Below are 144,179 nucleotides of genomic sequence, written 5' to 3'. Positions count from 1 at the left end.
AATTAAGTCTCAGACAAAGAGATGTAGAGGTTGCCCCGAGGAGCAGGGAAGTGTAGAGGAGTGGGGAAGCATGGAGATGGGATCTCTGATAGGCAGTGCTTGAGGCAGCCCCAAGGAGCGGAGAAACGAGCAGGCAGGACCTCTGGTGAGGAGCGTAGAAGCTACCCCGAGGAGCGTGGAAGCCTGGAGACCAGGTCTCCTGAAGGAAGCGCAAGCAGGACCCCAAGGAGCGGGTACCCAAGCCAGAGTCCAGATAGCAGGTGGAGATCCAAGGCAGGAGCCACGGGTCCAGAGAGACAGGAACAAGCACCAGTGTGGCGAAGGAACTAGTTGCCAATTCGGTGAGCGTAGGCCAAAGGAGGTGCTTATAAATCCCAAGTTTGTGATGTCATCAGTCGGAGACGCCCCTGAGGTTCCCGCCATTGTGCCTTTAAAGTGAGACCCGGTGGCGCATGCGCATGCCTAGGAAGGCCCGGAGTTGGCGTGTAGGTCAGCGGCATCCCAGCTGCCATGAGGAGTCTCGAGAACCAGGAGGTATGCGGCGGTAGAGGCTAGCCCCAGCCGCGAGTTCACCCGGAGAGGAGAGCAGGGAAATACATGACGTGAGTTGGGTCAGCCACGGCTGCCTGCGGCCAATGGTCATAACAGCTGGATTAAGTAGCTGAGTAGCCTTTCCTGCTCTGCTCTATCCACTCCAGCCTTATCCTCTCCACTCCTGTTCCTTGCATATTGTTGCCTAGGAGAGAAGGGGGCTGGAGCAGGAACCAGTAACTGGCATATTTGATTATCCTGCACCCCCTAATCCCCATGAATGCATGATAATAGATCTTGGTTTGTATTACCAAGTCTGTCTACTTAAACCATTATGTGAATGACTCATGTATCTAACTCAAGGTCTAATAAAAATTGCACAATACTGCTAACAGAGGTAAAGTGGCTTCCTGAAAGTGATAAGAAATACAAAGCAGGAGCAAATCCATCTGGTACTGTACTTTAGACTTTGTGATAACACTGGAAAAAAAACACTTTTCATTGATATTTCTGAGTAATAATTGTACATGTATAAACTTCTTCAAAATCAAGTCACTGAATTCAACAAATTGGGAAATATTAAAAAGTTCCATCAAATTATCTGTTGAGCCTCCTTTGAGCAAAACAATTCTAAAGCAAATCTACAAATTATGGAAATCCAAAGTCAATTTTTCAAATCTGTTTCAGATTTTTTTTTAATTTTCCTTCAAATTTTACCTGGATAGATTTCTCTAATAGATCTGGATGAAATTTAAAAACTGAATTAAGCTTGTACCGAAATCTTAAACTGTGTAGAAAATGCCCATCAGAGTGAGGGACTCCCAGTCCTCTTCTCCTTTGCATGTCTCAAATATGGCATCCTCATACGTAGATATAACTACCAATTAGGAACTGTTTGCATTGGACTTTTTTTTTTATTGAAAACAAGGTGTGTGAGAACATCAATCTGGCATCTAATGCATGCCATATCCTGGAAGTGCCTTGTCAAATTACTATTATTGGTGTACATGGGAAAGACCCTGCTTAATATATTATGATTTATGTAATCTGTTTATTTGTTTAGAAGGTAATGCTCCCCTTCTATAGTTTAGTTATCCGTGTAGGGGTCCATATTCAAAGGCATTTATCCAGCTAATTGCTGACTTTTGAATATTTTAGGCACTTATCCAGCTAAAATTTAAATTTAGCTGAATAATGTAGGGAAATTCTGGAGGAATTACAGGGTGAAGCTCTGTTATCCATCTAACTTTAGGCCTGCCTCAGAGCAGTCCGAAAGTTATCTGCTGTTGCGGACTGGGGCCTCGCTACTGCTGAGAAACACGAGGCCTTTGCAATCGGTTGTGAGGAGAGCTTGAGCCCTTGGTCCATGGCACAACCTCAGGGCAAGGCTCCAAGGTACATGCGTTGGGAGGTGAGCGTATCCGGGAACGGGTTGGATGGAAGCTCAGAAGCACTTGGAAACTAGGAACACTCAGAGACTTGAAACACTAGGAGCTCTGCTGAACCTGCACGCACAAGAATGAGACCCAGCAACATAATGCTGGTCTCTGGGATAGCCCTCCAGCCTCTCGAAAGCCCTTCTGGACCTGCCACTTGGGAACCACATTTATGCGTAGGGGAATCGCCACTGGCTTCTATCTAGCAGCTGACGATTTCCCTACACATAATTGTGGTATACTTGCTGCTATAACCAGTGATTGGTTAACTTAGAAAATACCCCTGAAGGAGTTTTTCCAAAATATTGCAATGTCAGGCAGTGCGAAATAAAGTGCACATAATCACAGAGCGTTTGGTAGTTATGGCTTTTCTCCTAGAGAAGATACGTTTAAATTCACTATCTTATGAAATATTCTGAGAAAATATTGTTCCACTGGTTTCATGTGCACAAAAAAATCATTGCTTAAAAAAAAGTTTCAGAAGAACAAAAACATGTTTCAGAAGAACCCTATTATAGGAATCTGACCAATGATTATAATTTCAGTACATTGATGGGAAAGTTTGAATGCAGCCCTAGTACTGTATGATGGTCACTTTATAATTAACAACACATTGCTATTGATCCAGTCTGTAACTCAGACAAAACAATCTTTAACACAATCTGAATCCTTATAAAGCCTCTTAATTTTCCTATATTGTTACCCCATCTGGCAGGGGGTGCACAGGAAGGTGTATCCAAAATTATACCAGGTGAGGCTGTAGGCCTCACCAGAAAAAGGGACCCACTCCACTAGAACTCCTCATGCCTCAAGCTCTCTCTCAATTCCTCCTGAATCTAGCCCTAGTCCCTAGTTATATGAAGGCTCCGCCCACTCTGCTGCCTCAAGATGTGGAGCTATAAATGGCATTCCCTCTAGCTAGTTGTTATCTATAGGGACTAGGAGACATCTAGTGGCCAACCTGTATGGGTGCCACAAATAAATCCCCTTACAGCAGTGGTTCTCAACCTTTCTAATGCCGTGACCCCGCAATACAGTTCCTCATGTTGCGGTGACCCCAAACCAAAAAATAATTTTGGTGGCTACTTCAAAACTGTAATTTTGCTACAGTTATGATTCGGAATGTAAATACCTGATTTGTATTATGTATTCTCATTGCTACAAATCAAACATAATTTAAACATAGTGATTCATCACAAAAACAATATTTAATTATATGTTGAGAAATATTTATTACTAATTCCAATAAATAACATTTCACCATGGCATAGCATGGGTTTAAATATAACAACAATTCCAAATAAATAACATTTCACCATGGCATAGCATGGGTTTAAATATAACAACAGTAATATAATAGTAAACAACAGTGCAATATTTTGCAACAGTATGCTGCCAAATTCAGTGAGATGGTTGTGGTTGCTTCTTGCTTACCAATTCAGAAATGATTACACACAAAGCACCTTACACTTACACAGTATTGTGTGTATGGTGTGTGTACTGTTTTTACATTATTAACCTTTTTTACACCAGCAGGCTGTCTCGCAGGCTCTCTTGGCTCTCCGCCTCTTGCCTCTCCGCCTCCTAGGCTTCTGTCCTCCGGCGCTTGCTGCGTCCGCCCACTGATGACGTCAGCAAGCGCCGGACACATGTAATGCGCTGCTATGGACTGTGGAGCATTCCCGCCACTTCCCCCGCCCCTTAGGCCCCGGACGGATGATGCAATCACGTCTGCGCATGCGCGCAGGCATTCAGTTTGGAACGCGCATCCATAACAGTGTGCGTTCCAGCTGAATAGCGCTGCTGCAGACGGTAGCGCGACTTCTCAGCGGCTAAAGCCATCAGAAATATGTATTTTCCGATGGCTTTAGGCGACCCCTGTGTTTTGGTCGTTCAACCCCCGCCGGGGTCGCGACCCACAGGTTGAGAACCGCTGCCTTACAGTCTCTTGTGTGCTCTGTGGGGTAGATTTTTAAAAACGGCGCGTTCGCGTACTTTTGTTCGCGCTCCAGGCGCAAACAAAAGTACGCTGGATTTTAGTAGATACGCGCGTAGCCGCGCGTATCTTCTAAAATCCAGGATCGGCGCGCGCAAGGCTGCCGATTTTGGGCAGCTGGCGCGCGCCGAGCCGCGCAGCCTGCCTCCGTTCCCTCCGAGGCCGCTCCGAAATCGGAGCGGCCTCGGAGGGAACTTTCTTTTGCCCTCCCCTCACCTTCCCCTCCCTTCCTCTACCTAACCCACCCCCCCGGCCCTATCTAACCCCCCCCCCCCACCTTTATACATGGATTTACGCCTCCCTCCGGGAGGCGTAAATCCACGCGCGCCAGCGGGCTGCTGGCGTGCCGAGACGCGATCCGGGGGCGGTTCCGGAGGGCGCGACCACGTCCCTGAACCGCCCCGGCCCGAAACCACGCCCCCCGAAACGCCGCGTCCCGCCCCCAAAACGCTGCACCGATCGGCCCCGCCCCCAACACGCCCCCGACACACCCCCGACTGAAAACCCCGGGACTTACGCGAGTCCCGGGGATCTGCGCGTGCCGGCGGCCTATCGAAAATAGGCGCGCCGTCGCGCAAGGCCCTGCTCGCGTAAATCCGGGCGGATTTACGCGAGCAGGGCTTTTAAAATCCACCCCTGTATGTGTGCCTTTACTAGACTTTAAGCTCCATTGAGCAGGGCCTGTCTCTTCCATGTATTTATACAGTGCTGCATATGTCGGGTAGCGCTATGGAAATTATTTGTAGTAGTAGTAGGGTTGTAATCCAGCATAGGATATGCATTTTTATTCCCAATATATACAGATAAAGTAAGTTTAAGTTTATTTGCATCCAAATCCCAGGCATGGTTATTTGTAAGGTTTCTAATTTGTCTGATTTGCACTTCTTACCGTACACCAAATCCTCTTTATCCTTTTCAGATCTAGCAGCTATCAACACATGTCAGAACAAATAGGTGACTTTTGGAACAGTTTGAACATGAAGTCAGAGCTTAGGAAGGAAGAAACTAATCAATGAATATAAAAACAACAGCTCATAAAATGTCTCGAGTAATAAGTCTGATGGGCAGAAAAAGATTATTGCATGCATATTACACATAACTGCACAATTAGAGGCAAAGATATTAATCTAATTAAAGTTGACAGCACTTCAGAAATAAATTTGAGGGTGAGTTTTTGAAGTTGTAAATTGATGGGGAAGATTTTTATTTTCCTTTTTCTGTGAAATTGGAATAAGTAGAAATGTAGAAAGCAACACTGGAAATGAGACAAACATTGAGAAAACAATGTGCAAATGCTCCAAGTCAAGGAAGCTTTTGTCTAGAGCCCTATATAGTCTTTGCAGGCAGAACCCAGAGTGTAATAAAAATAAAAAAAATGTATATTATATTGACCATATGGGAATGGAAGTGTAACTCTTTGACAGATATAAAGTTCAACAAATAAAAAAAAAACAAACAAAAACCAAGGCGATACATTTTTATAGTACTAACTAAACTCATTTCTTGACTAGCTTTTGGGAGTTAATACTCCCTTCCTCAGGTCAGAATGAGCAAAAGCGACTAGTTTCCACAGACTATGAACAATTTGGCTTCCCATAAAAGCACAGCTTTGTGCCATAAAGTGAGCAAGATGAAATATGAGCAGATTTATATATGATGAGAAGCTTGGATCCCTGCCTCAGATTTTCAGACCTGCACCGTACTTTGCTTTTCAGTGAAGTTTTGCTGTAATCACCACGCTGGTAAATAAAAGCAGACTGTAGCTATTTATTAATATTTGATGGTGATGAATACACTTAACATAAAATAATGTTTTTTTTAAGTACATGCACTGTGTTAATGGAAACCTTAATTGCAACATAATTAGGAGCATTTGTGTGTGATATAATAGAAAACTTGGTGAGAGATGGACCAGAGAAAGGCACCAGAATGGTGCTGGTTCTACGCGGAAAGCCATACGAGATGAGACTTAAGGACTAGTAGTAAATATGTATAACCTAGAAGAGAGGAGAAACAGGAGGATATGATACAAACATTCAAATACCAGAGGAAAGAATGCACTGAAATAAAAGGACTTAGTATGAGGTTCATGGGAGTAGACTCAAGTCTGAGATTAGAAAATATTTCTTCACAGATGCATAGAATGGACTCCGAGTGGGACAGATGCCCAGTACCATAATGTATTCAGGAAAGCATGGGATCAGCACAGAGGATCTCTAGTTACAAATAAGTAAAGGGAGAGTCAGAGATCAGCTGGTATCTATGAAACTGTCACAAGAATGAAATTGGGCCATCCTATTCTGTCTCCATGTTTTTGTTGTAATGTACCTTATTTACTCCATAGATTCAGTTAGAATAAATACACAGAAATGAATGTTATTAATATAGTTTTTGATATTTATTGGTTTAGCCTTACCTAGGGGGTCATTTTCCAAGGAGTTACCGCAGGTGATAATTCCACTAACAGCTGTTAACATGATTTGTGAATTTTTTATTCAGGGGGCAGAGTATATGTAAAGCATTATTGTGTGCCGTAGCTCCTAATGTGGCCAATAGCTACACCTCTTTCATTTGTGTTATGTTATGTGCTAGAGGCTGGTAAAGGTTTATCACAATTCTTCTGGACAGCCTGTGAGAGAGAGAGAGAGAGAGAGAGAGAGAGAGAGAGAGAGAGAGAGAGAGAGAGAGAGACTTGCTATAGTGTCTCCTCCCTAGACAGGTATTTGTATCCCTATGGGAGGCCCACCTAGTACCTCGAGGTGGGGATTAGGTATGAGTGTAGGGGGTTAGGGGCCACTTTCACATTCAATATGAGACGTACGAACAGAACAGTGGTCTCTTGTGAAGATTTGATGGCCTTCGGAGTGAGGAAACTCACCCCAAGATGAGATTTGGACAATGTTCTCTCCACCTAGCTTGTTGTTGCCCAGGTAGAGAGTCCATCACAATATATATGACAAATTGGGTTAATGTTGCATAGCTCTTATTGCACTTTGCAATACACATGCTTATTAGCATAAGGTAACACCCTTTTTTGGTATCGCGTGCGATATTGGAAAATGAGGCCCCTAGTTTCATAAAACAAAGTTAAAACATTGGCTCTTGTTCACATTTTAAAACTAACATCATAAGAACATAAGGTATTCCATACTGGGTCAGAAAAAGGGTCCATCAAGCCCAGTATTCTGTCTCCAACTTTGGCCAATCCAAGTCACAAGTACCTGGCAAGTACTCAAACATTAAATAGATCCCATGCTTCTAATGTCAGCAACAAGCAATGGCTATTCCCTATGAATAATAACAGTTTATGGAAACTCCTCCAGGAACTTATCCAAACCTTTTCTAAACTCAGCTACACTAACTGCCTTAACCACATCCTCTGGCAACAAATTCTAGGGCTTAACTGTGCATCGAGTTAAAAATGAATTTTCTATGATTTGTTTTAAATGTGCTACTTGCTAACTTCATGGAGTGCCCCCCTAGTGCCCGATTCACATTTACTTCTTCAAGTCCTTTCATGATTTTGTAGACCTCTATCGTATGTCCCCTCAGCCGTCTCTTCTCCAAGCTGAACAGACCTAATCTCTTTAGCCTGTACTTTCTCCAGTGCAACCATATCATTTTTAGATGAGGCGACCAGAATTGCACAAGTTATTCAAGGTGCAGTCTCACCATGGAGTGATACAGAGGCACTATGTCATCCTCCATTTTATTTGCCATTCCCTTCCTAATAATTCCTAACATTCTGTTTGTTTTTTGACTGCCTCAGCACACTGAGCCGACCATTTCAATGTAATATTAACTATGATACCTACTGAATTCCTCTGTAGTGTAGTCTTGCAGGACAGAGATGATGCCCTTTCATCTCTGTTCTACAAGACTGCACTACAGAGGAATTCAATGTTTTTTTTGGAGTAAACAATGTTGCATCCCCTGGGGAAGTAAGTTATTTCATATTATTATGTGCTACTTCCATTTTTATGTTTAATCTATAATCTGTTTCTTGCAAACTATAAAATATAAACACAGAAGGAGAAAGAGTAACAGAATATGTCTGACTTTTAAAAATGAAATATATTATTATCTTGTTAGTTTATGCAATTCCGATACTGATAAGCAGAGGAATTTTATGATCCTGTTCTATTTATTTGTTTTCCAGGCTAAAGTGTTTTGCGTGTGTGAGATTAAAAAGCTGTAAGTCTCAGGCCATCTGGTCTACCAAATGGATTTAGTGTACAGGATCGTTGCCAGATGTATGCCAGTTGTACGTGTAATTTCTAAACATATAAAGGGCCTCAGGCTATACGTCTGCTATTCAGGGAAAATCATATTCCAATTCTGTATGCAATGTATCTACATGTGCCTTGTACAAAGCTGGCAGGTATTACTGCATCTCTTTTCCATAAAACTGCATAAAAATTTGCTATAAAGTGGATCCTAGACAAAAATTTGCAATTTTTTTAAAATGTAATATCAATTTTTCACAATTTAAATGATACAATGGTGCTATATTTCTAATTATTGAATTTTAATTTCTAATTTTTAATGCATGAAATGTATAAGGACCTTCATAAACAGGGCTAAAACTTCACACATCTTATCTGGCAACTGGTATATTGCTTCGCCTGTCACTTATATAATTATCAGTCCTGTATATGTGAAAAAATATTTTAAAACATTTTTTCATGCATTTAAAAATCTTGTACTTCTTATCACTATTTGAAATCAATGTACCACTTCAATCCACTTCACCACTATTAGTTCTTATCTTAGACATCTTGATATAATAGATGTAGCCAAAGATAAACTTCGCAAATACTCTTCTGAACGTCTGGCAAATCAATTGCTGACCATCTTTAAATGCCCGAGTTTCGGAAGACATGCTTCCTTCCTCAGGGACAGTATTCTTCGTCAAGCGGTGTCTGATGTCATCACTGTTGTTGGAATGGAGTGGCTGGTATTCCAAGACTACTTGTCATTTCAACTGGTCTGCAACCAATCAGGAGAGTGCTCATGAGGACCAAAGGCACAAAATCCTTATACCACATTCAACAGAGCTGTCAAATGAGCATGTACCACTCTATTTCTGCATTCAATCCCCCCCTGAATTGAATGCAGATTTAAGCACATACATTTGCTTTGAAAATTCTGGCAAAGTCTGTGGATAAAAAGTACTCACAAACTTTAGCCTATGCACCTGTTTAAGAATAACCCTTCCTATGTCTAGACATTAAACTAGTGCTTGGGTCTGAATGAGAAAAATCATGGAGCCAATGCTAATTTCAATGCCTTGTGAATATTTTTTTAGGACAAATCATGGATTAGTAAATAAATTGTGCTCTACTCTAGCACTAATCACTTCTCAGGGAATTTTAAATTTGTTTTTATTTTATATTTATGCAGTTTACAAACTGCCCAAAATTCAAGAGATGCAGGTGCTTAACTTTAAAAGTCAGGCTCTTGGATTTGGTTCTTTAAAATTTCTTCTGGGCTGAATGCCTAAATGTTGGCACCTTAAATCACAAGGCTTCTAAATTTAGGTGCCTCAAAAATGGGCATTATCAGGGGCAAATACACTTAGGAGGGGAAGAAGTTAGGTGTCTAGTGCTGATTTCAAGTACTAGGTACCTATCTTAGGCCTGGATTCTAGAGATGTGAATCGTGTCCTCGATCGTCTTAACGATCGATTTCGGCTGGGAGGGGGAGGGAATCGTATTGTTGCCGTTTGGGTGTGTAAACTATCGTGAAAAATCGTTAAAATCGTGAGCCGGCACACTAAACCCCCCTAAAACCCACCCCAACCCTTTAAATTAAATCCCCCACCCTCCTGAACCCCCCCCCCCCCCCAAATGCTTTAAATTACCTGGGGATCCGGCGGTGGTCCAGAATGGCGGCGGTCCGGAACGGCCCCCTCAATAGAATCGTGTTGTCTTCAGCCGGCACCATTTTTCAAAATGGCCGCCGCAAAATGGCGGCGGCCATAGACAAAAACGATTCAACGGAGGAGGTCGTTCTGGACCCCCGCTGGACTTTTGGCAAGTCTTGTGGGGGTCAGGAGGCCCCCCCAAGCTGGCCAAATGTCCCTGGGGGTCCAGCGGGGGTCCGGAAAATGATCTCCTGCCGCGAATCATTTTCCGTACGGAAAATGGCGCCGGCAGGAGATCGACTGCAGGAGGTCGTTCAGCGGGGGTTCCGGACCGCCGCTGAACGACCTCCTGCACTCGATCTCCTGCCGGCGCCATTTTCCGTACGAAAATGATTTGCGGCAAGAAATCGCTCCCGGAACCCCGCTGGACTCCCAGGAAACTTTTGGCCAGCTTGGGGGGGCCTCCTGACCCCCACAAGACTTGCCAAAAGTCCAGCGGGGGTCCAGAACAACCTCCTCCGTCGAATCATTTTTGTCTATGGCCGCCGCCATTTTGCGGCGGCCATTTTGAAAAATGGCGCCGGCTGAAGACAACACGATTCTATTGAGGGGGCCGTTCTGGACCGCCGCCGTTCTGGACCACCGCCGGATCCCCAGGTAATTTAAAGCATTGGGGGGGGGGTTCGGGGGGGGGGGGGATTTAATTTAAAGGGTCGGGGGTGGGTTTTAGGGGGTTTTAGTGTGCCGGTTTTCCTGCCCTCCCCCTTCCCCCGATTTACGATTTTTTAACGATAAATCAGGGGAATTGGTATTTATCGTGGCCCTAACAATTTTTTGACGATTTAAAATATATCGGACGATATTTTAAATCGTCAAAAAACGATTCACATCCCTACTGGATTCATAATTTTGCTATAATTTTCACATGAATAGTGCCCATGATAAAAAAAAAAAAAAAGGGGGTGTGGATAGGGTCATTTTTTAGTTACTACAACATTTTAGGGCTTTGCATAGGTATTTTACCACAACATTCCCATGGTATTTCCACTTTGTAAGCTAATTCAGCTTCTCCTGGAGAAGGGAGGAAAGAGGAGAGAGAGAGAGAAAAAGTGACTCTTTATAGGGCTCTCATATAAGTCAACTGCCAAATCTAACCAGTGCTGAGTAGGCCTAAATCTAGCCATCTATCATCTCTTCTTGCAGTGGCAAGTTTCAGTTGGTATGCTGGGGAGTCACTTTCCCTCTGAAAGTCCCCTTCCATACAGCCCCTTTAAAAATGTTGGAGGGGTCTGATGTTCTCTCCCAACATCTCTCTGACACCTGCCTGAAGCCATAAACATGTGTGGTACCTAAACACCCACTTCCACCTTTTCCCCACCCACCCACTATCAAAATCAGGACTGGAAAGCCCCATCCTGATCTGACAACCTCCAATCCCCCCAATAAGTCCCCCCACCTCATCCCAAGCCTAGCTGGGATGACATGGGTTTTACTCCTCCTGGCTAAGCATCTAGCAGGAAGCCACCGGGGGGACTTAAGTCTGGGTCCTTCCCATGTCTAGCATTGCTATGATAACAATTATGGATGCTTATTCAGCCGATCCAGTGCTCATGTCACCCCGACTAAGCTTGGGATACTTTGGCAGGAGTGGGGTGATTTCTTGGGATTGGGAGTATTCGGGGATGTGGCTTTCTCTCCCTGGTTTTAAATTTGGGTAGGAAAGAGTGACAGTGTCAGCACCATTCATGTTCATGATTTTGGGAGGATATGAAAGGGATTTGGGGAGGAATCACTTGGGTGGCCTCAGTTCACCAATATAATTTATCAGACATAAGTGTTAGCTGGCCACCATTGATTTCTATACTAGGCGCCTAATTGTAGGTGACTACAGTTTCATTTAGGTCTTTATAGTCAGTTCAAATTATGCCACCTAGTTGGCTGACGATGCACTCCTAAATTAGGTGCTTAACATAACAAGCACCCTCTGAATATCAGGCTCAAATTGATCATTTGAAGACCATCTTGATAAAACATAACACAATTTACAGTAACATAGTAAATGGAGGCAAAGAAAGATCCAAATGGTTCATAAAGTCTGCCCAGAAAGTTATTTGGGTGGTAACTGCCACTTTGTGCAGGCTACCCTCTGTCCCTTCTGTTAAGGGTAGTAACTTCTACTTCATGCAGGTTACTCCCATTCAGAAATGCTACATATAAAGTTGCAATAGGGTACCCTGAGGTCATTATTCAAATCCATTCAGATAGATAATTCAGAAGTTATCTGTTTAAATGGCAAGATTTGTCATCCTTGACACTTATCTGACTAGAGTTTAGCTCATTATCTAGCTTAAATCTAGCCAGATTAAAAAAGGAGGAGGTGTAAAGTTATCTGACTAACTTAGCCAATTTTCAATTCTAACCAGCTTCAGATCAGTTCTAAGGTTTTCCAGCCTTGTGTGGCTGGATAACTTGTTACTTAACCAGATATCTTTAAAAGATATTTGGGTAAGCAGTACCTGTCAAAATTTTAAAAAAAGAAAAGAAATAGAAAGGCCAATGGTCTGATTCTTTTCCTCTCCTCCCCAAACTTCAGAGATGGTCTGGTCAAGCTGTGTACCCTGCAACCACCAAAACCCTCTTACACATGTTAAAAGCATCGTGGTCTTCAGGTCAGGTCTCCTCCTTCTTTATTTCAAATAGAATATGTACATTGGATTTCCAACAGACCCCCTATCTACCCGCAATTACAAAGTACCACTCCACCCTATACCTTCTCCTTCTGACAGAGCCAGATTGGAAGACCGGGAGCGGGAAAGTGTTTACTTTGCCCTCAGTTGGGTATTTTCAGATAGTAGGGGGAGGGGGATGGGGAAGGTCAAGGGGGATAAGGGGAGGGAAGTGCAGCACTTTGTAAATGTAGATGGGGAGATCTATAGGGTAGTCAAATGTACAGCTTTTATTTGAAATAGAGAACAGGGCCCAAACTGAAGACCCCATTTTCTTATCTTTCAATGCTTTTAGAACCTTTATTTGAGTGTTACAGAACTTTACCAATTTTCACCTTTAAATTCCCCAATACTCACAAATGAGGGTAATTTAGGGATTTAGAAAACCCTCCTCCCCCCCCCCCCCCCCCCCCATACACACACACATACCAGATGATTCCTGTGCTCATTTTATCTGAATTTTGGGTATTTTTGAAGTTTTGAAGCCTTTTATTGCTACAGCCACCATATTTAACTCACAGCTCTGAAGCTTTCACAGTATCCTCCTCAGGTGTTCCTTACCCCTGGATTTTTAAATTTTATTTTTATTTAATTCAGCTGTTTTAAGCTTTTAAATTTGATGCAGTTAATCCCACCCTCTGTAACTGGAAGTAACCACACCTGGGACCCAGCAGCCTTGGCCTTGCTTCCTGTTATCATCCAGGGGCTTTCCTAGGGCCCCTGACATTGGATTATGCTTCCTCCCCCAGAGATGGGGGAATTGAAAGTAAATCAGGAATCTGGTATATAATTTTCATCAATATTATTATGGAACCACGCACAATTTCATTTAAGTTTGTAGGACCTCTGTGCTACATGGGTATGTAACATGTACAACCCTTAAGTAGTTTACAGGTCCAATATTACTTTATTTTTCCTAAACAATACTTTTTCTTAGGGTTTTAAAACAGCCCAATTTTTTAAAGTTATTTTTCTTAGTTTTCTGTAAAAATGTTCAAAGACCCCACTACTAGGATGTCATATCACCAATAGATATAAAAGCAACCGCTCTTCACTTCCAATAGAAATGGTCATTCATGCCACTCGTGAGAATACAATACTCATCTGTTATATGATTCTCTAGCGCGCTCCGCGTCATGGCATCGTCCCGTCCCGACACGATCGTGTTTCGGACCGTCCTGGTCCTGCTTCAGGGGTAAAGTATGAAGTAGAGTTTTAAAGGGTCTCGAATAGTTGCTGTTCTCGCGGTTCCGTTTCAAATTGTTTCTTCATCATTTTGAAATAGAGAACAGGGCCCAAACTGAAGAAACAATTTGAAACGGAACCGCGAGAACAGCAACTATTCGAGACCCTTTAAAACTCTACTTCATACTTTACCCCTGAAGCAGGACAAGGACGGTCCGAAACACGATCGTGTCGGGACGGGACGATGCCATGACGCGGAGCGCGCTAGAGAATCATATAACAGATGAGTATTGTATTCTCACGAGTGGCATGAATGACCATTTCTATTGGAAGTGAAGATCGGTTGCTTTTATATCTATTGGTGATATGACATCCTAGTAGTGGGGTCTTTGAACATTTTTACAGAAAACTAAGAAAAATAACTTAAAAAAATTGGGCTGTTTTAAAACCCTAAGAAAAAGTATTGTTTAGGAAAAATAAAGTAATATTGGACCTGTAAACCACTTAAGGGTTGTACATGTTACATACCCATGTAGCACAGAGGTCCTACAAACTTAAATGAAATTGTGCGTGGTTCCATAATAATATTGATGAAAATTATACACCAGATTCCTGATTTGGTTTGATGTGTGTGTACAGTCTTATGGATCTGGAATAAGATTGATTGGGGCACATTTGTTGTGGAATTGAAAGTAAATCATGATCATGGGAAGCAGCTTTTTTCTCTTCCTCTCTTCAGTGTGGGAACAAGCATAAGCTCCCTGCATACATGACTGCCCTTTAGCTGACAGCCGTTCCTGATACACACTCTCAGGGATGGGGAAATAAAAAAAAATAAGCATGCCTCATCCCAGCATTGCTTCTGCTCACAGCCCCAATATCCATGATAAAGCAAACTTCTTCATAAAGTCTGCCCAGAAAGTTGTTTGGGTGGTAACTGCCACTCTGTGCAAGCTACCCTCTGTGCCTTCTGTTAAGGCACAGAGGAGGCCTCAATTAATCTTATATCTAAAAGACCATAAGAATATCTAAAAGACCATAAGAATATCTTAACACCCCAATCCATCTTTCTACCTATAGATATCAAACTATTCAAAGTACCTCCCGTATGAACACCCCAAACCTTTTCTCAGTACCCTCTTTACCTGTCTATGACAGCCCTTCCTCATTACTAGGGATGTGAATCGTTTTTTGACGATTTAAAATATCGTCCGATATATTTTAAATCGTCAAAAATCATTAGGGCCACGATACAATACCAATTCCCCCGATTTATCGTCAAAAAATAGTAAATCGGGGGAAGGGGGAGGGCAGGAAAACCGGCACACTAAAACCCCTTAAAACCCACCCCCGACCCTTTAAATTAAATCCCCCACCCTCCCGAACCCCCCCCCCCAAATGCCTTAAATTACCTGGGGGTCCAGCGGCACACTAAAACACGGCACACTAAAACACGGCACACTAAAACCCCCTAAAACCCACCCCGACCCTTTAAATTAAATCCCCCACCCTCCCGAACCCCCCCCCCCCAAATGCCTTAAATTACCTTGGGGTCCGTAGCCTTAAATTACCTCCGTAGCGGCGGTCCGTAGCTAAATCGGGGGAAGGGGGAGAGCAGGAAAAGCGGCACACTAAATCGTGTAGTCTTCAGCCGGTGCCATTTTGCAAAATGGCCGCCGCAAAATGGCGGCGGCCATAGACCAAAACGATTCGACGCAGGAGGTCGTTCCGGACCCCCGCTGGACTTTTGGCAAGTCTTGTGGGGGTCAGGAGGCGCCCCCAAGCTGGCCAAAAGTTCCTGGGGGTCCAGCGGGGGTCCGGGAGCGATTTCCTGCCGCGAATCGTTTTCCGTACGGAAAATGGCGCCGGCAGGAGATCGACTGCAGGAGGTCATTCAGCGAGGGTTCCCTCGCTGAACGACCTCCTGCAGTCACTGAACGACCTCCTGCAGTCGATCTCCTGCCGGCGCCATTTTCCGTACGGAAAACGATTCGCGGCAGGAAATCGCTCCCGGACCCCCGCTGGACCCCCAGGAACTTTTGGCCAGCTTGGGGGGGGCCTCCTGACCCCCACAAGACTTGCCAAAAGTCCAGCGGGGGTCCAGAACGACCTCCTGCGTCAAATCGTTTTGGTCTATGGCCGCCGCCATTTTGCGGCGGCCATTTTGCAAAATGGCACCGGCTGAAGACTACACGATTTAGTGTGCCGCTTTTCCTGCTCTCCCCCTTCCCCCGATTTAGCTACGGACCGCCGCTACGGAGGTAATTTAAGGCTACGGACCCCCAGGTAATTTAAGGCATTTGGGGGAGGGTGGGGGATTTAATTTAAAGGGTCGGGGTGGGTTTTAGGGGGTTTTAGTGTGCTGTGTTTTAGTGTGCCGCTGGACCCCCAGGTAATTTAAGGCATTTGGGGGGGGGGGGTCGGGAGGGTGGGGGATTTAATTTAAAGGGTCGGGGGTGGGTTTTAGGGGGTTTTAGTGTGCCGGCTCACGATTTTAACGATTTTCACGATACTTTACACACCCAAACGGCAACAATACGATTCCCTCCCCCTCCCAGCCGAAATCGATCGTTAAGACGATCGAGGACACGATTCACATCTCTACTCATTACTACCTCAATACTTTCACCCATCCCTGACCCCCTCCTCATATCCCATCCCCTTTAAACCTACAAATAAAAAATACCAAAACAAATTAACAATCATTTCCCACCCAACAGAGCCACACAGTTTGCACAATCTGCACATGAAGTAGCACAGAAAGCAGTAAGCTCCTTAGTTACACTGCATGCGGCACTTAGTTACACTGCATGCGGCACATCCAGTGTCCTTCTCCATCTAATATTCCCACACCTCTGATGAAGTCAGAAAAGAGTGGGGTTTGACAATGTCCCAAGCTGACAGGAAACAAGAAAGGCAAAGCAGTTCCCATGATAACAACCAAACAAAATATGTCACCCACTTACCTAAGGTAGGCACATAGTCAGCAATATCAGGATAATGATGGCTAGGTCTTTGCCTCCGGCATCCTTGTCTGGCTAATATTCCTGTGCCCCCAATGATGTCAGAAAGGGATGGAGTTTGACTCTTTCCCGAGCTGGCAGGAAACAAGGCAGGCAAAGCAGTTCCCATGATAACTGCCAAACAAAAATTTCATCCACTCACTTCAGGTAGGCACAGAATCACATTAGTATATAAAGCCTTTCAAGAGGAAGGCCCAGCATATTTGGCCAAAAATTTGACCAGGTATGTCCCATCATGTAACTTATGGTCTGCTGAAAAAGGCCTCCTTTTTATCCATACCCCAGAAACATTGAAATTGCAGATTCCTCGCATGTGGGCTTTTTCCATTATTGGTTCCACCCTATAGAATGGATTGCCCATGGAGTTGCAGGAGATTACTGACTACAAACCATTTCAGAAAAAAGTTGAAAGTCTATTATTTAAATCAGCATTCTCTTACTCTACTGTCTTATTAGAACTCTTGTTTTCCTTTGAAAAATGTTTTGCATTACTTTGATTAACTTTTATTTTTTGAACAGCTTGTACTTTTGCTTAGCTTTGTTGTTTTATTAATGTTTATTTAATAGTTTGTTCAGTTTGTAATGTGTTTGTATGCCTCTTTCTGTTTAATTATGTTTAATTACTGTACATTGTGCTTTTATTTTTAACAACTTAGGTGATACATAAGAACTTTTAAATAAATAATGAATAAATATGTATACCACATACTAGTGCAATTAGAGAGAGATAATTAGGGGGAGGATCCATTCTTTTGGTAGCCCTCCAATTGCAGGCCTGTAATGGATATACCCTGCAGAGCTCCACAAAGGGCTCTGGGGACAGTCTTAGTTGGAATTCAGAGAGGAAGGTTGGAGTTTTCTTGAGTTATATTTGCTGTCTATCTGGAGCCATGGAGACCATCTGAGATCCTGCAGAGTGGATATGGGCATGCCTGCTGTGCTCCTCTTCAGAGGTACAGATGGTTTCCATGGAATAATTTGGACTTCAGATTTTTTTGTGGTAGAAGCCCTGCTGAACACCTGGGTCTTTCTGAGACACAGGGATTGGGGAACCCTGTGTTGAAGATGCCCAGAGACCTGCCCATTACTTCTTTAGGGATAGAAGAAAGTTTATTTCCAAGATCAGGGAGGAAGTGTTTTTCTGCCCCTCTTCCTATCCCTCAGTAGATCTGTGAAACCTGCAATTCCATTAAGGATCCCTTCCACCAGGGATCCTATCAAGATCCAGATCATCCAGTACATCTAACTGTAAGAAATCATCTTTATTAAGACAAGACACCCAATCGGAGTCTTCGCAAAACCTTGGGGAGAGAGATAAATTGGCTCTCTGTGCAGAGACATATTTTTGCCATCTGGGACGGGTTTCCCCACCCACTCAAGGGGCCCTAACCAAAGGGGACTACTATTCAGTCTAATCCAGGAGGGTGGCTGGATTCCTGTCCTTCTCAAGAGACTCTTGAACAAATAGTCGACATAGAACTTGTAAATCAAGAAAGAGAAATAGAGAAACTTGTAGAGCTTGAAAGTATATGTATTGTGCCACAAACTCAGAGTTGTTTACAGTAAAGTATTATTTTTGGACACTAATCCAGTGGTCCCTGCGTCTTATTTGGGTACTTAGTACACAGCGCACAGCACCCAGGGAATTCAGAAGAGGAAGTCAGTCACCTCGCACTGGGACCTGAGAAGACTCCTTTCTTCCCCTAGTCAAAAGAATCCACATGTTGGGTAGGTAAGGGAGACAGAAGAGCTAGCCAGAGTCTTTGACCCAAAGAGAGTATAAATAACCTTTTGGCCTTAATCATGCAGGACACATATGCCAGGTTGGGGTTACAAACAAATAAATAAACAGGATAATAGTGCCTAGGTCTTTGCCTCCAGCTGCCTTCATATTGTCCTTATCTTGCCATTATTGTTTGTAAATGTGGTTGTAGCATCCAGTGTATTTCAGAGGTTGGGACGGAGACCTGAGACTGAACTAAACACATTTATTAGGATGCATCAAGGAACTTACAATCAGGGTAGTTGTTGATCTCCTGCTTTCTTAGCCTGCCTGTATGGAGCCTGAATTTTAGACCCTTGAAGCTCCGTGGCACTATCCCCAAAACCTGGGGTGGAGCATTAAGCAGAACTAAACTAATGGGAAGCACAAACAAATCCTGGACAAGAATACAGGGATATATTCCTTGAAGTCATTTCAATGGAGTAGTTAAAAGTGCTACATTACTCTATAAATGCACAAAATGCATTTGGCATCTTATATCTTTTGACAGAATTTGATATGTGTCCTACCTATTTGGAACATCATAGCTTGAATTTACTCATTTGTCATCCTCGGGCACAGCACTGCTGTTAAGGAAAAAAAAAAAAGCATTTTCTTTCAATCCCTTCAAAGGGTCTGTGTGGTGTGATCCTGAAGGCTCTTTATAAATGGGTAAATTAGTGGAATCAAAGCTGAGACAAGATATTAGAATTTGAAAGGGAAAAGCAATTTGGAGTGTCAGCAGGCGGCCTAGCAGTGTGAAAAACAGAACACTACATAGGAAGAGGCTGAATGAATCCAGAGCCTGCTTTCTAAAAGATTATTTTAAACAGTTTGGCATCTACAGCCTGTGACTGTCATTGCAAAATGAAAAGAATGATTCAAGTAGGCTTGAAACAGTCATACCTGGACAGTTATACTTTGCCAATGTAAACAAATTATGCAAACATGGAAAATGTAAGGAAAATACACTCCATCCTTATAAACTATAGTGCACTTATTGAGACATGCTTCTGTTCACAGAGATATAATTAAGGAAATCTATTGTAAATTGAAATGGTAGAAACCTTGAGCTCAAATTGGCCAAATTTGATACTGCAAGAAAGTTATTTGCCAGTTTAGGATGTCCTTATTTTTATTTGCATGTTTTGAAAGAATGTGGTAATGCAACAAAAGAAGGTACAACAAAAGAAAACAATTTATAAAAAATAGAAGGGAAAAATTAAATGCCACTATTTATTACAATAATTTTAGAAATACATTTGAATAAATTTAAAGACAACAAAGTATATAGTTATATAACAATGCCACATGGAACATAAACAAAATTAAGACTTCCAAACACATACATTATAGTAAACACCAATAACTCATAAAACATAAACACATTAAAAAATCACAATCATAACCCAGCCTACATATGCATACAAGGAAAATTTGCTTTGAATAACCCACAAAACATAATTAAAAAAATCACATTCATAACCCAATTTACCATGCATAAAAGTAAAATTCAAAGCAAATTTTGCTTGTATGCATATGTAGGTTGAGTTATGAATATGATTTTTAATGTGTGTATGTTTGTGGATTTTTGTTGTTTTCTAGAATGTATGTGTTTAGAAGTTTTAATTTCTATTATGTTCCATATTTCATTTATTTGATGCAGTGACATGATCCTTTCAGCTATCATCACAAACTCTTAAAATGCTCATGCACCAGATGCCAATATAGGCTAAACATATATTATTTGTAATACTTAATATTGCTGTTTGGTTTGCATGTGACACTATGGGGCCGATGTAATAAGACCCACGCAAAACAGGCGCTAGCTATGAGCATGGGTTTTGATCACCATGTGCGGGTAAAGCTGGCACCTCTGTGGTATGTAAAAAAAAAATTATGCAAATTATTTGTGTGCATAAATTGTTACAATCTCTGACCATTGGGGCCCAAGGGTGGCCACACTCACCCACTGACGCCGGCCTGGCCTAATGGCCCCAGGTGCCCTGGTCACGGTTCCCAGCTGTCACCATCCTCTCCAACCTTAGCCATTGTCTGGCTCCTCAGCCAACGCTTCTGACCCCAGAGGGGCTGAGTGTTCTTCCTCACTCAGACATGCCACAAGCAGTCCCTCCTGGAATGTCGTCGCCGCCGCTGCACCGGGCTGCGCGTCTTCCTAGGTGCACATGCACGGCATCTCTTCAAATTTAAAAGGCCCACAGCAGGAAATCCGCCCGCATCCTCTTCTGATGATGTATCCAACTCTTCCTATATAAGGCAAGCTATGACTTCCAGAGCTTGCCTTGGCAACAAGTCCCTTCACTCTGTTGAGCTGTGTTCCTGTTTCCAGCATTCCTGTTTCCAGCTTCCTGCTCTCTGTTCCCATCTCCTGCCATGCCTTGTTCTCTTAGACTGACCTCCTGGCTTCTGACTTCTGGTGTGTACCTTGACCACGAGTTTTACCGCCTGCCTTGACTTCTGGCCTGCACCTTGACTACGAGCAGTGCCTCCTGGCTCCTGACCTCTGACTTGAACCTGGTCTTTGAGTACCATCACCTGCTCTACTCTCAGCCTGGACCCAGCCCATCTCTCCACTGTGCCACCCATCACGGGATCATCCACGCAGAGGCCCACCTAAGACTAGCCGGCCCCGGTACCCAAGGGCTCAACCTGCAGGGAATGCGGGTTGATATTGGCAAAGCTCCAGCTGGCCTCTGCTTCCCGTCTGGCCTCGCCTGCTGATGGGAGGGGCCTGAAGGGGGCCTATCTTCAGGCAGAGTCAACTCCTCCTTGAGCTTCAGGGTCCACTCTTCCAACATAAATCCACACACACATGAAGAAATGCACATACCTAAGCACAGTAAGGCCCTATATAATAAGCAGCCGCATCCGCACAGAAAACTTGCTTTGATAATATGCACACAAAAGCGAGTGAATGAACGGGTCTCCTTATTCAGTGAAAGTATGACTCTGGAATATAATTTTAATATTTTGAATAATTGTGTGCTGCAAATATTTTCACACTACAAGGCAGCGATAATGGTGGGTCCTTTAAGAGTGGAAAAGCAGAACCTGCTCTATTGGCTGCATTGATAAGCACGAGAAAGCGGGACATTGTAGCACATGTTTTATTGGTTCTATACAGTGGCATGATCTTCAAAGAATTGTGATTGGTGTTCATTCATGTCAATAATCACAGGTCACTCCCCTTTCCTACTAAAAAGCACATCCTTATATTAGCCTGGCATGGGTATACTTTGGAGTTGGTGGGAGTAGGAAGTGTCCAGAGGATAGCAGCAAGTATAGGAGTTATTTTTGTGATTGCTTCCACATATTTTTGAGCTAATTGTTTATTCATTGTTCTTTCCTTTTCCCATTGTCTATTATCTGTGATTGCAGTTTGGCAGAGCATTTTTTGTTATTGTCTTGCTGTCTGTGTTTTTGTCCTCTAGGCAAGAATGAGCGGAGTGGGAGGTTTTGAGAATGGAGTGTGACAGAAGGGGGCTGTCTGAGGGCGAAGATGTGCATGACAGGTGAACAAGTGGGGAAGGATGGATAGGAAGAATGTGGCATCTTGTCTCAGGTGAGTATAGTCAGGGAGGCAGATTGGGCAGGAGGAGAGAGGTGTACAAGTGTTTGAGAGGTACAGCTGGGGTGGAAGTGGAGGGAAAAGAATGCATATGGAGGAGATAGAGGGGGGGGGGTAGTGGGAGATGGGAGAGGGACTAGTGGACAGGGGAGCCACTGCAGGCTGGTCCCAGTAATTTGGAGGAGAAAAGATGGCAGAGGGAAGCACATTTTTTAGATGAGAAAAGGATCTGCTTGATAGGAAGGTGTGTGTTGCACGGACTGGACCTTTGGGCCAAGGTGAGGTTGGTGCCACCTGCAGAAGAAGGTTCCCCTGAAGGTCTTTGTCGTCGGCAAGTGGTACAGGTGATGTGGAGACCCAACAGGACCTTCATCAATATCAAACCTTGTTCCCCACAGGTTGAGCCCTTGGGCAACAGCAAGACAACATCACAAAGTCTCCAAAATCATAGCCAAGATTCCCCCAGCCAACACTGACCTACGAGAACCACCCTCAAACAACACCATGTGGTCACAATTTGAACCCGTCACATCCACTGAAATTGAAATCATCATTCAAAAGACAAACCCAGCCACCCACCCACTGGACCCCATACCCATCAAAACCTTAAAACTTGTCGCCAAGCTCATCACCAGACCCATAGCCGATATAATCAACTTATCCCTCGAGCAAGGCATCTTCCCCAACAAACTCAAAAACACAGTAGCGGAAACCCATTCTCAAAAAATCACAACTTGACAAATCTGACCCAGCAAACTATAGACCAGTCTCCAACCTCCAATTCATAGCCAAGATCCTCGAAAAAACAGTCAACAAACAACTCACGGATCACCTCGAAAACCAGAACATCCTACTACCAGCACAACATGGTTTCAGGAAACTATTCAGCACCGAAACGCTCCTTCTCACCCTCACCGATACCATCCTTAGAGGACTCGGCTATGGCCAATCCTACCTCTTGATACTCCTCGACATATCTGCTGCCTTCGACACCATCAATCACAAAACACTACTAATCAGATTCAAAGAAATTAGACTACGAGACACTACAATCAAATGGTTCGAATCATACCTCACAAACAGAACATTCAATATAAAGATAAATGCAACAGAATCCTCCCAGATACCTCTTCCACATGACATCCCGCAGGGATCATCCATCTCCTCCACCCTTTTTAACATATACCTCCTCCCACTATGCAAGTTCCTCTCGGAATCAGACCTCACATACTATGTATATGCTGATGACATACAAATTTTGCTCCCCATAGACAAAACCATCAAAAATACTCTAAAAATCTGGAACCAACTCCTCATGAAAATAACTCATCTTCTCTCACAACTATCACTCTGCCTCAACCAAAATAAGACTGAAATCCTACACATATCTAACAACCACACCACACCCCTCCCCAGCAACTACACACCTAACCACATGGGACACAACTTATACACGCTACAAAAAACCTGGGAGTTACTATTGACAACGAGCTAAACCTCAAACATCACATCTCCACAGTGATCAAGAACGGATTATTTAAACTACAAACCCTGAAAAAGCTCAAACCCCTCCTTATGCCCAAGACTATCGAACTGTCCTCCAAACAGCATTCTTTTCCAAGCTCGACTACTGCACACACTTCTCCTTGGCCTCCCTGACTCCACCATCAGACCACTACAGGTACTACAAAACGCCTCCACCAGATCCATCAGAAACATCAAAAAATGAGAACCACATCACCCCCACTCTCAAAGAACTACACTGGCTACCTATCAGCTACAGTATCCAATACAAAACTCTAAAACTCATACATAAAAAAATGATCAACAATAAGATGGACTGGTTAAACTCTGTTATACTCTCCTACATCCCACATAGAAACCTCAGATCCACTAACTCTGGGCTCCTCACCGTCCCCATATCCAAAACAGCGCACCTCTCCTCTACCCAAAAATGTGCCATATCAGTAGTCGGCCCGACGCTATGGAACTCCCTCCCACCCACCTCAGAACGGAACCCTTGACTCAAATCTTCAAAAAACACCTCAAAACATGACTCTTCCTGAAAGCCGTCCTGCCAGAAACTTAGCTCCCTCACCCAGGCCCCCTCCCTCTGCATGGAAATGAACCATCTTTTCCCCCATGATTGCACCCCCTATAAATGCATCTTCCACCAAACCTTGAATATAACCTGCAAGCTACCTCATTCCCCTTTGGCACAAGTATATCAACCATTTCCATGCTAACCCCTCCATTTGCCCCAATTTTTCCCTGTAAATCTATACCATATTGTAAAATGCACCCTAATGTCATACTTTTACCTTCATGCAAGACACCTGTTTCCCCTGTCACCCCGATAATACCCAGTCCCCAGTCAACTACCCTAGATGTTCCAATTGTAAAGTCACTGTAAATAGTTAAATCTCTGTGTCATTTTTATTTTTATTTTTCTCTAAATCATGTTAAATATTAACATTTTGAAGTTATTATCGGCTCGATACAGTAAGGCCGCGGTAAAAACAGTGCGGCAGTGTCAGGCGCACCCTTCCTCCCCGCACGAACAGTTCTCTTCACTAACTCCCCGATACTCTCCTCTAATCGCATGCAAATGCATGCCGCGGCTGTGAAGCGTTAAGGAAGGGTTATGCCCGCGCAACCCATTTTACTGTATAGGCGCTGTAACAGCGCCTATACAGTAACCTGGGTGCGCTGGTACCTGTCATTTCAAATGACATTTGAAATGACAGGCACCAGGAAGTGTAAAAAAGTGTAAAAAACAAAAAAACCTGTGTGTTATATAAAAAAATAAAACAATTTTAAATACCTGTCGGAGGGCCGTGGGTCCAGGCGGCCGGTGGGCGGCGGGCAGCCATCAGCGGCATCAGGTAGTCCCTTCTCCCTTCCTCCCTCCCTCCCTCCCCTGCCTGGATGAGCGCCAAAATCGCACGGGCGGGTCGGCAGCGGGGGGGCGGCAGCAGGATCCGGGAGCGGCGGGTAGGCAGCAGCGGGGTCCGGGGGGGCAGCGGCAGCGGGGGTCCGGGGGGGCAGCGGCAGCAGGATCCAGGGGGGCAGCGGCAGCAGGATCCAGGGGTGGCAGCGAGATCCGGGGAGCGAGTAGCGGCAGCGTGTTCGATCGGGCAGGCAGGTAGGTGGCAAAATAAAGATGGCCGCCTGCACGATGACGTCACGTCTTCAGCGGCCAATTGCACGATTTTCCCGTGCAGGCGGCCATCTTTATTTTGCCACCTACCTGCCTGCCCGATCGAACACGCTGCCACTACTCGCTCCCCGGATCTCGCTGCCGCTGCCCCCCTGGACCCCGCTGCCGCTGCCCCCCCGGACCCCGCTGCTGCCTACCCGCTGCTCCCGGATCCTGCTGCCGCCCCCCCGCTGCCGACCCGCCCGTGCGATTTTGGCGCTCATCCAGGCAGGGGAGGGAGGGAGGAAGGGAGAAGGGACTACCGGATGCCGCTGATGGCTGCCCGCCGCCCACCGGCCGCCTGTACCCACGGCCCTCCGACAGGTATTTAAAATTGTTTTATTTTTTTATATAACACACAAGTTTTTTGTTTTTAACACTTTTTACACTTTTTACACTTACCATAGCAGGCCCGAGCCTTGCTACTTTTTCGTTTGTTTTTTTTTTGCTTCGGGAGGAGGGGACTGGACGGGGCTGCAGGAGACCGGACGGGACCAGGGCGGGTAAGCAATGTTTTTACACTACACTACACTACACTAACTCCTACTAGGGGGAGGCGGTAAACTAGCAGGTTAAGGCCGCGGCAGAACAGCGGGTTACGGAGGAGATAATATCAGCGCCCGTTACAGTATCGCAGGGGAATAGCTAATTCCTTCATTATACAGCTTTTTCGTTCATTTACATGCTGGGTGCGGAAAGGGTTTAGGAAAGGGTTTAGGAAGCGCTAAGGACGCGTGAAACTGGAGACTGTATCGCTGGATGGCCTTACTCGTCTGTATTGTGCGCTCCCAGCACGTTACAGACCAGGAATCTTTAACTCAACGTTACTGTATCGACCTGCTAGTAAGTTAACCTTTCTAAATTATTCTATAAGTTACAATGTGAAAATAAGCAGCCAATGACTTATTTCTGTTCAGTTACATGTGAACCGATGTGATATCTCAATCGAATGTCGGTATACAAAAACAAATAAATAAATAAATAAATACTAGGGCCAGCTTGGCTTAGCCGCAGGTCTCCAATCAATGAATCCAAGGGCGATGGCAGATAAGCAGGATCCAGAGGGCAGACTGACGATCAGGGCAGGTGGTGAATAGACAAATCCAGAAGGAGGCCAGAGGTCAGGATAGGCGGCAAAGAGAGCAGAGTCCAGGAGGCAGGCTGAAGTTCTGAGGCAGGCAGCAGACAGTCCGAAGTCAGATGAACGAATGGGGGTCTAGCCAGAGAATCAGTCCGAGGGACGGGAACACGGAGACAGGAACCGGGGCACAGAGGCAGGGACGGAAGCAGGGTCATGGAGCCAGGAACGGAAGCTGGAACGGGGAGCCAGGAACAGGATCAGGAACGCAGAGGCAGGATCAGGAATGCAGAGCAACTCGCCACTCGAAGAGCTCGACCTGTTGCTGAGGCAAGGATTGGGCAGAAGGGCTGCTTTAAATAGTGTTTAGGGCCGAGGTCAACATCCAGTGCCATGGGAAGCTTTCCCACCGAGGCCCCTTTAAATCTAGCTGAGAGCCATGAGTGTACTCACCTAACGGCAGCATAAGCAAGAAGCGAGGCGGCGGCAGGATTGACTCCCTACTGCGCTGGAAGGAAGCAACAGCGGTGGCTCAGGGAAGCCGCGCCGAGGCCCGGACCAGCTCGGGAGGTGAGTGTGGCCGGCCATGAGGTTCCACGGCTGGCCACCGCAGAAGTGTATGAGAACTACCATGCACTCTTTGGACAAAAGACAACCAAAAGATTAAAGAAATAAAGTAGCCAAAGATGTAAACTGCCTGTCAGTGGCAAATAGGTCAGTGGACCAATTAAAGCATTGCTAGCATGACACCAGATTAGCTGTAAAAGCCAAGGTGGCCCAGATAGTATGGACATAAGAGCAAGACCACCATGTGAGGTTCAGCTTACAGAAGTAGAACATCTGATATGGGCCACTCTACAAAGAGACTTATGGAGGCTGTTTGTGTAGCATAGATGTGAAGGAGACAGGAGCAGAGGAAGAAAATTCAACCATTGTAGCAGATGGATTGCAGGAAGAATCAATAATGTTGTTTAGTGAGCCCAGGGGTTACTCACAAGTGGACATTGATAATGTTCAGTTAAATTTAACTTTAGTTGAGACAACACCCAACTCTGGGAGCGGCTGGTCCCCTGACATTGAAGCGACCTCTGCTGGCAATGAGGAGAGGCTAACAGTTGAAACTCCATGCACCTCCATGGATGCATTTACAGAGAACCTGGTAGCAGAACTCGTTGCTAGGCAGCAGCAGATTCAGGGAAATATGACAACAGGATGGAGGGCTACCACAATGAGATTAAGCAGCTGCACAAAGAAGTTAGAAAGATGCGAAGGCAGGCTAGACTCTCAACCCAGTACCTATGTGCTGCAATCATGGAGTTGAATGCTACTTTGCAAGCTCAGCAAAACTCAGCAAGCGAAAGTTCAGCCACCCAAAATAACCCCTCTCGCAGAGGCAGAGGCGAGGAGGGGGGGGGGGGAGGGGAGGAGGGATCAGGATAGCAAGAACTAAAAAAGAGAGAGTGCATGGTACAAAATCAAAGGCAGTTCCATAAATAATGTATATGCCTTATTTGCTACTATTTTCTCTAAAGGATGCTTCATAAGCTTATGATGAATCCATAACCTGGTATATCTGGAAAAGAAAGGTTTATCCAGTGTTACTTATATTGGCAATTATATATTGTTGTATAACATTGCATTGATAATTTGTCAGTCTGATAAGCTTGTAAATTGAAACATTTCAATTAATAAAAAAAAGAACACACAGAGGTAGATTTTAAAAGTGTTGCTCACATGAAAACAGCCCCATATGCGGATCGTGCATGAACTTTAAGAAGCCAGGAAGGGTGTGCATGGAGGCAGAAAAGGGGCAGGTCCAAGATTGATGCACATAACCACAAATTTGTATATGTTGGGTGAGAGAGAGAGAGAACCTCTGTATAGAGTCACTCTGACACTCTCTATATATGTAGCATTCTAAAGGGGCATTTTGAGTCAGGGTGGGTTTTCAGGAGGTGGGTTGGGTTTTGGAGGGTTGTTGTTTCAGACACATTCAAAGAATTCTAGCCCTTATAAGTGATGAAAAGCAGTAGATTTGTACAATGCAACTAGCACTGCAGTGAAGATCTAAATATGTACACCCTGGAGGAAAGGAGGAGCAGAGGTGATATGATACAGACTTTCAGATACTTGAAAGGTTTTAATGATCCAAAGACAACGACAAACCTTTTCCGTTGGAAAAAATCAGCAGAACCAGGGGTCACGACTTGAAGCTCCAGGGAGGAAGACTCAGGACCAATGTCAGGAAGTACTTCTTCACGGAGGAAGTGGTGAAGACCAAAACTGTGAAGGACTTCAAAGGGGCGTGGGATAAACACTGTGGATCCACAAAGTCTAGAGGATGTGAATGAAGAGAGGGTGGCTTGCGGGAATGACGGCTACTACCTGGAGATAATACCCTTATTCAATAAACATACACATGGTTAATGCGACTCCAACATTGCTCTATGGTTCAACGGCAGGGGGGGAATGAATGAAAAGATGATTTATATTCAGACAACAACCAACAAGGACTGAATTACATCATCTGGGTAAACAAATAAGCATGAATTACATAGTCTGGGTAAACAAATAAGCATGGGGGTAGCTTGCTTGTTACGGCGGTTACTACTCTGAATCAGTTAAGCCTGATACTTCACTTCAATGCATATTCAGCGTAGCTCTCTGCTTCAATGGCAAGGGGAATGAAGAAAAGAGGATTTATATTAAGACAACAACCAACAATGAATTGCACAGGCTGGGTAAACAAATAAGCGTGGGAGTAGCATGCTTATTGAGGCAGTTACTACCCCTAACCAATCAAGCTAGATACTTCACTTAGATGCAGCTCCAGCACTGCTCTCTACATTAATGGTGGGAGTGGAAGGGAATTGGAAGCAAAAGGTTACTAAGGGCCAAAGAGTAACAGTTAAGTATGAGAAAAAAACAAGTGTGAAAGCTTGCTGGGTAGACTGGATGGACCATTTGGTCTTCTTCTGCCGTCATTTCTATGTTTCTATGTTAACTCCTCTTATTAGACTTTTCATCACTTATAAGGGCTAGACTTTTCATCACTTATAAGGGCTAGAATTCTTTACTGATGTCAATTTTACTATGAATACCTCTGAATGTGTCTGTAACATCACCCACCCTGACACTCAACCCACCCCGATTCAAAGTGCCCCTCTAGAGTGTTACATATATATAGCATGTCAAATCGACTCCACACAGAGATACTCTTTCTCTTTTTCTCAAGATTACATGCAGAATGGCTGTAGAATTACACACAGCAACAGTATTTTAAATGCTACGTGTGAACTTTATAAAATGAGGAGTATTTTTTGCTCATGCTGCAATACGCGCATTTATGGACACATGCGTGTTCCTTTTAAAATTTACCCGATAGTGTGAATGTGCATAATTTAACTCACATTATAAGTCATGCAATTTTCTAAATGGCCATTTTTGCAGATAAAGTACTACTTTACCTGCAGAAATCTCTTTGAAAATTACTCTCCCTTTGCACAGATTTTTGTTAGCATTTTTTTTTTTTTTTACCTAATTGAAGCAATTCCTTGTTGCATCAGACAAAAACATGAACACCTTCAGCACAGACAGCTAACCAGTGGCAGCTCCTGCTGCACTGCTTTCCCTCCTTCAGTAGCAGCAGCAGGTTCTAACCAACTGAAATAGCACGCTCCCTCTCAACGCTGTGGGTCTTCCTGAGTGCTGCACGGTCTTTCCTGCCCCTCTCCACAGCTAGTCCAACCCCTGCAGCTTTTAATGCCCTCCCTCTCTACAGCCAGTCCTCCCTCACACTCTCAAAGCCATTTTTGCTTCTCTGCAGCCAGTCCTCCTCCACAGCCTTTTTTGCCCCTCTCTCTACAGCCAGTCTTCCCCACACTCCCACAGCCTTAATTGCCCCTCTGCAGCCAGTGCTCCTCTGCAGCCACAGCCTTTTTTTATTTTATTCTCCCTGCATCCAGTTCCACCCCACAGCTTTCTCCCGAATTCTGCTTCTGCGGCAGCAGGTCTTCCAACGCAGGCTGTTCATTTTTCCTTCTTATAGTGTATCAGATTGTGCTGCTGTGGCTGGCTGCTGCTTGTGGCTCCTGCATCAGTGTCAGGCAGATCTGCACCTGTGACATTGCATATTCGGCAGATCAGTACAACTGGTGCTGCCACTGGAGGGGAGATAGGTTGGTAAGGCTGTAGGTGTAGAGAGCAAGCGCTCTTGGTAGGGGAGAAGGCAAGAAGGCAGAGGATTAAAAGCAGAGGTTTACCACACCACAACAGCCACAAGCCAGGTACTTGAAGCTTATCATAAGAACATAATATATGCCATACTGGGTCAGACCAAGGGTCCATCAAGCCCAGGATCCTGTTTCCAACAGTGGCCAATCCAAATCACAAGTACCTGGCAAGTAGCCAAACATTAGACAGATCACAAGCTACTATTGCTTATTATTTACCATAATAGCAGTTTATGGATTTAAGCTCTAGCAACTTATCCAAAACTTTTTTAAACCCAGTTACACTAACTGTTGAATCCACATCCACTGGCAATGAATTCCAGAGTATGACTATGCGCTGAGTGAAAAAGAATTTTCTTTGATTTGTTTTAAATGAGCTACTTACTAACTTCATGGGGTTTCCCCTGGTCCTGACAATGATGTCATATCCTTTATGTAAATTGGTAGTGTCTATGCATCCATGTCTGGGGAGACTCCATCTGGGCTTGGCTTAGCCTACCTGGATAGACTCAGGCTATGGCATGCTGATAGAGATAGAGGTTTGGGATGGCCCTGGATTTGCTTAGGAAGCGCTGAGAATCAGCATGAGGGTCCATGGAAACCTTTTTTGGTTTTTTTTTGGGGGGGGAGGTTATTATTTATTTCTTTTTGGAAAATGAACTGAACCAAAATAAACATTAAAATTAAAAAAAAAAATTCCCACCTCCTGAAATAAAAATAATCCAAACTGAAAATATTTGGTCTGCCCATTCCTACATCAAAATCCTTGGCGGGAGCTAGATCCGGAAGCACAGCACTTTGTTATGGCTCGGCCCCCGAGTACTTTGTTCTGGAGCCTTGTATTTGCAGTTTTCTTTACGAAGTTTATTGGTTCGTGCTGGCTCCTCACCTGAACTGAACAGGAGACATTTGGGCCATCAGCTATGAGCAAAGAAGGCTGAAAGACAAAAGGGTGGGAATATAGGAATATGTAGTGGGGAGTTTTCAAATGTGCACAAGACTTTAGAAACGGAAGGAAAGAAGTAGAAGCAAAAGGGGCAAAAAGTGAAGCAATTGGCTTGATCTAATAGTCTTTGTATTACAAACTATACTTATTTTCATGCACTTGAAATATGTTTACCTATAAGAGCAATTCAAAATAATTGAACTGAGAAATGTTGTGACTCAGTTTAGTGAATCGGGAAATATTAAAAAATAAACCTTTTTACAGGAGGGTTGGGGTATTTCCCTGACAGGGGGTAATTTTAGCTAGGCGGTGCCAATATTGATCGCTTCCCAGCTGAACGTACCCCAGGTAAGTGTCCTTGGACAAAACACTGTCCTAATTTGCCTAGATACCTTTCCTCAGGTAACTTTCCGTGGGTCTGTGCAGCAGCAGACTTACCGCTGAATAGTCTCAGATAAAGGTACCCGGATAACCTTTCCAGGTAACTTACCGTGGGTCTGTGCAGCAGCAGACTCACCACTGAATATTTCAGATAAAGGTACCCGGGTAACCTTTCCGAGTAACTTTCCATGGGTCTGTGCAGCAGGAGTCTTACCGCTGAATATCTCAGATAAAGGTACCTGGGTAACCTTTCCGGGTAACTTTCCGTGGGTCTGTGCAGCAGGAGTCTTAATGCTGAATATCTCAGATAAAGGTACCTGGGTAACCTTTCCGGGTAACTTACCGTGGGAGTGTACAGCAGCAGACTCACCACTGAATATCTCAGATAAAGGTACCTGGGTAACCTTTCCGGGTAACTTTCCATGGGTCTGTGCAGCAGCAGTCTTACCGCTGAATAGCTCAGATAAAGGTACCTGGGTAACCTTTCCGGGTAACTTTCCGTGGGTCTGTGCAGCAGCAGTCTTACCGCTGAATAGCTCAGATAAAGGTACCTGGATAACCTTTCCGGGTAACTTTCCGTGGGTCTGAGCAGCAGCAGACTCACCGCTGAATAGCTCAGATAAAGGTACCCGGGTAACCTTTCCGGGTAACTTACCGTGGGTCTGTGCAGCAGCAGTCTTACCGCTGAATATCTCAGATAAAGGTACCCGGGTAACCTTTCCAGGTAACTTTCCGTGGGTCTGTGCAGCAGCAGACTCACCGCTGAATAGCTCAGATAAAGGTACCCGGATAACCTTTCCGGGTAACTTTCCGTGGGTCTGTGCAGCAGCAGACTCACCACTGAATAGCTCAGATAAAGGTACCCGGATAACCTTTCCGGGTAACTTTCCGTGGGTCTGTGCAGCAGCAGACTCACCGCTGAATAGCTCAGATAAAGTTACTGAGATACCTTTGCCTGCTCTTTTCCCACCTGCAAGTTGACCATTTTCATGTCCAAGGTTCCAGCAGGCAGAAAACAGTCAGATTACCGTTTCTAAAGCATTTATTTCGACAGTGGCACATAGTCTGAGCATGGGCCTGAAACAGTTACTTCAGGACGTGCCAAAGTCCTGTTGCTGTGGGTGGGGATCCAGCCGGAGCTTAAAACCTCAGAAGATTGCCACAAGGTTACTTCCTGCAGCTCGGACAGCCCTCTGAATAAAATAGTGTTACTGCTGCTGCCAAGAACAGACACTAAACGGACAGTAAGTAATATCCTTACATTAGAAGCACATTAGCTCACAAGAGGTTTAAAAAAAAACGCCCTCAGCAGTCCTTGTTATAAAATGCGAGCTCTAAAAGGAATTCACCACCAGTAGCAGCAGGGAAAAGAAACAGCTTCTTGCTGCCTGAGAGGGGCTCATTTCTGATTCAATTTTCTGATTTTGGTTTGGGGGGTTTCCCCTCTCATATAAGGATGAACATTTTTGTTTCAGGAACGATTGGTTTCGACATCAAAAAAGCTGACAGGCTAGGTTTTAAGAGCTGAACAATCACCCTGCCCAGATGTGTGTTGAGAAAGCAGAGGTTCAGAAAGCTGAGAGTCACGAGACCCATCCGATTGATTAGCTCGCTAGAGATGAAATTCCTCTCGGTCCTGGTTAAAACCAGTCAAAAACAGGCAACCAGTTAAACCATGATATTAATAAATGCTGCCTGGTAAAATAGCAGGGTAACCCTGCGAAAAACCCAGGCCAGCCCCTGCGCAGTGCCAAGGGCATTTTGTAGGGGCAGAAAAGACAGCTGTGCAAAGGAATGTATAAACATGGATCCGCTCCCTGTTGGGGGAGGGGGCACATGCAGAGTGGATCATACGCTCCTTAAAACTGGCACAAAGACCTATGACCTGTTTCCTACTTTGTTAATCAATTCCCGAGATGCATACAATTTCCTTCTGCCTGGCAGTGGTGCTTTTCCTATGTTACACACGTTTGCACATTGTTTGCGGCTTGTTGGGCTTGCATAGTGCATTATTGCTTTGCAGATTCGTCTAAGACCCATTAAAGTCAGTCTATGGCAGAGGCTAAGAAGAGGAATAGGGGACCCTTTAACCAGTCAGGCATATTTTGCTTTCATTTTGCTTGCTTTCGCCCAGGCTCCCTATGACTGAATGCAGCAAGCCAACCCCTCAGCTGTGCAGTTAGAAAAGAACAGGAAAACACTTATCTACAATGATTATTATAATGAAATAGGAATTCAGCTCATTGTCATTATACAATTTTGTACTATTTCTTTTGCTATTCATAATGTCATGCTTACCAGGAGCATATCACATACAATAGCTTAAGAACTTTAGCTGATACTCATCCTGTGGCCCTGTTCTAAAATGATTCTTGTTTTCAATTCTGTTTTAATGACAAACATCTTTATTATGAAATATATGGTTGGTGGAACACTAAAGGAAAATAAGGGGAATGTTGCATAGGTACAGCTTATACTGTATCTCTGCTGTAGGTAAATGAAGGATAGCACTGGAGTACAATATGCATTGTGGAACGTGATAGTATGATTTGCAGCAGCTTTTACATGAGCTCATGTGTATACTGTATCCAACAGCATTTCAGTAAATATACTTACTTTCAAGCACATAGAAAATGACAGACTACTTAGAGAAAAGCAAACCCCCAAACTGATACCTATCAATTCAGTGGATACAAGGATACTTTAAGGGGAATGGTATGAAATGCAGGAGGTTTCTATAATTCAATGGCATTATCTTAACATATTGGGAGTATAGGGACACAGGACAGAAGGACAGATAAGGACCATAAGGTCCATCTAGTCAACCAGATTTCATTCTTGGTGCAATGTCATAGACCCCAGTTGATTTCTAGCTTTCCCTTCTCCACAACTCAGGATCCTGTCTGTTTACTCCATGCTTTCTTGTATTTCATCAATGTTTTTGCCTCCACCACCTACATTGCTTCCACCAACTTTTCCATGAAGAAATATTTGCTAATGTTACTCCTGAATTTTCCACCTTGGAACTTTATTCTGTGACTTCTAGATGTAGACTTTCATTTCCATTTACAAAGGTTTGCTTCTTGTGCATTATATTTATACCTTTATGGTATTTGAAATACACAAACCCAAGACCAGAGGTACTAAAGAGTTTTTTTGGGTTTGCTTTTTTACCATATTGAGAGTAATTTTCAAAGCCAACATTACATATAAAACCTGGGTTTGAGCACATAAATAGCTGCTCTAAAAATGACCTTGCTCAGAGAGCATAAAGTATCCAGTTTTGTGTGTACTTTTAATCACACTGAGGAGGGACCTTCCGGGGGTGTGAGACTAGGGCAGATTTGGCATTTAGATGCATACCTGTTGATTTTAAAATATATGCACATAAGTTAACGTGCATATGCTATGTCCTCAGAAGAGTGAATGTGTGTGCATACTCAGTCAATTAGTATTTCCAAAGGAATCTTTAGCCTCTAAGGTTGCTTTGAAAATATATTCAATAAAGTTGGTACCATGTACACACAGCCTTCACTGCTATGTAGGCTCTTTGTAAAGCACCCTCCCCATGTACATTTAGAGGTCAACATTCAAAAGCCATTTAGACAGCTGAAAAGTTATCCATCTAAATGGCTAACCAACAATATTGAAAGCTGTGCGCAGCTAAATTCTAGCCACATAACAAGTTATGGAAGTTAACATTTTCTGCTAAGATTGATTCACAGCAGAATTAAGGAGTTCCCTTTTCTCATTTTCTTTCAAATTAAGGGTCTGATTTATTACGGACTCCCCCCCCCCCCCCATTTTGTATTGATGGGACGAAAGCTTATAGTTGAATTTTGAAAGCCTGCTGTGCGCCAAAACTGGGAGATAACTGAGTATGTCAAGCCGGCACACGCCAAGAGGATTTTAAAAGCCACTTAAGTAAGCGCGTATACTCTCACTACGCACACAAATGAAAAAGTCCTAAAAAAAAAAAAGGGATGGAATAGGTGTGGGCATTCTTGGATTTATGAATGAAACTAGTGCATAAAAACGTATGCACACAAGCTCGCATCGGGGTCCCCTACCAAGTAGTTTTACTACTCTATGGATGGCGTGTAAGTCTTAAAACAAAATAAATATAGGCATGTGAGCAGGATTTTAAGGGTTGGGGTTAAGAGGGGAAAAGGAAGGCTATTTAAATAGGGGGGTTAGGAAGTCATATCCCCTGCCTGGGTGAACTGGGAATGAAGTGGTTTAACTGGTAATTTCTTTGGCGTGCATTTCTATTAAAATCCCACTTATGCAGTAGAGGCGGCATGTGTGTACACATGCGGGCATCCATATAAAATTGTACACACATATACATGTGTTCAGTCTATATTATACCATGCACATATATACATGCATATGTTACAAAATGGCCTTGTCTCTGAACATGAGCCAGCATACGCACATACATGTATGTCCGCGTGCCAGTATTAAAGCTACTGTCTAGGGATGTGAATCGTTTTAGGACGATTAAAATTATCGTCCGATAATTTTAATATCGTCTTAAACCGTTATGGAACACAATACAATAGAGATTCTAACGATTTATCGTTATAAATCGTTAGAATCGTGAGCCGGCACACTAAAACCCCCTAAAACCCACCCCCGACCCTTTAAATTAAATCCCCCACCCTCCCGAACCCCCCCCCAAATGAGTTAAATAACCTGCGGGTCCAGCAGCGGTCCGGAACCCTCGCTGAACGACCTCCTGCAGTCGATCTCCTGCCAGCGCCATTTTCCGTACGAAAACGATTCGCGGCAGGAAATCGCTCCCTGACCCCCGCTGGACCTCCAGGAACTTTTGGCCAGCTTGTGGGGGGCCTCCTGACCCCCACGAGACTTGCCAAAAGTCCAGCGGGGGTCCGGAAGGACCTCCTGCCGTCCAATCGTGTTCGTCTATGGCCGCCGCCATTTTTCGGTGCCATTTTGGAAAATGGCGCCGGCTGAAGACAACAAGATTCAGGAGCAGGAGCCCGTTCCGGACCGCTGCCGTTCCGGACCGCCGCTGGACCCGCAGGTTATTTAACTCATTTGGGGGGGGTTCGGGAGGGTGGGGGATTTAATTTAAAGGGTCGGGGGTGGGTTTTAGGGGGTTTTAATGTGCCGGTTTTGCGATTTTTAGATTTTTAGATTTTTCACGATTTTTCACGATATTTTACCCCCCCAAACGGCAACAATACGATTCCCTCCCCCTCCCAGCCGAAATCGATCGTTAAGACGATCGAGGACACGATTCACATCCCTACTACTGTCCCTGTAACTTGGGCTTTAGCTATTTTAGTCCAATGCATAAGCTTGAAAAATTAGGGCATAAAATGTTAAAGAAATAATTGAAGCTTTTGCTTTTCTAAGTTTTTATGTTTTATGATCTAATAACATTCACATCTTAGATGTACTGAGTGTATTAGTCTTGCAGATTTTATCATTTCACTTGCCTAACACTCGAGTTATAGCTGGATCAATAACAAAGGCTTCAGGAGAAAAAGCAAAAAGTATTATAATTGCCAAGGGATAATAAAACAAATATATAAAACTTAAGTAATATTTCACAGCACACATATTTGCTTGTTCTGCTAAGTGTCAAAGAATTTTAGATTTCTAAGCACTTCCAACAATAATGCAGAATCACAAGAAAATTAATTCAATCAGCATATGATTTACTTGTGGTATCTTTTAAATCCTAGTTCAGTTTCTTAAGAGTGATATATTATGCACAATACCTTTCTAACTTCTTTGTTCTTACTACCTAGGAAAGCAAACATGGAACCTTCCATGAAAAATTTACTGACAGATGAGGAACGATATGCAAAAGCATTCCATGCATTCATTGATAATTCAACAGAGCATGAGTGCATGCTAGAATTCATTGCGAAGATGCTACCAGACATTGTACAAAGGTAAAATACATGACATTTTATTTAAAGAATAAACCCAAACTTAGATTATATGAGATAAAGCAACACCTATGCTTCAATGAATGTATTTTTTGTCTGTGATTACATAGAATATGATGAAATGAGATATATAAGTTATTTTTCAGGTCATGGTAGAATTTTTTTTCTAGACAATATCTATGATTCAGTCAAGAGAAAGTAGCTAAAATATTAAGTTATTTTTAACTACTGGCAAAATCCTTCAAAATTGAAAGAAACATAATGTTTGTATTTTCTTCAAGGATTCATATGTATGCATTTGAATGATTTAACAGCAATCAACTTTAAGAATGCCTTACAGTATATTATACAAATTGATAGTTTCAGTTGAAGTATATGTGTTACTACCATAATAATGAGTTGTAAGGATTGAAGGGATCTATTCAGCAGAGGATTGTCTCAATTTAAACTACAATAGGTAGGGCATTCATGTATATAATTAAAAATGTCCTGAAACAGAGATTCAATGAAAGTTAGAGTTTAATACCTTTGATATTCCATTTCAAGTAGCAATACTTATATACTGCTTTGATGAAAAATTGTTTTATTGGGGAGAAACTGATTAATATAGAAAGTTTTAGAAATAATACAAATTAGTCTTGAATACCACTATATACAGTTTGCACAAGATCACACTAGAATTTGCGATGGCAATTTAGGGGCGGATTTTAAGAGCCCTGCTCACGTAAATCCGCCCGGATTTATGCGAGCAGGGCTTGCGCGCCGGTGCGCCTATTTTACATAGGCCTGCCGGCGCGCGCAGAACCCCGGGACTCGCATAAGTCCCAGGGTTTTCTGAGGGGGCGTGTCGGGGGCGGGGCAGAGCGGTGCGGCGTTTCGGGGGCGTTTCGGGGGCGTGGTTTCGGCCCGGGGTGGTCCGGGGGCGTGGCCGCGCCCTCCGGAACCAGCCCCGGTTGCGTCTAGGCGCGCCAGCGGCCCGCTGGTGCGCAGGGATTTACTTCTCCCTCTGGGAGGCGTAAATCCCCCAACAAAGGTAGGGGGGGTTTAGACAGGGCCGGGGGGGGGGGTGGGTTAGGTAGAGGAAGGGAGGGGAAGGTGAGGGGAGGGCGTTAGCAAATTCCCTCTGAGGCCGCTCCAATTTCGGAGCGGCCTCGGAGGGAACGGAGGTAGGCTACGCGGCTTGGTGCGTGCCAGCTACACGAAATCGGTAGCCTTGCGCGCGCCGATCCAGGATTTTAGCAGATACGCGCGGCTACGCGCGTATCTGCTAAAATGCAGCGTACTTTTGTTTGCGCCTGATGCGCCTACAAAAGTACGCGAGGGCGCCCTTTTTGAAAATCTACCCATTAATTTGTAATACCCAAGACTCAATACATTATTTTCTATTTTGAGTACTATTTATGTTGTGCCTTTTAACTTTTTATAGTAGTTCTCTTCTAAAAATAAAAATAGTTTGATGTACCCTTATACCAATACTTTTCATATTACATACAGATGTTAACATCTAGAAAATGTTGTAACAAATTAAAATGGGGCAAAAAGGACAGCTGAAGATGAAGATGCTTTAAAATGGGTAGTTAGTTTGCAGCTTTGTAGCTTTAGCAGATTCTATGAATTAAAAATTCAATCTGAAACAAGCATTTGGTCAGATCATTTCTGGTGCTCATTCTCTGAATCTTCTTGCCAACTGGCCAAAAGTAAAAAGGTAATTTAGCATGGAGGAGGTTCTTTCTTATTCTACATACCAATTGCAAGCAAAACCCTCTGATGCCCCCCTCCTTCATCCTTTCAACACAAGAAAAGCACCCAATCCAGCAACTCTGTTTAATATAGTGAAGTCATTAACTACAGATCACTCAACAGTAACTCCTGAAATCACAGATGACACATGTGAACAAATAGCCAAATTCTTCCAGAATAAAATTGAAATTATATCTCAAGAATTTGTTACATTACCTTACCCAAATTACAGTCAACATGCAGTTAATTCAGAATGGACAGATTTTTACCCTATTACTCCTTCAGCCATCCAAAAGATAATAAGCAAACAAAAGATATCAAATTCTCCCTTAAATCCTTGCCCTGGCTCTTTATTAAAAACAATTGTCGAGCAGTACCCGGAACATCTGTGTCTGATAATAAATCAATCTTTAAAATCAGGAAAGTTTCCTAACACATTAAAACAGACATCTATCCTGCCTATTTTAAAGAACAAATCTTCTTCCTTCCTGGATTTCTCTACTATGAGACCTATTGCCTCATTGTTTACACTAGCCAAAATCCTGGAGTCAATTGTCTTACATCAACTTAAAGATTATTTATCTGAATTTGATTTACTAAGCTCGAATCAACATGGATTCAAGAAAGGCTATTCTACGGAGACCTTGCTGTTATCTTCTTTTGATACCTTTCTTAGAGGTTTCGATTCCTATAAAGATTTTATGGTTATTTTTTTGGACATTTCTGCGGCGTTTGATACGCTGGATCACAAAATATTGCTGACCGATCTCCAACTTATAGGCATAAAATCTACTGTGTTAGAGTGGTTTGGGAGTTTTCTTTCCAACCGTGTTTGTCAAGTCAACATGGGTTCCTGCTCCTCTCAAAAATACACTCAAGATACAGGTGTCCCCCAAGGTTCTTCATTGTCACCAATTCTATTTAACATCTATCTTTTACCATTATGTCGAATCTTGGCTTCACTGAACATCCAATTTAAACTCTATGCAGATGATATCCAACTCTTTATCCCTTACAAATCCTCCTGGTCTGATACATTTTCTTTGATTTAGTTATATATTAGCACTATAGAAAAATGGATGGCCCACAATCGCTTGAAACTGAATAAAAAGAAAACAGAATTACTATATCTCAGCTTCATATCAGATTCAACCAATGCTCCTCCTACGAGTATAAATTTGGGTAATGATGTAATCCACGTTACCAAATTAGCGCAAAACTTAGGAGTCTGGATAGATACTAACCTGTCTTTGACTCAACATATTTCCAGAACTGTAAAGAATTCTTTGTTCCAACTGCATGTTTTAAAACGACTACGTCCTCTTTTATTCTACCAAGACTATTGATCAGTTTTGCAAGCACTGATTTTATCAGGCTTAGATTATTGCAACGGCCTATATATAGGGCTTCCCGAAACTGCCATTAAACCTCTCCAATTGGTTTTAAATTCCGCTGCAAGACTCCTTACAGGTACACCTTTAAAACAGCATATTACACCAATTTTATATAAGTTGCACTGGTTACCAGTTAAATATCGTATCCAATATAAAATTATCATGTTAACTCATTCCTTGTTAAATAATATTGATTTCACTTGATTATGCACCATGTTGCGTGTCTGCAAACCTCAAAGAGAACTCAGATCAGCGGGTAAAAACCTATTGGAGGTCCCTTCCATAAAAAATGCGGCACTGAATGTGACTAGAAACAGAGCTTTTTCAGTCGTAGGTCCTACATTGTGGAACGCCCTGCCTGACCCTTTAAGGCAAATACTCAATCGTAATGAGTTCAAGAAAGTGCGGAAAACTTATTTATTCCAGGCAGCATTTAAGGATATTGAGGTTTCGTTACAGCATGCAGATTTTTTAGTTGTATTCCTTTTTTATAAGTTTTTAGGTATATTTTTAGGCCTTGACTTACATTCAGTAATCAGAATTGAGTTGTCTTAGATTTAATTCATACTGTATATTTTATACTTTGCTTTATTTTCTGATCTTTAAGTTTTCTAAAAGTAATAGCCAGATTTCTTATCCCATGTCATTTAATTTTTACGTTATTGATAATATTATTTACTGTATTTTTATTCTTGCTTTTATTGAAGTTTTTTTATTTTTTTGAACTTAATTTTTTCCTTTAATTTGAAGTACATTGTAAACCGCTTTGGTCAGCATTTAATGTTGGTAAAACGGTATATAAAAATATAAAATAAATAAATAAATAAATAAATAAATAGTCTTCCCCTCCTCCAATACAATGGAAGCCCCCTGGCCACAAGACTTCCCATAGCCTAGCCAAAAGTAAGCCTATGGGCCCTCATTCCACCTTGCTGAAATATCAACACACCCCTTAGCTAAAGCCTTCCTTTACCAGCAGGAGGAAATTCTTGTATCTCCTGCCAGCATTGGTGTGAAATATAAAATGTATCACACCAGGGAAAGGCAAGGATTGGGTGGGTAAGGGGTCGGGGGCTTGGCTTGGACAGGAAAGAGAAGTGATTTGGAGACCTGTGTTAAATGTTATTGTGTACTTCATACCTAATCTCTTGCTGGTGCTAAATTTGCCAAGACCGGACAGGCCTGATAAATTTGCAAAGGGTAGTGAATAAGGTTACAATAATTAATGATCTCATTATCAATCCATTTGAATATTTTTCATGTGCTGCCTAGGGCCTGTGGGTAAGCTGGCATATAAATAACTAACAAACAAATAAATAAATAGATAAATTAAAATAGTTTGAATTCAGATTGTTATTGCACATGAATATATCTAATTTAGCATTGACTTTTATTCACATTAAGTCATTAGTGACTACTGACTAGCCAGCTATTTAGGATGCTTTAGTGACTTGGCATCTTAGTGGAAATTAGTTTTAGACGTTATCAATGTTATATATGTCCTGTAGCTGTTTGTTTTTCCTGCTTATTGGAATTCTGACAGAAGTAATACAAAATAAATGCTGAATTGTTTTTAATTGTTGATGGTGGTAGGCTTGTTATCATTTCTTCTGTTTTGCTTTAGACTTTGCTCTAAATTACTTTAATTATGACTCTTTGTTTTCAGTTTTGGAGATGGAAAATCTACAATCAATATTCTTGGTGTAGGAAGTGGATCAGGTGTGTTTTATGTAATATGGCTTGCTTTTACTTCTTTACATTATTCTTTTTTCATTCTCAAAAGCTTCTCAATTTATGCTGTCTTTCATCTGTGCTTGTGGCATAAACAGAAATCATAAAACATCTTTTGTGACTTTTTAAGCTGACACTAATATTCAAGCTTAGACAAGTATAGAAATTAGTGTTGTGGGCTATCAAAATAAATACTTAATACTGTCAGCTAAAAAGATAGATCTTTATTTATTTATTTATTATTATTTATTTATTATTTATTTATTACTGTGTTATTATTTATTATTATTTATTACTATGTTATGTAGCACCTATTATTTATTTCGTTCAGTGTTCCTTTTATCACCCCACTGTTTATTGTAAACCGGCATGATGTGATACTCTCACGAATGCCGGTATAGAAAAAACTAAAATAAATAAATAAATAAAATAAATGTTACTATTTAGGTAAAGTATGGGCTATCCCAGGAGAGTGTGGGATTACCAGCAAGATAATTCAAAAGCAGTCTCAGAAAGCATTGTTGACACACTAGATCAAATAAATCATACCTCTAACTTACACACCAATGAGTAACTTAATTTGTTTGCATTACATTTTCCTAATTGGTTGGTATTATAAGTTTCTCATATATGTTAACGGGTTAAGATTCATGTATGGCATGTGATTTCTTGTAATTTGAGCCTGGAAGGCAGGAACAAAAAACTTCATGTTGAACTTTGACATACTTTTTTAACATTTAGCATGCATTCTAGCATTTCAACATATTCTGGCATATTAGCAACCTTGAATAATTTTACAAGTCTGATCAGTGCAATTTCACAGTGCAATAATGATTTTCTACTGAACTAGTTTGGCTTTATAGGAGAAGAACTTTTCAAAGCACCCCAGCAATCCACACTTGTAATATTTAGTATTTCAACATAATATTGGAGATTCAAATGATAAATATAAGATTTAGTTCTAAGTCACGGGTATAGGAAATATTGACATTAAAAATAATTTGCAGTTTTGAAGCTTTGAATGCAAAATGGTCTCCCCTAGAGAGGAGGAACAGGAAGTGGCCAATTGTCTTTTGTCCATAGTACATGTATATTCAATAATTAATAAAGTTCAAATTAGTTAGATTGTCTTTTTCAGAGGGTCCCTACAGGTCAGAGCAAATGCAAGGATGAAATAGTATTCTAACTAAGCAGATCCAAACTTAAACTTTATTATGTATCCCATGCCACTGTATATGCCATAATTACATTTACATATACCCTTAAACATCTTGCAATAAGTCCTTATTAATTACCTGAACAGACTCTTCCTTAATTGAAAGCTTCTTTAATTCTTGTCCTGTTGCCCATAACTACTCCAGCAATTAAGGAATCTTCTTGTTGAAGTTTTACGAGTCTTTTGCTAGTTTTGTTGGCTATCTACTCTACTATGTTGGAGAGATTTTTAAGTTTGTAGCAACTAGAAGGATCTGATGGGGGTTAGCATTTCTTTTCAATTGAGGATGAAGATGGATATGTGGATGATAAGTGGAAGCAGAATTAATCATCAAAGTGTTGATATATTGATAGACAGAGAAGTTGGAAATAGTATACTCAAGGGTGATGGAAGATAACATGCTTTTGAAAGCTCTTTTGAAAGTATCCCACAGTTCTTACAGTTATTTGCCCATTACCCAAATGGGGGTTACACTTGTCATTTCTTTCCTGAGGAGGATTTCTATGATTTTTGGACCATTCATATGAATCATATGACTAGGTTAAGATGATTCAAGTTCAAAAACAAGATCAGCAAGGACTTGGCAATCATGATCTGGTGAAGTAGTATTCAGCAAAGCCAGAAAGCTCCGAAACAGAAGATAATCCATAGAGTCAAGGGACGAATGATAAATATTAGTTGAAATAGAATGTTTAAAAGGAATATAAGTTGAAAATTTTGTATTATTAAAGTTTCAGTGCTGGTATTGTTAGAACATGGTGATGGTTGTCAACAGTGGGTTGCTTCAGGAATGAATGCCCTAGTATTAGGAGAGGCTAATCCAGGCCAATGACAGTAAAAGCAGGAATTCTGGGCATCTTCCGTGTATGCCAGCCATCTTCCTTTCAGGTTTGACCTTCCGGTGCTGGTGGCCAGTGAGGCATGATAGGTGAATTAAGCGAGAGAGAGGCCTGGAATTGAGTAAGGAACTAAAACACATCAGGAAACCAGAAGCCAAGGAGGAGAATAAGCATGAACATTGACTGTAGAATGAGAAGATAAAGAATGAGACTGTAGAATAAGAAGATAAAGAAGTCATCAGAATTAAGCCAGAGTAGGAGAAGTGAAGTAGGACCAAGATCTGGCGACTGACTGCTGAGAATGCCTCTGTAAAAATACAAGCTTGTGCAAGAAATAAGATTAAGAAGTCACTAGGGGAAAGCAAGAAGCAGATAGCTGGGAGGATGGAATAGCTAGTCCAGATGGCCCACAGTACCACCTGTGGGCCAGAGGAGCATTTAGCAATATTTTTCAACTGAGTCAAAGATGTGATGCAGTTTAGTAGTCAGAAAGAGTCCATTCAGGAGATATGATGTCTTGTAACAGTGAGAAACATTAGCTGTAAAAGATGAAGTGATTGGGATCATAAGATGAGTGTATATTCAACAATTAGTAAGATTAAGGCTCTTCTGGATTGTAGTTGTCAGACAAATATTTCTTCCAGGAACAGACATTGCTGTGATCACATGAGTCAGAATGAAGAAGAGTGTTGTTTAGCCACATATTGTACAAGAAAGGCAGTCTTTATCATTGGGCTCAATGGACCTCTTCAAATAGAATTGAGAATTCAGCAGATGAAGGACTTCAAGGCCTATCCACCACCAGGCACCCATTCAAGTGAGGTTCAGGCATTCCTCATCTCTGGTCAGTATTTACTGTCTCAAGTTCAAAAGAAGATTACAGGTTTGATTGCTCTGAGTTTGCAATAAGAAGAGTGAATGTCCCGCCCACATGCTTCATCTGTATCTACAGTAATTGGAGCAAATATCTTTTTACAATGACTGGTGTAAACCCATTGGTTAAGTCCTTGTAGTTGCAAAACTGAATGAAAAGGCATTGGGGCAGATTTTCAAAGGCTACGTGCGTAACATACGTGCGTAAACTGAGGAAATCTGCCCCTGCACGCCGAGCCTATTTTGCATAAGCTCGGCGGTGCGCGCAAGCCCCAGGACGCGTATGTCCCGGGGCTTGCTAAAATGGGCAGTCCGGGAGGGCGTGTCTGCGGTCCAGGGCAGTGTGGGGGCGTGGCCAAGTGCCCAACACAGCGGCCTGTGTCGGGACCTGGCCAGCCGGTGCGCGCAAGTTACGCCTGCGAGAGGCAGATGTAACTCCATCGAACAAGGTGGGGGGGATTTAGGTAGGATTGGGGGGGTGGGTTAGATAGGGGAAGGGAGGAAAAGGTGGGGGGTATCCAAAAAAAAGTTTCCTCCGAGGCCGCTCCAATTTTGGAGGGAACAGGGAAAGCCATCGGGGCTCCCCTTGGGCTTGGTGCGCGCAAGGTGCACATGTGTGCACCCCTTGCACGCGCCGACCCTGGATTTTATAGCATGCATGCGGCAGCGCACACATGTTATAAAATCGGGTGTACATTTGTGCGCACCGGGTAGCGCGCACAAATGTACCCCGTGCGCATAGGAATTAAAATGGGCCCCATAGGTTGTAATATCATTGCAGAAACAGTTTAAATAGTTTAATTCAGTCATCTGCTTCTCAACCTAGTAATGACGTGCATGTTTTAGTGGGTGATATGTGGATCCAGGATTTCTTATCTTCAACTTTTTGTGGCTGTGGGCATGGGGAGTAATACTTGATGAAAGCTTGTGGTCTTGTCAATGCAGCACTGATCTGTTGAAAAGTACTTTGTAATATAAAATCATTAGTTCTGTTGACTAAAAAAAATTACATTCAATCAAGTTTTTGTTGAGTGCTGGGGATGTTGGGTATTAGAATGGATGCCCAGAAGTAATTTCAAATAGGTTCATATTAGTGTCTCTGGTCACTGCCTCTCTAATAATTCACAGGACAGTTAGCAGTACTTTTGAGGAGTCAGTCAAACTAGATCTCAAAATTAACTTTGTACACAAATGTCCTTGTCCCTCAGATGTCTGCACATATTAAGTTATTTAAAATTCTTCAAAGCACAATTTGATTTCTGTATTAATAAGCTTTCTTAATGCATAATATTATTCTGTTTGTCACATGTTTACTTTGTAAGAGAAAGAAAATAAATGTATTGCAGATAAACATAGAGGAAAAATGTTAAAGGTCAAACCAGCTGAATAGGAACTTCTGGGAAAAGCTGGAATGGAATGTTTGTCTCTTCTTATGAGAAATATAACACTGATCTATTTTAAAAAGGTTGTTTCAAATCAAAAGTGATATTGGTTTCTATCAAAGGCAAAATATATAATTTTTCTTGGACAATATTCTCTACTGTGATTTAGGTTTGTATATATATTCTCCTTTGCAAAAGAAAGAAAATAATTTTAGTTTTCAACTTCCTACCAATTCTTTGCCAGCCTGCAGAGCTAATCTAAAATAAATATAAGATAAGAAGCACAGAAACAGGGAAAAATGGTTTTTGCTCTACAGAAAAATACTCTGTTTCTAAAAACACAAAGAAATATATAATCTATCCTATTAGCACTTACAGACATCACTGTTTCCTATTAATCATCACTGGTGCTGCAGACACGGGGAGGGTGAGGGAGGGATTACTAGTATTGTCATTCACAGTACACATGAAACACAGAGTATGGGCAGTCATGAAAATAACAACTTAAAAGCTGTTACTTCTTCAGTAGACAGATAGGTAATCTAAAAACATATCCCCCGTAACATGAAAATCTATAAATAATATCATGTGAAGTACCCAGATTTATAATTTCTCATTCACTACAAGCAGTCACACAAATTTACAGCTGCAACAATCAGTTTCACACTCAAAAGCAGGCATACATTGGAAGTAATTTTCAAAGGAGTTAGGCATGTAAATTAACATACTATCGAAGCAATTTTCAAAAGCTATTCACAAGTATAAAGTGCTCTTATATGTGTAAAACCTATTGACAATTCAATGGTATATAGTGAAGCAATTTTCAAAAGTCCACTTACACAGTTAAAGTGCATTTACATGTACAAAACCCAGTTTTAAGAGTGTAACTGCTTTTTAAAATCAGGCCCTCTGCCTCAATGTCATCTACACTAGCAATATGCCTAGGCTTACCCAATTAAATGTTCTTTCTGAACTACCCAGAGAACCTGCCCCAGTACCACCTAGGGAAGATTGTACCACCAATTGCTATTTTTATGCAATAGAACCATCTCATTCTCCTGAATAATGAGGGAAATCAATTACATAAGCAAAATAAGCACAAACACTAAACATTATGGGCCTCATTTTCTAAAGTATCGCAGGCCTACTGAGGCGGTAATGAGGGGCGGGGGGCCGAAACGGGGGTGGTGGTCCTGTGCTAGCCAGCAGCGATCGCACCTCCGCGGTGCGATCGCTGCCGGCATCGCACCCAATAGCTCCACCATAGAAGGTGGAGCTATTGGGTGCGATAGCTTGGAAAATAGCCTTGGAAAATAAGGTCCTTTGCGTCTTTCTCCTTGCTTCCAATAAGTATGCAAGTAAGCCTGACATATGGAAGTTGTTTTTAAGTGTTGAAGGCAGAAATAGCAGAGGTATCAAACCAAAGTATGAGATGCAAAGAGAAGACTCTTCTAGGAGAGCAGAAAACTAACCTGAGTGCAAGTTTATAATCATTTGCTTTTTTTTTCAGTAAGGGCCTACAAAATGGTAGGGGCATGGTAGGGACAGAAGGGAGCAGAAAGGGGTTATGCATGAAGACAGCTGTCCATTCTGACTCAGAAGGGCACTGTCATCTGACCATCACAATGACTCACTACACAGACATCTAATGCATCTGAAATCACAAAAATGAGCTCCTTAATCAAAACATCACAATGGTCAGCTCATGGAAAACTTTAAGGCTTATATTGCTGACCAGCCTTAAGTCTCCTAAGAGTTAATTTTCAAAGAATACAGTCTGCAGAAGATTTTACCTATGGACTTTAGACTAATATTCAAATAGAAAGTACACAGCTCTCTCACTCACTTTCCCCTCTCACCCTCCCAGAATCAAAAGTGGCAGCATCAGCAGCAGTAGCCTCCTACTCCTCATCCTCAGCCCCAAGAAATACGAAAAGTCCCATCTCTGTCTCCTGATCATGATCATTGCTTCAGGCCTGTGCTGCTCTTCCTGCTAACTAATTGGGCCTGGGACTGATGTTAATTGGGCCTCTCCTTCTTCCCACATGGAGGCTGACTGCAAACCACTTTCTCTTCCGGGCCACAGGAGAGGGAAGAAGAAGAGGCCATACTGCTACTTCCGCCGTACCCAAGTGCTTCTACTAGCACTGCTGCCACGTTCCACCTGGGCTCTCAGCATTTTCAAGCCTAGGCTTCAAGCCTAGGCTTCAAGCCAAGCCCATCCCCCTTCTCTGCCCCAATGAGATGCAAGAGTTCTTGCATCTCATTGGGGCAGAGAAGGGGGATGGGAAGAGCAACCAGGCCAGCAGGAGACCTGGAAACAAGACAGACCTGCAGCTGGAAGCTGTGCAAGTGGACTATAAAGCTCAAGCTGATTGTAGAAGGAATGAGGGTATAGCTTACATGGTAAGCTATAAAGTGTGGTCAATACCAAAGGATTTTAGGTCCATATGCCCATGCTGCAAACTAGACCACTGTTACTTGGGTCAGTATCCTATCACATTTATTTATTTATTTATTTATTTATTTATTTATGTATGGTTTTTATATACCGGAGTTCCTGTATACAATACATATCACTCCGGTTCACAGTTAACAGTAATAACTACTGCCGGGTGGCAGTTTACATGGAACAAATCTTGGAACAGAAAACAGAAAATTTGGTCTAAGTAAATAAGAAAAACAAACTAACTAGGTTCAACTATAAATATATAACTAAGGCAATTTATAATCTTGGATAAATAAAGCATAAGGATAAATACATTAGAACAAAAGGACAGGGTTTGTTTTTTCTTCTAGATAAACCCAGTTACATTTGAACTAGAGTTTCCCAAGTCCCTCCAAATAGAGATGTTTCATGTGTCTTTCTTGAAACCATTCACAGAGAGTCCCTTTTCAGGCCAAACTCAAGTGTCTCCTCTCCAATCCAGGTCCATGAGAATTAGGCAGAAAAATCTTATTTGAACTCCAGAAGAACCCAAAATAAATTGATGTATCTAATGGACTGGGATGGTTATTATGGCCCTGAAGAATGCTTTTGGGAACCTGCAGAGAACATCAATACCATAGCAAAACTTCATGAATTCCATACAGGATATCTCTATAAATATTGCCACTGGGAAGGGGGAGTGGCTATATCAAGACAAGATCCCAATGGGGGCATGAACCTAGAAGTTTGCAACAGGGGTCAAACCACTAGGTCCACTAGTAATCTAGAGCAAATTAAAACAGTAGAGAAAATGACTGTGTTAGATAGTTCTGAAAGCCACATCCACATGTATCAGGGATTGGCTGGTGATCAATTAAAAGGGGTACTAGGAAGCAGGAAGCTGTTTATAGCAACCTGAAGGCTAATCAATACACTTGCTATCATGAATTTTTTATATGCAGAATGCTTACAGTTAGTGCCAAGTCTCTCTGCTCCAGGCTGATCCACTTTCTGCTTGCTGATTCCAGTTCCATTTCTGAGGTTCCAGTTCACTTTTAAGTCTTGCTCGAGTCTGGTTACCTGCTTGCTAATTCCAGTTCCAGTCCAACAGTTCTAGAAATTTCTACCTCCTGCATTTCTAGATGCAATATCTGCTTCACTGCTGCTCTTGCTACTTGTAAGAACTAGGTTACTGTCCGCCCAAATGCACCTTTTGACTTCTGATTACCTTCCAGCCTGGGCAGAAGACACTGTGTGCTTGACTCAGTTTGAATGCACATACCCAGGCCTCAGGCCTTGCTCTGAGTTTTATAAATACTCAGAGGGCTGTAACCTGACAATTATAAAGAAATAGCCAAAATAACCGGATCAGAAAAAGTTTCTGTTGCATATCTATAACTTTCCTGGGTTAACATTTCCCTTTACATTATCTCAATGTTGTTATACCTTTAAATAGGAAATGCAACAAATATTTTATAGTCTGGCTATCCATTTCCTGAGCATATTCAATTAGAAACTTAATGGCAACATAGTAGTAGCCTTTAAAAGGCAATTATAGCGGAGTTTAAATAATTGCAATAGACTAAATGCCAAATTGTTGATAATGTAAGCTGTCACATCTTTGACTCCAAAATGCCTCTGGACAATCATTTGCATACAAAAGAACTAACTGAAACCAATTAAAACCATAGATTAAATAATGACTATGTTTAAATAAAAAAGTTTGGCCAATAAAAAGTAAAAAGCAACATTGCCATTTAATAAAAACATAGAAAATTCAACTGTAGTAGGCTGAACATTTGAACTCTTGCATTGATTAAGAGGATATTAAAAAGGTTGAACCAAACTCTGGTAAAAAATGAAACAAAAAACAAAAATGAAACAAAAAATGAAACAAAAAAAAAATGTCTAAAAAAAAGCATTACATTTTAGGATTTAATTTAAAATCCACAGTGGAAATAGTTTGCATGGTTTATAAAGTCCATCACAGACCATGATAATGTTACTAAGCTGTGATAAGACAGCAACAGGTTATATGCTGAATTCAGCATTTAGTCTGCATTAAAACTGTGTTTTCATGTTATTGCTAAAGCTTGCACAAGCATTGCCAATATAATAGGGATGTGAATCGTTTTTTGACGATTTAAAATATCGTCCAATATATTTTAAATCGTCAAAAATCTTTAGGGCCACGATACAATACCAATTCCCCCGATTTATCGTCAAAAAATCGTAAATCGGGGGAAGGGGGAGGGCAGGAAAACCGGCACACTAAAACCCCCTAAAACCCACCCCCGACCCTTTAAATTAAATCTCCCACCCTCCCGAACCCCCCCCATTTGGGGGGGGTTCGGGAGGGTGGGAGATTTAATTTAAAGGGTCGGGGGTGGGTTTTAGGGGGTTTTAGTGTGCTGGCTCACGATTTTCACAATTTTCACGATACTTCAAACACCCAAACGGCAACAATACGATTCCCTCCCCCTCCCAGCCGAAATTGATCGTTAAGACGATCGAGGACACGATTCACATCTCTACAATATAACAAAGTAAAGTCAGCCCAAACTAAGTAAAATGTTAGAGGTGAATTTTAAAAGCCTGGCGTATTCCCCGCATTAATTAGGGGATGTGCGAATAAGTTTGGTTAGTGCGGGCTGAGTGGATTTTAAAAGTCACCCAGATAGGCACGTAACTCCCCAGTGTGCACATCTCCAAAGTTTTCAAAAAGGGGCAGGGTCTGGGCAGGTCTGGACGAGGCAGAAGTTTTAGAACATAAGAACATAAGAAATTGCCATACTGGGTCAGACCAAAAGTTTGTCAAGCCCAGCATCCTATTTCCAACAGTGGACAATCCATCCAAGCTATAAGAACCTGGTAATTAATTACCCAAACGCTAAACAGATCCCAAGCTACTGATGTCAGTAATAGCAGTGGCTATTCTGTAAGTCATCTTGATTAATGGCAGTTATTGGACTTCTGCTCCAAGAACTTATCCAAACCTCTCTTAAACCCAGCTACACTAACTGCACTAATCACATCCTCTGGCAACAAATTCCAGAGCTTAATTGTGCATTGAGTGAAAAATAATTTTCTCCAAATAGTTTTAAATATGCTACTTCATGGAGTTCTATTATCTGAAAAAGTAAATAACCGATTCACATTTACCCTTTCTAGACCTCCAAAGATTTTAAAGACCTCTATCATATCCCCCCTCAGCCGTCTCTTCTCCAAGCTGAACAGCCCTAACCTTTTTAGCTTTTCCTCATAGGGGAGCTGTTCCATTCCCTTTATCATTTTGGTAGCTCTTCTCTGTACCTTCACCATCGCAATTATATTTTTATTGGGATGGGGCAACCAAAATTGTACACAGTACTCAAGGTGTGGTCTTACCATGTAGCAATACAGAGGCATTGTGACATTTTCCATTTTATTCACCATTCCCTTCCTAATAATTCCTAACATTCTGTTTACTTTTTTTACTGCTGCAGCACACTGAGCTGACGATTTCAATGTATTATCCACTATGACACCTAGATCTTTTTCCTGGGTGGTAGCTCCTAATATAGAACTACAGCATGGGTTATTTTTCCCTATATGCATCCCCTTGTACTTGTGCACATTAAATTTCATCTGCCATTTGGATGCCCAGTCTTCCAGTCTCGCAAAGTCCTCCTGCAATTTAGTACAATCCACTTGTGATTTAACTACTCTGAATAATTTTATCATCTGCAAATTTGATTACCTCACTCATCGTATTCCTTTCCAGATCATTTATAAATATATTGAAAAGCACAGGTCCAAGTACAGATCCCTGAGGCACTCCACTGTTTACCCTTTTCCACTGAGAAAATTGTCCATTTAATCCTACTCTCTGTTTCCTGTCTTTTAGCCAGTTTGTAATCCACGAAAGGACATCGCCTCCTATCCCATGACTTTTTAGTTTTCTTAGAAGCCTCTCATGAGGGACTTTGTCAAACGCCTTCTGAAAATCCAAATACACTACATCTACCGGTTCACCTTTATCCACATGCTTATTAACCCCATCAAAAAAACGAATCAGATTTGTGAGGCAAGACTTGCCTTGGGTAAATCCATGCTGTATTCCATTAAACCAAGTCTTTCTATATGCTCTGTGATTTTGATCTTTGGAAATAAGTGGGCCCATGCTCCCATGCCCGGAGCCAAGTTGCGCCCGAACAGTGGACTCCGGCATCTCGGCAAGTGGGGACCAGCATGGCTCTCCTTCCCCCTCCCTCCTTCCTCAGCCCGTCTCAATGGTAACATAGCAGGATGAGGGGAGAGGGGAGGAGCAGTCGCAGGATGATGATGTCATGGGCCGTTTAAAGAGCCGCGACCAAGGCACATCCAGCCTCTTTGCTCCCAGCTAGCGTTCCTCTTCGCTCCACATTCATCTTCGCTCCAGCCAGTGTGATTGGAGGTGAGTGCTGGAGGGGTCCTGGGTTTGCCCTTTCCCCCTGTTCTCTGCCTGGAAAGCAGATGCTGGTGTGCGGATAGTGGTTGGGGAATCGCCCGACAAGGGATTATTGTCAAAAATATGGTTTTATAAATCCCACCCAATCTCCTTCCTGATCCACCCCTTCCAAAAATTTTCATTTGCGCTATGCACTAGTGTTATTATTGCATGCGTTAACGCCATAATGCATTTTGATGAATGACCCTAAAATTTCTGATTTCTACAATTGTTTGGACTGAGTTTGCAAATGTTTTTTTTGTAAACTCTTTTAAAGTAAACTTTCATTTAGCTTGTAACACAGTTTTTAAATAGACTGTTTAATTTGTGGACTGGTAAACTTCCTAGTGGTTCTATAGGTGTATTCCTCCCGCCCAAAACACCGAATCCATGTCCCCTTATCCTGTGTGATTGGTCTAGTACTCTGAGGGAGTAGGAAGTGTGGTATGTTACAGAGCAGAGCAAATTAGTGAACATACTTTTGTAAACCCTACATTCATGCTCTATTTTATCCCCTTAACCTAACCATGCTCACAGGAAAATCTCTTTTTAGTGCAGTTAAAAGTATGCAGTTATGGAAGGCCATTTTGAATCTTGCCATTCTACCCAACTACTGTAAAAACTTTTGAACATTGCCCTTCCCAAGTGCATCTAGTGGGTTGAGCCTGAAAACTAGACTATTCTTTTAAAAAGTTATCTCTTTTCTGTCTCAGGTGAAATTGATCTGCAGATGATCTCACAAATAAAGGCTCAATATCCAAAAGTTCTTATTAACAGTGAAGTGATTGAACCTAATAAAGAGCAGGTCCACAAGTTCAAAGGTAAGTAACTGATGTTGGCTATGGGAAGTTCACAGCAGCCATTATGAACTTAGATATATTCCTATGGATTTTATTTCATATTTTTTCCCTTTATTTGATTCATAACATTTTACCTTATTTGATGGTGCCAACAGGTTTCTCTCTACTACAACTACTAAAAGCTAAAAGCAAAAAGTATCTTATGGATGTCTCTCTCTTGATCTTTCCTATTTTAAGCTGCAGTGGTATGGAAATGTCACTATTAGAAAACCTGATATTCCTATTTTCCTATTTTGTCTACTCTTTAAGAAATTGCTTTTTGTAGTGGTCTAATGACTGGGAGATCTGGGTTCAGTTCCTTGATCTGGCTCACATATCTCAGTTTGGAAGGGGCTCAGGATGCAGTTTTCATAGTTTTTTGATGGGAAGGGAAAATGAGACTCTGTCATTATCAACAGTGAGGTGTAATATGTCTAAACACATATATCTACCAACTTCCATAAGGAACCTCAGCCTGTGCCCCTCGGTTGCTGATGCGATAGCTGGGCTGGATAGAAAGAATGGGGAAACAATTGCCTGTCTCCAATGAAGGCCCATGACATGCTAACCTTGATATTTTGTTCTCCTATCCTCTCCCCCCACCCAGTGAGCAGGTTTGGAGCAGATTCTGAATAAGATGAACATAGGAAGAGGAAGGCTGCTTGGCCAAAAAATAAAATCTGAAAATTTGTTAGGAAAGCAACACAAACTGATAGCCAAAGATTGACATTTTTCACTACTTCTTGAATCCTTACAGGTTGTAATAAACTTTTTTTGACACCAATATATAGGGATGTGCAGACCAAAAGTTTAAGTTCATAAGTCCATAAGTCGAAAAGGGGTCCCATTTGCGGTCAATATGGACATATGGAGAATTCCATAAGTTGAATCTATGTCCATATGTGCAAATAAAAATTTAAACCCCTCACCCGCCTTAATCCCGACCCCCCCCAAGACTTACCAAAACTCCCTGGTGGTCCAGCGGGGTCAGGACGCCATTCCTGAACTCCTTTGCAAGGAGCACGTGACGTCGGCGTCACGTCGGAGTGACGCGGCGTCACGTGATTCCCCTCGGGTTCGCTCCCGGACCCCTCGTTGGGCCCAAAAGGCACTTTTGGCCAGCTTGGAGGGGCCTCCTGACCCCCCCAAGCTGGCCAAAAGTGCCTTTTGGGCCCAACGAGGGGTCCGGGAGCAAACCCGAGGGGAATCACGTGACGTCGGCGTGATGCGGCGTCACGTGATTCCCCTCGGGTTCGCTCCGGGACCCCTCGTTGGGCCCAAAAGGCACTTTTGGCCAGCTTGGGGGGGTCAGGAGGCCCCTCCAAGCTGGCCAAAAGTGCCGTTTGGGTCCAACGAGGGGTCCGGGAGCGGAACCGCGATGGACCACATGACGTCGGCGTCACGTCGGAGTGACGCAGACGTCACGTGATTCCCCACGCGTCCGCTCCCGGACCCTCACGGAACTTTTGGCCAGCTTGGGGAGTTTTGGTAAGTCTTGGGGGGGGGATTAAGGAGGGTGAGGGGTTTAAATTTTTATTTAGATCAACAATCGTGATTTCCAACGTATTCAACATAGCTATGTTGAATAAGTTGGAAATCCGATCGTTTACGCCTCATCATTTTTTTAAGTTAAAAAAAAAAAAAAGTTGCGTTTTCCATTTAAGTTCAAAACGAATGCACACCCCTACCAAATATACCATGAGCTTTTGAGACCACACAGATTTCTTCTTCAGATGAAATCTATGTCATCTTGAAAGCTAATTTACTACATCTCTTTTGCTGATCCAGTAAAAGCTATCATAGGTTACAGGGGCTCCAGTTTTCTCCAGGACCAATGCTGTCCCTAGAGCTGTCAGCTACTTCTTGCCACAATTTCTTTAGTGCTTATTCTTCATCCTCCAGACTTTTTAAAATTATGCCAGAGCTGTAAAAATCTATTCATTAGTGAAGTGTTCTTTAAAAGATTCTGTTGTAAAATACTGTAAATACAATTTGAAATAATCTTATAGTCTTTGGACATTAATCTACAATAATTGTACAAACAAATATAATAGGTTTTAGATTTGCAGCAAAAATGTACTGTGTAGAATATGCTGTAATTACTAATTATCTATTTCTAGATCTTGTTACAAATATGCCAGATCTCAAGAATATAAGCTTCACTTGGCATGAGAAGACCTCAAGTGATTATGAAAATGACTTGAATGAGAAAAATGAATCAAAAATATTTGATTTTATTCACTTGATCCAGGTAACAATCTGTCTACTTCTGAATTAACCAAACAGTTTTGATTCTGAAATATGCACTAAGACATCATGTATTAAACCCATGAGATTATAAATACATTTTGCTGAGAATAAATTGTATGGTCATCTTTATAAATTCAGGATAGTCTAGTACAGTACTTATCTTTTACATTTAACCATTATTGCTGTAACTATTGGTTTGAGTTACTGATTACGAGCCATGGAATTCAACCTTTGGCTTCTGATTTACTCTTGTATTACATTAGCATACTAAAAGAAGAAAACAGAAGAAAATGTTATTTCATGCTTTTGATGCTTTCGCAGAGACTATCCATATTACAATTCCCATTAATGTGTGAAATTCAAAAGAAAACTTAATGTGTCCTATTCCTAGCACTCGAAGTAAGTTGTTAACAAAAACATAGGAGCTCCCCCCTAACCTGGGACTATCCAAACATAAGGGAGTTTAACAAACTTTGGCCTGGATTTATCAAAATGCGGTACCGCATGTGATAGCAAAAGGGGTGTGTTTTATTCTAATATAGTATTTATTGCAATAATTACCTGTGCAAAGAGCTAAGTTAGTGCAAATTGTGATACCATTTCAGATTCTGCGATAAGTGCCAGACCTGTTGTATTTCCTGCATTCAACCACTGGGGGACCATTTGTAATGATGAGAGAGAGAGAGAGAGAGAGAGAGAGAGAGACTGGCCATAGTATCATGGCCCATAGGCAGGTATTTGTATCCCTAGGGTAGGCCCACCTAGTAACTTGAGGTGGGGATTCGGTAAGTGTGTAGGGGGTTAGGGGCCACTTTGACATGCTACGTGACACCTCACTCCGAAGGCCATCAAATCTTCACAAGAGACCACTGTTCTGTTCGTAGGTGTCACGTAGCATGTCAAAGTGGCCCCTAACCCCCTACACACTTACCTAATCCCCACCTCGAGTTACTAGATGGGCCAACCCTAGGGATACAAATACCTGCCTATGGGCCATGATATTATGGCCAGTCTCTCTCTCTCTCTCTCTCTCTCTCTCTCTCTCTCTCTCTCTCTCTCTCTCTTTCTCTCAAATAAGCCTTACGGGACACATCACAAATGGCAATGAAACCTCACTGCATGGGCACAGCCTAACGCATTTGAAAGAGGTGTAGTTATGGTTGTGCGATAGCTCTTTGCAGACAGGCTAACCCAGCCCTAACTCCTCCTATTTTTAGAATTTGCATCACATTGCACCATACGATATGGTGCGATCACATGTGGTAAACACATTTTCGCATGCGTTAAGGGCTTATCGCATGCGTTAAAGGCCTATTGCATGCGAAAACGGGACTTTTCACATGCGATAAGCCCTTGACGCATGCGAAAACACCTTACCGCATTTTGAAAAATGACCCCCTTTATTATGCTAAAAAAAAGATCATTGCCATATTAGATTAAGGTATGTACACTGCATGGAGAAAAAGCAACAGTACCTGAAAGTATTTTGCTTTGAAGTGCCTGAAAAAGCAGAATATAAATCAAAGAAACAAACAACTAAATGGATAGTAAGTAAATACTTTGCCTCGATAGTATAATCATTTGTTGGAGAATTTGAACAGCAATCCAAACAGTATTTTTTAAAGAAATGTTCGAAATACAAAAAAAGTGCTAAATATCTTGGACGGTAACTTTCAAGTCAGCGCACAGGCAAACATTTGCACACGCATGTCGACCCATGCCCAGGGCCACAGCCATTTTATAACAAGCATACATGCGCACATGCATGGAGGCTCAAACAGGGCTCCGAAAATGGCGGAAATTTCCTCGCCAATCTGGATTCAAGCAAATATACCCCAGGAGCAGAAGAATGTGTCCAGCTTTACAAACGGAAAGATAAGAGACAATCTGGTGAAATCAGTTGAGGCATTCCCTTTGCTATCAATAGCAGGCAAAATCCTTACCAGAATTTTGCTGAATTCTATGCATCACATTAAATGAGGGCCAGTTGCAGAATCAGTGTGTGGCTTTAGGAAGGAAATGGGATTATAGACAGGAGGTTTGCAGTTCATGAAATACAAAAAACTGATAGGACAAGAATTCCAACCTGACAAGCATGTTGGGAGGGTATGGTGAAGAAAATGTCAAGCTTCAGTTGCACAGTTAAATTAATTGCTGTTGTTTGACAATTCCATTATTTCATGTTTGTTCATGTTGTGGATGATGGCAAAACATCTAAACAAGACCCAGTTATCAATGGAGTCAAGCACGCATGGCCTTCAGGAGATCACTTCTGAATCAATGGAAATATAGAAGTATCAATGAATAAAGAAAGATAAGGTCTACCAAGTCATTGTGCTGCCAAACCTGCTGGGTATGTGAAACCCAGTTTGTGTTCAGATGTCATATTGAAAGGTTAATCACCAAATAACAAAGAGTCAAAGGTCAAATACACTTAACTAAAGTAACCTTGCTTGTAACATTTGAAGTACAGAATTTCTTTCTTATTGTATGCATCACTATGCATTAACTCAGTAGAACTTAAGATAAAAATTGTGGAATGAGACTATCATAAAACACGCGCATGGCTGCCAAAAATTGTATATGCTTTTAATGCTGCGGGTCATACATAATCATGTTGTCACATTTCTCCACAATGAATTTTCATGTTATGAATAATGTACTAAACGTAGCCTTTTTTTTTAGGCAATTTTTAATTATGCACATAAAAGTTCAAAAGGAATTACTTCCCTTTGTGGGAAAATATTAATGAGATGCATAACATACAAATTAACTTATTACTATTAAAATGGCTTAACTCAAAATGTGATAAAGCTCCTAATCCACATTAAGCCTTGAAAAGTTAACTGTGCCTAATGTTTCCCCAGGAGCTTCAGAAGGCTAACACTCTGGCCAATATTCTCAGCCTCTCTCCCTGACCCATTATCCAAAATGCGGTTTCTAGACCTAAGACAGTAATTAAAAAAAAAGTGTGTGTGTCCATACACACACGTATTGGAGGGTGAGTGGAGATACACTGGAATTTTAAATCCTGTATGGCACTTGCAAGCATATGATTTAAAATACTCCTGTCATGCATAAGTATGCTGCTAGTTTTAAGAGGTTACTCAAGCAAACCAACTTCACGTATCTTCCATAGCACTTTACTGGCTTTGTCGTGCATATATCTGTGGTTTTTAAAGCATGGTCACAGGAGGGACATTCTCAGTTTTTCCAATTAGTCCATTGGTTTGCCCAGTCAATCTCAAATTCATCCAGACCCTCTGGTTCTTTATCTTGCAATGCTCCCCAGTTGACCCAGACCCCTCATCCTGTTTTGTAAGCCTTAAAATGCAAGATCTGCAGAATTGTTCCTCATCAGGAGCAGCAGTAAATTTACATGGCTAACAAGCTGCCACGTGCTGCAGCCTCCAGTTTTAAAATGCAGAGTTACGTGCATAAATGTTTGCTACACCACAGAGCACCCATTCTCTGCTCATTCCACACCTCTTTTTCCTCACCCTTATTTTTTGCTCATCTTTGCACATATACACGCATTAATCATGGCTTTTAATATCCGCGTTCCTCGCGCCCAGCCCACATATGCACATATGAGGGCATTTTAGTGTAATCAATGCTTTAAAAATGGATGCCTTAGATGGTAGCTTTTAAACAGGTGAGCGCGTTTGTCGGCCCGTGCAAAGGAACATGGCCATTTTATAACATAAGCACGTATATGCACACATGGTTTAAAATAGCCTGACCGCGTGCACATGTGCATGTGATTTTAAGTGGGCACGCACCTATGCACACAAGTGCTCCTTTTACCAGGTGAGTAGAGGAATTTTAATAGACACGTGCGTCAACAGTTTCTCCCCAATTCACCCAGAGAAGGTATAGCACATCCAACCCCCACCCCCCCCAGCTTAATAGCCTCCCTTCTTCCCTGTTAGCCCCGATCCTTAAAACCCCACTGATCTATCTATCTTTATTTTATTGCTTACAGGTCATCCATTGCAGAAGTAACGTTACGCGGCAAGGGACCCCGGTGCGCGCCTGTGCGCATAAGTATTTACACGCAAATTTGAAATTAAAATCCAGGAACGCCCATGCCTCGCCCAGATCACACCCACACCCCATCCCTTTTTAGTAACGTTTTATTTGTGCACGCAGAAGGAGATACGCACATATCTGAGTCACTTTAAAAATCTGCTCAGCACACACTAACCTAGCATAGTCGCGTACCTCCCAGTTTTGGCACTCACTGGGCCTTTAAAATTCACCTTTTAGTGTTTATCCTACCTCCCAAAGAATCAACTTCCTGTCTCCTCACCTGAACAGATACCTCCTCTTGGGGCCCATGCAAAAAAGTGTGGTCATGCCCGCTTTCATAACACACACCAAGGCACCTCTCCTGGTGGCAGGATGCAATATTTAAATTAGGGCTCGCACTGTCGAGGAGGCGCCAGTGGGAGAGAGGTCTGCTGTCGGTGGCTGTCCGCCAGTTAAGAAAATGGGCGCTGAATTTATCCGTGTCCCGTTTTCCTAACCAGTGCAATGGTTAGGAAAATGGGACAGCCTTCTGAAAGGTGATTGGTCCTTTCATTGACATGTTACAGTAAAGGGACCAATCGGAAATAAGTGAAGGAGTGAATAAAAAGTGCCCAACCCTTTAATTTTGATTTATACACTCCTTCTGGTGCCCGTAGTCAGGTTCGGAGAATGGACGCTGAATTTATCATCGTCCATTTTCCTAACCCTTGCCAACGCTTTTTTTTTAACTTTTTTTTTTTTTTATTATTATTTTTTTAAAGAGTTGTTCCTCCTACTTCATATCCCATCGATATTAAGTAGGAGGCAGTACAGAAAAGCATTTTTTTCTGCTTTTCTGTACTAGTTCTAATAGCGCTCAACAATTAACACCTGCTCCGGGCAGGTGTTAATTTCTGATCACTAAAATGTGCGTCCTAGACGCATATATATATATTTTTTTTGCATAGGGAGTGAATAGCTAATAGCCTCCTTCACTCCGCAATGGACGTGCATTGTAGAAGCATTAATCCCGTTATTGCATATGGGGATTAGTTAGCGCCTATACAACCCGTGTCCAACTGGGATGTATGATTACCAGTTGCTTCTGCTGCAGAAATGTAACATGCTGCCAACTGATCTGAGACTTCCTTTTACTCCTCACTTGCATAACAAAGTTGTATACTGTTTAGTAAATTGTTATTGTGAAATTAGCAAAGATTTAGATTAAAAAACAAAAACCTTCAGCCTCTAATTACTATTTCAAACATAACATATCCAGGTACAAAGTTGGTGCCATAAAACAATGTAGAAAAATTCCTTGTTGACCTTGACCTCTCTCTGGATCCACCTCTTTGTGACATGGATGGATGTATCTGCAGTGTTTCATAGCATGGATACTTTTACTTACAAACGGGCCGATACAGTACAGTGCACTCCGGTGGAGCACACTGTTAGCCTCGGTTTGGATGCGCGTTTTCGACGCAATAGCTTTACCCCTTATACAGTAAGGGATAATAGTGTGTCGAAAACGCGCGACCAACCCACCCCGAAACTAATAGCGCCCGCAACATGCAAATGCATGTTGATGGCCCTATTAGTTATTCCCGCGCGATACAGAAAGTAAAATGTGCAGCCAAGCCACACATTTTACTTTCAGAATTTAACGCCTGCCCAAAGGCTGGTGTTAATTTCTGCCGGCACTGCTTTTCTGTACACCCTCCGACTTAATATCATAACAATATTAAGTTACACCATCCATCGGAAGATGGATGCTCAATTTAGCCTGCATCCATTTTCCAAACCCGTGGCTGTCAGCGGGCTCGAGAACCAATGCTGGAAACATTGAGCATCAGCTGTCAAACCCGCTGACAGCCACCGCTCCTGTCAAAAAGGAGGTGCTAGGGACGCATTAGTGTCCCTAGCGCCTCTTTTTACCGCAGGCCATAATTTGCATCTTATTCCCCCCTGAATCGCGCGCACAGGAGAGCGGGTGCTCGCCTGCTCTCCAGCGACTTTAACTGAATCGGCCAGAAAGGGAGAGGGCAATTTTTAGCTCCCAGTTTTACCTAGCTGACTAGTTAGTTACTAGGTAAAATCTTTTGAAAACTGTCGTTATAGATATGTTGTCCAACAAAATGTTTGCCTCTATTAAGATCTGTAGAACATGAAGATAGGGTAATCAAGCTGGGTCCTCTGATTATAAGCTTTCTCCCTTCCAACTTGATCTCTCTAGCTTTGTCCTCATTTTGGTGTGAAACAAATTCTACAAATATGAACACTTCCTGTTTTCCTGCAAAAGGCCTGGATCTTGGCAAACTTCTCTGATGCACCCTTTTATGTCATGATAGTGGTATTTAATAGTCCAGTGGGTGACTGCAAGGCAACTGACATCTGATGCAATTCTATGCCAAATGCTTTTCTTGGCTACCAAGGCATTTCTAATGAAGCACAGTAAAATGTTTGAATATGAGCTGCAGAATCTTGTTGTTCTTTTACATAAGAACATGGAATTGCCACTCTGAGTGAGACCAATGATCTATCAATCCCAGTATCCTGTTTCCCACAGTGTCCAATCCAGGTCACAAGAACCTGGCAGGATCCCAAGTGAAGCAAAATATCTGACGTATCCTATAGCTCTTTGTCCAGCCTCCCAGTTCTGAATCCTCCCAAAGCAACTCAGCAGTCTCCTCTTTCTCCTCCTCTTCTTCCTCCTTCCTCACTTCCTGTTGCTCCTGAAACAAATAAAATCCCTTTATTTGGTGTAGTTTGCTCTCCCGCGACTTTTACTGAATCGGCCAGAAAGGGAGAGGGCAATTTTTAGCTCCCAGTTTTACCTAGCTGACTAGTTAGTTACTAGGTAAAATCTTTTGAAAACTGTCTTTATAGATATGTTGTCCAACAAAATGTTTGCCTCTATTAAGATCTGTAGAACATGAAGATAGTTAGGGTAATCAAGCTGGGTCCTCTGATTATGAGCTTTCTCCCTTCCAACTTGATCTCTAGCTTTGCCCTCATTTTGGTGTGAAGCACATTGTACAGATATGAACACTTCCTGTTTTTCTGCACAAGGCCTGGATCTCGGCAAACTTCTCTGATGCACACTTTTATCTCATGATAGTGGTATTTTATAGTCCAGTGGGTGACTGCAAGGCAACTGACATCTGATGCATTTCTATGCCAAATGCTTTTCTTGGCTACCAAGACATTTCTAATGAAGCACAGTAAAATGTTTGAATATCAGCTGCAGGATCTTGTTGTTCTTTTACATAAGAACATGAAATTGCCATTCTGGGTCAGACCAATGATCCATCAGTCCCAGTATCCTGTTTCCCACAGTGTCCAATCCAGGGCACAAGTACCTGGCAGGATCCCGAGTGAAGCAAAATATCTGACGTGTCCTATAGCTCTTTGTCCAGCCTCCCAGTTCTGAATCCTCCCAAAGCAACTCAGCAGTCTCCTCTTTCTCCTCCTCTTCCTCCTCCTCCTCCCTCACTTCCTGTTGCTTTTAAAACAAATAAAATCCCTTTATTTGGTGTAGTTGTTCTGTCTTCTTTCATCTCCTCTCCTGGAATTCAGCTTCTTCTACTTAGTGGTGACATCTAGTTCCATGTTCTGGGCTTACTTTTTTTTTTTTTAACTGATTCTGAGCCAAAAAAATGGAGCCAAGAGAAAAAGAGAACTCAGCATGCTGAATTTAGCGGCAGATTTTAAAACCTACGCGCGCAGCCTACATTTGTACGTGCTACCCGGCGCGCACAAATGTACTCCCAATTTTATAACATGAGCGCGCAGCTGCGCACATGTTATAAAATCTGGGGTTGGCGCACGCAAGGGGGTGCATACTAATGCACTTTGCGCGTGCCGAACCCTAGGGGAGCCCCGATGGCTTTCCCATTCCCTCCGAGGCCGCTCGGAGGGAATGGGAAATCGTAGCGGCCTTGGAGGGAACTTTCCTTTGCCCCCCCCATCTTCCCTTCCCTTCCCCTATCTAACCCGCCCCCCAGCGCTACCTAAATCCCCCTACCTTTATTTAGTAAGTTATGCCTGCCTTTGGCGTAATGGCAAATGGCTGCTGTGCCGGAGGCCTCGGTCCCGCCCCAGGACATACACGCATCCCTGGGCTTTGTGCTCATCACAAAATAGGCTCAGCATGTGCAGGAGCGGTAATGTGCGTAAATCCTTTTAAAATCTGCCCCTAAGTGTATATGTGCTATTTTGTGTTATGTTTATATGGTATTTAGTATCAAATGCTATTAGTATGTAGGTACCATAATTGTTTGAGTTAGTGTTCTACTGAAGATATTCAAATCATGTGTACTAAAAAATATATATATATACAGGGGCGGATTTTCAGAGCCCTGCTCGCGTAAATCCGCCCAAAACCGGGCGGATTTACGCGAGCAGGGGCCTGCGCGCCGGGAAGCCTATTTTACATAGGCCTCCCGGCGCGCACAGAGCCCCGGGACTCGCATAAGTCCCGGGGTTCTCCGAGGAGGGCGTGTCGGGGGGCGGGCCCGGTCGTCGCGGCGTTTCGGGGGCGTGTCGGCAGCGTTTTGGGGGCGGGTACGGGGGCGTGGCTACGGCCCGGGGCGGTCCGGGGGTGTGGCCGCGCCCTCCGTACCCGCCCCAGGTCGCGGCCCGGCGCGCAGGAGGCCCGCTGGCACGCGGGGATTTACGCCTCCCTCTGGGAGGCGTAAATCCCCCGACAAAGGTAAGGGGGGGGTTTAGACAGGGCCGGGCGGGTGGGTTAGGTAGGGGAAGGGAGGGGAAGGTGAGGGGAGGGCAAAGGAAAGTTCCCTCCGAGGCCGCTCCGATTTCGGAGCGGCCTTGGAGGGAACGGGAGTAGGCTGCGCGGCTCGGCGCGCGCCGGCAATACAAAATCCATAGCCTTGCGCGCGCTGATCCAGGTTTTTAGCAGATACGCGCGGCTCCGCGCGTATCTACTAAAATCCAGCGTACTTTTGTTTGCGTCTGGAGCGCAAACAAAAGTAGGCTATTCGCGCGCCTTTTAAAATCCGCCCCATAGTATTTTGCAAGTTAATTTGTTTTGGCTTGAATGTGAAAAGGTTTTTTGATTGTGGAAGCTCCTGAATATAGCTTCTAGTTTAACAACATATTGATGAATATTAAGAAAATATCTCCTTGTGGCCTAAGTCAAAGATTAATCTTGATATTGTAAATATTTCTATTAACATCTATTAATATAAAATAATGTAAAACTCATTGAATTCATCAAATCATGCCCTAGTGATATCCTGGAAAAAACCCTTCTGGAGGCCCTAAAACAATTGGATACTTCAAACACATTGGGGTAGATTTTCAAATACCGCGAATAGGCGTACTTTTGTTGGCGCTCCAGGCGCAAACAAAAGTACGCTGGATTTTAGTAGATACGCGCGTAGCCGCGCGTATCCACTAAAATCCGGGATCGGCGCGCGCAAGGCTATCGATTCCGTATAGCCGGCGTGCGCCGAGCCGCGCAGCCTACCTCCGTTCCCTCCGAGGCCGCTCCGAAATCGGAGCGGCATCGAAGGGAACTTTCTTTTGCCCTCCCCTCACCTTCCCCTCCCTTCCCCTACCTAACCCACCCGCCCGGCCCTGTCTAAACCCCTCACTTACCTTTGTCAGGGGATTTACGCCTCCCGGAGGGAGAAGTAAATCCCCACATGCCAGCGGGCCGCTAGCGCGCCGGGACGCGACCTGGGGGCAGGTCCGGAGGGCGCGGCCATGCCCCCGGACCGCCCCAGGCCATAGCCACGCCCCAGGGCCCGCCCCTGGAACGCTCCCGACACGCCCCGAAAACGCCGCTGCACTCGGTCCCGCCCCCCCCCGACACGCCCCGACACGCCCCCTCCGAAAACCCCGGGACTTACGCGAGTCCCGGGGCTCTGCGCGCGCCGGTAGGCCTATGTAAAATAGGCTCACCGGCGCGCAGGGCCCTGCTCGCCTAAATCCGCCCGGATTTGGCCGGATTTAGGCGAGCAGGGCTCTTAAAATCCGCCCCATTATCTGCAGTGAACTCTTGGTGTTCAATAAATACAGAAACTGCTAAAATTATTTGCCCAACCATCAAAAAAGAGATTAAAACCTCTGTAAAACACAAAACACCGTGGTATAATTTAGATCTAAAAAATACAAAATGTCTATTAAGACAAGCTGAAAAAGCAAGGAGAAAAAATCCTACAAATCAACTATATGATCGGTATAAAACATTACTATACATTTATTCTACTGACATCAACACAGCCAAACAAAATTACTACTCAAAAATAATTCATGACTATCAATATAATCCGATAGTACTTTTTGATTATGTTTCTCAACTGATTCATCCTATTAATTATGATTCACAAAAAGATTTACCATCATTATCCAGTAATGAATTTGCTCATTATCTTAAAGACAAAATATTGAAACTTGCCCCAATAAACTTACCTTCCAATTCTGATTTTTTGACACCTACATCCTCTATTACTCCTATTTGGTCACAATTTGAGACCATCGCTTCCTCTGAGATTGAATCCATCATCCATAAAATCAACCCAGCGGCTCATCCACTGGATCCCATTCCAATAAAAATCCTTAAGCTAATTCCAAATTGTTTAGCTAAACCCATCACAAATATTGTTAACCTATCTCTCGAACAAGGTCTCCTTCCAAATTCCCTTAAAGGTGCTGTAGTTAAACCAAGACTAAAAAAGCCTCATCTAGATCCATCAATAATATCCAATTACCGGCCCATCTCCAACCTACCTTTCCTTACAAAAATCATAAGAAAAACAGTTAATTTACAACTTTCAGAATTCTTAGAGAGCCAGAGCATTCTTCTTCCTACTCAACATGGTTTTAAGAAGGGCCACAGTACTGAATCATTACTAATTAGGGATGTGAATCGTTTTTGAACGATTAAAATTATCGTCTGATAATTTTAAAATCGTCCAAAATCATTAGAGTGCACGATACAATACAAATGCCCACGATTTATCGTCAGGTGCATTTGTATTGTATCGTTAAATAGGGGGTGGGGAAACCGGCACACCAAAAAAACCCTAACACCCACCCCGAACCTTTAAAGCAAACCGCCACGCTCCCGAACCCTCCCCAAAATGTTTTAAATGACCTGGGTTCCCGGCGCAATGATCCCGGCGCGATGTCCCACTCTCTGCCCACGGCTGCTGTGAAGAGAAATGGCACCGGTGGCCCTTTGCCCTTATCATGTGACAGGGCAAAGGTAGCGCCGGTGCCATTTTGATTCCTAGCTCCCGACGTCACGCGTCCAGGAGATCGCTCCCGGACCTCCGCTGGACCCCCAGGGACTTTTGGCCAGCTTGGGGGGGGGGCCTCCTGACCCCCACAAGACTTGCCAAAAGTCCAGCGGGGGTCCGGGAACGACCTCCTAAACTCGAATCGTTTTGCCATACAGCAAAATGGCACCGACCGTACGGCATGGTCGGCGCCATTTTGCTGTACGGCAAAACCTTTGCCCTGCTGTCATATGACAGGGCAAAGGTAGCGCCGGCGCCATTTTGTTTTTTGTCCCCCGACGTCAGGAGCGTAGGAGATCACTACCGGACCCCCGCTGGGCCCCCAGGGACTTTTGGCCAGCTTGGGGGGGCTTCCTGACCCCCACAAGACTTGCCAAAAGTCCAGCGGGGGTCCTGGAATGACCTCCTAAACTCGAATCGTTTTGCCGTACAGCAAAATGGCACTGACCGTACGGCATGGTCGGCGCCATTTTGCTGTACGGCAAAACGATTCGAGTTTAGGAGGTCATTCCCGGACCCCTGCTGGACTTTTGGCAAGTCTTGTGGGGGTCAGGAGGCCCCCCCCAAGCTGGCCAAAAGTCCCTGGGGGCCCAGCGGGAGTCCGGGAGCGATCTCCTACGCTCCTGACGTCGGGGGACAAAAAACAAAATGGTGCCGGCGCTACCTTTGCCCTGTCATATGACAGCAGGGCAAAGGTTTTGCCGTACAGCAAAAGGGCGCCGACCATGCCGTACAGTCGGCGCCATTTTGCTGTACGGCAAAACGATTCGAGTTTAGGAGGTTGTTCCCGGACCCCCGCTGGACTTTTGGCAAGTCTTGTGGGGGTCAGGAGGCCCCCCCAAGCTGGCCAAAAGTCCCTGGCGGTCCAGCGGGGGTCCGGGAGCGATCTCTTACGCTTCTGACGTCGGGGGACAAAAAAACAAAATGGCGCCGGCGCTACCTTTGCCCTGCTATCATATGACAGGGCAAAGGTAGCGCCGGCGCCATTTCTACAACGCACCGGAGGTCCGAGAGTAAAAGATCACACCGGGACCCTCCCTCTGGACCCCAGGTAATTTAAGGCATTTTGGGGGGGGGGTTCGGGAGGGTGGGGGATTTATTTTAAAGGGTCGGGGTGGGTTTTAGGGATGTTTTAGTGTGCCGGTTTTCCCGCCCTCCCCCGATTTACGATTTACACGATATTTTAAAAAACAAAACCGCGACGATAAGATTCCCTCCCCCCCCAGCCGAAATCGATTGTTAAGACGATCGATCACACGATTCACATCTCTATTACTAATTACTTTGATTGGTACAATTCATCGAGGATTCGACAAAGGAACCTCTTTCATCTTGATTCTTCTTGACATTTCTGCTGTGTTCGACTTGGTCAATCACAAGATAATTCTCCATAGACTAAAATAAATTAGAATCAATGGTAATATCCTTCAATGGTTTCATTCATTCCTTTCTAATCAATCCTTCAATATAACATATAAAAACAAAACATCTGACCTTATACCCCTTCCACAAGGAGTCCCTCAAGGCTCTTCTCTCTCACCTACTCTCTTCAACATTTACATGCTCCCTTTATGCCATTATCTGAATAAAATAGGCCTTTCATACTTCCTTTATGCAGATGATGTTCAGATATTACTTCCAATTAAAGACAACATCAATAATACATTTACTCAATGGGAACTATATCTTTCTGATATAAACAAAATCCTATCTCAAATGGCGCTGTCCCTTAATCAGAATAAAACAGAATTTCTTCTTCTTTCTAACAAGTTATCATTGCCTACTATAGATTCCACAGTAATGCTCAAATATAAAATATCTACATCAGTCCGGGACCTTGGAATCACCATAGATAAGGATTTGAACTTTAAAATTCATATTATCAATTTAATTAAAGAAGGCTTTTATAAACTTCAAGTTGTTAGAAAACTAAAACCTTTACTTCACCCCCCACACTATAGAACAGTTTTACAATCCCTACTTTTTTCTAAATTAGACTATTGCAACTCCCTTTTAATAGGCTTACCTGTGGCCACCATTAAACCCCTTCAGCTGCTCCAAAACGCTGCTGCAAGATCTTTAACAAATTGTAGAAAATTTGATCATATTACACTAGTTCTTAATCGGTTACATTGGCTGCCCATTTCTTTCAGGTCACAATACAAGATTCTTATGCTTATCCATAAAGCATTATATAATAGGGATGTGCAGACAAAAAGTTTATGTTCATAAGTCCATAAGTCGAAAGGGGGGGTCAATTTCGGTCAATATGGACATATGTAGAATTCCATAAGTTGAGTCTATGTCCATACGTGCATCGATTCCCTAAATAAAAATTTAAACCCCTCACCCTCCTTAATCCCCCCCCCAAGACTTACCAAAACTCCCTGGTGGTCCAGCGGAGAGTCAGGACGCCATTCCTGTATTCCTTTGCGAGGAGAACGTGACGTCGGCGTCACGTCGGAGTGACGAGGAGGTCACGTGATTCCCCGCACGTTCGCTCCGAGACCCTCGTTGGACCCAACCGGAACTTTTGGCCAGCTTGGGGGGGCCTCCTGACCGAAATTGGCCTCCTGACCCCCCCAAGCTGGCCAAAAGTTCCGGTTGGGTCCAACGAGGGTCCCGGAGCGAACGCGCGGGGAATCACGTGACGTCCGCGTCACTCCGACATGACGCCGATGTCACGTGCTCCTCGCAAAGGAATACAGAAATGGCGACCTGACTCCCCGCTGGACCACCAGGGAGTTTTGGTAAGTCTTGGGGGGGGGGATTAAGGAGGGTGAGGGGTTTAAATTTTTATTTAGGATCAACAATCGCGATTTCCAACGTATTCAACATAGCTATGTTGAATAAGTTGGAAATCCGATCGTTTTCGCCTCATCACTTTTTTAAGTTAAAAAAAAAAAAAAGTTGCGTTTTACATATGCGGTCAAAACGAATGCACACCCCTATTATATAATGATTACTCCACTTGGCTACAAAAACCCCTTTATCAATGTATATCTACTAGACATCTCCATTCATCAGACACGGGCTTACTATCAGTTCCTTCCAACAAAGAAGTTCGCCGAGCAATGAGCATCCACTAAAATTTGAGCTGCTTCTATATTTGGTCCTCATATATGGAACTCTCTATCTTCTTCATTGAGAACTGACCCCGCTACATCTTCCTTCAGAAAAAGCCTTAAAACTTGGCTTTTTTTGAAAGCTTTCCCCTCACAAATTTAATTTTTTAACATCACCATTCTACAATTTCCTTTTTTCTTTAGGTACATAGAATGTTATCGAACAATTGGTTCTCTTGTTTACATAGGTTTGTTTTTTTTAATGTATTATTGATTTTAATTTTATATTGTTAATTTTATTTAGTATGTTTAACTGTTTTACTGTATTCTGTCTTTGTAGATGACTTGGAGACAATTCTGTTATGTGTAAACCGATGTGAAATTTTGAATAGAATGTCGATATAGAAAAACAAATAAATAAATATTAAATAAATATTTCTATTAGCATCCTTTCTTATCCCTGGATAAATATATCCCATTTGTTTTAATGGCTTTGCTCGCTTTCAGATTTGTTTTTTCCATCAAGACTTTCTCTTCCATACGTGAACTGGGTTGATTGCTACTTCTTTATAGTTCTTGCACTTCCCTGTGGCCCCTCTCCAAACTTTTCTTCAGTAATTAATTCACTGGGCAACAATGAAAGTGTTACTGACCTGAAAAGGTCCTACTCTGTAGTATCTTGATGTGCTGAACATGAATATGACCATGAAAGGTTTTTATTGGCTCTCGTTTTGAAGATATTTAATATATTCACTTTCTATGTTTAGTCATGTAAATTTATCCAGTAGGACTGTAAATAAGCCCAGAATGATGTAATATTGCATCATTTTTTATTTATTTATTTATTTGCAGTTTTTTATATTACATAATACCATCATGCACACATCATCCAGAGTTTATTACATCATTTTCTGATGCAATGCAGTTCTACTGCCATGCTGCTGCTGAGTAAGCTGACGTCAGCAGTGTACTATATGAAGCCCAGTCAGAAAGGGTGAGCATTTGAAATATTCATGCTGGCTGACTACTGCTGGACACTCCGCAGAGATGCTCCCAAACAGGTGTACAAGAGACAAGTAAAGAAATCTAAGAAGTAGTTTATGACTTCATTTTTCAAACGGTATTAACCGTAGGTCTCCTACTATTGGCATACAATTCAAGATGTAATTATATTATTACATATTACAAAAAAACTAGAGCCAATTTTGCATTTTCACAGTCACATTCATGTTTAGCACATGGAAATTTATTTGACTAATTTCATTTCAGTAACATGACTTTTGTGAAAATTTGTTGCCCAGTGTAATGTTCAAAAGTATTTATTTTCTATTTTTATTTCCCCATTTATCATCATTCAGTGCTCTCCTTCCCCAATCAGTATTATAATCCCACCCCCTACCCTTCCTGCTTCCACTAGTATATCTTTAAAAAAAAATCTTTTGTCACCTTGCTTTAGTGCCTTAAATATTTTCCTCAGTTTTTGCCTTTGGTTTCCCCTTTTCCTGTTTCCCTCAGCCCATCCAGATATTTTTCCTTGTCCTCTTTCCTCTGTGATATTTTATACCTTAAGAATACAAGAACATAAGCATTGTCATACCAAGGATCCAACAAGGCCAATATCCTATTTCCAACAGTGGCCGATCCAAGCTATAAGTACCTGACAGGATCCCAAACAGTAGATAGATCCCATGTTGCCAACACCCAGGATAACTAGTAGCTTTTCCCAAGTCTATCTGGTAAATAACAGTTTATGGACTTCTCTTCCTAGAAATTGTACAAACCTTTTCTAAACCCAGCTATGCTAGCTGCCTTTATCACATTCTTCGGCAATGAATTCCAGATCTTAATTATACATTGAATGAAAAGAATGTTCTCTGATTTGTTTTAAATGTGCTATTTACTAACTTCATGGAGTGCCCCCTTGCTTTTGTATTATTTGAAAGAGTAAATAACAGATTCACATTTATATGTTCTATTCCACTCATGATTTCATAGACGTCTATCATATCTCCCCTCAGCTATCTGTTCTCCAAACTGAACCATCTTAATCTCTTTAGCCTTTCTTTACAGGAGAGCTGTTCCATCTTTTGGTGGCCCCTCTCTATAACTTTTCCAGTTCAGCCATATCTGTTTTCAGATGTGGCAACCAGAATTGTGGACAGTACTCTAGATGCAGTCTCACCATGGAAAGATAACAGAGGTATTATGACATTTTCCATTTTATTTTTCATTCATTTCCTAATAATTTCTGTTTGCATTTTTTACTGCCACCACATCCTCAGCCAGAGACTTCAAAGTATTGTCTACAATGATGCTCTTAGGTTCGTGGACCCTTGGGCTGGCTGGGACTGCAGATGTTGCGCTGTGGGAACCCACAGTGAGTGTCACAGCCGGGAGGTGGTGCTGAGGAGGGACTCCAAAGGAGACTTCACCACTGGATGCCCAAGGTCACTCCAGGAGGAGCCCATAGGGACCCGGGCCTCTTGGTCTTAGGTGGATCCTCTGCGACCAAGGATCTGAAGAGCAGGCTGCCGAGGTAGTCCGACGAAGAGATGGTGCCCAGGAGGTCAGATGAGACTTTACCCTTGGAAGCCCGAGGTCCTCCCGGGAGGAGCCCGTGAGGACCCGAGCCGCTGGGGCTTAGGAGAAACCTCCGGGCGAGTGGAGAACGGGTACCTGTGGCAGTGGCGAGAGATGAAGCCGAAGACCAGGAACAAGCCAAGGTCGGGAGCCAGAAGTCAGATGTCGGAACCAAAACCAGGGACGGGAGCTGAAGCCGGAGTCAATGAATGAAGGAAGGTCAGGAGCCAGGAGTCAGATGTCGGAAGCCAAAACCAGGGAAGGAAGCTAAAGCCGGAGTCGATGAATGAAGCAAGATCAGGAGCCAAGAGTCAGATGTTGGAAGCCAAAACCAGGGATGGAAGCTGAAGCCGGAGTCGATGAATGAAGCAAGGTCAGGAGCCAGGAATCAGATGTCAAGAAAAACCAGGAACCGGGAAGCAGGAAGCACAACTAGCTACTCCGAAGAGTGAACCTCGTTGCAAGGCAAGGGCTAACTGTGACTGCTGGGTTTAAATAACCTGGCAGCGTCTGACGTCACCAGGGAGGCTGTCTTCCTGTTTCCCGCACTGGCCCCTTTAAATCAGAAGCCCTGGCATGCGCACACGCGCCTAGGGCGTGGGGCGAGCCGTGGATTGTCGTCGGTATCTCCCTCGCAGGGAGAAGGCCACGGTAGGCCGTGTTTCGGGCCTGGGTGGCCGGAGAGGAGCTCCCGTTGCCGGACCGGGCCGCGTGGTGAGTGGAGGTACCGGGGCATGGCATGGGATCGCAACAGATGCCCACATCCTTTTCATGGGTTGTAACTTCTAATAAGGAAGCTAACATCATGTAATTAGAGTAAAGGATTACTTTTCCCTATGTGGATTACTTTACACTTGTCCTCATTTAATTTCATCTGCCTTTTGGATACACAATCTTTCAGTTTCACATGATCTTCCAGCAATTTTACTACTCAGAAAAATTTGGATCATCTACAAAATTTGATCACCTCATTTGTGTTCCCCTTTCCAGATCATTTATAAATATTTTTAAAAGTACCAGTCCCAGTACAGATCCCTGAGGCATTCCAATGTTTACCTTTCCCTACTGAGAAAACTTACCATTTAGTCCTACTCTCTGTTTGTTATCTTTTAACCAGTTTGCAGTCTATAAAGGAAAATTAGTTTCTTACCTGATAATTTTCGTTCCTGTAGTACCAAGGATCAGTCCAGACTGCTGGGTTATGCCTCCCCTCCAGCAGATGGAGTCAGAGAAAAGCTGAAAAACACCCCCTAGATATACCGGTATGCCACCTGCGATCCCTCAGTATATGCGATATCCAAGCAGAAGGAACTAAATAATCACTTCCGCCGACAATCCCCTTTTTTTTTTTTTTTTTTAAATAAACCACCACTGACCAGATCAAGTAGTAACATCTCTGAAAGACAGAAAATAACCCTGTCATCCTATATAGAAAACTAGAAACCAAATCCAAACAACTTACCGTTTAAACTGTCTCAACACTTGTAAGTATAACCTATAAAGGTAGACCACTGCCACAGAGCGAACCGAACCGGTAGAAAACACGAGCGGACTCTCATAAAAATGACTTGGGCGGGCATCTGGACTGATCCTTGGTACTACAGGAACAAAAATTATAAGGTAAGAAACTAATTTTCCTTTCCTTGTATGTACCAGGATCAGTCCTGACTGCTGGGATGTACCCGAGCTGCCTTAGATGGGGTGGGACCCCGAGAGTCCCACTCGAATTACGCTGCTCCCAAAGGACTCAGACAATGGACCACGAACATCCAAGCGATAATTTATTTATTTATTATTTATTTATTTAAGTTTTTTATATACCAACATTCAGGACGATAGTCCCATCATGCTGGTTCACAAGAAACAGGGGTGCAATAATAATAAAACTTTACAATTTGAACAATAGTGCAGAAAAAGCAGTTACATATAACAAGGAAATCAATAACTTGGAGTGAGAAGGAAAATGAAGATCAGATAATTATATATAAGTATAGATAGCATTGAATAAATAACATTTATTAACGTTATTACTAGCGAAGCGTGTTGATTGATGGGAGATTAAATAATGTTGGAGTTAGGAAATGCCTGCGTGAACAGCCACGTCTTGAGTTTTTTCTTGAATGTTGAGATGCTGGGTTCCATTCTAAGATCCGGGGGAATGGAGTTCCATAAAGTTGGACCGGCTGTGGAGAATGCCCGATCTCTAAGCGTGATGTGTCTGGTAGTTTTGGCTGGAGGTACTTGAAGTGAACCTTTGTAAGCATCTCTTGTCGGTCTTGTAGAGTGGTGTAATCGTAGGGGGATATGGAGATCGATTGGAGCTAATTGATGGATGTTTTTGAAAATGGTGAGAATGGCCTTGTAGATTATTCTGAAGTGTATGGGCAGCCAATGAAGGTCCATCAGGATAGGGGTTATGTGTTCTCTTCTCCTGGTGTTAGTGAGTATACGGGCGGAGGCATTTTGGACCATTTGCAATGGTTTGGTGTGTGATGAGGGGAGACCTAGCATGATGGTGTTACAATAGTCCAGCTTTGCGAAAATGATTGATTGTAGAATCGTTCTAAAGTCATGTGTGTGGAAGAGAGGTCGTATTCTTTTCAGCACTTGGAGCTTATAAAAGCAGTCTCTGGTGGTTTTGTTGATGTTGGCTTTCAGGTTTAGGTGATTGTCAATTAGAACTCCTAGGTCTCTTACTTGTGTAGTATTTGGTACGGTAGGATGGGTGAGTGTGAGGGAGCTGTTTTCTGGTGTGATGAGTAGAAGTTCCGTTTTTGATGAATTTAGTATCAGGTTGAGACTTGTGAGAAGCTGTTTGATATTTTGGAGGCAGGTTTCCCAGTGAGACAGAGTTTTTGCGAGTGACTCTTCGATGGGGATCAAGACCTGGATATCGTCTGCATAGAGGAAGTGTTTGAGATTGAGGTCGGTGAGAAGTTTACATAAGGGTAACAGATAAATGTTGAACAAGGTAGGAGACAGGGATGAGCCCTGAGGGACTCCTACTGACGCGGGGTGAAGAGAGGATTCCTTATTATGAATCTTAACCTTATATCCTCTGTTGCTGAGGAAGGTTCTGAACCATGATAGGGCAGTGCCTGAGATACCTATGGCTGTTAGTTGGTTGATGAGAAGGGAGTGATTAACCGTATCAAATGCAGACGAAAGGTCGAGTAGTATCAGAAGGAAGGCTTGTCCTTTGTCTAAGCCTAGGATGATGTGGTCAGTCATAGAGATGAGGAGGGCTTCTGTGCTTAAGGTTTTACGGAATCCGTATTGTGATGGGAATAGAAGGTTATTATCTTCAATGTAGTTTGAGAGTCGTGAGTTTACCAATTTTTCCATTATCTTGGCTATGAATGGGAGGTTGGCTATCGGTCTAAAGTTGTTAGAATCGTTTGGGTTGAGATTTGGTTTTTTGAGCAGGGGTTTGAGTGAGGCAAGTTTGAGGTTGTCAGGGTAGAATCCTTGTGTAAGGGAGCAATTTATGATATCTGCCAAGGTTTTGGAGATAGATTCTGGAATTGATAGTAGTAGTTTGGCTGGGATGTGATCTGAAGGGTGAGAGGAAGGTTTCATTTTCCTAAGAATTCCTTGGATCTCAATGGATGAAGTTGCGTCAAGTTCTTCTAACTGAGTGTAGTTGATTGAGGGTTGAGGAGTGGTTAGTGGAACAGTGGGGTTCGTGGGGAGCTGTGATAGAAGAGTATTGATTTTGTTGCTGAAGAATAGAGCTAATTCTTCCGCTTTCGATTGAGCTTGGTCATGAGCAATCTCTGGTTGGTTTAATTGTGTGAGGTTGGCTACATAGCTGAAGAGGGCTTTGGCATCGAATACAAGGTTGTGTATCTTCGAGGCGTAGTAGTCCCTCTTGGATCTTAAGGTGCTTGATTTGTATTGCTGCAGAGATGATTTGTAGATTGAAAGGGTGTTGGTTCCTGGGTTTTTGCGCCATTTAGCCTCATTTTGTCTTAGTTGGAGTTTGAGCTTTCTTAGTTCTGAAGAGAACCATGGCTGTTTTTTGGAGGAATTCTGGTGTGGTTTTTTTGTAATAGGGGGGCATAGCTTGTTAGCTATAGTTTCGGTGATTGTATTCCATGATCGAAGCGCTGCGTTGGGATCTGTAAGGTCCAGTTGGTGGAGTAGTAGTGGTGAAAGGTGATTGTTAAGGTCTTCTGGGAGCAAGTTTTCCTGTAATTGAAGGAGGGCGAAGGAGTGCAAGCTGGGTTGGTATCTTTTATAGAGAATGAAGTTGTTATGAGGTAGTGATCTGACCACGGGACCTTAGTGCAATTTGGGATAGATGCGGGCTTGATTGCAGCGTTAACGAAGATCAGGTCTAGCGTGTGGCCAGCTTTGTGGGTAGGTTTGTTAACTAATTGAGTGAAGCCTAGTGCTGTGAAGGCTGTGAGAAGTGTTTCACAGTTAGGTGATAGGGTAGGGTTATCAACGTGCATGTTGAAATCACCTAGAATGATAGCTGGTAAGTCAAAGTTGATGAGGGAGGAGGTTAGTTCGACCAGTGGTGAAGCATCTGATTCCAAGAGTCCTGGGGGAGCATATACGAGAAGGATTTGGAGCTTGTCTGAGGTGAAGAAGCCAAATTCAAGTTTTGAATTGGAATTGGATTGATGTAGAGAGAATCTGAGGTCCTTAATGAGGTCCTTAATCTGAGGTCCATAATGTCTTGCAAAAGTATGCAAGGATTTCCAAGTGGCTGCTCTGCAAATTTCCTGGCAAGAAACAAACTGGCTTTCAGCCCACGAAGTCGCCTGAGAACGTAGAGAGTGAGTCTTCAATCCATCTGGAACAGCCTTACCACAACCAATGTATGTGGATGCGATTGCGGTCTTCAACCACTGAGCGATAGACGTCTTGGATGCCTGAAGGCCCTTTTTGGGGCCATTCCACAACACAAACAGGTGATCCGACCTCCGAAACTCATTAGTCACTTCCAAATACCTCAGGAGCACATGACGGACATCCAAACGCTTCAAGTCCCGACCTTGAGAAGACTGGAGCTCCTCCTCCGAAAAGGAAGGCAATTCCACCGTTTGATTAACATGAAAGGCCGAAACCACATTTGGCAAGAAGGAAGGAACTGTGCGTAAGGAGTCTCCCGACTCAGAAATACGCAAGAATGGTTCCCTGCATGAAAGAGCCTGCAGCTCCGAAACACGACGCGCTGACGCAATGGCCACTAAGAATACCTCTCAGCAACTCAAAGGAACTGTTTTTCGGCTAACTGCACTTTCATATAACTTGCCTAATCATATACACTTTGTAAATTTGTATATAATTCTTACCATGTAAGCACTTACTTTCTGCTTATTTGCTCTGCTCCCCAGTTAGAAACTATTTAACCTATCCTTTTTTTCCTACAGCTTAGTTCCACATTCCCTGTTATAATGTAACTTTTGCTTTCATTGTTAACTGTTTTACCCCCTAGATTATTGTAAACCGGTACGATAAGACCTGGTCTTGAGCATCGGTATATTAAAAGAATTTAAATAAATAAATAAATACCGTCTTGAGAGTTAAATCCTTCATCGAGGCCCTCTTAATAGGCTCAAAAGGGGCCGCGCATAGACCACGGAGCACCAAATTCAAGTTCCAAAAAGGACAGGGAACCCTCACAGGAGGACGCAAGTTCTTAACTCCACGCAAAAAATGAGCAATATCCGGGTGACACGCAAGAGAGAAACTTTCAATCTTACCTCTCAAGCAACCCAGAGCCGCTACCTGAACTCTAAGCGAACTGTAGGCCAAACCCTTCTTCAAACCATCCTGCAAAAATGTAAGGATATGCCCCACAGAAGACCGTCTTGGTGAAATCTTTAAGACACTACACCAGGAGTCAAAGACCTTCCATACTCTAGCATAAGTAAGCGTAGTTGAAGACCTGCACGCCCGAAGGTCTTCAACTACTGGGTAACCTTTCTTCCTCAACTGCCTCCGCTCATAATCCAAGCCGCCAGACAAAAGCGATCCGCCAGATTGAAAAATACCGGACCCTGTTGCAGGAGATTCGGAAGATGACTTAGGCGCAATGGTCCGCCCACCGCCAGATTGACAAGATCCGCGAACCACGGGCGCCTCGGCCACTCTGGAGCCATGAGAATCACGAGTCCCCAATGGGATTCTATGCACCTTAACACCTTTCCCACTAGGGGCCACGGAGGGAACACGTAGAGGAGGACGTGAGGAGGCCACGGAAGCACAAGTGCATCCACTCCTTCCGATCCGTGCTCCCGCCTCCGGCTGAAGAAACGTGCCGCCTTTGCATTTAGTCGAGACGCCATCAAGTCCAATCGTGGAACCCCCCAACGCTGGGTTATGAGAAACATCGCCTCAACCGACAGCTCCCAGTCTCCTGGGTGTAGGCGTTGCCGACTGAGATAATCCGCCTGAACGTTGTTCACGCCTGCAATATGGGTGGTTGCTAATTGGGATAAATGATGTTCTGCCCAGACCATCAACAACGACGCCTCGGCTGCCACCGGACGACTTCTTCTGCCTCCTTGCCGATTTGTATACGCCACTGAAGTCGTGTTGTCCGAAAGAACTCACACCGCTCGACCGCGTAACATCGGGAGGAGGTGACGTAAAGCCAGACGTACCGCTCTGGTCTCCAGACGATTGATAGACCAAGTGGCCTGGTGAGGCGATCATGTCCCCTGCACCGCTCGGGACTGACAAACCACCCCCCAGCCGGACAGACTGGCATCCGTCGTCACTACTATCCAAGAAGGAGACTCTAAGTCCACTCCTTGCAGGAGATGATCCGGAGTTAACCACCAAGTGAAGCTGGAACGGGCCGGCTCCAGCAATGGTACACCATGTCATAATCCTCGGACCTGGGATCCCAACGAGAAAGAAGCGCACTCTGTAAAGGCCGCATATGTGCAAAAGCCCACGGCACCATCTCCAGAGTAGACACCATATGCCCAATGACCTGTAAATAATCCCAGGCCATAGGTAACGGGAGATCCATCAGGTTCTGCACCTGTGCCATGAGATTGACTATGTGTTGATGTGGCAGGAACATCTTGCCCACCCCCGTATCAAACCGGGCACCCAAGAACTCCAACTGTTGGGTCGGTTCTAGCCGGCTCTTCGCAAAGTTAACTACCCAGCCTAACGACTGAAGTTGCTGCACAACTAACCGAACCACTCGCTTGCATGATGCCTCCGACTTTGCCCGGATGAGCCAATTGTTGAGATAGGGATGGACCAGTATTCCTTGACGGCGTAGGAAAGCTGCAACGACCATGAGAACCTTGGTGAACACCCTTGGAGCCGTCGCCAACCCGAACGGAAGGGTACAAAACTGGAAATGGGTCCCCAACACCATGAACCTCAGATATCTCTGATGACCCTCTCGGATTCCAATGTGAAGATACACCTCGGTCAAACCAAAGAAGCCAAAAATTCTCCCTTGTGGACGGCCGCAATAACAGACCGTAGCGTCTCCATGTGAAAATGGGGAACGCGTAAAGCCTGGTTTACCCGCTTTAAATCCAAAATTGGCCGGAACGCGTCTTCCTTCTTTGGCACCATGAAATATTTGGAATACCGGCCAGTCCTGTGCTCGGCCGGTGGGTCCGGCAATACCGCCCCCAGTGACCGCAATCGATCCAAGGTTTGGGCGATAACCCGTTGCTTCTCCGGAGGACCACATGGTGATGTCATAAAAAGATCCCAGAGGGGATGAGCAAAATCCAATTCGTAACCGTGACGAACCATGTCGAGGACCCATTGATCCGAAGTTATCTTGACCCATTCCCCCCAATACCGGGACAACCGACCCCCGATGAGCGGAAAGGAGGAATGGGCCTGTGAACCTTCATTGAGCAGCAGTCTTTTGGGGGCAAAACCTTGCGAGGATCCCAAACGCTGAGGCTGCCTGCCGCGAAAGGAAGGAGTCTAAGACTGGGACCTTGTCGCTTGCTGTTTTTGGGGAAGGGAACCACCCCTCCCCATATGGAACCGGCGCTGACCCCGAAACGAGCTCTGGAATTCCCGAAGGATCGAGACTGATGGGGCTTATCCTCAGGCAACTTATAAACTTTATTGTCTCCCGGGTCCTTGATGAGCTGATCCAGCTCGTCTCCAAACAACAAATTACCCTTGAAGGGAAAAGAACCTAAACATGCCTTAGAGGAAGTATCAGCTGACCAGCGAAAGAGCCAAAGCAGCCGTCTGGCGGAAACTGCAGAAGACATAATGCAAGCCGAGGTCCGCAGCAAATCATATAAAGCATCCGCTGTATAGGCGACCACAGCCTCCACGCAGTTGGTCTGTTCCGCTTCACCCGGTGGAAGCTCCTGTGCTGTAAGCAGTTGCTGGACCCAACGAAGATTGGCCCTCTGCACAAGACTGCTACAAACCGCCGCCCGGACCCCTAATGCTGCAACCTCAAAGATGCGCTTCAATAAGATCTCCAACTTCCGATCTTGGAGATCCTTCAATGCTATCCCCCCCGTGATGGGGATGGTAGTGTGCTTAACCACGGCCGTGACCGCTGAATCCACCGAGGGGGTCTTGAGAAGTTCCAAGGATTCCACCGGCAGGGGATACAGCTTGTCCATAGCCCTGCTAACCCGCAAGGAGGCTTCTGGAAGCTCCCATTCCTTAGACACAATCTGGAACACTTTGTGATGGAAGGGAAAAGTTTGTGGAGGGGCCCGCAGGCCCGCCATAGCTACATCCCCCGTGGAAGTATCAGCTTCCTGGTGCGGAGCCGTGATTTCCAACTCCTTCAAGACATGAAGGATTAAAAAGCTTAACTCGTCCTTACTGAACAATCGGAGCACCTGGGGATCATCTCCTTCCACAGGTCCCTGCCTGTCAGCAACATCCACTCCGGGCACACCCGGAGAGTCCGGAGCGAGATCCGGCACCTCCGGACCTCCGGCACCCCCCTGCGGGAGAAGGCAACGAGTCCCAGCTTTCCCCAGATCCAAAGCTGCCTTGAGGATCTTTGGTGGAGAGGGACCTTCCACCTCCCAACCTACTTCTGCTTCTAAAAAAGCTTTGTGCATTAGCAGCACAAACTTCAAGGAAAAAGGAACTGACATTTTCAACTTGTCCCCCGCGGGCCAGGATGGAGGGGGTTGCCGATGAGCCTCCGAATCAGGCGTACTCTGTGGATTCAAGTCAGGTGGTGAAGGAGGAGGGGAATCTTCCTCCTCCGACGCTGATTCCTCTGCCTGCCGCGTGTCCAAGATGGCCGCCGTCCCCCTCTCTATGGGAGGCGGGGCTGAAGACCGGGAGCCCGACACTCTGTTTTGCCACACCGAAGAGGGGAGAGAAGACCCGCTGCGGGCAGTGCTCGGCCCCCGAGAGGGTCCCTCGCCCCCGGGAAGACATTGGGAGCAGAGACCCTCTCGGGAGAGTCGTGCCCCCGCCCCCCTGCAGGCCGTGCAGGCCGAAGATCGCGGCATAAAGAGGCCGTCCGATGCAGCAGAAGAAAAGCGCACCAAAAATGAGCAAGTAAGTGCCCTTAAAGCAAGTACACGCTGAGTGAACCAGCCACCCCCTCCGGAGTCCGCAGTAGCAGGCACGGCAGGCCGGGGCTGCAATAAGAAGCTCACTACCTGTCCCCAACAGGGCTTAAGTGGCTCTCTTTTTTTTTTTAAAAGAGAAACTCCAAGCCCCCTTCAGAGAAATAAACTCTGGAATAGTCGGGGGAGGGTGACCGGCCCACCGGTAAGCTCCCCCCCTGCCTACTGGGACACACTAGCTCTGGGGAAGTCTGAGGGCAGACCTTGCCTCCACGCTGAGCTGAGAACACCAAAAAAAATAAAATAAAATAAACATACATCTTCTTCTTCTTCTTCTTTTTTTTTTTTTTACATGAAGAACCCCAAATAAGGAAGAAACCAGTTGATGTAGTCAGTGAGAAATTAAATATGTAAAAAAAAAAATCTGGAGATTCCCAGAAGAAAATCCTAACAGGAACAGGACCGCAGGTTAAGCCTCTCAATCTGCTGGAGTCAGAGAAAATACTGAGGGATCGCAGGTGGCACACCGGTATATCTAGGGGGTGCTTTTCAGCTTTTCTCTGACTCCATCTGCTGGAGGGGAGGCATAACCCAGCAGTCTGGACTGATCCTGGTACGTACAAGGAACAGGGCATTGCCTCCTATCCCATGACTTTTCATTTTTCTCAGTAGTCTTTATTGGGAGACTTTGTCAAACACCTCCTGAAAATCCAAATATCCTATATCTACCACATGTTTATTAACCCCTTCAAAAAAAATTAAGCAGATTGATGAGGCAAGACTTCCCTTGTATAAATCCATGCTGTGTCCCATTAAACCATGCCTTTCCAGTTCTGTGATTCTATTCCTTAAAATAGTTTCAATGATTTTTCCCAGTAACTGAAGTCAGCTCACCAGCCTATAGTTTCTCAGATTACCCCGGAGCCCATTTTAAAGATCAGCATCACACTGGCCACCCTCTAATCTTCAGGTACAACAAATGATTTAAATGATAGGTTACAATTAATGTATTGGCAATTGCATTTTTTAGTTCTTACTGAACTCTGAGTGTAAACCATCTAGTCCAGGCGATGTGCTATACTTTAGTTTCTCAATCTGCTTATTATATCACCTAGGATCACCATGATTTGTTTCAGTTCTTCCTGATTATCACCATTAAATACTGTTTCCAGCACAGGTATGTAGCTAATATCCTGTTCAGTAAACACTGAATTAATTAAGTCTTTCTGCTATTCCCCCAGACCACCCCTTTTCAAAGGCCTGGTAATTTGGCACATAACCCCCACAATTCATCATTCTGGCCTTTTAAAATTTACTTGATAGGGCCTACATGCACCCAATGTAGTTTAAAAGCCACCTACATGAACACGTATCTCCCTCTGTATACACATCTTCCCGTTTCAGCCCTTGATCACTGAACAGTCCAACTGGCTCCCTCACAGACATCCTGCTGTGGTTATATTTTTTAAAAATGCTTTACTATGAGTTTTTGCCTATATGGCCAACTTCCTTTTTGCCTGCCTTATAAATGTTTTACACCCAATTTGCTATTGCTTATCCTTTACCCTATTTTCTTCAGTTGGATCCTTTTTTTCAATTTTTGAAAAAAGCTCATTTGGCTAAAATAGCCTCACCTCAGCTTTTAAACTTGCTGGCAGTCATTTGGCCTTCCTTCCACCTTTCTAATGCATGGAATACATGCAGTCTGGGTTTCCAAGACACCATTTTTAACAACATTCATACCTGAAGTAAACTCTTTATGTTCGTAGCTACACCTTTCAGTTTTTTTCTATTATCCTCATTTTATCAACGTCTCTCTTTTGAAAGGTAAGCGCTAGAGCAGTAAATATACTTTATGTTCTCCTATTATTAACACAAATTTGATAACATTATCATTGCTGCTGAGTGGAAGGAAAGAAAGAAACATTTAGAATTACCTACCTTTCATTTATTTTTAACAGGCACACACATACCTACCTTTCATTTTAACAAACACACAGAGAATTACCTAACTTTCTTTTGTTTATAACAGGGACACACACTAAAAGGTGAATTTCCAAAGCCTGACGCGTGTTAAAAATAGGAGATGCGCGCATGTAGGGGTCGATTTTAAGGCGTGGATGCGGCTATTTTATAACACAAATGTGTCTGCACAAGCGTGTTATAAAATACGATATCCACGTACATTTGTGCGGTGGATTTTAACATCTGCACGTGCATGTGTGGGTAGGTGCCCTCCTCTGCACACGGGGGGGGGGGGGGGGGGAGGGGGTTTTAAAAGGCAACACGTGGCGACAGGAGTAGGGCTTCCCCAGTTTCCTCCCAGTCCACTCCAATTAAGGAGCGGATTGAGAGGGAACTTCCCCATACCCTATACCTTTCGCCATCCCCTAATCCCTTCCTAGCTACTTACATTTTTTTTGTTCAATTACTTACTGCTCCTTGGGAGCAGAAGTAATCTCCGCCCGCCGGCTAGCTGCTGGCATCGCTTCCCCAGAACAGCGCCAAATGGCGTAGTCCTGGCCTGCCCCTGCCCATATCTCGCCCCCGGACCACCCCTTTTCAAAGTCCCAGTATTTGACATGTAACTCCCCGTAATTCACGTGTGTAGGGCTTTTAAAATGTACTTGATAGGGCTTACATGTATCTGCTGTAGTTTAAAAGCCACCTACATGCACATGTATCCCCCTCTGTATGCACATCTCCCTCAGAATAAAAAAGTGGGATGGTGTTGGTGGGGCATGGGCATTTCAGGGCGGGGCCCAATAAATTTGCATTCAAATACTTGTGTGCCTGGGCACACACCCAGGTTTAGTGCCATGTAACTTAACTTCTGCTATGGAGAAGGCGAAGTTTAAAAAACAACAAACAAATCCATTCCTGAGGGGTTTAAATGTCTGGAGTAAATGAGGGGTTTGCAGGTTATTAAACCAGGGGGGTTTCGAGGACCTATCTCTACACTGGGTGAACTGGTGGACAAACTGGTGAAACTGGTCTTGGCATGGACAATTGCCAGTTATAAAATTTCCTGACTTCTACAGCCGAAACCTGACTTGCACGGTTGGGCATGCCTACTTGCAAAATTAGAAGCACGCATATGTGCACCAAGGCTATTTTATAACGCACGCACATATGTGCGCATGTTAGAAAATCGCCGCATCCCTGGGTGTGCGCTGACGCACATGCATCAATGTGCATCCGCGAGCTCCTTTGAAAGTTACTGTTCCTGAAGTACCTACCTTTCCTTTTTAATGAAGCACACAAGTTAAAAATTAGATTACTCCACAATCTCACTCTCCCCCCAAGCTTTAAGCCCCCAAATTACCCAGTAAAGCATTACTCACCAATCCTCTTCAGCCACCCGCAAAATCTTCTGCTCTGAATGCTCCTTCAGGATAGAGGGTTACCAAGCACTTTCCCTATTATATATATTGTGCTTCAAAGGCAAATTACTGTTAACAAACCCCATTTGATGACTTCAGTTAGTTTGCCAGATACCTTATCAAATTAATCACTCTTCACTAACACCTTTTCAAAGCAAATTACCTTTTCTTTTTAACAGGTACACACATTTAGAATTGTCTACCTTTCTTTTCTTTATATCAAACATACACTTAGAATAAGCTACCTTTCCTTTTTAATGAAGTACAGAAATTAAAGATTTATTTACTCCATAATCTCATTCTCCCCCAAACTTTAAGTCCCAAAATTATCCAGTAAAGTGATACTCATTTATCCTCTTTAACTACCAGCAAAATCGATTAGAGATGAGCTTCGATTTTTACTACCGGTCGTTTTTTGAGTCGGATGCTTCGGGGTAAAGTTCGTTTTTCCTCAGTTAGTTTTTTGGAAAAACAAACAAAAAACTAAGCAGGAAAAATTAAACCGGCCCAAAAAAACAACGCGGGAAAACCCCACCCCAAGCATTAAAATTTACTATAAAACATTAAATACAACCCCCCCCCCCCACCATCCCATCCCTCCCCAAGACTTACCAACATCCCTGGTGGTCCAGCGGGGTCCCGCGAGCAATTTGTCCCTCCGTGCTGTCTGGCCTGCCTCGCTCAAAATGGCGCGATAACCTCTGACCTACTATGTCACAGGGGCTACCGGTGCCATTGGTCAGCCCCTGTCACTTGGCCATCGGTGCCATCTTGTGCTCCTACCATGTGACAGGGGCTGACCAATGGCACTGGTAGCCCCTGTGACATAGTATGGGCAAAGGCTATCAGAGCCATTTTGATTACTGGCAGTCAATGGCGAGATCGCTCTTGGACCCCCGCTGGACCCCAGGGACCTTTGGCAAGTCTTGGGGGGGTCAGGAAGCCCCCCAAGCTGGACAAAAGTCCCTGGGGGTCCATCGGGGGTCCTGGAGTGATCTGCCAATAATCAAAATGGCGCCGATAGCCTTTGCGCATACTATGTCACAGGGGCTACCGGTGCCATTGGTCAGCCCCTGTCACATGGTAGGAGCACAAGATGGTGCTGATGGCCATGTGACAGGGGCTGACCAATGGCACCGGTAGCCCCTGTGACTTAGTATGTGCAAAGGCTATCGGCGCCATTTTGATCGAGGCAGGCCCAAAAATCAGACGGCAAGGAGGGAGAAATCCCTCGTGGGACCCCGCTGGACCACCAGGGATGTTAGTAAGTCTTGGGGAGGGATCGGGATGGTGGGGGGGGGGGTTGTATTATACTAAATGTTAATGCTTGGGGTGGTTTTTTATTTAGAAAAATAAAATGTGTCCCTCCCCCTGTACAAACCCGAAAAACAAAATTTTCTCGTAGTTCGGGGAAAATCTGTTTCGACGAATTAGGCAATTTCATTGAACTTGCCTAATTCATCATAAACAAATGCACATCTCTAAAATCGACTTCTGGTAAAGGCTAGAGGATGAAAATAAAGAAAAGCGTGCATAGGGGTAACGGGGGGGGGGGGGGGGTAACTTGCTGGTGTAGTAGTTGCTACCCTTATGGCCCGATTTTAAAAGGGCCACACACGTAAATTATGGCAGTTACGTGTGTGGCAGAGCTTTGTGCACACCATGCGCATTGTTCAATGGGCCAGGCCATGCTCATAACCCCCGTTACGCGCAGAGGTGCCAGGCCCTGCGAAAGGAGCGGGCCAGAGGCATGGTCTGGGCGGGGCTGGGGGGGGGGGCGGGCCGGGATTGTGCCATTAGCTGCTGTCCTAGGGAAGCAGGCGCCAGCAGCCGGTCGGCATATGGAGATTATGTCTGCTCCGGAGGAGCAGTAAGTAGGAAAATAAAAAATAAAAAATTTGGTGATAGAGTAGTTTTAGGGTGCGGGGAGGAGAAGAGAAAAAGGAGGAAGGATAGAGTTAGGGTAAGAAAGGTCCCTCCCAGTCCACTCCTTGCATCGCCGTGCATATTTTGCTAAAATTCCCCCCTGCGCATGGAGCTGGCCACCTGCCCGCACATGTGCACACGGACATGAAAATCCGGTACGCATGTGCACGCAGGACCTATATTTTATAACATGTATGCACCGACGTCTGCATGTTATAAAATCAGCACGTCCATGTGCACGCAGGTCTTAAAATCGACCCCTTAATAAATAAGCCTTGATACTATTAATACAACTCCATCATAGCTCTCTGCTTCAATGGCAGTGAGAAATGGGTAATTGGATTCAAATAGCAACCAATGAGGGCCCCGATGTTTACAGTTTAGGGAATAAATAAAGATGGAGGTAACTAGCTGATGTGGCACTTACTACTCTTAATCCCTAAGGGGCAGATTTTTCAAAGGGTTACGCGCACCGGGCCTATTTTCAAAAGGTCTAGTGGCGCGCATAAAGCCTCGAGATGCGTGTAAGTCCCAGGGCTTGAAAAAATGGGCGGTCTGGGGTGGGGGCGGGGCCAGAGGCCTCTCCATAGCTGTTGGGCTGGGGGATCGTGCACTGGCAGTTGGCCAGCGCTTGAAAGTTATGCCTGCCTCTGGTAGGTATAACTTGTGAGATAAAGGTATGTTTTGGTTTGTTTTCAGGCTGGGGGGAGGGACAGGGAGGGGAAGGGAGGGGAAGGTGGGGGGGGGGGGGGGAAGGAAAGTTCCCTCTGAGGTCACTCTGATTTTGGAGCGGCCTAGGAGGAACAGGGAAAGCCAGTTGGTCTCCCCGAGGGCTCGGTGCACACAAGGTGCACTAGTGTGCACCCCCTTGCACACGCTGACCCCTGATTTTATAACATGAGTGTGGGTTGCGCACACAAATGTACGTCGCGGGCATAGCTTTTAAAATCTACACCTAAGCCTGATACTTTGATGCAACTCCAACATTGCTTTCTGCTTTCACGGCAACGGATAAGGGAAATTGCATTCAAACAGCATCCAAGAGCCCTGACATTTACAGTCTGGAAACTGATAAGCATTGGGGTAACCTGCACAGTGCAGCAGATATTGGTATAAGCTTGCTGGGCAGACTGGGTGGATCATTTGGTCCCTTTCTGCCATCATTTCTATGTTTATATGTTTCTATGCTCTCAATTCCCTAAGTAAACGATTAATAGCAGTTAATGGACCTCTCCTCCAAAACTCATCCAAACCTTTTTTGAACCCTGTTACATGTGGATATTATGAAATGGCCACGTCTCTGAACGTGAGCCAGCATATGCGCTAGGGATGTGCATTCATTTTGAACGAATGCGCAATCCGAAACATATCCAGGGTAAGGATTTTTTCCTGCATACCTTCCCACTACAGGGCTGCCACCAACCGCCGGACATCAGCGCCGATCCATTGAGCATCCGTGAAACTCCCTTCACTACATAGCCGACCCCTAAACTCCAACCAATACATAGAGACTCCTCCGGACAACCATCCAAAAGGCAAACAGAGGAAATGTTTTTATTCATCTCTGCTCTGCAGACCTCTCTGGATGTCCCTTAGCGCAATCCTATAGGACAGCTTTATTTATTATTTTATAATCCCTAGTTCTAGATCCCTTTGTCCATCTTCAGATTCATTCTACAATTCCAATTTTCGTCTAAGCTCTCTCCATTGCACGTCCCTTTTAAAATGCACTCCTTCACTATCCCTATCATCAGCAAACACCCCAAACACAAAGAGAATCCACCCCCGATTCATCTTATCCAACAGAAGAGACTTATCCCTATTATTCTATCACCAATCACTCAATTACTAGGCCTCTCATTATTCTCACTTACACTCTTCAATGCACAATCCCTCTCAAAAAAATCACACATTCTTAATGATCATCTCTCAGAAGACAATCCAGACATCTGTGCAATCACAGAAACTTGGTTAAAACCCATGGACTCAGTACTTTTAAATCAACTCCCCACTTCAATCTACGATATTTTTTCAATTCCCAGACCAAAGAAAAGAGGAGGCGGTCTACTTTTAGCAGCAAAGAAAGAACTAAAGATAAATCTTCAACATTCCCTTTCAATTTCAAATATAGAATTTGCTTGTTTCAAATCAAACCGGCTCCAAATCTGCCTTATTTATGCTCCTCCCGGAAAAATTGAGGCAGACCCATCTCCCATTATTGAATACTTATCCAAGCACATCAACTATGACTCCCCTGCATTAATAATGGGAGACTTTAATCTACATGTGGACTTGAACAAACGCTCCCCTAACTGCGAAACTTTTCTTTCTTCACTTAAACACATGGGTTTCAAACAGATCATAGACAATCCAACTCACAAAGCAGGCCACACCTTGGACCTGATTTTCGTAAATGAAGGCATCTCTCCATCATTCCCTCCAATCTGTACACCAGTACCTTGGTCGGACCATTTTTTCATCACAACGATCCTCAAGAATGCAGACTCTCCTCCTCCTTATTTACCCAAAACCACAATCCACTTTAGGAAACCCTGTTCATCAGATACTATTTCCAATCATCTTGAAAAAGAACTACCACATCTCGATTTTTCAGACGTGAGCTCAGCCTTTACTTCATGGCATACAATCACCAACAAAATCGCAGACCAAACCTGCCCGCTAACCACCAAAGTGATTCACAAAGCACAGGACAACAGAAAACCCTGGTTTACACCCGAATTGAAGGCTATAAAATCAGACCTTAGAAACAAAGAACATACCTGGTGCAGAAATCCTTCTACCACGAACCAAGCAATCTACAAAGCCACTCTCAATAAGTATAGAAACTCCATCTTTAAAACAAAAAAATATTTCTACGCAAAAAAAATCCATCATTTCATATTTGACTCTAAAGCTCTTTTTTCTTACGTCTCAGCTCTAACTAAACCCGTCCCTCCATCAATTCCTGATGATCAAGCACTCGCCAAAGCTACTGAGCTTGCCTCCTTTTTTGAAGAAAAAATGATCAAGCTCACTAATCTTTTTCACACCTCTACTCCTATTACCCAGCTCTCACAGACCACAGCATCACAGCATCAAAATGCCAGGTTAGAATCCTTCGTGACCACCTCATCATTCGAATCTTTCGAAACCACTTCATCACTTGAAATTATGAATATCCTAAAAAAACTCAAACCCTCTTCACATCCTATAGATACCATCCCTTCAAACCTTCTCATGTCAATACCAAACATCATTGCAAAACCGATCGCAAAAATCATTAACTGTTCATTAACTCAAGGTAAAGTTCCAGATTCTCTCAAGCAAGCCATCTTGAAACCTCTCCTAAAAAAACCCTAATCTTTCAACAGATGAACCAGCTAATTTTCGCCCCATTGCTAACCTACCCTTCATTGCTAAGGTCATGGAGAAAGTAGTTAATAAACAACTTACAGACTACTTGGAAGATTTTAAGATCCTGGCTCCATCTCAATATGGTTTTCGGAAATCCTTTAACACAGAATCCCTTCTGATCTCTCTCTTGGATTCAGTCTTCCTTAGTTCAGAAAAAAGACAACGTCACCTACTCATTCTCCTCGACCTCTCGGCGGCCTTTGATACGGTTAATCATTCAATTCTTCTAGACCGACTAGCCGACATTGGTATTTCAGGCACTGTCCTAGATTGGTTTCGCTCATTTCTCAGCAACAGATCATTCAAGGTAAAAATTAATAACAAAGAATCTAAGCCAATCAGTTCAAATCTGGGAGTTCCACAAGGTTCTTCCCTCTCCCCAACCCTCTTCAACATTTATCTCCTACCCCTCTGCTTCCTGCTATCTAAACTGAAAATCAAACATTTTGTATATGCAGACGACATACAAATTCTCATCCCTATAAAGAAGTCCCTTCAAAACACTTTAATTTTCTGGGAATATTGCTTTCAGGAAATCAGCTTGCTCCTTACCAAACTTAACCTGGTCATCAACAAGCAAAAAACGGAATACCTTATCATCTCCCATGATGACAACTTCATTCCTAGAGAGATATCTAACTTTATAATTGATCAAACACAAAAAGACATGACCTCTAATCCTAATCATCCTGCAACTATCCTGGACAACATCAAAAACACTTCCCACGTAAGAGATCTAGGCGTGCTTTTGGACACCCACCTGAACCTCAAACATTTTGTAAATAACACAACTAAAGAATGCTTTTTCAAATTACAAGTTCTGAAAAGGCTAAAACCCCTTTTGCATTCACACGATTTCCACCTTGTCCTTCAAGCAATCATACTCTCCAAAGTGGATTATTGTAATGCTTTGCTACTTGGTCTTCCAGCCAACTCCATGAAGCCTCTACAGTTGTTACTGAACTCAGCAGCCAGGTTCCTGACCAACGCAAATAAGAGAGACCACATTACACCCATTCTCTTCAAGCTTCAGTGGCTTCCGATTAAATACAGAGTACTCTACAAAGCCATGACCATCATACATAAATCCTTAAACAACTTAGCCCCAATTGATCTTACTTTTCAGTTTCGCACCAACAAATCAAAGAGACCAATAAGAAAAGCTTATCAAGGCTCCCATTTTGTCCCTCAAGCCAAAACTCCACTAAGTAACAGAGCTTTTTCCACCGCAGGTCCCTCTAATTGGAATTCACTTCCACCAGACCTTAGACAGGATCCCTGCCATCAATCCTTCAAGAAAAAACTGAAAACTTATCTATTTAATCTAGCATTTCCCTGATTTCTTACTGTAGATTTACCATGGCAAATTCAATTTGTTTGTTTCTTTTATAATTTCCTCCCTCTAATCCTTCCTTTTTTTAACCACCTTTCTGGTCCCTCTGTTCTTTTTCCCCTTCCCTCTCTTCTCCACTTCCTCTCTCATAATTTTCACTCTGTGCTCCCATGCTCTATTTTCTCTCGATACTTCCATATGTTATTTAATTTTTAATTTTTTAATCCATTTTTTGTTTTCCTGTAAGGCATCTGGTAAAAATGAACAATTCAAACTGTGTTTTATTATTGTTCCAACAGGTTTTCATGTTTTTGATGTTCTTTGTTACATGTAATGCTTTTTCAAGCAAGTTTTAATTGTTCAATGTAAACCGATTTGATTTGCATCTAATGCAAGAAGACCGGTATATAAAAAACCAAAATAAATAAATAAATAAATAAATATAGGTCCCTATTTGTTGCATTCGTGGGTCCACGAAACGTATGGTGAACCCCCATGAATGCAACATATCATTAATGAATAAAACCCCTACCCTCCTGACCCCCCCAAGACTTGCCAAAAATCCCTGGTGGTCCAACGGGGGTCTTGGAGCCATCTCCTGCACTCGGGCCGTCGGCTGCCGGTATTCAAAATGGTGCCGATAGCCCTTTGCCCTTACTAGGTCACAGGGGCTACTGTGCCATTGGTCGGCCCCTGTCACATGGTAGGAGCAATGGACGGTCAGTTCCAGCTTGTGCTCCTACCATGTGACAGGGACCGACCAATGGCACCGGTAGCCCCTGTGACCTAGTAAGGGCAAAGGGCTATCGGCACCATTTTGAATACCGGCAGCCGACAGCCCGAGTGCAGGAGATGGCTCCAGGACCCCCATTGGACCACCAGGGACTTTTGGAAAGTCTTGGGGAGGTCAACCCCCCACCCTCTTGACCCCCCCAATACAAATACTAGCACCCTCCTGACCCCCCCAAGACAAATACCGAATGCAACTAATGGACAAATCGGGTTTCCCCGAAAATGGATGCAACAGATTTGCATCCCGGCGCAATGAATACCGAATAGCAACAAATCTCTTTCCTTCTGCACATCCCTAATATGCGCATGTATGTACTCCCGTGCAGCTATTTGAAAATTACCGTCCCAGATTATTTCCCTGTAAGAGACTATTCTGGCACAATACATTTTGCTTATAAAAATTGTGATGGTAAATAAGATTTATGGGTGATATACTATACTTGTCTTTTATAAATTGAGGTCAACAACATATGTGAATGATGCATGTCATTAAAATTTATTTTCTGTCTCTAGATGCTATATTATGTAGATGATATACCTGCAACTCTTAAATACTTCATTAGCTGCTTGGCACCAAATGGGAGACTTCTTATCATTCTTGTATCAGGTAGGTGATGTTGAATGAACTTTATGCTAATAAAAGAACAGTTCACAGTATTGCACTTATGTATTTAAGATATCTGAAATTATGAATGTGTCCAGATGACTTTAAAGAAACACAGTGAAAAAAAGAAGAAATTCTCTCATAATGAATATTGCAAAAACTCCTACTCTTTATCCAAAATATTTCCATGTTTGAGGTTATATTACAGAGTAATAAAATTATTTCAAAGATACATTTTTTTCTGGCAAAAATTAAACAACTTATACTAAACAGTACTGTTTTATAATTAGTGGGTGCAATTTTCAAACTGTAAAGGCAAGTGCAAAGTCTGCTGGTAAGCTTTTAACTGTGGATTTTTCACCAATTCTCAAAGAAAAATGCATCTGCATACTTTTCCTTTGAAAAGTGCCCCAGGAAAAAGTGCCTGCAGAAATCTGCACCTGTTCATTCTACAAATATTTGTACCAGCAAAAACAATGTATATAATTTTGAAAATTGTATTTTTTGTTTCTATTCTACCTTGCATGACTTACAATAGTGTGAGAGGGGGTTTCTAAAGGAGATTACAATAGGGTTAAAATTTAGGGCTGGGGATTGTATGCCTAGAAATTGCAGACTGAAATTAGATACATGTCCTTAGCATATTCATAGGGGTCTTTGTTTTCAGTTCTTATTTTATTTTCCCTGGACTACATCAGTGTTTATAATGGAGAAAATCGGTGCAAAAAAAAGGAGTCATTTTTGTCCACTGAATTTTCCGCTGTTTATTTCATTATGATAAACACTGATGAATTTCCAAAGAAAAGGAAAGAAAAACTGAAAACAGAGGTTTCTAGGAATACAAGAAGCAAAATGGGGAAGTTTACCAAAGTTGCATTTGCAAATGTAAAACTATACATATTGTTGCCTCTCCTAGTCTAACATTGCTGTGGAAACATTTCTACCAGAATACAGATAAAAGTACATATTTGTGGAACAACACACATACTCATATCTGCATTAAAGATGGGCAATTTTCAATAGCTCTTTTACCTGTATAACTAGACATTTAATTTTCATGGGTAAATGGTTTTTAAAAATTGTCCTTGGTGTACTATATATACTAAAGTCACATGTGTGAAAACCCCATCAGTAACAAGAATAAACAGCATCTTTGAGTGTTCAGAAATTTGACAGCTGAAAGTAGGCAACCTTAGGTTTATATAATGATGCATACCCACTCTTGGAATAGGCTAATTCTGATTACAGTTGTCCCTGACATTAGTATTCTAGCAGTACACTCAATCTTTTACTTGTCAGCCAAGGAACACACCAAATAAAACAGCACAGTTTTAATTTGAGTAATCAGGATTGTGGTAAAAAAGTTGCACATAAAGGGCTCATCATAAATGGGTGTGAACATCTATACACAGTACAAACAATTTGTAGTGATACTCTGCACTTACAGGGTACAAATTATATTGACATAACAGGGCAGATAAAATCGGTAGAGATGGCACTATATATCGTAAGGATAGCATGGAGTCAAATAAGATAAAAGTTTTGTAAGAAACTGCACTCTGGAATCCTTATGGATAGAATTTGAAAGGGTAAAAGAGAAGAGTATAGTAGTGGGAATATATTACCACATGCCTGGTCAGGATGAGGAAACATGCAAAATGCTAACAGAGCTTATTCTGACTAGTAAAATAAGTAAGGAAATAATAATGGGAGATTCCATTTATTTGGGTATTGATTAGGTGAATGTCACATCAGGACATATAAGGGAAGTTAAGTTCCTGGATGCTATCATTGACTGTTTCATGCAGCAGTTGGTCATGGAACCAACAAGAGGGGGAACTATATTAGATCTAGTTTTCAGTTGAATGCAGGTCCTGGTACAAGATTTAAAAGGTGCAGAATATGCTTCGCAAAAATGAGCATAATATAATTAAATTTGATATAATCAATGGAGAAAAACTACTGCAGTAGTATTTAATTAAAAAAGGTGAATATGATAAAATGAGGACATTTGTTTTAAAAAGTTTAAAGGAGCAATTCACAAGGTTAAAAACTTGCATGGACATTGTTTAAAATTGCCATACTTGAGGCTTAAACAAAATGGATTCTTTGCATTAAAAAAAGGTTGAAGGAACACGAAACGACTACCAGCATGGTTTAATAGTGAGGTGAAAAAGGCAATTAAAGCCAGCATGGCATCATTCCAAAATTGAAAGCAGACCCAAACAAGGAAAATAGTAGGGATGTGATTTCTTAGTGGCTGTTTGAAATAGGAGAAGGACATGTGGGAGTATCCATAAGAAAAACCAGCCCTTTCCTGTGAGTCATAAGTGAAATCACAGCCCTGTCATAGAGTGGATCAGACAGGTTAGCAAGGAGACGAAAATGCAAACTATCAGAGCTAAGCATTTTTCTAATGCAGCCAATTGCTGCTCTCATTCAGTGTTCTGTGACGCTGTTCCTGATGATGCTATACTATTTATACTTTAAGCACATGGCGTGCCACACTCTTTCTTTGCGGGGGTGGTCCCAGGAGGTGGCTTTACTTAGAGCTAGTCTGAGAGTCTCAAATCTATATTCAATTGCTAGGTACTTTGATAGAATTTTCCATTGAAAAAAATATTTGTTCATTTTTGCTGCAGTGCCAGCCAGCCAAGCTTTTTTTGACTGCACTTTTTTTTATTGATCTCAGAAGGTCTCTCTGACTCTCCCACTGAGACAAGCTGCTAGCAGTGGCATTTTCCTGCTTATCTTACCCCCCTGGAGTAGGTAGTTGCAGGCACAGGCAGGGTGTGGATGGAAGACAGTGTGAGTTGGTATTTTCAAACAAGAAACAGCATCACTAGGAATTGTGCACACAGAGCAGTCTCAGTTGTAGCGTACATCAAGGCACTGCACTTGTGCACTGCATCTGTTGCCAGTTTTGCAGACACATATATTGGGACAGCAATCCCCAGTAGGCATCTTCTGGAATTAAAATTGTGTTGTGAGCTCATACAGCGGTCCCAGTTATTGTGTATATCTAGGCACTGCATCATGCACCTGTGGGCAGTTTTGCAGGCGCACATATATTGGGACAGAGGTGCTCTTTGAAGCCAAATCCCCAGTAGGCCTCTTTTGGAAATAATTATTTTAATTGAAATCCATAGTAGGCAGAAACATTAAATCCATGATGTCAGGGAAAGCTAGATGTGGTCGAGTGATTGGGACTGGCAGAGGAGGTACTGGCAGAGGAGGCACTTCAAAAGGCAGTGCAAGTTCCCCATTAAAGTTAAAAAGGGAGCTGTTCCAATCTAAAATCTCTGGAGGGGCAGGCAGTTCCATCGGAAAAAAACTGAAATTTAAAGATGATGCATCGCCACCACCTGTTTCTGACCCTATAGTTTTGGAGGTGAGGGAAGGGGAGGCTGAGTCATGCAAGACAAAAGGGTGAGACCCAAAAGCAGCAGTGTGACAGCAGACTCGACTTAGCGTTGACAATGTAGCGCAGACACTGTTTGCTTCTGATTCTGATGAAGAATCATCTTGTGTAGGATTCTCATAATCAGAAATGGAAGAAGTAATAGTTGAAGAAGGTTTAGGAAGATTAGTTAGTTCTGTCTTAGCCTCCACTTCAGTGCTGCAGGGGAGAGATGAAACTGATGCTGATGAGGAGGAAGAGCAGTCAGAGCAGGCACAGAGTGTGACTGATGCCCCTGGCATTGCATCTCAGGGTGCACTTCATCTCCAGTGTCAGCACCCACCCTGAAGGCTATAGAGAAGGGATCATGAAAGAAATCTGCGATCTGGAGCCACTTTAAAGTGATGGAGGACCCGTGTTTTGCTCAGTGTAATTACTGTGCCAGGGCTATTAGGAGAGGCAAGCAAATGGGACATCTAACTAATTTTGGCATGATGGATCATCTGCAGAAGCAACACCCAACAGTCAAGGGACCCCTTTTTCCAGGCAGCGTAAAGTGGTTGAAAAGGAGCAGAGTCACCCCATGCCCCAGCCCCTTCTAGCAGTCAGGTGGCAGGCCAACAGCCCCCTGCCATGTGCCAGAAGCAACAACCCACCATGGAGGAAATGGGGTGGTGTTTGGTAATGCTATCCCAGGGAAGGAGGCAGGTAGCCTCAAAAGTTGTAAACAAGAGCATTGGAGAAATGATTGCCCTGCATGACCAGCCCTTGCAGATAGTGGAGAATGTGGGTTTCAAGCATTTGCTGAAGGTCTTAGTTCCAAATTACAAAGTCCCCTCCAGAACTACATTTAGCAGAAAGGTCATTCTCAGCCTGTACAACCAGTGTTACAGTCACATCTAAGCACTGTTAGCTAAGGCAGAAGGGAGTGTGCATTTCACCTGTGATATCTGGACTGTACTGAATGCTGCACACTCTTACATCTCCCTGACAGCACACTGGTGGGACCTGGCTGAGGCAGGGGCAGGCAGCAGCTCTATTACTGAACAAGTGTGCAGTAAAGGTGGGCTTTACTGCACACAAACCTGACAGACGATGCCCATACCTCAGCCAATATTCTAGCATGCATCAGAGAGATGCTGGCAGGCTGGCAGCTACACCAAAGAGACAGGAATCTTCAAGCAGGGTTCTTTGTCACAGACAATGGTGTAAACATGGTAAAGGCAATATCAGACGGGGGCTTTAAGAACATCCAATGTTTTGCACACACTCTGCACCTGGTAGTGAAGTCAGTTCTGGGGTTGGAGTCCAATCACCAAGAGAATGAATACCTGTATACATTAATACAGAAGTGAAGGAACATAGCAGCGCACTTCCACAGAAGTGTGAAGGTGGGGCAGGTTCTCCGACAAAAGCAGACTGATTTGGAGATGCCTCACAAGCGTCTCATTCAAGACATTGCCACCAGGTGGAATTCCTCCTATATGATGCTGCAGAGGTTAGCAGAGCAGCAGACACCCCTTCATAACCTTTCTCTGGAAATAGAGATAGGTGTGCATAGTCCCCTAGGGCATCATGATTGGTTAGTCATGAATAGCTGGTAAAAATCCTGCAGCCCCTCAAGGATGCCACGGAGGAGCTGAGTTCCTGAAGTGCCACCTTGGCTGACATCATCCCTATAGTTAATTTTCTGGAGGAAAATTTGGAGGGCTTTAAACAGGAAGAGGGAATGACAGCAGAGGTGCTGCATTGTTTGGACATTTTGCAGAAGCAGGTGCAAGAGAGATTAAGACCTTTAACAAAACACTACACATACATGCTCGCCACAGTCTGTGATCCTCGTGTGAAAGGGAAACTCACCCTACAGTCTGATTGTCTCATATTTGTGAAAGACCTGCTGTTAGTAAAGGTCTGTGAACAGGAGCGCCATAGGCAGAGACAGATTAGGCATGAAGCAGAGGAGGAAACAGTGGGTACTTCAGAGAGTAGTGCTAGCCCAAGCAGGAGCAGCCCTCTGTCAATGACAGCTAGTACTTCCTTCTCCACTTCAGTATGCCAAAGACATGTTGCCCCTAAAAAATAATCTGTTCTGGAACGGTCTAGAGAGAGAGCAGCTGGCATGAAGGACTTTCACCCCACCCAAGCAAAGGAGACACCAGCACAAATATCAGTGACACGGTATCTCACAGAGCCCACAGAGGACATGCAGACAGATCTTCTGGCATATTGGGCACACAAGTCCACTATCTGGCCACACCTAGCCAAAGTGGCTCAGCGATATCTGTCATGTCTACCAACCAGGGTGCCCAGTGAACGTGTATTTTCAATGACAGGGGATATCATGAGCCTTACTGCTCAAGGCCGGCACAAGAGTTGATTGAAATGCTAGTGTTTTTTAAAATAAACATGGCTGTGCTTGGGTTTCCAAATTTTCCCTGTGAATGGAAAGATGAATTAAAGCAATTGAAAGTCTTGCAGCAGCTCCAACTGCCTCCTCTGCTCCAGATAATATCAGCACATGTACCTGACCTGAAATGCTATGCCAGTCTGTCCACTGTCCAGGCCATACGTCCCTACAAGGGCCTGACCTCAAACTCTGTGCTTGTCCATCCAGGCCGTACATCCCTATAAGGGCCTGACCTCAAATGCTGTGCCTGTCTGTCCACTGTCCAGCCCTTATGTCATTACAAGGGCCTGACCTCAAACGCTGTGCCTCTCTAAGTTTAGTTCTAGTATTTCTAATTTCAGTTTCATATATTTGTACATCACTTCTTTACAGAATATTATTTTTCCTGTTTTGCAACATTTGGAATGTAAGAACATAAAAAGCTGACTTAAGATGTTTGGAGCTTGCATATTTCATATGCTCCTTTTCATGACCTTCATAAAATGGGCCATTGTCCCTAAATCTTTCTTAGGTGCCAAAGGTAATGTTTCTAGTACTATATAAAACTGGTGGTAGTTGCACTCTAGTTCATTCTCTGTGCTCCCATAGTTTACAGAGGCACTGTGTAAATGACAAAGAAAACATAGGTTGATATTGTAGATTTGAACGAGCAGAGGTTTTCTTATTTCTGAGAGCTCCAAGTTCCTTTGTCATCAGCCGAAGTGCATAAGTACAGTTAATAGCTTCTGGGTATTTACAAGGGCCTGACCTCAAACGCTGTGCCTGTCCGTCTACTGTCCAGGCCATACATCCCAACAAGGGCCTGACCTCAAACACTGTGCCTGTCCGTCCAGGCCGTACATCCCTACAAGGGCCTGACCTCAAATGATGTGCCTGTCTGTCCAGGCCATACGTCCCTACAAGAGCTTAACCTCAAACGCTGTGCCTGTCCGTCCAGACCTTACGTCCCTACACGGGCTTGACCTCAAACACTGTGCTTGTCAATCCACTGTCCAAGCCTTAAGTCCCTATAAGGGCTTGACCTCAAGAACTGTGCCTGCCCGTCCACTGTCCAGGCCTTACATCCCTACAAGGGCTATACCTCAAACTCTGTGCCTGTCCTTCCAGGCCTTATGTCCCAACAAGGTCCTGACCTCAAACGATGTGCCTGTCCGTCCAGGCCGTACATCCCTACAATGGCCTGACCTCAAACGCTGTGCCTGTCCATCCAGGCCGTAGGTCCCTACAAGGTCCTGACTTCAAATGCTGTGCCTGTCCATCCACTGTCCAGGCCGTATGTCACTACAAGGGCTTAACCTCAAACACTGTTCCTGTCCATCCAGGCCTTACATCCCTACAAGGGCCTGACCTCAAATGCTGTGCCTGTCCATCCAGGCCTTACGTCCCTACAAGGGCTTGACCTCAAACGCTGTGCCTGTCCATCCAAGCCATATGTCCCTACAAGGGCCTGACCTCAAATGCTGTGCCTGTCCACCCAGGCCGTACGTCTCTGCCAGGGCCTGACCTGAAACACTGTGCCAGTCTGTCCACTGTCCAGGCTGTACATCCCTACAAGGGCCTGACCTCAAACGCTGTGCCTGTCCTTCCAGGCCATACATCCCTACAAGGGCCTGATCTCAAATGCTGTGCCTGTCCATCCATGTCTTACATCCCTACAAGGGCCAGACCTCAAACGCTGTGCTTGTCCATCCAGGCCGTATGTCCGTACAAGGGCCTGATTTCAAATGCTGTGCCTGTCCGTCCACTGTCCAGGCCGTATGTCCCTACAAGGGCTTAACCTCAAACACTGTTCCTGTCCATCCAGGCCTTACGTCCCTACAAGGGCTTGATCTCAAACACTGTGCTTGTCAATCCACTGTCAGGCCTTAAGTCCCTATAAGGGCTTGACATCAAGTACTGGGCCTGCCCGTCCACTGTCCAGGCCTTACATCCCTACAAGGGCTTGACCTTAAACTCTGTGCCTGTCCTTCCAGCCCTTATGTCCCAACAAGGTCCTGACCTCAAATGCTGTGCCTGTCCGTCCAGGACGTACATCCCTACAATGTCCTGACCTCAAACACTGTGCCTGTCCATCCAGATCTTACGTCCCTACAAGGGCCTGACCTCAAATGCTGTGCCTGTCCTTCCACTCTCCAGGCCTTATATCCCAACAAGGGCTTGACCTCAAACACTGTGCCTGTCCATCCAGGCCTTATGTCCCTACAAGGGCCTGACCTCAAATGCCGTGCCTGTCCATCCAGGCCGTACATCCCTACAAGGGCCTGACCTAAAATGCTGTGCCTGTCCATCCAGGCCATACGTCCCTACAAGGGCCTGACCTCAAACGCTGTGCCTGTCCGTCCAGGCCGTACATCCCTACAATGGCCTGACCTCAAACGCTGTGCCTGTCCATCCAGGCCTTATATCACTACAAGGGCCTGACCTCAAATGCTGTGCCTGTCCATCCACTGTCCAGGCCTTATATCCCAACAAGGGCTTGACATCAAACACTGTGCCTGTCCATCCAGACCTTACGTCCCTACAAGAGCCTGACCTCAAATGTCGTGCCTGTCCATCCAGGTCTTACATCCCTACAAGGGCCAGACCTCAAACGCTGTGCTTGTCCATCCAGGCCGTACGTCCCTACAAGGGCCTGACCTCGAATGTTGTGCCTGTCCATCCAGGTATTACATCCCTACAAAGGCCAGACCTCAAACGAGGTGCTTGTCCATCGAGGCCGTACGTCCCTACAAGGGCCTGACTTCAAATGCTGTGCCTGTCCATCTACTGTCCAGGCCGTATGTCCCTACAAGGGCTTAACCTCAAACACTGTTCCTGTCCATCCAGGCCTTACGTCCCTACAAGGGCCTGACCTCAAATGCTGTGCCTGTCCATCCAGGTCTTACATCCCTACAAGGGCCAGACCTCAAACGCTGTGCTTGTCCATCCAGGCCGTACGTCCCTACAAGGGCCTGACCTCAAATGCTGTGCCTGTCCGCCCAGGCCATACGTCTCTGCCAGGGCCTGTCCTGAAACACTGTGCCAGTCTGTCCACTGTCCAGGCTGTACGTCCCTACAAGGGCCTGACCTCAAACGCTGTGCCTCGCCATCCATTGTCCAAGCCTTATGTCCTTAAAAGAGCTTGACCGCAAATGATGTGCCTGTCTGTCCACTGTCCAGGCCTTACATCCCTACAAGGGCTTGACCTCAAACTCTGTGCCTGTCCTTCAAGGCCTTATGTCCCAACAAGGTCCTGACTTCAAATGCTGTGCCTTTCCGTCCAGGACGTACATCCCTACAATGGCCTGACCTCAAACGCTGTGCCTGTCCATCCAGGCCTTACGTCCCTACAAGGGCCTGACCTCAAATGCTGTGCCTGTCCATCCACTGTCCAGGCCTTATATCCCAACAAGGGCTTGACCTCAAACACTGTGCCTGTCCATCCAGGCCTTATGTCTCTACAAGGGCCTGACCTCAAATGCCGTGCCTGTCCATCCAGGCCGTACATCCCTACAAGGGCCTGACCTAAAATGCTGTGCCTGTCCATCCAAGCCATACGTCCCTACAAGGGCCTGACCTCAAACGCTGTGCTTGTCCATCCAGACCGTATGTCCCTACAAGGGCCTGACCTCAAATGCTGTGCCTGTCCATCCACTGTCTAGGCCTTATGTCCCTACAAAGGCTTGACCTCAAATGCTGTGCCTGTCCATCCACTATATAGGCCTCACATCCCTACAAAGGCTTGACCTCAGATGCTGTGCCTGTCCGTCCAGACTTTATGTCCCTACATGGGCCTGACCTCAACCACTCTAGGGGTGAACCCATTCTAGGGAGTCCTTTCCTGCACAAAGGAAAGGGAACTTTCCCTGGGGCCAGCCTGTCTTGCCCCTATCAAAACCACAGTGACCAGACTACCTCCGCTCTGCCAGCCTGTCTTGCCCCTATCGACTTTCTGCCACTCTGCCTTGCTGCCATACACCAGGCGACTCACTCTACTCCTTGTGGTGTTCTTGCCACTATCATGGTTCCTCATTTAATGGTGCTAGTCTTTCTGCTGCTTTGTCCCTTTATCAGCGCATGTGCTTTTTTCTGACACTCTTTCTGCTTGCTATGTTCCCCCTTCATTGTGCTGTAGGATGTTGATGCCACTTGTCTTGCCTCTTTGCCTGTCATGCTGCCTTTGAGGGTTCATGCAACTGTTATTGATGCTCTCTTTTGAAGCTGTTGTGTGTTTTTGACACTCTCACTGCTGCTTTGCACCTCTGTTAAATCACCCTTTGCCCCTTTACAGTGCCTTTGGCTATTCATGCCACTTTGGTGCCACTTTGCCACAGTCTAAGTACCTTGGAGCTCTTTTCTCGTTCTGATGATTGCTCCCCAGAAGTTTCATCAGAATTGATAATAAAACCCCAATTCTGCAGCCAAAAATAGGCTGCAAATACTTCCCCCATTGAATTTAATGGGAAAACGGAAAACGAATAAAAGTAATCAACTAATTGGTTTTTCCCCCTATGAAACTAATGCAATGAATTTGGTTCCAGGTGAAACGAAAACCGAATTGAAATTAATTTTTTCCTTCTGCACATCCCTAGAAAATAGGGAAGAGCATAAGCATTGTTAAGCTAGACATTAAAAATTAATTAAGCAGGCTAATTTGAAAAGAAGTGTGCCATAGATGTAAAAACAAGTAATAAAAACTTTTCAAGTACATTTAAAACAAAAAGCCTGTGAGGGAGTCAGCTGAGCTATTGGTTGACCAAGACATAAAATAGGGTTCACAGGAAGGACAAGAAAAGAGCAGAAAAACTAAATGGATTATTTGCCTCAATCTTAACTGAGGAGGAAGTCGGGGATTTTACCCACACTAGAAACATTTTTGATGGTGATGACTCCATGCTCCTGGGTAACTTTAACTTAACTGGCAATTTTCAAAGAATATGGCTGGTTAAACAGAGATTGCTGAAAAAACCAAACATTTGAGTTGGCCTTACAGCCTGATCCCCACCCCTCAGATAAATGCCAGAGATATCCAAAAGTTGGCCTTTAGCTGGATAACTCACAAGTTATCCAACTAAATGCCTTTAAAAAATTGTTTGGTCATAAAAAATGCTGTCTATAGCCATTGCAGGTTTGTTTACAAAAATGAGAGGAGGCGAACCGAGCGAGTCTTGGGGCGCCGCAGTTAACTTGGGCGCGAGCAGTCGTCCAGGCAGCGGTGAAGGGGTCGGGGAAAGGGCAGGCGAGACGGGGAGCCAATGATAGCGCGGCACGTTTAAAACCCTGCGCTGTCATTGGTTCCCCGACAGTGGAGTTAGCAAGGCAGGGGTCTGGCGAGCAGTTGCGAATCTGGCAGTGGGGCAGGCGGTTGTTCTTGCTTCCCTCCCTCCCTCCCATTTGAAGTGTATGTTAATGGTTTATGCTGTATTTGTGCGTGTTTTGTCGCAGTTTGGGGGCGGAAAACCCGAGCCAAATGTATTGTATTGTTTACAATTGTGAAGGGGCATTTTGGAGGGGGGGGGAATGCTCGGGTAGCGTGGGGGCTGCTACACGGGAAGGCCTAGAGAGCAAGAGGGGGCCGATGCTCAGGCCGCAAGCTTACCCTCGCTGGTGACGAGGCGGGGTGAGTAAATGGGGGGTGGGGCAGAAGCTAGCTTACCATTGGGCCGCGGTGGTAAGTGAAAAATGGCAAGCGGCGGAGGAGGCGGATGTGGGGGATCTTATTTGAAAGTTGTTTGAAATTATGTTAAGATTTGGCTCGGGTTAGGTTGAATAAACTGCGGCCTTTATTTAATACCATACGGTGGTCCTGTCTATTTATTTTGGAAGGGAAAAGGGGGGGGGGAGTGAAGTTGCGCGAGGCCTGGGTGGCTGTCTCGTGTCCCTATGTTAACAAAAATAAATAAAATCAAAACAAAAGTTCATTCATCTCACATCCATATTTTTAAAAATTATATATTGCTGTTTATATTTTCCATTAAATATTCATACAAAAACAATCTTTAAAAGAACGTCTGAAGTAGACCACGTTTTGAAAATTTGCATCAGGGAACTTTAACTCTTCCTGCAAACATAATGTGCATTTCTCAGGGAGTGTAATTTCCAATGGGCCTTCTGTGGGTAGAGTAGTTCTATTCCTGCAGAAATGTCCCTTTAGAAAACAACATTTGTAAAATTATGTACTTACACACTCTATACACAGAGGTGGATTTTAGAACAAGTGCGTGTGTGCCCATACACAAGCATATCGGTGCGCACGCAAAGATATTCTGGAATTTTTAATTGGGCACACACTTGCTCGCATATGTTTTAAAATGCACAAACCACATGTAAGTATGCTCCTAATTTTAAGAGGTTACTCGAGCACAGCTGGTGTGTATGTGTCTTCCATTGAACCATGTCAGCTTTTACTCATGTATGTCAGAGAATTTCAAAACATGCTCACTCAAGGCATATTCCCAGTTTTGCAGCCAATCCACCAGTTTCTTCAGTTAATTGCAAGGTCTATCAGATCTATATAGATCTTCATTTTACATGCCCCCTAGTTGACCCAGACTCCTCACCCTGATCTTTAAGCCCTAAAACTCAAGCTCTGCTTTACTACTTTACTCCTCAACAGGAGAATAGTAAAGTTACGTGGATATTTCGCGTTTGCGTGCTGTGGTTTTCGGTTTTAAAATTTGGAGATACATACATAAGTCTTGGAACGCCCATGCCCTGACCATTCCCTACCCTTTTTTAACCTCCTTATTCCTTATGGGCCAGATTTTCAAAAGGTTATGCACGTAAATCCAGCGGATTTACGCGCATAACTGGCCTTACGCACACCGTGCCTATTTTTAAAAGGCCCGGCAGTGCGCGTAAAGCTCCGGGACGCATGTAAGTCCCGGTGCTTTGTAAAAGGGGCAGTCTGGAGGTGGGGAGGGGATGGGGCAGGGCGGTCTGGGGGTGGAACAGAGCGAGGCCAGAGGCCTCTGCACGACTGCTGGGCCGGGTATCGTGCGCCGGCCGACTGCCGGCACATACAACTTACTTCAGCCCCATGGCTGAAGTATGTTTTGCAATAAAAAAAAAAGAAATTGTCAAAGGTAGGGGAGAAAGGACGGAGGAGGGAAGGGAAGGTTAGGTGGGGTGGGGGAGTAGGGAACAGGGGAAGGGAGCGCGGCTCGGATCGGGCTCGGCACGCACATGACACACAATTGTGCATCCCCTTGTGTGCGCCGATTCCTGATTTTATAAAATGCGCGCGCCTGCACGCATGTTATAAAATCGGGCATATATGTGCGCGCGCTGGGTAGCGCGTGCACTGCTTTTAAAATCTACCCCTATGTGAATGGGTGCATATGTATGTATTTTGCAGCTTTTTAAAATCTGTGTTGTTCGCGTGCGGCCCACATATACTCACCGATACATTTCTGTGCATAGGGGAGTGATGTTCCAGGGGGTGGGGTGGGTGGAGCTAGGACTTAGGTACATGCCTAAAATCTCTCAATGGAACTGCATGCCCTAAACACCAGTTGCAATTGTGTGAGCATTGCTTTACTTGGAAAATTTTCAAAGCAGACTTATGCATACAAGTCCAATTTGAAAACTGGTTTCACTTATACATGATGTTAAAATATTACCCCCTTAATGTGAAACATTTTAATGCTGCTTTCACTTGCTTATGTTTTCTTTCCACAACACAAAGAGCATCTCCATGCCCAGAATAAATATTGCATTGATTCTTTTTTCCTCTTCAGTCTGAACCATTCCTGTTCGGTTGTTTGGTTTTAACAAACATTTTTAAAATTACTAATCATTTAAATATATGATCTTTTAATAGGAAAGAGTGGTTGGGCACCTTTGTGGAAGGCATACGGAAATCGCTTTCGCGTGAATAACCTTTGCTTATACGTTACATCTTCGGACATCAAAGATTTGCTTGATGAAGCACGTGCTAAGTACACATATTATGACCTGCCATCTGAAATGGATATAACAGAATGTTTTGTTGAAGGAAGTGAAACTGGATTACTACTGTTGGATTTTTTGACAGAAATATTGAACTTTAGTGAAACTGCCCCACTTGAAATAAAAGCTGACGTAATGGAAATGCTGAAACAGTCTGAATGCAGTGAACAAAAAGATGGAAAGACAATTTTTAATAACACCTTGGGTGTATTCATTGTTGAACCATGAGTACTTGTTATCATGCAGATTGCCAAATATTGAAAATCCTAATTTATGTCTTGTATACAATCACATAAACTCTGTCTCTGAAGTTTACTTACTAGAAATTGAATCAAACATACCTTTATCCTGTGAATATTTGCCAAATATAGGGTTATGCACAAGTTTCAAGTTGGTACAGAAATGTAATTATGTACACTAAGAGGAAGATATGTTGGTATACCATAAAGGCATATGATTATCATGTATTATTGTATGCATACATTATACAGTGGAAACACAAACATCATTGTGGTAATTATTTCTGCGAAAATTCGAGGAGAGTCCAACTCACTGCTTTTTTTTTTTTTAGTAAAGTCCTATTTCCAGCTCCAACTAAGGCCTGGATTCACCATTCTATATCAGAATGGTGAATCCAGTGAAAACGGGGGGCAGGCCTGCGAAAGCCGGCAGCCATCGCACCACAGCGGTGTTATCGCTTCCTGCTTTCGCACCCAATAGCGCCACCGTGAAAGGTGGCTCTATTGGGCGAGCTACTAGCAACGATAACTTGGCTTACCTTATCGCCGCCAGCGAAGACATTGCGGAGTCCGCTCCAACGCCGCCCTGACTCCTCCCCTTGCCACCTCGACTCCGCCCCTAGCAAGCTATCGCACACGATAAGCTTTACAAAATGACCCCATTAGTGAGGCTATCTTTATACTGCAAGAACTAAATGAAAGGCTTCGTAAAATAGTGCCAATTTACCATAAAAAGTATGGGATGGATTTCCAAAGGAGTTGGGCTCATAAAATTAGAATATATGCCTGTAAGTAGCTTGTACCTGGGAATATGCTACTTTATAAACTTAAAAAATACATGCGTATTTGTGGTTTCACTTGCACATTTATATGTACAATAAAAGGGGCATTTTGGGGCATGGCTAAGAGGAAAAAATGAAAGTTGCAATTTTATACGATATTTATGTGTCAACTTATTTGCACAGTTTTACACCTGCTAATTATCTCGCACAATTGATATCGGACGTCAATTTTCTCCTACTGGTTGGATGGAAGGCTTAGGTAAATTGGGAGAAGTTCAGGGTGAAGAATTAGGAGTTTCTCGAAGAAGAACAGAAGGACTTGGTGAACTGGTAGAGGTATCGGCAAACTGGTGATTTCAATTATGTGCACATTTTAAAATATAATGACTTCCATATGTAAATCAGGGTTTTATATGACCATGATATATATTTTTTATGAGTAAAATAGACATGTGTATAAAATAAGCAGAAAATGTACATGCTTTCCATGCATAGCAGATATTCACGTGTAACAAAAGAATTTGCCATCCCCTTAAACTTTGTTGGCTTAATTATTTATCCCATTTTGATTGGGATTTAACTTTTCCTGTCCTTTCCTTACTAGAATAATATTATTAGGAGGTAATTTGAAAAGCAGTTAAATGTGTAAATATTACATTCTTTTATAGCAATTTTATAAAGCCATTTAAGCATCTAAAGTGCACTTGCACGTAAATATCCTATGGACAATTCAATGGCCTAAACTGTAGCAATTTTCAAAAGCCAACTTACACAGATAATGTGCATTTACATGTGCAAAACCCAATTTTAAGTGTGTAAATGCTTTTTAAATCAGGTCTTATCTGTGTATTGTTTAATATAGTATAATATTTATGTAAAACAAATGTTTTACAGAGAAATACAGTAATTTCTGTTTGGATCATATTTATTAATGCTTTCTCCTATTCTGTACCTATCTGGGAACTTATTAATAAATCATACTTGTGCCTATTTCAACCTAAGTTTTCTAAAATAATTATCTCTAGATACCTGAAAGGATTTACAATAATTAAAACTGTTTTCACTGAATATGCATCCTCTTAATTATATGATTTCAATTAATTTTGATAGCATTGACATTTTCTAGTTATAAATTAAAGCTAACAGCTAATGAAATGCTTAAATGAATGACCTCACAATCATTTGTAAAGTACGCTCCATACTACTATGCATTCTTTATTCACAGTGTTTTAGACTATACATTCTGTTCTGTAAGATTGCTTTATTAAGACCAACATTAAATTATCACTATAGCAGATTGACAAACTGACCAATACAAAAAAAAAACTTCCTACACCAGCAATTTACTTTTCCATATACCTCAAACACAGCCTTGATATGTATGTCAATCTCCTCTGAATTATATGACAACATATACAAGGTACTTCAATTATATGCCCAAATTAATTTTTGCTGATGTCCTTATCAATTAGCTTATAATACAAGAAGGTCCATAATCCACAAATCATGAAGAATAACTAATGAGAGCTGAAATATGTTGTTCAAAGGGAGATAAAGAACAAATACAGGGAATAACTTTAAAATATACGCGTGTGTCCATATACACAACTATATAGATGTGTGTGCATGCATATGTATGCTATATTGTGTGTATTTTTCATATAATCTATGTGGATACCAGTTCATTTTCAACAACGTACTGAGTGCACAACTGATAACGTAGTCTATGATTTTATATTTGGGACAAATCACAGATCTTTATATGAACTCACATATTAGCCTACTTTTTAGTATTAATATTTGTGATCAGATTCTCGCTTTTCTTCAGCTCTATGTTAATTATATTAGCATTTATTGCATTGAAAAACTCAATAAATATATTTCTGTGGCAATAGTGAGTGATTTGTCTTCATTTTCTTTATTTTGCTTGTAAAATTTATGTCCCACCTGTAGATATTGATAGAAAGATAACTTTTGCTCGTAAGCATTTGAAGTGATTTGCCACTAAAATCTAAATATTTTCTTCTCACACAACCTTTCCATGTGGCATACACCAGTTCCTAGGCATGAGCAGTAGTTATAAATGAAATAGAAAAACAAAACAAATTGAGGGGGGCCCCATGAATTAAATGAGTCATCTTTGTTTCATTCATTTGAAAGAGAATTATTTCTATAAGCCATTAGAGTCAATAGACTCATAGAAATAATAGGAGAGCAACAAGTGTACAGTTAGGAACTCATACAAGGGTAGATTTTAAAAAATAATGTGATCGCGTACTTTTGTTGGCGCACCAGGCGCACCAGGCGCCAACAAAAGTACGCTGGATTTTATAAGATACGCGCGTAGCCGCGCGTATCTTATAAAATCCAGGATCGGCGCGCGCAAGGCTGCCGAATTTGGGCAGCCTGCACGCGCCGAGCCGCGCAGCCTTCCTCCGTTCCCTCCGAGGCCGCTCCGAAATCGGAGCGGCCTCGGAAGGAACTTTCTTTCGCCCTCCCCTCACCTTCCCCTCCCTTCCCCTACCTAACCCACCCCCCCCCCGGCCCTATCTAAACACCCCTACCTTTATCCATGGATTTACGCTTGCCGGAGGCAGACGTAAATCCGCGCGCCCAGCGGGCTGCTGGCGCGCCAAGATCCGACCTTGGGGCTGCTCCGGAGGGCGTGGCCACGCCCCCGGAATGCCCCCGGGCCGGCGTCACGCCCCCCAAATGCCGCGTCATTCGGCGACGCCCCCGACAAGCCCCTTTCAGGAAGCCCCGGGACTTCCGCGCGTCCCGGGGCTCTGTGCGCGCCGGCGGCCTATGGAAAATAGGCACGCCGGCGCGCGGGGGGTTTAAAATCCACCCCACAGTGTATAGCGGAGACAGTGAGCAGACATGGATAGGGTGGAATTGTTGTCAAGGACACAAGAGGGCTGGCGTATCACAGTGAAGCAATTTGCTAATCCAACCTATCGCTTCGCACCGGGGTACACGGATGCTGATCTTGATCATGTCAGAGATTTACTCTCATTGCTCCTCAAGACATTGTCTCTGTGAAAGGCAGATGCTATCTGAGCTCTCTCTGAGTTATAAAACTTTTCCCAAACTGTTTTTTCACTGCTGCCCGTCTTATAGTGTCACCGTCTCACTGTGCCAGTTACACACATTGCAATCAGCAGCGAGGCAGCGCTGCATCGCAATCTCTGTGTCTCAAAGCAGATTTGTGTTACTTGCTGTTCTTTTTTTCTCCTTGGTGGTGACTGAAGGCAGATTTGAGAATTGCTTGAAGAGCTGTTAGTGTCTGGGCAGTAGGCATAAAAAGAGCCCCGAGGGCAGGGCTGACACTGCAGCATATCAGGCTGCGTAGTAAAGCCTGTCAGTATCAGAGCACACAGTGTGACACTCATTGCAGCAGTGTGTTTGTGTTCCCCTCACGCAGACATCAATGTGGCATTAGCACAGCCAGTGGGTATTAGGGATGTGCAGAGGGACCGCATACGTTACATTCGGTATTCGTATTTGTGGCGGGGCAGATACGTTGCATTCGGCAAGGGGGGGGCCCCGATCCGTTCGTGCGTTCCATTCTTTTTCGTTTCCCGGCTAAAATTTAATTAATTATAACCCCCCACCCTCCTGACCCACCCAAGACTTGCCAAAACTCCCTGGTGGTCCAGCGGGGTCCAGGAGCCATCTACTGCACTCATTCCGTCAGCTGCCGGTATTCAAAATGGCGCTGATAGCCTTTGACCTTACTATGTCACAGGGGCTACGGTGCCATTGGTCGGCCCCTGTAACATGGTAGGAGCAATGGACGGCCGGCGCCTATAGCCTTTGCCAATAGCCTTTGCCCTTACTGTGTCACAGGGGCTATTGGCGCCATTTTGAATACCGGCAGCCAATGGTGTGAGTGCAGTAGATGGCTCCCGGACCCCCACTGGACCACCAGGGAGTTTTGGCAAGTCTTGGGGGGTCAGGAGGGTGGGGGTTTTGTTTAAATTCTCTCCTTTAGATGGCAGAATAATTTGGTGAAGATTCATTGTATTCGTGGGAATTGCAATATGTTTTGCTTCCCCACGAATACAACAAATATGGCCCTATACTTTGCGGATTGCCAATAAATTGCAAATGAATGCACACCCCTAGTGGGTATTACAAAATACCATTGGAAAATATTAAATCATTGTAATCTTCACATCCCCAGTGACATAAAATTAATCATGTCAGGGTCAGGGATAGGGAAAGGCAGAGCAAGTAAAGTAAATGTTTCCAAAATTTATTAGAGGTATTAGAGGTATGGCAGGCAAGAAGAAAGGTAACAACAATAAGAGTGCTGGGGTAGAACATGAGGTGTATGGCAGGTGCTGGTGGCATGCAGAGTGCCAACAAAGCCTTCAAGGTGTTCTTAATCATGTTGCCACTCATGAAAATTTTTTAAACCCAAGCAAAAGGAGATTGTATGTTAGGAATACTAGCATTAACATTGGCAGCTTGCAACCTCGTGTTCCCTCTCCCTCCGGCCCTTCAATGAAATCCATACATTAACACACATATACTCGAAGTCTGGTAAAAAAACAGGCTACAGCTTTTTATTAATTATTAACATGAATCAAATGTCTCTGTACCCAAGTATTGTGCATCTATCAATATTACTGTCCCAGGCTTCGTGTCAGCATCCGCCATGTAAGCCAGTCCGCCAAAATCTCTTACCGGCCCCCCACCGTGTCCAAGCCACGTGGCCATTCCTCCGGGCAGCCCACGCCCACCTCTACTCATTTTTCCATCTCCTAGGACCCAGGTTTGTCCACCATGTCCTCCCGGCCCCTCTTGGCCTACCAACTCAGGTACCCCTGCTGTGCTGCAACATATTATACATTCTTGCACTTCTCTTACTAACATTGATTACTAACTAACCATCCCTATTGTCTTTAGTTACCTATCCCTTCCGTTCCCTCTTTTCCTTTTTGTTGGGTGGGTGGGTGGAAAATGTGAGCGCCGGCCAAGCAAAGAGGCCTTGGCCCTGTGCTCACGGTCGATTTAAAACCCAAAATCTCACGATATTGCGAGGGCTGCATCATCATGTCCCCAGCACGCCGACGTGATGTCACTGTGCTCCGACGTGGTGATGTCACAGCGCTCTGACATGCCGGCCTGGTGACGTCACCACTTTGCATGTGCCAGGCTGGCATGCTCTGAGGCCGCAAGAAAAAGCCCCCCTCCCCCCGATACGGCAAGGGGTAAAGAGTGGGGTGAGCCTCCCGGCAAGCGCCATGTTAGGGGGGCCCTCCCCACAGGTACTTGTTGGTCCTATATAACATTGGCAGCTTGCACACTCGTGTCCCCTCACCTCCCGGCCCCTCAATGAAATCCATCTTTAAAAATGGCGCGGGCCATCCAGTGCTCCTACCATGTGACAGGGGCCGGCCAATAGCACGGATACCCTGTCACATGGTAAGGGCAAAGGACCATCGTCGCCATTTTGATTAGTGGCAGCCGACGGCCCGAAAGTGGGAGATGGCTACCGGGACCCCACTGGACCACCAGGTACTTGTAAAATGTTTTGGGGGGGGGGGTTCGGGAGGGTGGGGTAAGCTAAGGGTACAGTTTTAAAGGGTCGGGGTGGGTTTAGGGATTGTTTTGGTGTGCCGTTTTTCCCGCCCTACCCCAAAACGATAAGAGAAACCCAGGAACAAAATTGTGGGGTTCTCTTATCGGGAGCCCCCGATTTCTGATGATTTTGAAAATATCGTCCGATATTTTCAATCGTCTGAAGCCCGATTCACATCCCTACCAAAAACTAAGACTATTCCATGTTACCGTTGTTAGTAATAGCGGTGGTTATTATCTAAGTCAACTTAATTAATAGTAGGTAATGGACTTCTCCTCCAAGAACTTATCCAATCCTTTTTTAATCACAGCTATACTAACTGCACTAACCACACCCTCTGGCAACAAATTCCAGAGTTTAATTGTGTGTTGATTGAAAAAAGAACTTTCTCCGATTAGTTTTAAATGTGCCACATACTAACTTCATGGAGTGCCCCCTAATCTTTCTATTATCCAAAAGAGTAAAAAACCGATTCACATCTACCCATTCTAGAACTCTCATGTTTTTAAACACCTCTATCATATCCCCCCTCAGCCATCTCTTCTACAAGCTGAAAAGTCCTAACATCTTTAGTCTTTCTTCATAGAGGAGCTGTTCCATTCCCTTTATCATTTTGGTCTCCCTTCTCTGTACCTTCTTCATCGCAATTATATCTTTTTTGAGATGAGGCGACCAGATTTGTACACAGTATTCAAGGTGCGGGCTCACCATGGAACGATACAGAGGCATTATTACATTTTCCGTTTTATTCACCATTCTCTTTCTAATAATTCCCAACATTCTGTTTGCTTTATTGACTGCCACAGCAAACTGAGCCGACAATTTCAATGTGTTATCCACTATGACGCCTAGATCTCTTTCTTGGGTAGTAGCACCTAATATGGAACCTAACATTGTGTAACTATAGCATGGGTTAATTTTCCCTATATGCATCACCTTGCACTTATTCACATTAAATTTCATCTGCCATTTGGATGCCCAATTTTCCAGCCTCACAAGGTCTTCCTGCAATTTATCACAATCTGCTTGTGATTTAACTACTCTGAACAATTTCGTATCAACTGCAAATTTGATTAACTCTCGTCTTATTTCTTTCCAGATTATTTATAAATATATTGAAAAGTAAGGGTCCCAATACAGATCCCTGAGGATCTCCACTGCCCACTCTCTTTCACTGAGAACTTTGTCCATTTAATCCTACTCTCTGTTTCCTGTCTTTTAGCCAGTTTGTAATCCACAAAAGGACATCGCCACCTATCCCATTACTTTCTATTTTTCCTAGAAGCCTCTCATGAGGAACTTTGTCAAATGCCTTCTGAAAATCCAAGTACACTACATCTATAGGTTCACCTTTACCCACATGTTTATTAACTCCTTCAAAAAAGTGAATCAGATTTGTGAGGCAAGACTTGCCTTGGGTAAAGCCATGCTGACTTTGTTCCATTAAACCATGTATTTCTATATGTTCTGTGACATTGATGCTTAGAATACTTTCCACTATTTTTCCTGGCACTGAGGTCAGGTAACTGGTCTGTAGTTTCCCAGATCGCCCCTGGAGCCCTTTTTAAATATGGGGGATACATCCATTCTCCATTACGGGTACCTCCCCAACATCCTCTTCAGTAAACACCGAAGAAAAGAAATCATTTAATCTTTCCGCGATGGCCTTATCTTCTCTAAGTGCCCCTTTAACCCCTCAATCATCTAATGGTCCAACTGACTCCCTCACAGGCTTTCTGCTTCGGATAAATTTTAAAAAGTTTTTACTGTGAGCTTTTGCCTCTACGGCCAAATTCTTTTCAAATTCTCTCAGCCTGTCTTATCAATGTCTTACATTTAACTTGCCAACGTTTATGCATTATCCTATTTTCTTCTGATGGATCCCTCTTCCAATTTTTGAATGAAGATCTTTTGGCTAAAATAGCTGCTTTCACCTTCCCTTTTAACCATGCCAGTAATCGTTTTGCCTTCTTTCCACCTTTCTTAATGTGTGGAATACATCTGGATTGTGCTTCTAGGATGGTATTTTTTAACAATGACCATGCCTCCTGCACACTTTTTACTTTTGTAGCTGCTCCTTTCAGTTTTTTTCTAACTATTTTTCTCATTTTATCAAAGTTTCCCTTTTGAAAGTTTAGCACGAGAGCTGTCGATTTTCTTACTGTCCCCCTTCCAGTCATTAAATCAAATTTGATCATATTATGATCACTATTGCCAAGTGGCCCCACCACCGTTACCTCTCTCACCAAATCCTGTTCTCCACTGAGAATTAGATCTAAAATTGCTCCCTCTCTTGTTGGTTCCTGAACCAATTGCTCCATAAAGCTATCATTTATTCCATCCAGGAACTTTATCTCTCTAGCATGTCCCGATGATACATTTACCCAATCAATATTGGGGTAATTGAAGCCTGCTGAATAAATACGTTGTACAATAATGTTTCAATTTTAATGTGTGTGTTTTACTAAATATTGATGTTATTCATTATCAAATCTATTAAGGACCGTCATAACACCCGTGGTCTGCACGCATTTTATGCCTGTGTTCTCAGCCACACCGGGTCATCTTTAATCATCGGTCCTAAAACATCTAGGCAGTCTTTCTTATACTTTTGAACTTTTTTTTCTTTTTTTCTATTTTTATAATTGTATGAAAAACTTTAGTATAATATGTGGAATAAGTACTTCCCTTAATATAGCGAAGTCTCGCTGTCGAGAAGTCCGATTCGGATACTTCTACTGCCGCACAAGGGCACTTGATTGCCTGCTTCTTTGGTGTTACTGCATTACCGCACGGGTCTGTTCCCGGTTTGCTGTTTGCTAGCGCCGCCGCGCTGCCGCACAAGTCCAGTCCGACGTACGTTTCGCAGTGTTGCTGCTTCAGGGACTATAAATGTACTTAGAGATTGGTTTGATTAAGGTACTTTATGAACTCCACATGTATTTCCAACATTTACAGCATTTCTATAGAGACAGAATTTCATACTTTTAAATCACACAACAACTTAAAAAACAACTTAAAAAACAATTATGTGCATCCCAGGGACACTCCTGATAGCAAAGTTGCAACTCACCCGGTTTTTATGCCATGTCCTTATTCTGGCGTCTACGTGAGTCAACTGCTGCACTGAACCTGCTTATATACTGTTAATCATGCCTCACCTGTGTATGATTGACAGACCTGTGTGTGATTGGTGAATCTGGTGAGTGGATATTCACATAAAGTGAATCCACTCATTGTCCTTATTAAGCCCATGGGGGGCTAATGACTGAAGTTGAAAGATCCATTTCTGTTCAGATTGCTGGAGGCGTTTGATTCTATTTCCTCTTCTCCAATGCTCTGCAACAATTTCTAATATCGTCCAACGAAGATCAGAGTAGACATGATTGGTGTCCTTACAATGTGATACTAGAGGTTCATCTGTTCTGCCCGTCTTCAAGCAGCATTTATGTTCTGTTAGTCTGTAACGTATTGGACGTTTTGTCATGCCCACATAGGTTAGTGGGCATGGACAAAAAATTGTATATACTACATATGATGTATTGCAATCAAATTGGGGCAAGAGCTCCGTTCTGCCCGTCGATGTTTGAATGGAAGTGATTGAAGCTTTTTGAGAACAATATGAGCAATGCCCGCTGTATGTTATATTCTCCTCCACTGTCGATGGGTGTTATATACTGGAGTGTACTACTCGGTCCTTGATGTTTTGGCCTCTTGAATAGGCTATACAAATAGGGTCCTGTAATTGAGGATGAATTTCCTGTAAAATCCTCCAGTGTTGTCTGATAGCTCTGCTGATAGCAGGAAATAGAATCAAACGCCTCCAGCAATCTGAACAGAAATGGATCTTTCAACTTCAGTCATTAGCCCCCCACGGGCTTAATAAGGACATTGAGTGGATTCACTTTATGTGAATATCCACTAGGGATGTGAATCGTTTTAGGACGATTAAAATTATCGTCCGATAATTTTAATATCGTTATAAATCGTTAGAATCGTGAGCCGGCACACTAAAACCCCCTAAAACCCACCCCCGACCCTTTAAATTAAATCCCCCACCCTCCCGAACCCCCCCCAAATGACTTAAATAACCTGGGGGTCCAGCGGCGGTCCGGAACGGCAGTGGTCCGGAAGGGGCTTCTGCTACTGAATCTTGTTGTCTTCAGCCGGCGCCATTTTCCAAAATGGCGCCGAAAAATGGCGGCGGCCATAGACTAACACGATTGGACGGCAGGAGGTCCTTCCGGACCCCCGCTGGACTTTTGGCAAGTCTTGTGGGGGTCAGGAGGCCCCCCCCAAGCTGGCCAAAAGTTCCTGGAGGTCCAGCGGGGGTCAGGGAGCGATTTCCCGCCGCGAATCGTTTTCCGTACGGAAAATGGCGCCGGCAGGAGATCGACTGCAGGAGGTCGTTCAGCGAGGCGCCGGAACCCTCGCTGAACGACCTCCTGCAGTCGATCTCCTGCCGGCGCCATTTTCCGTACGGAAAATGATTCGCGGCGGGAAATCGCTCCCTGACCCCCGCTGGACCTCCAGGAACTTTTGGCCAGCTTGGGGGGGGGCCTCCTGACCCCCACAAGACTTGCCAAAAGTCCAGCGGGGGTCCGGAAGGACCTCCTGCCGTCCAATCGTGTTCGTCTATGGCCGCCGCCATTTTTCGGCGCCATTTTGGAAAATGGCGCCGGCTGAAGACGACAAGATTCAGGAGCAGGAGCCCGTTCCGGACCGCTGCCGTTCCGGACCGCCGCTGGACCCGCAGGTTATTTAAGTTATTTTGGGGGGGTTCGGGAGGGTGGGGGATTTAATTTAAAGGGTCGGGGGTGGGTTTTAGGGGGTTTTAATGTGCCGGTTTTGCGATTTTACGATTTTTCGATTTTTCACGATTTTTCACGATTTTTCACGATATTTTACCCCCCCAAACGGCAACAATACGATTCCCTCCCCCTCCCAGCCGAAATCGATCGTTAAGACGATCGAGGACACGATTCACATCTCTAATATCCACTCACCAGATTCACCAATCACACACAGGTCTGTCAATCATACACAGGTGAGGCATGATTAACAATATATAAGCAGGTTCAGTGCAGCAGTTGACTCACGTAGACACCAGAATAAGGACATGGTGTAAAAACCGGGTGAGTTACAACTTTGCTATCAGGAGTGCCCCTGGGATGCACATAATTGTTTTTTAAGTTGTTTTTTAAGTTGTTGTGTGATTTACAAGTATGAAATTCAGTCTCTATAGAAACGCTGTAAATGTTGGAAATACATGTGGAGTTCATAAAGTACCTTAATCAAACCAATCTCTAAGTACATTTGTAGTCCCTGAAGCAGCAACACTGCGAAACAAACGTCGGACTGGACTTGTGCGAACAGCGCGGCGGCGCTGGAACCAGACTTGTGCGGCAGCGCAGCGGTGCTAGCAAACACAAACCAGGAACAGACCCGAGCGGTAATGCAGTAACACCAAAGAAGCAGGCAATCAAGTGCCCTTGTGTGGCAGTAGAAGTATCCGAATCGGACCTATCGACAGCGAGACTTCGCTATATTAAGGGAAGTACCGTATTTCCACGACAATAACCCGCCCACGTATATAACCCGCCCACACACATAACCCGCAGGTTTTCCAGATTTATGAAAAAAAGTTTTAATATACCCCGCCTCCTCATATAACCCGCGGGCAGACAGGGCGCTTGTCCGAGGGGCATCGCATCCCTCGGTCATTCATTCGTTCATTTAACCGATTTCTGGTTCCATGCGAACCCCTCTGTCACAATCAGACCGTGAACACGGAGCAGTGAGAGCAGGCTGGCGGGAAGAGCCGCTTAAACCCCGGGGACCTTTGCGCGGTTTGCAGGACTTGCAAGCTTAAAGCCTGGGGAGGGGAAGGCCGTAAAGCGCCGCTCAGGTCTGGGCCAGAACCCGCGCTTCCCTCCAGCCTTACCCCCATTGCTCCTTCCGTGCTAAGCGGCTTTTCCCGGCAGGGCGGACGCTGCCCGCTCTCGGAGCGCACGGCCGGGCTCTCAGTCACCGACCGGAAGCTACAGCTCCGCCATGGTTGTGAGGGCGAGACAGGCGTGAAGCGCCGCTCAGGTCTGGGCCAGAACCCGCGCTTCCCTCCAGCCTTACCCCCATTGCTCCTTCCGTGCTAAGCGGCTTTTCCCGGCAGGGCGGACGCTGCCCGCTCTCGGAGCGCACGGCCGGGCTCTCAGTCACCGACCGGAAGCTACAGCTCCGCCATGGTTGTGAGGGCGAGACAGGCGTGAAGCGCCGGGGCGGGGGGAGAGAGATGTTAACCGCTGCTGTAAAATTTTTTCTGGATAACCCGCCCACGTTTATACCCCGCGGGGGGCATGCGGGGTAGGTAAAAACGCACATTACCCGCGGGTTATATGCGTGGAAATACGGTACTTATTCCACATATTATACTAAAGTTTTTCATACAATTATAAAAATAGAAAAAAAGAAAAAAAGTGCAAAAGTATAAGAAAGACTGCCTAGATGTTTTAGGACCGATGATTAAAGATGACCCGGTGTGGCTGAGAACACAGGCATAAAATGCGTGCAGACCACGGGTGTTATGACGGTCCTTAATAGATTTGATAATGAATAACATCGATATTTAGTAAAACACACACATTAAAATTGAAACATTATTGTACAACGTATTTATTCAGCAGTGTTCACATAATCGTATTTTGAATAAGCCTTGGATATATTGGTGGATCTTATTGGTAATTGAAGTCTCCCATTATTACCGCACTACCAATTTGGTTAGCTTCCCTAATTTCTCTTAGCATTTCACTGTCCGTCTCACCATCTTGACCAGGTGGACGGTAGTATACTTCTATCACTATAGTCTTCCACGACACACAAGGAATTTCTACCCATAAAGATTTGACTGTGCATTTAGTCTCATGCAGGATGTTTATCCTGTTGGACTCTATGCCATCCCGGACATAAAGCACCACACCGCCTCCCGGGTGCTCCTCTTGTCATTGCGATACAATTTGTACCCAGTTATAGCACTGTCCCATTGGTTGTCCTCCTTCCACCATGTCTCTGAGATGCCAATTAATTCTATGTCATCATTCACTGCTATACATTCTAATTCTCCCATCTTACTTCTTAGACTTCTGGCATTAGCATACAAACATTTCAAAGTTTGTTTTTTGTTTGTATTTTCATTCTGCTTTTTAATTGATAGGGATAAGTTAGAATGTTTTAGCTCAGGTGAGTTTTTAGTTACAGGCACTTGGATTATTTTTCTAATTATTGGAACCTCACTGTCGGGATGCCATAATTCCTGGGGGAATAGTCGGGATGCCCTAATTCCAGGAGGAATAGCCTAGTGGTTAGAGCAGTGGACTATGAACCAGGAGACTAGGGTTCGAGTCCTACTGTCGCTCCTTGTGACCTTGGGCAAGTCACTTTACCCTCCATTGCCTCAGGTACAAAAACTTAGATTGTAAGCCCTCTGGGGATAGAGAAATACCTATAGTACCTGAATGTAAACCGGTGTGATAGCTCGTTTGAGATCAAATGTCGGTATATAAAATAATAAAAAAAATAAATAATGCATCATTAGTATACTTTAAACATACCTCTCTCTGAACCATGCACTGCTGAGTGACTGTTGGCTTTCCCTCTTTGCCAGTCTCTAGTTTCCTTCTGTTCATGCTTCTTTCTGCCTGCTCCTTCCTTCCTTTTTGGGGCCGGTCTTTCTCTTCCTCATCCCTTTGCATTCGCTCTGTCTGGTCTGCGCCCCCTTCCAAGACCTCTTCCTCCCTCCCCTGCACGCAATGGTATCTTCGCCTGCTGTCCTTGGGGATCTGTCTCTTTCTGCCTCCGGCTCGGTCCCATGGTCTGCCTTGCTCTCCCAGGTGCACTTCCTCTTTCCCCAGCCATGTTCGTACTGGAAAAGTAAAGTTTTTTACTCACAGTTCAGTTGTAGGGAGGGAGTTCTTTACCTTTCCGGCTGTCTGTTGGCTTCCTTCTATGGGTCTCTGCTAAGTGGTCTCCCCGGGCTGCAGTACCCAGGCTGGAAACGGTCTTCCTGGCCCTTTAAATCCCGATCAGGCTTTTTTTTTTTGTTTGTCTTCTGCTGGACCCTCTTCCTTGTTGATTGAGCCCCTCACATGGCCCGAAATCGCTGTTCGCCGCCCCGCTATGTCCTCTGACCTTTTCCTTCGTCCCCCGAAGCAGAGCAGGCCGGCCACGTTGTGCGCGCCGGGCCGGCCTGCTCTGAGGCTGCAAGAAAAAGCCCTCCCCCCCCCCCCCCGATATGGCAATGGGTAAAGAGGGGGAACCTCCCAGCAAGCGCCATGTTAGGGGGGCCCTCCCCGCAGGCACTTGTCAGTCCTATATTCCATTAACTATGATGTCAACCTGGAGTGATGAGGGCTCAAAATGTTTCCTGTAATTGAAAATATATGTTCCCTGGGAACACTGGTTGATGGGTAAGATAGATACCACTGTGCCACTTTGGTGAGATCTGGCCAGATTGAAAACATATGTGCCCAATATATAAACACATCTCTTTCACTGTCCTCCTTGGGCTGTATCAGATAGTTTGTTACAGATCTTTGTACAGAGCTCTTCTTTACTTAGGGTGGGCTGAGAACCTTTCTTCCAGCCAGCTGCTTTTGATCTGGCCTGTTCTAGGAAAGATGTTTCATTGTGGGCAACATGGCTATGGTGTATTGTGGTAGGGAGGATGTGCTAGCTATCTGGGTGCAGCTCCTTCTTGACTACTCTCTGACATAGCCACAGTTTTCTCTTGTGCTACAGCCCCATTCTGCCCATGCCCATGGTGCTCCTCCTGACAGACCAACCATTCCAGCAACTGCTTCATCTGTGTGAGACACTCGGACTCCAGGGTAACGTTACCTCTCACCCGAGTATCAAGCAGTGTAGCAAGCTTGTATATATTGTTTCTATCACAATGTTAGGTCTAGGCCTCATAGTGGATAATACATTGAAATCGTAGGCTCAGTATGCCGTGACGATCAAAACAGCAAACAGAATGTTAGGAATTATTAGAAAGGGAATAGCAAATAAAACAAAGGATGTCATAATACCTCTGTATCGCTCCATGGTGAGACCGCACCCTTGTGCAATTTTGGTCACCGCATCTCAAAAAGGATATTGCTGCACTGGAGAAAGTGCAAAGAAGGATGACCAAAATGATAAGGGTCATGGAATGGCTGCCCTATGAGGAAAGGCTAAAGAAGTTAGGGCTGTTCAGTTTGGAGAAGAGACGACTGAGGGGGGAGATGATAAATTTTTTCAAAATCAAGAAAGGACTTGAATAAGTTAATGTTACTCAATTATTTACTCTCTCTCAGGTAATAGAAGGACCAGGGTACACTCCATGAAGTTAGCAAGTAGCTCATTTAAAACAAATCAAAGAAAATTCTTTTTCACTCAATGCATTGTTAAGCTTTGGAATTCAATGCCAGAGGATGTAGTTACAGCTAGGGGTGTGCATTCGTTTTCGCCGTATTGGCAATCCGCAACGTATATTGCACTATTCGTAGTATTCGTGGGGAAGCGAAACGTATCGCAATTCCCCACGAATACATGAATCTTCGCCGAATTATACGGCCACCTAAATAAAAATTTAAACAAACCCCCCACCCTCCTGAACCCCCCCAAGACTTACCAAAACTCCCTGGTGGTCCAGTGGGGGGTCCAGGAACCATCCCATGCACTCACACCCTCGGTGCCGGTTTCATCATGGTGCCGATAGCCTTTGCCTCAGGGGCTACCGGTGCCATTGGTCAGCCCCTGTCACATGGCCATTGGTGCCATCTTGTGCTCCTACCATACTGGCAGTCGATCGCCTTTGCCCTCACTTTGTCACAGGGAGCGACCGTCGCTCCCTGTGACATAGTGAGGGCAAAGGCGATCGGCGCAATTTTGAAACCAGTCCAGTACCAGCACCGGCACCGAGGGTATAATTGAAGGGATGGCTCCCGGACCCCCCGCTAGACCACCAGGTACATGTAAAAGGTTTTTGGGGGGGTCGGGAGGGTGGGAGAAGCAAAGGGGTAATTTGTAAAGGGTCGGGGTGGTTTTTTTTTTTTATCGGGCCATCGGCGCCATTTTTGTCAGTGGTAGCCAAAATGGCGCCGATGGCCTGAGAGTGGGAGATCGCGCCGGGACCTCCCCCCCCCCCCCCACTGGACCACCAGATAATTTAATATTTTGGGGGGGTTCGGGAGGGTGGGGGAGGGTAAAGGATTGGTTTTAAAGGGTCGGGGTGGGTTTAGGGGTTGTTTTGGTGTGCCGGTTTTCCCGCCCTCCCCCCAAATAATTCCCGTACTCGATTTATCGATTTTTCACGATAAATCGAGGGAATTCCTATTGTATCGAGTCCCTTACCAATTAATGACGATTTTAAAATTATCGGATGATAATTTAAATCGTTAAAAAACGATTCACATCCCTAATAAATAAATTGAACACTTGTATTTTACACATTGCAAATGTAGGAAGTTTGTTTGATAACCATCAAATCATAATACAGTGTTTGGCATTGCAATACAACATGCTTTAAGTAGAAATTAACATAAATATTTCCTCAAAAACTGCTCAGGTTGTCTATAACCCAAGAAAGCATGTGCATTAACAATGCAGCATGAGATACTTTCCCAAAATCTTAAAATTAATGGACAAGATGGAAAATATTGGCCCCAGTTGATGCACATTTAAGTCACTGAGGTGAATTGATAATCCCCATATGACATGCCTGAACAGGAGAAATCGATGTTCTATGTGCTATTCTATATTGCAGGTCTTTAAGAGGTCATTATAAAAGGAAACATTTGAGAAAATGAATGCATAAGTATCTTTTTATCCAACTCTGTATCTAAATCTGACATCCACATCTGGGCCAACTGATAACTAATGTGATATCCTTGGAATAAATGTAAGAATTTGTATAAATGAGACAGCAACCTTTTAGAACACTTAAACATGCATAATAAAGCCATAAAAGAAAGTAACAATATTGGCAGATATATGGTCTGTTGAAGGAATTTATAAAAATATGTAATTTGAAGATATAGCAAATAGAAATCTTGAAACCAAGTTGATCCATATATTGCTGAAAAGATAACAACTAAAGTGTATCCGCAGTAATAAAGTCTCACAGTAACCATTCAGGACCCAAGTTTATGTGTGGGCTTCTTAAACCAATTCCTCTAGTTTTAAAGTATTGATTATCTGAAAGAGGCAAGAAAGGATACACACTCCTTTCAAGGACTATCCACCCATGTATCATCTGCCATGCCTGTACAACAGCTCTTATCAACATAGCTTATCTTATATTGGGGGGGGGGGGGGGGGGGGGGGGGATTTCTCACCAATCTATGCAAAATATCTCTCACATTCTAAGTATTCATTCATACATTCATACATTCATGAAAGCCTTTCCTGAAATAAACTGAACCTATTCCATTATTAACTAGTCGCTCAGACCCTACCTTAGTCATGGTAATTAATAGCCCTACCTCATAAGGGCAATTCATCAATGCTATAAGCACATTATCTGGCATATTTGTTTTCTAGATTTAAACCCCTGCTTCTTTTCTCTGATCCAAGTTATGACTCCCTTGTTTTATTGTAACTGCATTCCTTAGCCTTCTCTTGTTTTAATGTTTTTTACTACTATTATTATTATTATTATTATTATTATTAATACTAAGATCAATGTTATTTTTTGCCTATTGTTCCCTATCCACTTGTTAATTGTAAACCGACATGATGCGATATTCATCGCGAATGCCGTATAGAAAAACTTAAAATAAATAAATAAATAAGTATAAACAATCTTCCTATCTATCTTCAAGTCAGTAAAGTTATTTTGCTTCAGCATCCAATCTCCTCTTCTTATCCTCAGTGAAGCTGCTAAAGTATATAAAATCACAAATTTGGAACTCCCATATCATCCTTGTCCATAGGGGCTAGTAACATCCTATAGGAAATCCTGGCCTTTTTCCTATTCCAAAAAAATTCCCCAACATATGATTCACTAAATTGATATCTTTAACTACAAGTGACATAGGCAACATTTGAATTGAATATAGTAATTGAGAGGCCAGCATCATCTTGACCAAAGGAATTCTGCCATGAAATGAAAGTGGCAGTAACTTCCAGGACTTCAACTTCACTTGCATTTTTGTAATCACTGGTATAAAATTAAGGCCATACCAATGTGTAGTCACCTTGTGAATATTGAGACCTAAGTATCTAATTTAGTCAGGGGCCTATCTAATCGGAAAATTCCCCCAGTTACCTCTAAGATGACCCATTATATCTGGCACTTCAGTTTTGCCTAATTTTAGTTTGAAGCCAGATATGTCCCCATATCGTGGGAATAATGTAAGAGTAGCAGGTAACGAGACTGTAGCATTGGAAAGCAATAAGAGACTATCAGCTGCAAACAACAGTGTTGTAATAGGTTCTTTATCCACAAGAATTCCTGTTATGAATGGAGAATTCTTGAGGATTCATATAAAAGGTTGAACAGAATGAATAAATAATAAAAGAGGAAAGAGGACACCCTTGTCTTGTACCTCTAGATTAAACTGATCTGTAAGAATACCATTAATGCATATCCTGGCAGATGGATTTGCATACAATGATTGTATATATTCCAGAATTCTGCCAGAACATTCAAAGGAATGCAAGCTCTCAAATAAGTAAGTCCATGCCACCCTATCAAAAGCCTTTTCAGCAACACAAATCACTAACAATGCATCACAAACTACTCCAGCATGGCATTGAGATAGAGCTGCATAAACCTTACGAATATTAACTGAGGATCTCTGCCAGCAAACAAAATGTGCCTGGTCCATACTGATTAATTTCAAAAGAATACATTTCAATTGGTTAACTAGAATTGCCGCAAAGATTTTAATGTCTAAATTTAACACTGATATTGGTTGGTTCGAGGCAGGGGACAAAAGATCAATAACCACCTTTGTGATATCTAATATGGCTGCTTTCTTCAGTGATACTGGTATATGTCCCTCATTACTCATTTTAAAAGAGCTCTCAATGGGTCTGAAAGCATTTCTCCCAAACACTTGTAAAAGCACGCATCCAACCCATCAGGCCCAGGTGATTTGTGTGAAGGGAGAGATTTAAAAGCCCAAAGAACTTCAGAATCTGTAATAGAGGTACTCAATTTATTAAGATCCTTCTGTATAACCTTTGGAATTTGTAGACCATGGAAAAATTCAGTAAGCTACTCATATTGATAGAATCCACCTTACAAAAATTCAGATAAAAATTCACAAATATTTGAGAGATCTCTTTAGATTTGTGAATAATATTTTCCTTGGTAACCCTCATGGTACTAATAAACTTTGAGATATGCTGCCTCACCAAATTTGTCAATATTTTACATGACTTTTTCCCATAGCAATATAATTTAAATTTAATATATTGCAATGATTCATATGCATGTTGGTGCAGCAGATCATTCATCATTATTTGCAACTGATAAAACTCCTGTCAAAGCAACACAGAGGGATTAGCATTTAAAGCATTTTTACACTGCCTCAATTGGGAATCAAGCTGGACTATTTGAGCATTTATCCTCCTCTGTTTTGATTTCACATAACCAATTATTTCATCCCTTAATACTACCATCAAATTTGCCCAGTACAACACTGGCATATCAGTATGCTGAACATTTGTTTGGACAAATAATTGCCATTTTTCTCTGAAAAATTCAGGAAATGCCGCAACAAGAGATAGTTATGGGACTATAAGCAATAGCTTTAGATGATATTTTCTTAGGGTCCAGTTTACTAGACAGGTCACAGGTGAATGATCGAGATTCCCATTCAACTACACACTCCGCAGCGAAACTTAAGATCCACTAATAAAGGGCTAATAAAGGGCTACTTTCAAAACCCTCAGTCTCTACAGCTAGACCCACCTCGGTTAGAGAGAGAGCCCTATCACTTGCGGGACCAAGTGGATTTAAGATCACAAGCTGATTTTAAGCTGTTTAAAAAAGCGATCAAACCTGGCTATTTGAGCAGGCTTTCAAAGCAGGCATTGGTTAAATTCTTACATTTTCTTAATATCATTTATCACAATTGTATAGACTATTATTTAGTTTGTACACTTTTAATTGATTTATTAATTGTTCTTAAGACCGTATTTTTACATAGCGCTTTTTATGTTTTATTATTGACTATTTTATTTAATTTGTACATTTTAATTGATTTACTAACTGTTTTTAGGACCATATAATTATATACTGGGCCAGATTTTAGTAGCTATGTGCAGGGGTAGATTTGTGCGTGTAACCCAGCGTGCACAAATCTACGCCCAATTTTATAAGATGCGCACGCTGTCATGCGCATCTTATAAAATCTGGGCTTGACGCATGCAAGGGGGTGCAAACCTGTGCACCTTGCATGCGCCAAGCCCTAGGGGAGCCCCGATGGCTTTCCCTGTTCCCTCCAAGGCCGCTCTGAAATCGGAGCGGCCTCGGAGGGAACTTTCCTTCCACCCCCCACCTTCCCCTCCCTTCCCCTACCTAACCTGCCCCGCAGCCCTACCTAAATCACCCCCTACCTTTATTTTATAAGTTGCGCCTGCCTCCGGGCAAGCGTAGGTTGCGCGCCGGCCAAGTGCCGGCGCACGATCCCCCAGCACGGCCACTGTGCCAGAGGCCTCGGTTCTGCCCCTGCCCCACCCTGGACCGCTCCACCCTGCCCACTCCCCGCCCCATTTTTCAAGCCCTGGGACATACGCGCATCCCGGGGCTTGTGCGCGTCACCGAGCCTATGCAAAATAGGCTCGGCGCATGCAGGTGCGGGTTTAAAAGGGTTACAGGCGTATATTACGTGTGTAACCCTTTTAAAATCCACCCCTATGCTTTTTATGCTTTCTTTACTGTGTTTTTATGATAACATCTTGATTTTTGTTTGATATATTTTACTCAAATTTGTATATGTCTGAAATATTTGTAAACTGTTGTGACGGCTAGTCTAAACAATGGTATATAAAAGCCTAACAAATAAATAAATAAAATAAATACATTACCTGATTTTCTGTTGTGGCCTGAGTTACTAATGGAAACATTTTATCTGAGAGTACAATATAATCCAGTGGTTCTCAACCTTTTTTCGGCGGGACACACCTGACAGATGGTTCTCACATGTGTGACACACTGAAGATGTGACCATCATGTGGCTAAATGTAAACATATACTCTGCATCCACAGGAACCCCCTTGACCCCCATCAATGGGTATAGAGCAGACCTAGGGCATTACCTGTACAACTCACCATACAAAAAAGATATTTTGATTCTGGTGACATCTCAGTAAAAGGAAAACAAATTATCTCTACTACCAGGAGCAATAACCATTAATATGAAGACAGTAATTTACCACTACTGCATATAAAATTGAGAACACATAACAAAGAAGACTGATACAAATTCCTTCATGCTAGTAAAATACCTCACCTCGGTCACACACTCCAAACTGACCTTTACTAAGTACAGAAAGACCACAAATTATAAATATGGAGACAGAAACTGGAATGGATACCCAAAAAAGCCACTCTGCATGGAGTGAAAACCTGGAGAAATGGAAAGAGAAATATAGCACCTATTATAGGGCCTCATTTTCTAAAGTATCGCAGTCCTGCGATACTTTAGGTAATGAGGGGCAGGGGGCTGAAACGGGGGGCGGGCCTGCGCTAGCCAGCAGCGATCGCACCTTCGCGGTGCGATTGCTGCTGGTTTCGCATCCAATAGCGCCACCATTGAAAGTGTAGCTATTGGGCGCGAACTCGGACGCGAAAAGGGCCTTACCTTTTCATCATCCATGGCGTCTTCATGGAGTCGGCACTGGTGATGCCCCAACTCCTCCTCTTCCGGGGCCAACCCCGCCCCCATTTTGGTATCACTCGCGATAAGGGACTTTTCGCGTGAGAAACGTCCCTTATCGCGTACGATTTGGATGGAAAATGAGGCCCATAGTCCTAGGATCTGCAATAATGCACACAAACTAATCCACACAAAGTTACACCTGCATTATGGCATGCACTCCAACAGTAACAACACTATCTATGAAAAAGCAACACTACATATATTAAACCAAGCTCTAAATACTAATACACCTCCTATTAGGAAAACAGAATAAGCCAAGCTGCTATAGATCGTGACACAGAAATGATTATACTACTATACTAATAAATGTTTAAAAATATCTGATGGACAGAACAACATCCAGCAATTAAACCCATAAACATTATTTAAAACTGTCCAAATACCAATAAAATATTTCAAAACAGCAGACATCACATAATATCCAATAATTAAAATGGCAGTAAATAAAAAAAAATAAATTTAAAAAGTCACCTTTACTTTCTTTCTCCAGCAAATCTCCTAATCCTTTCCCTTGCAGACCAAAAGCATACACCAGATGCAGCAGTTGCTGCTGAAGCTTTGTCCTTACGGTCCTCATCATTAGGGCCCACAACCAGTCACTCACACACAGACCCATACACACACACACACACACACACACATACACACACACCCATACACGCACACTCCAATTAGACTCCACAACCAGTCTCTGTCTCACACACACCAATAAACTCCCTGACTAGTCTCCTTTCCACCAGTCACCAACCTACATACACACCAGTCACTTACCTGACCAGTCTGTTTCTCACTCCACACTGTGGGCTATGGAATTTTTTTTTTTTTTTTTGGGGGGGGGAGTATGCTGCATTTATTTAGGATGGAAAATGTATCCTCTTTTCTTTAGAACTTCTGACCTGTTTCTTGGTGCAGCAGCTTTGCTCACCTTCAGGACATTGAAACAAACTGATTTGCTCAGGGAATGGCATTCGCCAACTGTGACAATATTACCAGTTTAGATATCTCTGAAACAGGGGAAAAGGTGCACATACATGTTCTTGTGGCACTTCTCAGTATCTTCAGATGACAATAGCTCTCTGCATCTTCATCTTGGTCACCACACCCAAAAGGATAGGGGTGTGCATTCGTATTGAACATAAATGTAAAACGCTACTTTTTTTTTTTTTTAACTTAAAAAAGTGATGACATAAACGATCGGATTTCTAACTTATTCAACATAGCTATGTTGAATAAGTTGGAAATCGCGATTGTTGATCCAAAATAAAAATTTAAAACCCCTCACCTTCCTTAATCCCCCCCAAAGACTTACCACAACTCCCTGGTGATCCAGCGAGGAGTGAGGATGCCATTTCTGAAAGCCTTTCCGAGGAGCACGTGACGTCGGCGCCACGTCGGAGTGACGCTGCGTCACGTGATTCCCTGCGGGTTCGCGCCGGAACGCTAGTTTGGCCCAAAAGTTCCTTTTGGGCCGAACGAGGGTGCCGGAGGGAACTCGCGGGGAATCACGTCACGCCACGTCACGCCGACGTCACGTGATTCCCCGCGGGGTCGCTTCCGGGATCCTCGTTCGGCCCAAAAGGAACTTTTGGCCAGCTTGGGGGTGTCAGGAGGCCCCCCCAAGCTGGCCAAAAGTTCCTTTTGGGCCGAACGAGCGTTCCGGCGCGAACCCGCGGGGAATCACGTGACGCCGCGTCACTCCGACGTGACGCCGACGTCACGTGCTCCTTGCAAAGTTGGTCAGAAATGGCGTCCTGACCCCGCTGGACCACCAGGGAGTTGTGGTAAGTCTTGGGGGGGGGAGGATTAAGGAGGGTGAGGGGTTTAAATTTTTATTTGCACATATGGACATATACTCAACTCATTGAATTCTGTTTATGTCCATATTGACCGCAAATGGGACCCCCTTTGGACATATGGACATATGAACTTAAACTTTTGCTCTGCACATCCCTACAAAAGGATGCACCTTGGATGGACACATTACCAGTGAACGGGCATTTCTTATCAATGTAGGTGTCATTGATGGCCTCATGGGGGGGTCTTGAAACCCAAGCCAATGTTCTTGTAGTAATGTGGCAGCTTTTCCTTGCCACCCTCAACCAGCAGCATGCACTTCTTGTTCTGGAAGATGGTGGGCTGCCTCTGGTAGGCCCTTTCAGACTGCACACAGAGAGAAAGAGAAGCACGCTTTAGCGACCCACCCAAGCAGCATGTCAAACCAGGGGGAAGGACCAGTAGGCCTAGCTTGGAGAGCCCACATGCAAGATCCTCATCTGTATGCCCCCTTCTTTCTGCCCCACCGACCAATCAGAGGCTTCCTCCCTTCTTGTTACTCTAATTGGCAGGAAGAAAGGAGGAGACTCCCAATTGGCCCATGGAGGCAGGAAGAAGAGAGGAGGATTCTGATTGGCTAGCGGGGGCAAGAAGAAGGGAGGCTTCCCATTGGCCAGTGGGGGAAGAAAGAAGGGAAGAGGCTTCCCATTGGCTTGCAGGAGCAGGAAAAAGGGAGGAGGGAAGCACAACTGGGGCAGTGGGACACTGGGAGCTGTGACACACCTACTGGTGCTTGGCAACACACTGGTTGAGAATTGCTGATATAAGCTATACAAGTAAATGTAGAGTAGGCTCGTACTTGATGTGTGTAATCTTTTGTGATTTAACAATTTCCACATATCAACCATGCTCAAATATTTGCACAAAAAGGTATTCCCTTCTTATTTCTCATTGGCATCTTGTGGCTAACTGAGCATCTGTCCACCGAAAAAGATAGGAAAAGTATCAATTCCACCACTTTGGCTACTATATAGTGGAAAAAAAAGCATGGTCATAAGAATTAGGGGTATAGATGGATGCCAAAATAATTTATTTCCCATTAAGGAACCTAAGACCAATAAAAGCCTTCCCCCTGGGTCTTTAGTCTCTTTATGCAGTTGAAAATCAATGGTTTTTTTTAAATAGATTCACAATGCCACAAATTTTGAAGGAGCCAGATACAAAAAATACTTGGCCCACTCATTTTGGGTGAAATTTAAGAAGTTCTGGATTTGACAAATGGGTCATAAGAACATAAGACATGCCATACTGGGTAAACCAAGGGTCTAGCAAGCCCAGCATCCTGTTTCCAAAGTGGCCAATCAAAGTCACAAGTACTGGCAAGTACACAAACATTAATTAGATCCCAAGCTACTATTCCTTATTGATTAATAGCAATTTAGAAACTTATCCAAACCTTTTTAAAACCCAGTTACACTAACTGCCATAACCATATCCTCTAGCAATGAATTCCAGAGTATAATTATGCAATGAGTGAAAAATAATTTTCTCCGATTTGTTTTAAAAGAGCTACTTGCTATTTTCATGGAGTGCCCCCTAGCCATTTTATTGTCTGAGAGAGTAAATAAATGATTTATATTTACTCGTTCAAGACCTCTCATGATCTTAAAGACCTCTATCATATCCCCCCTCAACTGTCTCTTCTCCAAGCTGAACAGCTCTAAACCTTTTAGCCTTTCATCATAGGGGAGCCGTTCCATCCCCTTTATCATTCTGGTCATCCTTATCTACTTTCTCCAGTAAAACTATATCTTTTTTGGGATGTGGCAACCAGAATTGCACACAGTATTCTGGGGTGATCTGGGAAACTATAGACTAGTGAACCTGACCACTGCAGGGAAATATCATAGAACATATAGATAAACATGGTTTAATGGGACACAGGCAGAGTGAATTTATGCAAGGGAAGTCTTGTCTCACAAACCTGCTACATATTTTTGAAGGGGTTAAACATGTGGATATTAAAGTGAGCCAGTAGATTTAATGCATTTGTATTTTCAGAAAGCATTTGACAAAGTCCCATATGAAAATTAAGAAAATTACCTAAGAAAATTAAAAAGTTGTGGGATAAGAGATAATGTCCTTTTGTGGATTGCAAACTGGCTAAAAGATCAGAAAAAGAGAGTAGGATTAAATGGTCAGTTTTCTCAGTGGATAAATGTAAACTGTGGAGTGTATCAGGGATCTGTACGTGGTCTGTAATTTTTAATATATTTTTAAAAGGGGAAGGAAGACTGAGATGATCAAATTTTCAGATAACACAAAATAATTCTGAGTTGTTAAATCACAAGTAGATCCTGATAAATTTCTGGAGAATCTTACAAGATTGGAAGACTGGGCATCCAAATGGCAGATGAAACTTAATGTCGAAACGTGCAAAGTGATGCACATAGGGAAAAGTAACCCACATTGTAGCTACAATGCAAATTCCATATTAGGAGCAGGAAAAGATCTGGGCTTCAAAGCAGACATTACATTATAATCGTTGACTCAGTGTGCTGCGGCAGTCAAAAAGCAAGTAGAATATAGGAATTATTAGGTAAAGAATGGTGAATAAAATAGACAATATTACAGTACCTCTCTAGCACTCCATGGTGAGACAACAACTTGAGTACTTGTGCAATTCTGGTTGTTGCATCTCAAAAAGATATAGTTGCACTGGAAAAGGTTTCAAGAAGGGTGACCAAAATGATAAAGGAGATGCAATGACTCCCTTATGAGGAAAAGCTGAAGAGATAGGTCAGTTTAGCTTGGAGAAAAGATGGCTGAAAAGGGATATGATAGAGGACTATAAGATCATGAGAGACCTAGAATGGGTATATGTGAATCAGTAATTTACTCTTTCTGATAATACAAGGATTAGGGGGCACTCTATGAAGTTACCAAGGAGCACAGTTAATGTAAATTGAAGACAATTTTTTTCACTCAATGCACAATTAAACTCTGGAATTTGTTAAGGCAGTCAGCATTGCTGTGTTTAAAAAAGGTTTGGACAAGTTCCTGGAGAAGTCCATAAACTGCTATTAATCAAATTGACTTAAAAGCAGTTTTTAAAAACATTGCATGCACAAAAACAACCACATCGGAGCTATGCTAATTTTAAATAGCCAGGAAGGGCACATATACATTGATGTATATACACCTAGAAAAATTGACAGGGCATTCCAGAGGCAGAGCCAGCACTGACAGATGTAGCCTCTAATTTTACTCAACCAGCTTGTTAGGTGGAGGAGTCTGAGAGTGAGAGAGAGAGAGAGAGAGAGACAGAGAGAGATACTCTTTAATAAGGTTCGGTACAAATCATCTTCTGTTCGAAACAGCATACTTGTCTTGACAGACCCTGGTCTCACCCAGTATGGCAACTTCTTATGTTCTTAAGTTTCATTTTTAACATCCCCATTTATATGGTATTTCATCATGCAAGCACCACAGCAATTTCCTAGAATTATTACCTTTTCAGATTTTGATATCTTTGAAAGATGCTCCTGGCCAAATTGATTATTGAGTTTGCTCCAGATGTCTTACACTTTCTTATAAGAAGTACATCTAGCAGATTAGTATGCCTAAAATAAATCTTATCCAGCATCTATATTTATTTATTTATTTTATTTATGAAACTTTTAATATACCGACATTCATAGGGCATATCATTTGATGACTGAGTTAATTGTTAAAAACCTACTGTGCCCCCTAAAATTTCGAGTTCTGAAATGTGGCATAGTCAAGTCCTTATTCTGAATGTTGACACCAGTTGGCCAGATAAGGTATATGCATAGCACATTCTAGTCTGAGCTGTGGTCTGTTGGCCTTGGTTGAGGCTTGTCTGCAGTGGTTAGATGGAAGAGAGGAATTTGGTTAAAATATCAGCAAATAAGTGAAATATTTTCTAAAGTGTTATGTCATTGCCTTATGCATTATTCTATCACCTTACACATTATACTTTTGTTTATAAAAGCCAGTTTACTTTTGCTGTTCCTTTGTCGGTGGGTAAGGAGTTTGTTGAGAGAGGAGCTAAGAAAGAAGTGAGAGGAGTGCGTAGAGAGGAGCTGTTAGAGTTTGATTACCTGACTGAATAGTCTTGTGTTAACCTTCTCCATTGTCTACATATTTATATATGTATGCAAGATGTGTGAGACTGTTGTGTCTGTCTTGTTTGTCAGTCTGGTCCTTTCTTGTTTAGAGGGTGAAAGGGTAGCATGTGTGTGCATGATTAGAGAGAGGATGGTGAGTGGAAGGGGTGTGATTGGGCGTAAGAGGCATAATAGTGATATATAGGGAGGAGAGGGGTGAGAGAGAGGTGAAGAGCATCGGACAAGGAAGGAGTTCCAGGAGTGGAAGAGGAGGAGGGCCTGAGTGCCAGAAATGGATGTAGTGATGAACAGCACATGAGAAGCATGTGGGAAGTAGCAAAAGGTAGTAGGAGGATGGAATCGAAGGGAGAAGCAGTAGAGAGGTGGGAGGAAAAAGGCAGTTGAGCCTAGTCAGTCAAGACAGAGGGAGGGTCAGCTGACAGAGGAGGTGCAGGAGGAGGGGGAGAAAGGGTTAGGAAATGGGAATTGGTGTGAGCATCATGGAGGGGATGGCGCAATTGTCCGTTCCTCTGTGATATCAGGGACAGATCCGTGCCTAGGCGAATCTGCGGACGCACTGAGAGGTCCTGAAGGATGGGAAACCATGCCTGTCATGGCCAGTAGGGGGAAATTAGAATCATTAGGCCCTTGTCTGCACGTAGCTTCATGAGAGTCTTGCTGATGAGAGGAAGTGGTGGGTAGGCATAAAGGAGGCCCTTTGCCCAGGACAGGGCGAACGCATCCCGTGGTGGAACTTGGCGACTGCGATGTAGGGAACAGAAGTTTTCCACCTTGTGATTGTGAGGTGACGCAAAGAGGTCGATGCTTGGATATCCCCACTTCCGAAATATTCAGTCCACCACTACAGGGTTGAGGGACCACTCGTAGGGCTGAAACTCTCGACTGAGATTGTGCGCTAGAACATTGTTCACACCAGCTAGGTAGGTCGCTCTCAGAAGCATGGCCTGAGATAGAGCAAAAACCCAAATTTGTTCTACCTCCTGAAATAGGAGGTAGGACCTGTTTCCTCCCTGCTTGTTGATGTACCACATCACTACCTGGTTGTCCATTTGGATCAGGATTGTTTTGTTGGACAAACAATCCCGAAACGCAGAGAGAGCATATCTGATCACTCGAAGTTCCAGAAAATGTATTTGATGTTGTGTTTCCTCTGCTGACCAGGTGCCAACACTGAGCTATCACCCCCCCAGACTCCAAGACAGGTTAGGACAGGAGAAGAGCATCAGGAGGAGAAGCAGGAGGAGTTGAAAAGAGAGTCATCAAACATAGCCAATGTGTCTTTCACTAGGTGCTGCTCACTAGTTCTCAGTCCTCACTGTGGAATCTGGCTGGTCCACCTGAACCAGAAGGGAGAAGTACCCCATAGCAGGTGGAATTAGAGTAGCAAGGTGCAGATTCAAAAGAGAACCTGCAGGTCCTATCGAGGCCAAAAGAAGGAGCAGAAAAAATGCCCACTGAAGAGTCACAATGACCAGCATCACCACAGCAGCCCTTTGTAAAGATCAGAGTCACAGTGGCAACCTTCCAATTTTCAGGTACAATAGACAATTTTAATGATACGTTACAAATTACTAGTAATAGATCTACAATTTCGTTTTTTTCAGAAATCTGGGGTGTAAACAATCTGGTCCAAGTGATGTTCTACTCTTTAGTTTGTCAGTCTGTCCTATTACATCATCCAGGTTCACTGTGATTAGTTTCAGTTCTTCCGAATCATCATAGTAATATATCATAGTAATATAGTAATGATGGCAGAAAAAGACCAAATAGTCCACCCAATATGCCTAGCAAGTTTCTTATGATAACTGCTGCTCCATGCAGGATACCCCATGTTTCTGTTAAGAGCAGTAAATGCCACTCCATGTAGGTTGCCCCCAAGCAAGTATTTTTTAATATATTTCTTTATTAGATTTTTCAAAACAAAGCATGGTAACAACTGTGATATCACCATTCAAAAGTATACAAACTATTCTTCAACAACATGTCCTAATAATCCAAATACCATCCCCAGTTTTACCCCCCATCCTCCCCTACACCTATCAAGGTTCTGGTAATTTCAAGAGAGGAATATCAATTTGTGTCACATTATGACGCGTGACGGGAAGCTTCCTTGTAGTCCAGTCCCTGCAATTTCGTAATAGAAACTCTCGTGGATAGTGGTAAGGTCTGCCAATATTTCTGCCTTATGTCCTCACATAGTTGTCGTGCTTTCTGCAGTTGTCCTTTCACAGACATGTATTCCATTTGCAGCAAATTGCATAACTTATTCTTTCCTTGGGCTTTCTGTGGTCTTTCAGTCAAAATCCAGACCACCATAGTTGTTTATAATCTGATCAGAAGGGCTTTACCTAGGAACATTTTGTCGGGATCCAATAGTGTCTCAAGTTCTTTCTCAAAAACACGGAATAGGTATACCTTCGGGTCCATTGGTAGTGGACTGCCAGTAATGCCCCTCAGTTCAGTTGCCACTTCAGACCAGTACTTTTTAATCATATCGCATTCCCATAAACAATGATACAAACTTCCCACTTCTTTGCGACATTTCAAGCATAGGTTAGAATCACATAATTTGGTGGCATGCATTCAAGTTCGTGGCATATACATATAGTGTAAAATCTTATAACCCACTTCCCTGAGATTAACATTGTCAGAATATATGTAACAGCCTTGCAGGATATGTTCAATTTTGGCTATTGATAAACGTATATTAGCTTGTTTCTCCCATTTAACCTGCACTGACTCCAGGGCTGAGAAATTGGGCAGGCCCTTGAGGGTTCTGGAGAAAGTCCTACTGGAATTTGGCTTGTGTCCCACTGGTGTGAAGACCTGAGATCTCTGGCTTTTTGAAAATCCAGCATAGAGTTGACTGTGTCTTGAATATAATGACGGGCCTGAAGATATCCATAAAAACCATTGGGTTCCAACCCGTATTGAACCTGCATTTCCTGAAAACTTTTAATTACTGAGGTGCTGGGATCCAAGCACTGTTGTATGCTATCTACGCCCCTGGATTTCCAGCTCTGGAATACTGCTGAGGCTACTCCCCCAGGGAATTGCGGGTTTCCCGTGAAAGTTAAGTAAGGGTAGCAATACCTTTCATTCCTAGTTTAACCTTGCACAGATATCGCTATGCCTCCCATCCAGAGCGCAAGAGTAGATTCCCTTTATATTGGCTGGAAATGTTTGTTCCCAGAATCTGGAGTAAATTGCATGGATGGTATGGGGCCATCCAGTTACATAGAAAAGTAAATGGAGTACAGACATTAGTCCCATTTATCCAGTCATATATATATGGCGAAGCATACAAGATAAGTTATAATTACGCCAATTTGGACATGCTAGGCCCCCTTGCCCCCTGGGCAGCATCAAAATATGGAGGGGTAAGTAAGATTTATGCTGGCCCGATAGGTACGCCCGAATCACTCTATTAATTCTATTAATTTCTGCCTTGCTAAGCTATAACGGTATCTGTTGCAGAACATATATCCATCTTGGGAGTTCCATCATTTTTAACAAAAAGATTTTGCCGTTAGTGAAAGAGGCAGTTTGGACCATGACTGTAACTTTTGTTCCATATTTTTAAATAGGGGGTCAAAATTAGCTCTGTGTAGCATCCTGATATCTTTAGTAAGGCGGATACCCAAATAACGCATGTCATTAGCCACCCATTTTAACGGGAAGGGTCACTCCCACTCTTTCTGTACGTTTGGTCCCAGAACCAGAGCCTTCGATTTGTCTGTATTCATTTTTAAACCTGCAAAGGAACCAAAGTCTTCTTGGTGCTGGAACACATGTATTAGAGATCTTTGTGGGCTAGTTAGAAATAATAGGACATCATCGGCATGCGGAGACTTTACAGTCTTGCCGCCCTATTGTAAACCCATGGATATTAGGATCATCTACAATCTTATGCAGCAGTGGATCAATCGACAATATATATAGAAGTGGCAATAGTGGACACCCCTGGCGAGTGCCCCTATACCGTTGAAAGTCCTCTGATACTTGTCCGTTGGCAAGGATATCAGTCATTGGCTTATGATATAACATGGATATGCTGTGTATAATTTCTCCCATGAATCCCTATCAGTTCAGTATCGAGAATAGATAAGGCCAGGACACTCTATCCAAGGCCTTTTCAGAATCCGTGTTCCTAGACTGGCATTCCTCCATTGCAATAATGAGTTTAGTCATATTTACACTTATGGACCTCCCTTTGACAAACCCAGCTTGTTGTGATATAATAAGTGTAGGGAAAACTTATTTTCGCAAAGAGCTTAGCCTCACAGTTTAGTAATGATATAGGCCTGTATGAGGCTGGGGAAGATAGGTCCTTGCCTGGTTTTTCCAACACAGTAATGAATGCCTTAGTGGCTCTGTCTGGGAATCTACGCTTCTGTTGAGCATCATGGAAAAAGTGTAACAGGGCCTCTGAAGCCTGGTTTAAAAGAATTTTATAATATTCTGTGCTTAATTCATCGGGGCCTGGAGCTTTATTTAATTTACTGGCCTTGATTACTACAGTTAATTTGGCCAATGTTATAGGGGCATTTAATTGTAACAACTGTTCTTCTGTTACTTGTGGGAGCTTCATGCCTGCTAAGAAGTGAGCCTCCTCCTTCGCTCCCCCCTTCCTATCCTCTTGATACAGAGCTGCATAAAAGTTTCAAAAGGCTGCGCAGACCTCTGCCCCAGAATTGATCGGAGAACCTTGTGCATTTTTCAGCTTATCAATGTACGTTTTACCTCTTTGTAGGTGGACCAGATAGGCAAAAAGCTTTCCAGCTTTGTTGCCATAGCGAAACAATTTGTGTGCCCCTTTTAGCAGTGTCCGTTGTGCCCTAAGGTGTAATGCTGTGTTTAAAGCCTGTAAACACTCAATATATGCTTTCGTGTTACTATTACAATTGTCAAGTGCTAAAGGTTTGTTTTGCTTCGTCGAGTTTATGTTCCAGCAGGAGTATTTGTTTGTGTAGGGCTTTCGAATTTGCTATCTCATATGAGGTTATCTCTCCTCTCAAAAAAAAAACTGTACAATGATTTTGAGTTCAAACGTTTCTCGTATTTATACTGTATTTATACTGTATCTACACTATATTATAATATTTCTATGTTAAATTGGCATTCTGTTCTATTGTTCCATGTAAAGCCCCTTCCTCTATGTTGGGCATTTCACTGTTTTATGTAAACCGGAGTGATTTGTATTTCTTACAAGAACTTCGGTATATAAAAATTTAAAATAAATAAATAAATAAATAAATTACTGCTTTGCTTGCCTCCCAATACAGAGTAGGGTTCTTTTTATGTTCCAGGTTGTTGTTGGTATATTCCTGCCAAAAAGTCTTTAAATTTATGATCCTCCGCTCAATGACCGAGGAACCTCCACACCTGGATATCCATCCAAAATATCTACCCCTATAAGGGCATGGTCAGATATTGAGATTGCACCTATCTGAGCCTTCCGAACTCTAGGAAACAGCGTGTCCAAAATAAGTATATAATCAATTCTAGACATGGTTGCATGAGCCCTGGAGACATGAGTGTAGTCTCTCTCCCTAGGGTTTAGTGTTCTCCAAATGTCCAACAGATTAAGCTCTGTGCATAAATAAGCTATCCCTATCTTCCCAGTGTCCCTCACTACCGTGGCAGTGTGTGATTTATCTAAGGTTGGCTCATGAATGCAGTTAGTCACCTAGTAATATTAAAGGACCCCTCTGTATAGGATGAAGCATGCTCACCAGTTTTTGAAAAAAAGTATGAGAGCACTGGTTCAGGGCATATACTGAGCAGAGGGTAACCTCATGACCTTGTAATTTACCAGCAACAATGAGAATATGGCCCTCCGAATCCGAAATTTGGTGCGTGCTCTCAAATCTTTGATTCTTATGAATTAAGATTGCTGTACCTGCTTTCCTCCCCACAGCTGGTATGAAAAAACATTGCCCTACCCAGCCTCTTTTAAGTTTTTTACCTTCCCCTTCTGAGAGATGGGTTTCCTAGATACCAATCTAAATTAAAAAAAACAAAACCTTCTGTTGGCACTGTCCCATTGGTAATCCTCCTTCCACCATGTCTCTGAGATGCTAATTATGTCTTTCATTCAGTGCTATATATTGTGTAATTTCCCCATCTTATTTTATAGACTTCTGGTATTAGCATGCAGACATTTCAAGGTCTTTTTTATTTGTATATGCAACTTTCTAGGCAGATAACAGGGATAGTTTGGAATCTTTTGACTCAAACCTGTTGTTTACTTAAAAGCAAATGGGCTACATATTGAAACCTCTGCATCAGGATGCCCCTGTTATTTTAGTTTCCTTTGAAGATACCTGCCTCCGAAACATGTGCTGCTGAATAACTGTCAGATTTGCCCATGTTTTAGTTTAAAATCTGCTCTACCTCCTTTTTAAAGGTTAGTGCCAGCAGCCTGGTTCCATTCTGGTTACGGTGAAGTCCATCCTGCTATGAAGCAGATCTAAAGTTAGCGAGATCATCTTTTCTGGATAGCTTTAAACTTATCGAAGTATATTCAGAGGCATGGGAAGAGTCTATTCATCAACCCATTTGGTTTAATTTTAAGTTTAAGATAAATAATGCTTATATCAGTTGATTTCTATGGCTATCTAATGGTATTTGTATTTTGGAGTATATTTTTTTAACACTTTATTTATAATTTTTTCTTGGCATAAAAAAGTGAACAATAAAAGGAGGTTACAGCTTCAGTCACCACTTACAGAAATACAGTCAGCATGAAATATCCATAAATATACACAAATCATACACTGAATTTGGGCATTAAAAAAAATAGTTATCCCACAACCGTTCTACATTACTGGCAGAATATTCCCCAAGCTGCAAGATATTTAAACTTTTCATGTTTCAAGGCATGATGCAGATGTTGTATGTCTGCAATATTCTGGACTTGTGCATGCCAGTGATCTAGCCAGGGGTTTGATATATGTGCAGCCTAATATGAAGACTTTAGCTCAGACTGGTTCACTCAGCTTATCCAGAATCCTTTGCTGTCTCGGCCTAACTCAAACTGCTGGCATCAAGGAACCCAGACTGA

The 144,179-nt window shown here is 43.4% G+C and overlaps 1 protein-coding gene across 1 annotated transcript; it reads left to right on the top strand.

Annotated features, from left to right (window-relative positions):
* The first annotated feature begins 33,078 nt into the window (after window positions 1–33,078).
* HNMT (histamine N-methyltransferase) lies at window positions 33,079–111,565 on the top strand. Its single transcript, XM_029605401.1, has 7 exons — window positions 33,079–33,194; window positions 37,734–37,880; window positions 42,678–42,730; window positions 54,662–54,769; window positions 56,908–57,038; window positions 94,826–94,919; window positions 108,525–111,565. The coding sequence occupies exons 2-7, from the start codon at window positions 37,744–37,746 to the stop codon at window positions 108,878–108,880; spliced, it is 879 nt and encodes a 292-aa protein (XP_029461261.1). The 5' UTR covers window positions 33,079–33,194; window positions 37,734–37,743; the 3' UTR covers window positions 108,881–111,565.
* Window positions 111,566–144,179: the final 32,614 nt, after the last annotated feature.

Source organism: Rhinatrema bivittatum, chromosome 6 (assembly GCF_901001135.1).
Source record: "Rhinatrema bivittatum chromosome 6, aRhiBiv1.1, whole genome shotgun sequence".
In the NCBI taxonomy this organism is placed as follows: domain Eukaryota; kingdom Metazoa; phylum Chordata; class Amphibia; order Gymnophiona; family Rhinatrematidae; genus Rhinatrema; species Rhinatrema bivittatum.
Note: the sequence above shows the minus strand (reverse complement) of the source record. Positions and strands in the feature narration are given on the sequence as shown.

Coding starts and splice junctions, on each gene's coding strand:
- HNMT (XM_029605401.1), top strand. CDS start 37,744: ATGGAACCTTCCATGAAAAATTTACTGACAGATGAGGAACGATATGCA. Junction 42,731..54,661: donor TGGTGTAGGAAGTGGATCAG/GTGTGTTTTATG, acceptor TTTCTGTCTCAG/GTGAAATTGATCTGCAGATG. Junction 57,039..94,825: donor ATTTTATTCACTTGATCCAG/GTAACAATCTGT, acceptor TTCTGTCTCTAG/ATGCTATATTATGTAGATGA.